Source organism: Fringilla coelebs, assembly GCF_963513975.1.
Source record: "Fringilla coelebs genome assembly, chromosome: 7".
NCBI lineage: Eukaryota > Metazoa > Chordata > Aves > Passeriformes > Fringillidae > Fringilla > Fringilla coelebs.
This window is the reverse complement of record NC_140035.1, coordinates 6,272,449-6,386,487: the sequence shown is the minus strand read 5'-3', so window position 1 is coordinate 6,386,487 and position 114,039 is coordinate 6,272,449. Positions and strand designations below refer to the sequence as shown.

Sequence of the window (114,039 nt, the reverse complement as noted above, 5' to 3'; positions counted from 1 at the left end):
TTCGAGTGCTTCTGCCAACAGCAGATTGAGGAGTGTTCTCACAGTCCTTTCTCCTGTCAGAGCTTTGGGCATCAAAACCTCCTGCTGGTGCTGAGAAGCTGGGAGCTGTTGCATCATTGACCAGTGCTGGATCCACAGGCAGATTTCCATCTGTTTTCATGTTCTCAGTGAACTGGGAAGGATTTGGTATGTTCTTGTGGAGATACAGCAGGAGTTTTGAGAAGTATTGGAAAATGGCTGGCTTAGATCAAATGTTGAGTTTTTGCACCCTAATGAGGCAGTAGCAAAATGAGTAAATCAGTTTGTGGAGAATTCTTGTCTATGTTATCACAGCATGATTTGAAGCATTTCAACAGAAAGTACAGAAAAAAGCCTTTTTCCTTTAAAGCATTGTTAATCCCTCAATCCTTTGGATGAAGAGCTCCATTTTAGGTTCAGTGTGCTCTGTAGGTGTTTAAAAAGAATACAACTTGCTGCTAGGATTAGAATCCTTTTCTCCCTTTCTTTTGTAATCCACTAAATCTGTTCCATAACTTAAAGCAAGAACTGAGCCCTCACCGGTTTATGTCTCCGCTCAGATGTAGCTGGATTGGTTAGCAAAGTTACACACATTGGCAATACTTAGACTCAAAATAAAACCTGGTTTGCCTTTTTCAGTTGGTGTGTCCTTATCCTTCTTCCACTTGGGAAGCCAGACTATTTCTAAACAAGAACTTTTGCCTAATGGCTTTCTAAGGGAAAACCAAGGGAAACTGAATAATTTTCTTGTGTTAGTGGTTGTTGCATATACTTTAGTGGAAGAAACTGGTAAAATTACAATTAGATACTCAAAGTATCTGCTGATAGTATTTTTACTGTTAGAGTTGACTGTAGTGAGTCCTTAATTTTTACCTGTAGTGAAGATGACATGTTATTAGTCTCAGTTTAGGTGCTGTGGTTTCTTCTTTGTTTCAAGCACATCAAAGTGATCTTTTATGCATTTTCATTGCACTTAATCTCTAAAGAGGCTTCTAGTTGCTAGTTTGGTTGCAGGTTGCATTATTGTCATGGAAAAATAAACTGCTCTTTTAAGGGTTTAAAGCTGTACCACAGAGCAGTGCCAGTACTGCTCTGAGATGTCATCCCTGTGGTGTGGATTGGAGGAGGAAAAGGACTCCCAGTACTTGGAAAGCTGTTAAGTGACTTTATGGAAGCTGCTGTAGGAATGATACCGCAGTCTGATTATACTTATGGTCTAACAAAAGGATATGAATCTTTCACACAAACGTATTAACTTATAAAAATGTTATGATTTTGATCCTAATACTTCATGTGAGGATGCTTTGTTTTGCTCTAGTTTCAAATACTGGCTTCTGGAGAGGAACACTTGTTTTTATGTGAACGTTCCTGTTACTGGGAGAAGGAACTGAGTCCAGACTGAGCTTATCTAGTAATGAATTAAATACAGAACAGTAAACAATACCATGTTTTGAGGAAGATTTCTGAGCTTCAAATGGTGTCATTAGACTAAATTCTTAAAGCAGTAATATGAAAAGAATAAATGGTGTTACTGGGCTAACTCAGATAATGCGATGTATGATATTCCAAGAGTTGGCTGCTCATCATTGACCATGATGACGTGCCATTAGTTGCTACATAATCTTGTATTTCCTGACACTGCAAAGTTTGATTTGAAAAGCACAAAGAGCAGTAGTCCTTATTAAGGCCTGCATATCAAAATTGTAGTGGAAGCTGTCCCAACTCAGAACACAATCAGCTTTTTATGTGGCCTTTTCTGTTGGAATATTAGACAATGTTAAAAACTCGGTTTGTGTCTGTCTTCCTTGGTCCATAGCAGTGTGAAAGCTTAAAATAATAATATTCCATAAAGATCAAGAATTATAGTTGTGTAAATATTCTTTCAGTAACTCTTTTTTTGTCCTGTTTTACAATATGCAATGAAATAAAGATTACTTTTAAGCAAGAGACAGTTTAGCCCATTTTTAAGATGTGGAATAATTGGGGATGGAAGACCCTGAGAAGATTTTTCAGCTCTGGTCAGACAATGTGTGAATTCAGGCATGGTTTAGATCAGTGGTGATGATTCTAAAGTGTGTGACTTGACTGACAGGCTTGACATCACAGGGGTCTGATGGGGTTCTCTGTTGTCCATCTAAATATTTAGTGTCTGCATGCTGCAGAAAGGCAGCAGAGTGTCTGGCAGCTCTCTGTCACACCTGCCCAGCCTGGGGGTGTGTATATGATGAACTGACTTCTCTTGATATGAACAGTAAGAAAGTCCTGGTGCATGACGTGAGCAGGCTCAGCTCTAATCCTGCTCATAACTTATTAACCTTGGGACTCTGCTGTTTGCAGTATCAGGAGTTGGTTTCTTATTTTATTCATGTCTGCAGTTACCTGCTTATAGTGGCAGTGACTCTAAAACTTCTGAAATATGTTTGACATATATAGGTTAGATGCAGGCACGGCATCTGTAAGGAAGATGGATTCTCACATATGTTTGATGTTATGAGACAGACTCCCATATAAAACATAGGAGGACATAAAATTGATTGTAAATTATTCTTTGAAATCTTTGGAAATAAAGTACTAGTAAGTGGTCTTTTTCCAGTTCCTTTCAATTTTAAGGAAAAATTCTTGATACTAAGAAGGCTTCTTAACAGGCTTTTGAAAGCAAAGTCTGATGAAAAAAAAAATTCCAGTTGTTTCCCACTGAATCTAGGCCACTCGGGTACCTTGGTAATAAATAGCAGTAATTATCAGTAAAATAATGGAATGTTTGTGGAAAGGATGCAACTCATTGCATTGTGCACTGCTTGAATGTGCCTGAAGACTGAAAGGACGGACTCTGGGTCATTTAGTCCAGTCCCTTCTTCTTACAGGAAATAATGCTTTCATAACTGTGTCAAACTTTATTTAATGTTAATTAAATTGCTAGTTATCTTCTTGCATGCTGAACAGCAGTTGTAAAATCTGGTTGTGATATCTACTGGCCTCCAGCCTTGCTGACTGTGGAAAACTTACAGACACATGGGTTTGTGGTGAAGTTTTCCTCTAGATCAAGTAGCTCTTCTATCTATCTGTTATCTACTGCAGCCACATGAAATTAAGTTTTCCATACAAGTTTTTATCAGTGCAAATACCATTTTCCATATAAGGCCTTGTCAGGGCTTTATTAGAATGGCATTTCTGCAGCTTTTCTGAGAATAAATTGAATGGTAGTTACATCTTTAAAATTTGAATTTTCCTAATCTTCATTGTCTCTGCTTTATCAGTTTCTTCTATAATACTAGATGTAATTTAAATAGATTAGGCCTCCTCCATTTATTTTTCCTAGGAGCTATTACTTTCCTAAATAGAGCTGTTTGGCACAATATCTGCTACAATGTTTTTCTGTCAACTCATTTTCCATTGACTTTGGTGCTTTTAATTTGTTCTTTCCTTTAAAACTTGTTTAGAAGCCAGGGATAGTTATTTTTTCCTTGTATTTAGTTCTGTGCTTTTTTTCCAATGCCAAATGATACCATCATGTATTTTGTACTGTTGAAAAAAATCTCTTCTTTGGGACTTATCATCTGATGAGAGGCTTCTAATTTTCTGTAGTTAGTGGGTATGGTGTCTTCAGCACTTACTTTCTGAATCTTCTTTTTCCTTTGAATGCACTCTTTCCAATTCAGTTTCAGATGTGTAGTGAGTTTTTGATGTACTTGTTCTTTTTCTGTTTGTATGGATAATGAATCTTTTGTTAGAAAGTTCTAACTCAGGGTGGAAGTTTCTGACTTCCAAAGCTTACCTTTTAGTTGGCCAGTATATTTTGGAGTGGATTTTATTTTTGGTTTTGTCTGTTTCTGAGTCTTGTTTGGTTGTTTTGGGTTTTTTTTTCCTTCCTCTGCATTTATTCTTCCAGCTAAATTTGTGGTTATTCATATTAAAGGTCTTTCTTCCCTTCCCAGCTTCTTTTCCCTGTGCCTTAGGGAGAGCGAGTTCCATAGGTATTTTACAGATGATTCTTTACACACATAATGTTGTTAAATGCTACACAATATACATTAAAGCATGTCAATGAATTCTAACGTAACTGTGTGTTGTATATCTTTATAAGGAAATGATATGTCAAGGACAGCCTGATTATCCTCAATCCCTGGATTGTTGTAGCCTAAGACTATGTCAAAGTCCCTGTCCTGAATTGCCTGTAAAGCAAAGCCTTTTGGTCAGAGAAATGCAGGATTCTAATAATTATTAATAGATACTCTATTAATAATTAATAATCCTTTGCTTAAATATTCTGACAACATGAATAAGATTCTTTGGTATTGACTTGTTCAGTAGTTGAGCAGTGTTAAAATTGCTATCTCTTTAAACCTTCTCCTTTCCTTACCCCATCTTTGGTCCCACAGAGAATGGCTGTAGCCCTGACCTTCTGTTCTGCTCACACTTCCAGAGTGTTAGGCAAGGCATAATACAAATGTGAAAAATCTGATCTCCAGAAAGATTTTTCTTTCCTGTTTTTTTAAGCTTTCAAAACCTCTCTGCTCCCAGAATTGGGTGTTAGTGCCTGTGTTCAGCTTGGGAACAGTGTATTTGGAATTTGTGTTTTAAGGGTGAGTATTTTTCTCCTGTCTCCTTCTTGGACATGTAACCTTTGAAGTATTCTTGAAGAAAACAATGGTGCTTATTTTTTAATTTCCTCATGCCTTTATACTTGTCCAAAAAATAGCTTTCAAGAAAATTTCTCAAAGAAATTAACTGAGTTCTAATGCACTGTATTAATTTCTCATATAAATTCTGAGTTACAAAAATCTTTCAGAATATAAACTTAGTGGTGGCAGTATTAGTCCTATGTTTATACTTTTTTTTAATTAAAAAAATTCCCTCATACTGTAAACCAAATCTTCATTAAGTTAGGTTTTCCTTCCCCTGTCCCCTCTAAGGAGAGAGATACAGTGTTTGGTTCAGATAAGTTTCTTGTTTCAGTGATCAGGCCATGGGAAAGGAGCCCGTGTCCTCACAAAAACGGGTATTCAGTGTAAATGCTAGCATTGCTTGCTTGACTGACCACCCTGGTGGCTGCTTAAGAAGATGAAATATCTTTGCAAGGCATGAGTTCCGTGGTGGCAGAATATGATGCTGACTGGTTTTTTCACTTGGGGAAAGGAGGAATCAGTTCTCTGTCTCCCTTTTGCCTGGGTTCAGGCAATTAAGCTGCTGATCTGATGATGATGATGTATTTTCAGAAGTGTACATAAGGAAGTAACAAGATGCTCATTTTATTCTACTTTGCCTTGTTGCCAGGATCCTCAGTTTTGAGGTCTAAGATGATGCTTAAGCAGCTGTTCCATGAGGCATCATATTAGTGAGCAATTGTGTTCTTACCTCCCTCTGACCAGAAGGTGGAACAAAGGAATTTACAGGATTCAACTGCAATGCAGGGAGCTGCTCAGCACTGGTTGTTAAACCTGTTTGGAATGAAGCTGCTGGAGAGGACAGAGGCTCATTTATAAACAATGCAGGAAGACCAGCTGTAAGAATCCAATACTTTAATCTTCTGTGAGTTCAGCTGTCTCCACTGGACGTTCTGCTGGAATTGCTTTATCTGTAGCTTCATTCAAGAAGCTTTGCTGGCATGGAAGCCTTTGCTGGTAAAGTTTGACCAGGTGTCAAATGGTGAGATTTCACTGGATGAACTTAGTTTAAAACCTCGTTCTAGGTGTCTGTGGGGTGTTCAGGTCTGTACAGCTGGCACACATAATGACAGCACAATTTAGCATGTAACTTGTTCCAGGCCTTGTCCTCAGTTTCATGTACATCAGTTGAAAATCACATAAACGGAAACAATCTCATACAGTACATAACAGAATCATGGAATCATTTAGGTTGGAAAAGACCTCTAAGATCATAGAGTCCAACTCTTCCCTCAGCACTGGCAAGCACACCACTAAACCATGACCTCAAGTGCCACATCTTCCTGCATGTCTTTTAAATCCTTCTAGAGATGGTGAGTCTACCACTTCCTCAGTCAGCCTGTTCCTGTGCTTGACACTTTCCATGAAGAAATTTTTCCTAATGTCCATCCTAAACCTGCCCAGCAGCTTGAGGCTGTTTCCTCTTGTCCTGTTGCTTGTTACTTGGGAGAGAAGACCAACCCCCAGTGTACCACAGCTTTGTGTTAGGGAGTTAGAGGATGATAAGGTCTCCTGAGCCTCCTTTTCTCCAGTCTAAACACCCCCAGCTCCCTCAGCCACTGCTCTCAGGAGTTGTGCTCCAGACCCTTCCCAGCTCTGCTCCTTCTCTGGACACACAACTATACCTCAATGTCTTTCTCATGAGGGGCTTCATGGAGAATTAAGAGTATTTATCAAAATTATATCAAATTATTAGATTATCCATATTTTACTGTGTTTTGAAAGTTTTTCTGGTAATGTCAGCTACCTGTAAAAGAGCTCTGTAGTTTATGAACATATGTATATATGAACATTCCTATACAGTTGTCTTGTGGCCTGTGAATTTATATCTCAATACGTAGACTCTGTTAATCTCTGAAAACTGTGAACTTAACATAACTACAAATCTTACTGTTTTATTGATGTTTAAAACAGATCTGTGATAAAAAGCCCCAGAGGTAGATCAGGTTTGTGATTTTTGCATATATTGCAGTGTCTCAGGGAACTCACAGGGAGAAGCAGTTCAGTCTCAGAGTAAGTTAAAAATTACAGTAAGTTAAAACTGTCATATTCAGCAAAAGAATAATGTTATAGCTGGCCTTGTGCAGATACCCAAAGCTTTGCTGACCAGCTAATCAGAAACTTGGAAAGCCAGGTGATGGAATTTGTTAGTAGTGGTTAGTAATATAATGACTTAGCTGAGTTTTAAGTTTTAAATTAAAGTTTTAAATTAACAAAAATTTTGCCAAATCTTGCTGCCATTTCTTTTCAAGTGATAGGCTCTAGACTGCCCATTAGGCTTCCTTTCATAACATTTTATATCTGGCAAATCTCTGGTTGTGGATGGGCATGATGAATAAAGCATGTCCACTTCTCTTCTGTTAGTCTGGTCCTTACTTCACAATTGCCAGGATTTGTTCCTGTCCCTCTGGAGTTATTGAATCTGTACAAGGAGAATCTTGGGTAGAAAGGTAAATTTAGTTTTGAATTAGAAAAAAACACTTTTTTACATTGTGTATTCTTTGCAAAATAACTGCTTTTGCTTCTTTATGCCAGAGGTGTGAGACTAGTGATCTTGCCTTACATAGCATGTTAAAACAAAAAAGAGATGCGTGTCTAGAACTTTCATAAATATTCTAGACAAGGTATGTAGTATTTCCATTTGTTGTGCTGGAATAAGGCTACTGCTTTTCAAAATCTCACTATTCTGGATTACATATAAATAATTCAGTCAGAAATCGAAGATTTCTTTGTATATTGCCACCTGCTCATTATTCAGAAATTCTTGTTACAGTCTGCTGTTGCCCTAGCAACATTCTGAAAATTAGTGTTGCATCTATGAAAAAGCTTTTGTTTATCTAGCAAAGCCCACTAGCCAATCTGTATTATTGCATGCTGCATCTCAAGTGATGACTCCAGGCCTCAGCCCTAACTGTTTAAAAAATAATTATTTCCTTTTATGTAACATTAATTTAAAGTTATTATCTTAATTTTTTTTCCTACCTAGTCATAGATAATTAAACATGATGCTGATTTTGTTTAAAGTCCCTTTAGGGTGTGATGATGCCATTATATCATCTGAGTGGAGATGCTTGACTGTACAGATATGCAAGAAAGTAAAAAATCACATGTTGACTCCTAGTGTTCTTAGGAGCTCCTCTCTCTCTCTGCTTGCCCTCCTTTCTCCTACCCCCTGTTGAATTCTACATTAAAAGTCAGTTCTTGTTTAACCTTAAGCACTTTTGGATTTAAAAAGATTTTGCTTATGAAGTTGACATTAGCCAAGTTTGGGGCAGGAGTAAGGGTGGTGTTAACAAAGTCCTTGAAAGTGTCAATGCCACAGCTAACACAAGTTTCAACTGCAGCACTCACTGCTTTAGGTTGAACATGTTTATCTCAGAAGATGTACTTTTAGAACAAAATTGAGGAGGAAGACTGATAAGCCAGATCTTATTTTTCCCAGAGGCAAAAATTAGTTGAAAAACAACATTAAAAATACTGTTCCTTCCAAATACTCTCTCATCATGAAGCAAGGGAAAAGCTCCCCTCTCTCTGTGTGTTCAGATCCTGCTTGGCAGTCAAGCCTGCAGTTACTGTCATTCCCTCCTGTGGGTGGAAGGTAAGACATACCTGCTCTGAGAAAATCTGCCTTACCTCTTGTCTTACTTGACCTGTTGATTTTCAGATTCAGAATTCCAGAGAGGAATAAAGACTTCTGGTAAATTGACAAGCTGTAGTCCAACTTCATTTGAAAAATACAGATTTGTTGAGACTCTCACATCTCCCTTGGTTTAAACCAGTATTGTTTAGTCTTTTGCCTCTGAGGTACTTAAGGATTGGAATTGAAATGTGGGATTACAACTGAATTGCTCATTGTGATTTCAGCTGAAGTCTCCTCTCCTCTTGTCTTACTTTTAGGCACCTGGCACTGAAGTCCTGTTCCCATGCTCTAATTGTTTAGAATTTTTGGGATGATAACATGAGTTGTGCTACCCAAACATGGAATTTTGTAAACATGAGTCTTATTGTTTGGGTTTTTGTTATTCTGGGGGTAGACTTTATTATTATTTGGGAACTTGTATTTCTGCTGTCCCTTTGCAGAAAATATCCCTGGTTTAGTATAAACAGGTTCTTACAGTTCTCTATTCTCATTTTTGTGTTCACAAAACTACTGGTCATTTTTTGCTAGGATAGACAAACCCTTTGTTTTTTCGGTTGCTTGATAGTGTCTGTACCGAAAAAGGAATTGATTTCACACCCCCTCAACATTCCCATCCCCTGCTATGTGTGACAGATTTTCTTATGGGGGGAAAAAATATTGGGAGAAAACCAGAAAAAATAGATCCAGTGAAACAACACAAGTTTGTTCTGACTGTTGGTTCTAAGGCAGATGTGTGGTTTTAAAGAATTCCTGTTCAGCATGTGGGACCTACGTATGCCTGGCCCATGGTGTCAGTTCACTTATGGGGTTGCTTATGGAGAAGCTTAGAGGAAGGTTTTCATGGATATTATTTTGTGTTCAAACAGTTGCTTTTTCATTAAAAACCCAAAGCATAATGAACCTCTTGGGTGAGAGCATATTACAGCTTTTGCTTTCAGACAGTGAGGATGACCTTAAACTCCAACCTCTGAGTAGCTTAATTTTCTGCTTACCTAATGCCTGGCATTTAGATGAGACTGTATAAAGGTCTAGAACAGTCTGAATTTAAACTGCAGTTCAGGAAAAAGTTAATATCAAGATATTAATGCAAAACTAGACATGGTGTGTTCATTGGGTGTGCATGATTTTTTCATCTTGAGACTAAACTTACAATCACTTAATTTTCTTTTATTTTTGTTCACAACAAAGTAAGATTGTGGTGAAAATGGGAAGGTTCTTGAAAGGGTTATACACTCAGTTTTTAGATGTATGAGTGAATGAAAATAGTAGTAGGGACAACTGGAGGTGGAAGGACAGAAATTACATTGATAAAAAATGTGACAAAACCAAGTAAGTGATCTTTAGTTTTGCTTTGTAATACATTCACTCCTTGGTTTAGAATGAGCCATTACTCAGTTGTTTGCTATAACTGTAGAAGCAGTACTTTGGTTTTCATTTATTAAGCATCAATGTTTTCTGTAGATGTTGAAAATCAGTCTGTGGTTGACTATCATTTCAGTGGTTCTTATTTCAAATTATGGAGATAGGCCAGAGCTTCTACTGGTAACATTTTTTTCCCCTTTCTTGTGTAGCACAATTATCTAGCACACAGAAAATTAGAAATACAGGTTTTTGAAATGTGTTCTAATGTGCTTTCTAGAGGGAAATAAGATATTTGGTGGCTTGGGGGCTGTTTTTTGCTTCACTAAGCATTACTTTAAGGGCCATAGTTAATGGAATCAATGGCTGCCTCAATACTCTAGGATCATCGACTAGAATTTCCTTTTCCTAAGTTGTTCTCACTCCTTGAGTAAGCAGGCGATAAGAGTTGCCTTGTTCAAGAGGTGAAGAATTGGACAGAATATATCTTTTGGCTTCTGTAACTGGTCCCAAAAACATCCCTCCCACATTTTTTGTGAACTTTGAGAGATGCCAGGTTTAGTTGTGTTTTTTCCCTTTCAAAGTCTGGTCATGTGAATGTTACTCCTATTTAATTACTTAGAACTTTTTACTCCAGCTAACACCAAAAGTTTACTTACACTCCAAGATACATTGATTTTTTTCAATAGGTTGCTATAATGAGTACTTGTAGAGAGATCTTTAATATTGAATTCTGCAAAGCCTTGAAATATTTTTTTCAGCTTGCTTTTGTACTGTTCCTCTAGAATTTTTAATTAACAGTAAGTTAATCTTTGACCAGCAATCAGCCCTACAAACAGATCCACTGGACAGACACCTGCTTATTTGGCATCCATTGTCCAGACATACTTGAAAAGTAATTTCATTTGGTCTTGAAGACTAGCTGTGCACAGTCAGTGTTCGGGGATTGTTTATATTTCAGGCTTTAGCTTAAAATCTCCTGCATGTAGACTTGGACAAGACCTTGTCATCAAGTAGTAACCATAGCGAAATGGTAACTGGTATCTAAACAGATGTTCATTTATACTTGTAAGAGTGAGGGTCTATTTTATGTCTTAGAAGAAAAATAAAACCACCAAAGATGTTTATTTCTGCTTCATCATTATGCTGTCTAAACTGGGTTTATGGTACAAAGGAATGAAATTGCAGTGCTTGTTTCTGCTTTCTTGGAAGTGAGAGGCTTTTATAGGGAGATGATATGAACTAAATACAGAATAGACCTCCATGACCAACCTGGACTTAGACAATTTCTCTTAGGGTAGACATGAATATATTTCTGTTCAACCAGATGTTAAAGAGTTACTAGCAGTTCAGAAGAGACAAATCAGTCAAGTGGATGGAACTTAGAGTAATCAGAATATGGCTTCACATGATGCTTCTGTTTAGCTCATGTGAATGGGACAAACTCTGTAAATGTTTCCCTTTCTTACATAATGAGAAAAGCTGCTCTAATTCCTTTAGATTTATAGATAAATTTCATTTTGGAATTGGGATAAGTGGTTGAAATATCCCATTCTAGTATTTTTCTAGCTTTTTGTGTCTCAGACTTTTTCTTAAATATCTTCTGGTTGGTCCACAGGCTTGCTTTTTTTATTTTGTTCTTTAAAAATCTTCAAAGAACTAATTTTCTTTCTCATCTTTTTCTTTCTTCTAAATGGAAAGGCTGTTGTTGGTTAGAACATTTCAGTGTGTGTCCTTCTCCAGGAGTTTGTGTCCTGCCTTTTTAGTCCTGTAAGTCCTGCTGGGATTTGTTTTGGAGTAAAGGGGCCCTTGTGCCTCAAGTGCACATCTTCCTGAGTGTATCCTATGTAGCAGAGCCTTTTTATCAATTGGGATTTCTGTCTCTCTGTCAGTATTCCTTTTTAAGTTTTAAAGAAAATTTCATTCAGGACAGTCCAGTCTTTTCTACTCTGAGTCAGACACTGGTTTGCAGACACTTGATGGTGCACTTTTGCCTCTTATTGAGTTGTATAAGTTTGTTTTAAGATGAAAAAAATAAAGATTTATTTTCATCGCTTACATACTGCAGTTTTGAGGACAACTATGACAGAGGGTATTGTTTTGTAAGGAAAATGGCTTTGAAGAGGTGGTGTTGCATATCTTCACTTTTTTCTTAGGTCTAGAATTCTTCCTCCTTTGGCAAGCATCTGATTGCTTTCTAGACTGTTTTTCTTTTATCTCTTGAATACCTGGCTTGTATATTTGATCTGTGCTATGGCTTTGAAATTTAAATTGAATTAAAACTTTTTATGTGCTCATGTGTTTTTGAGCTTATGATGCCTATTCTGTTAGATGGTATTTCAGCAAATGTAATTGTGTGTGTTTGATAATGGAGATACAATTTACATGCTTTGAGTTAACTTAGTCAGCCAAGTCAGGTTTGCAATTGTAAATTAGTCCCGAGTGCTCCAACTCCTCTTTCCTATAAAGAAATATAAAGAAGGCTATACATTTTTATTGCTCTTAGGCATATTAATTACATATCTTGACTAATTTAAGGGGGAAATTACAGCATTCTTTTTATGATATTTCATTCCAATTATTTTTCTGTTTCACACACGTTAGCATGTTATGCCTGTGTTCATTTGCACGTGGCACAGTTTTTGTATAAAGGCAGCCATAGAGCTGAACACACAACATCAGATAGGCATTTATACAGTCCATTTCTGATACGGGAACATTTCAGGTAATGAGTGCTATTCCAATTTTTAATCCATCACTTAGTGCAGACCAATACACGTGTGTAGAGGATAAGAAGGTTTTGTGTATGAGAAAGTAAACCCAGACCAGTCTATCCTCTCCTTTAGGATGAGTCTCCAGGATAGGAGTTACAGAAGCCCCAACTCTTCATAATGCGTGTGGGTGTGAGTTTTATAAAAATTAACAACAATATTCCTAGAGGCAGTGCAGAGTACAACAATAGGACATTGCTCGGTTCTTTCTCCATTGGGTACTACTTTATTTCCTGTTTGAGGCTAGCTGCATTTTGATGCTGATCTTCTGATTATAAAAGCTCTCCTAGGTGTTCTGCCGTGGTGTATGTGAATACCAAATCTGATTATAACACTAGCCAGACATGCACAGCAGACACATTTTCCTAGTGTTGTGTGAGGAGACTGCTTAAAAGATTATTCTGACATTAATGTAATCTGTATAATGTGTTCAGAAACTGAAAACTATTCTCTTTGGCAGCATTCTGAGTATGGACCGTGCAGTAAATGGCTTGTGCACATAGGTGATCACCTATTTGGAATTCATTTTACAATTAGGAAAATGAAAGTAATTTTCTTGTCTAGCATCCTGCTGAGGAAGCCTTTTTTGTAAGAAGTAATGCTCCCATTACAGACCAGCTGGAACCTATGTAAAAATAGCAAGGGCCTCCCAGAATAATGCCTCGTGTCTGTATTTTCCTCGAGTTTAGGATGGGATCTCAGGGATGGTCCCATGATGAGGTGGGGAGGGAAGTGGTGTGTAAAGGAGGGGCATAGCCAGCAGTTACACTGAACTCAGTGCACAAGAGAAAAGCAGGGATTCCAACAACTGCTGTCCTCAGCTAAATCAAAAAGATTGACTTCCCCCCCCCCCCCCCATATGATGTTGCTGCTTGCTCAAGGACGACAGCCAGGATGTGGGGAATGTGTGACACTGCCATGTGTGGGCAGAAAGAGTGAAGGCTTTAAAGATGGAGCACAGAGGTGGTACAAGAGGGGAATAGCAAGCGTAGAAAGATTAAGATCTTTTGCAAACTGCAGCAGTCTCTATATCGAATGAAGTTTTTATATATTATATATATTTTATATTTACTTATTTATAAAAATCTATTTTAGTACCGAGACTGCTGCAGTCTGTGACAGGTCTAAATCTTAACACGGTTGATTTAAATTTTTTATTTCTTCTGTTTGTTACATTATAGAAATGAATCTGTCTATATATGTGTGTGTGTGTATGGTTTTTTAATCTTGACACTTTAATATACAGGATACTGATCTCCTGTTTGGCAGGGATTGTAGCCTCCCAGGCTTGTAGTTCCCCTCTCTGGAGCCTGTAGATTAAAAATACTGCCCCATTCTCCTTCCAGCCTAACTTGGTGTGCACTATCCCTCGGAGAGGTCTCTGGAGAGTCCAGGAAGGGGATTATGATTATCAGTGTGCAGCAGTGCTGCTGAGCACAGGGTGATGCTGCAGCTGGTAGGGATAGAGGTTTCTCAAAAGCAACAAAACTGCACACTGCTGGTCTGGGCACTGCTTTTGGAAGTATGATAATTATCATATAACTGGCTTTTTTTTTTTTTTTTTACTTCTCTGTTTTAGACGACGTTTTTCTTCCATATTTGGGTTCTGATAGTGGGTATGTGCCAGTCCAGAAAATTATCATAGCATTCATTCTGCCAGTGACAAGTGTGTTTATCTGCTGGCGCTGAGGACTAACTTACTGGTGACTTTTTGTGTTGTGTTCACAATGCCAAAGTGAAGAAATAAAGCTGTCTAGAGAGGAAATTAATATCTTTACAGTATGAATGTTTTTGCCCTGCTTCTTTGTCACATCAAAATTCTCGCAGCATGGTGTAAACTTTAATTTTAGAGTAGTGTGACTGTTCATGGAGAAAGTGATTAAAATGTGTCCAGCCATTTTCTAGCAGCCGGAGAGCTTCGGGAGGTTGTGAATTGCCGAGGAGGAGCTCCCTGGGTGGCGGTGCTGGGTGACAGTGACAGTGCCAGCGCGGCTCCCAGCTGTGGCTTCCCATTGTCTCCGCGGCTTCGGGCAGCGCCGCCGCAGCGCCGGGCGGCCGCTCCACCTCCAAGGGCACACGCTGAGCCCCGGCCCGGGGGGATGGAGAGCACGCCCCGGGGGGCTGAATAATGGAGCAAAATGCCGAGAGCATGCAGGTATGTGAGCCCTGGAACAGGGCATCGAAACGCTGCCTGACAGGGGAAGAATAAAATGTCTCGAGACAAATTGCAGTTTGCCTTTGGTTTCCCTTTTCCCACAAAAGCCATTCTAGGCCTAATCAGTTAGCAGAGATCGTTAGCATCCCCAGATCTCTTTCCTTCTTTTAAACATTGACTTGAAAAAGATTTTTTTCTTACATCTTATTTAATAATGGCATTTTTGGTAATTTTTATTTACTGGGTGTTATATTTGTGCTGTGGTTGGAAAACCATTAAAAATATCTCTGCTAAAAGAATTTCCCAAGGTGGCAGAAATGGGGGAGATGCCTACATTTTTTTTGCTTTTTTTTTTAAAGTGTTACTGTTATGAGGAAGTACAAGCAAGCTTTTTTTTTTTTTAAGATAAGTTTTGAACTGAAAACAGTATTTATAGTAGGCTATGTGAAAATGTTTTGTTTTTTCCTATGCAGTTGATAGCTGTCTTTTGTTGTGGACCAAATGTTTTTTTGTTGAGATAACAACTAATTTTGGATGGCTGTTAAACTGATGACATTTGATTCCATGAAGATCAGTCATTTAATTTTTATCAAATTTCTGCACTATCAGAACTGCTGACATCAGACCTGCTGTGGTTTTGTTACAAATTAAGCAAAAATACACTGCTAGAGGATTAAACTTTGTAGGGTAGACGGTTTTGAAATTATGGTTTGTTTTTGCCTGATGTTTGGAATCACCAGATTTTGAAGCAGCCAGATTATGTCTGTGTGTATTGTGGTGATGTGGTGTGGTATTTCTGAAGCTGTGGCAACAGGACATAGGTGAGAGCATTGATAGTGCCCCAGGGAAAGTTCTGTCATGTTTCTCTTGTTTGCCTTGATGATTTTTGTCTTCATTTTCTGCAGAGATGGTACAGTAATTTACCAAGTTAGTGAATTTTGGTATAAAATGGAAAGAAAGCGCCTATTAGAGTTGGTGCTTTTGCTTCTTAACTTTTTTGAAAACTAAGTCCTTTGCATGATATTGAATATCTTAGGGTCCTAAACAGAATCTTTAACCTTGCCTGGTAACTCCAGGAATCTCTTCCTACTACCCACTGTTGAAATTCCTGTCGGTTTTAGAGACACTTTTTCATGTTACTGATGGAAATATGATGGTTAGCTTAGCTATTCTAAGAATGAAACCTGATCTATGTACAGATAATTGTTAGCTGCTGTATGCAGTTATGGATGGCTGTTTTCTAAATGAAATGGAGATTTGTGTCTTAAGAAAGCTGCTATTTGGAGGATCTCTACTAGAAATAGTCAAAGGCAATGCTTCAGTTCATTTACTTAAAATAGCTGGGGGAAAAAAAAATCAATCTTTGACTATTTTAACGTTTTAGTTTGCTACTGCATCGTCTGGGGACTTGTAGATGGCATGACTTTGTTTGATCTTATGTGTTTTCTATGGAGTGTTTTGAGTAGCAAGATGATTTTTCTACATCATCTGAACTTAAAATATTTATGTTCTCTTACTTCTGGACTGTTTCTAATATACCAAAATTAACCAATGCTGAGCTCAAAAGATTCTTGAAGATACCTTTGGTTAGTTTACTCTTGAGTAATATAGAACAAGTTTCCAATTTTTTTTATTTAAAAGCGACTGTAAACAGCTCAGGCTATACTTGTACTTTATTGTGCTATAAAACCTCTGACCTTTGGCAAGCATCAACATCCTCATAAAGAAAAAACCAAGTATTTTTTCCCAAACTATTGATTTCCAATTGACACAAAAAAAACTGTATTGTTACTCTTCTTATTCCATTTTAGGCCTTGACACTAGAAATGAGGTTTCAGAGAATGATGTAATAACAGATGATTCTTCAGTTTTTAAGGATTGTTTTTAATATGACAACTGTTGCTATTTGATAGTTGAAAACAGGTCGATAGTTTGGGTTTGGCCCCGTGATCTGACTGACTTTATGACTTAAAGGTATTTTAAATAGATACGTACAGATTAATATTAGATTATATGCTGATACAGACTTTTGTGCTATGGGCTGTTTTGCATTATGTGTGTATTTCCTAGAATTGTTGGAAGCTTTCTAAAGGTATAGTTAAAAGTGAGTGAAAAATTTGTACAAAAAAATATGTGCAAGTTGTCAAAAGGAGCTGATAAAGGATGATGGGTGTCCATGCAATATGAACAAGGTGAGGAGAGCAAGGGCAGGTTTGGGGGTCTCTCAAAGGAAAAAATGGCTGGAAGTTGTGGGAGGGTGCTGGTGTGGGCACATGGACACAGAATTTTCTGAATATCAGCCCTAGAGCTCAAGAGCCGGGAGGAGTTTTTCTGCTGTCAGTTGGGTTTCTCTGAATGATGAAAGCTAAGCCAACAAAATCTTCATCAGCATAGTTTTTTCTACAGAGCTTTTGCTGGTACAGCAATGTCATGTGAGAAGGACATTCATTTTTCCCCTCCCAAGCCAACAGAACTATGCTACCAAAAACTAAAGATATGTCATGCTGTATTTCATAAGCATTTCTAAATAGTTCTTTCCTCATGCCTTTGGACAGGCGTGTTCTTTGGGGGACGAGAGGCTTAGCCATTCAACAGATGGATTTTCCACTAACCTAATGCTCAGCTCTCTCTGAGGTATGGCATTTTGGAAAGGTTAATGCTCTAATAGTGTTCAAGCTGAAATGGCTTTTGTCTGCCAAGGTATGTTACCCTGTGCAGATGCTTGCCAGGAGACAATTATATAAAAAATAGTGTTCAGTGAACTGTTTTGAAGTCTGTCTGGGAAATTATTTTTTTTCTTCTCTCTCTAAAGCTTCCAAAAAAAAAAAGTGAGAATAGATCCTAATACAGCTACAACTTTAAATAGTATATAAACCATTTAAGATTATTTTTGTTACCCTAATGAGGGTGGCCTAGCCACAGAGCTGTGTTTTATAATAACAGTATGTGAATGTTAGCCAGGCTGGTTTTCATCCTCCACAGAGTGTTCAATGCTAGAACTGTTATTTCATCAGAAACCTGCAACTTGACCTTCCATTGTTATTCATGTTGGGTAGCTCCTCTAGTCAAAACAAGGACTGTAGTGGGATTTTTTTTTTTCCTTAGGTAGTATACCCTAGTATGTCCAACCTCTTCCTTTTCTAAATGGTGAAAAGAACAGTGCTGTAGTCTGCCAGATTTAATAGTGAGCTGGAAGCACCTTATAAGAATCCCTTTGTCATGTTCTACTGTAGCAGGAGCTACACCCAGAGAACTGTTTCATTTTCCAGAAGGAAACCAAAGGTGTTTACTTCCTTTGATGTACCTGGCTCTGATTGTTTGTATCAAAGGTGAAGTGCAAGAAGGGAACTAAGAGGAATGACAGTGCTTTGTGCAGAATGGAACAGCTGAGCCTCCTGGGGACCAGAGCACTCTGAAGAAGCACTGGGTAGTGGCAGTGTTTTTTCAGGGTACATTTCAAGTTTTATTTTTTAAGTTTATGGATTCCAAATGTCAACAAACTCCTGACTTCCACAGGTATTTGGATACTGCATTTTCCTGTCAATATGTGGAATAAAAGACTGCTCTAGTCTTGCTTGTCATTAAATACCTTATTCTCATTTATGCAACTACATTCCTGAAGGAATTATCTTGTTATTCTTTGTCACTGTCAGCTCAGTGTTTCTATTGCATTCAGGAGTGAACTCGCAGGAGAAGGTGAGGCAGGATTAAAGAGCCTTAGAGTATTGCTCAGAATTTAAAATATAAAAGGAGGGGGAGGGATAGTTGCTAATAATACACCTTGTCTTCTCACATGCCTATTCCTGTGAAAGGTGTCCTCTTTAACAGCCTGTCAACTGTCTTATGAGCAGTGGTAGCATCCTCTCTGAGGCCCTGAGTGTGAAAAAGAAGGACACTATATTGCTCTGTAGGAGAGGTTGTAGCATGCAAAATGTCCCAGTAAAGAAAAGAAGGTATTTAAGATGACTGGGGTCAAATTTCAGGGTTTTTTCCTAATGTTCAACATTATTGTTGTCCAAATGACACCCCGTGTGCTGAGGTGTGCATCTGGAGTGGATGTTTGACAGGTGTGTTCTGGTGCTTTAAGGTTGTCGCCGCCTTTCCTTTCACTATCCAGGCTGTGCCAGTGAGGGGAGGTGGGGTGGTGGTGCCTTGGTCCCAGGGGTGCCCAGCCATGCCCTGGGGCAGGCAATGCCAATCCCTGTGAGCTCAGGGAGGGAGGGAGTGTAAACCTGTGCTCTGCTGCTGCTGGAGCAGCGCCTCTGACAGAGGGGCAGGACAGTAAACAGGAGAGCAGATCACTTCTGTAAAATTGCAGCAAGATGAACTAGAGCAAAACCTGGGATAGCCTTTTATTGGGTTCACTTTTGGGGGATTTTCCTTCCAAATTGGAGGAAACTTTGTTGAGAAAGTCTGCAAATGGTTTCTGGTGCATTTGGTTCTATTTCTGTCCAGTTAATTTTTTCATGATGTCTACACTTGGTAGTAGGACATAACATGCACAGATAGTGAGATGCATTCAGTCCCTAATTAATTTTGGAGGAGGTAGAATAGCTGCACATCATACTTTTGTATTCTGATTTATCATACTCTTCCTTTGAAAATCTGATTACTAAGTACCTTGGTAAGTTGAATCAAATAAGAAGTATCTTCTAATACTAATGGAATAAATAGCATTTAGTTGTTAACTGATTAATGTAGAACGTCAAATTCTGTGTTAATAGCATCACCAAGAAAAGCATAAATCTTTGATTTAAGTGTATTTAAATCATTGCAGCATGGATTCACTTGTATAGCATTTTCCAGTAAACAAGACTAGGGAATCTTTTAGATTCATGCTTCAAAAGTGGACCAGTTTCTCATTTGTTTGTTTCTAATAATTGTTTTAATAAAGATCGGACCTGCACAGTATCAGAGTTCAGTAGGCAGGCCAGGAATCTTTGCTCCCTAGTTGGTCATTTAATGGGTCTCAAACTTCAGCCATGACATGCAGAAAGCAGGAGTGTGTTGATTTTTCTGGAAACAGGGAACAGCTGTCTCTGCATCATTCTAGTTTATATTTCTGATAATTGTACAAAGCTGCTTTGAATTTTCTGTTAAATGAATGGCAGTCTTAGTATCAGCTGCTACGTGTTTACAGGTGCTGGGTAGTATATTTTAACAGCTTGGACCACTGAGGCACTAGTTACTAGGGAGAGCAAAATTGTAGACCCTAGCATATGGCTCTTGGATCATCCTTGAGCACAGCCTGGTCTGTTTGTGGGCAGGAGAATTGTTGCTCCCTCTGGAATCCTCCCTTGCTCTCCAAGTCAGGATTTTCAAGGTTATGTGGGGCTGCTTTTGTTTATTTTTTCTCCTTTCCTCTCCTTCATCACCTTGGGCACTTTTCTCCAGTCCTTTTCCCACCTCTGCCTTAACAGAATTTTCCCAGGGGGAACTAATTTGTTCCAAATATAATGTTTGCCAGGTTTTCCACCTTTTGTCTCAGGATTCATCTCCAGGCTCTCAGCTACTAGATAATAACATTTATCTGCACTTTCTTGTTGCTTTATTTGAGTTGGGCTGGTGCTGTTGAAATGCCCTTACTGGAACTACTGGGGCAGAGCTGAAAGTCACCCCTGCAGAAAGAGCTGTACAGCTGCTGCTGTTCTTCCTGGGGCTTTGTTCCTGCTGCCCAGGGCTCCCATAAATGGAGGTCCTGTGAACTCTTCAGCCCAACAGAACCTGCCCTAGCCAAAGAGCTTCATGGTTCTGGGTCACTTCTCACAGGGAATCGTGCCATGGAAAAGTTCAGCAAACACCAGAGCTGGTGGAAAGGTAGAGGTGGGACTACACCTGGAGACCGTGGGGCACAGGCTGTAGGGAGCAGGAGGAAGAAGCAGGAGCTCCCCTTTATGAGTTCTCCCTTGATTTGGGTGTCTCAGACATCTTGCCAGAATTAATTGCTACCAAGGGCTGTGTGTAGGCGGCTGTCTGTAGGGATTAAGCAGTAGCTGGATGCAGTAATTTTTTTACTTATACCCATAGTTTTTATTAAGATAATTTTGATTGATACCTTTCTGTCTAAGGTATAAACATTTTCCTCTTTCATCCTAACAAAGCAACATATATTACTTTGAGTGTTTTCAGTTGGTGGGGAGAGTTCTAGTCACAGGAACCCTGAGGTTATGATGCTAATATAGATTTATTTATATAATTTATGTGAAAAGCAGCTGGAAAAAGCTCTTGTTGTGCAGGTCTCATATGAATCTTCAAAAATCCGTTTTCCTAGGGAGGGTCCCGACTTTTCTCAAAAAAAAAATTAAGCACTTCCACATCCAAGAAAGGTTTATACTACTGTCATGTCAGGGGTTAGGCAAAACTTTTCCCACAGAGTTTGGAGGATTCATCCATCAGTTCTTCCACTTGAAGGAGGGAGTTGTGTACAAACTTGCTGGGGAAGCTGTGGGAAGAGGCCAGTGTTTGTTGGTTGCAGGAATTCTGTTGATTTATCAGTTGTTTAAGAAATAAATTTTCACTTTACCTTTCCACATTCCTTTTTCACATTACCTTTCCAACGTGTGTCCACTTTGCATGTTGAACATAGTTTTTTTTTTTTCACCCCCACCCTTCTAATCCTATTTTCTGCCCCGAATTTGATAGATACAAGTTATTTTAATTAACAGTCATTCTTGGGGTCTTTTGACAACAATGATATCAATAACTGAAGAAAAAATATCACCCTCTTTTACCATCTATTTTAGAAGAAAAAGAATGGATTTCTTCTGTCATGGGCAGTGCAAAGCTTCCTATCTCCATCTACACTGCCAACAAGGAGTTGGAACTCTTGATGCCTCTTAGAGAAATTGGATTAAGTGGAGTAGATCCTCTTCCCAGAAATATCTCTGCTCATTACAAGTCAGTTTAGTGGGTTTACATATGGTAATTTTCAAGTCAGAACCCAAAATGAGGGACCCAGTGGTTTTTCACATATCAAGATTCACAATGCTGCCACCATAAAAGCTCAGGAATGGCTTTGCTTCATCTATTGGGGTTTTTTATTACTTATCCTCTAGGTTATGCAAAAGAAAGCAGTAAGAGCACAGCACTGACTGATTTTCTGATCTGCTGACTGCAAAGCTTATGTCTGTGCAGTACTGGACATCATCTCAGAGCTGATGATAACACTTTTTCCTCTGAAAGGGGAGAGTAGCTGCATAGACAAAGTGGTGACCACTTCTTGGAAAGAGGATTACCAGATTTTAGGATGAATATTGGGGTATAATGTTGCTAATGAGATGAAGAAGAATGTACATTTCACTTCTGAGTATTTAGATGGGGACAGCAGCCCTGAGGGTGAAGAACATAGGTATGACATTTATCCTTCACTCTTACATGCAAGTCCTTTTACTTCCTGTCTACTAAAGTAGGTGTCTATTTTTGTCACCTATAAAAGATACTAGAATTGGTAGATTTTCTTTCATGAGACGTGTTGTGAGCTGTTTGAGCTTTTAGTTGTAGCAAACCCAGGTAATGCTTTGCCCCTAATATTCAGTCCTTTCAATGGTTTAGATAATTTTAGGGCAGAACCTCATTTGTGACCTCGTTTGTGTCCCTCCTATTAAAATCTGCAAATACTATGTTGATCTGTATTGCAATCCAGTGTAAAGCCAGTGCTGGGATTTTGTTTCAGTTAATCAGTTTGCTTACGAGACCGTATCTTCTCCCCCAAAAACAGAGCAGCTCCTAGGGACTGCCTTCCTGCTTTTTTTTTTTTGCCTTTTACCTATCCTACCTGGGACACAAGAAATTAACATCCAACCTTATGGGGAGGTGAAAGAGGTGGGATTAATAAGGATGGGCTGTGGTTTGCTCCCCCACTCAGTCTGCAGCACGTAAAATTCCTTAAATCTTTTTGTTATCCAGTCTGTGGAAGTTTAGAAACTAGAACCAGATTATCTCAGCTATGAAAATTGGCTGAATTAGAGGAAATTTCAGGGGTGGAATGTTATCCAAGTACTTAAACTCAGAGGTATGCATCACAAACATACGGTTGCATTACCAATCTCAATGAATCTATGAATGGTATTATTAAAAAATAATCAGATAAGCAAAGATTCATCTTTCTATTCTGTGTGCTTTGCTGCTAGTGTGAAGCACAGGCTTTGGCATTTACTCATAGATGCACATATGGTGATTCCAGTTGACTCAAAATAGCTCCATTCTATGAACCCTGAGTTGAGATATTTTTTTGTGTGAATTGGAGCTCCACAGCTTTTCCTCAGTTCTGTCTCTTTGACAGTAGGATATCTAGCACCAAATCTGCAGACTTTAAATCTATCTGCAGGGAAAAATCTGTTCAGAACAAGTTATGAACTAATTTGCACTTAGTTTGTCATAGGAAATACAAGGACTTTTCTTGTGCATCAGTTTCCTGGATTGACCGAGGGAAGCAAGGATATTTGCAGACTGTGTTTTGGTTTCTGAGTATGCTGTTATGTGTTTTTAAAATGGTGTTGCAAATGGACAGGAGGTCTTAGTGTATTTGATAGAACCAAAGAAAAACTTGATTATCATTACTATTTTGTGATTTGTATAGGGAGTAGTAATTAAATTGCACTTACTTTGCAGTATTATATTTGCAACTAGACATAAATGTTTTGGGTTTTGTTTAGCTGTCTTCAGCCTGTAATTTTTTTAACATTTATCTAAATACTGTAAAAATCACATGTCAGTCAACAAAGTGAAACAGCATCACTAATCAAGTTTTGTTTACTGCAAAGGTTCTGAGCTTCTTAATAAATTTTATATTAGCATCTGGATTGTCTGGAAAAAACACCTCAACCAACAATCCAGGATATTCTTTGTTGCATTTTTGCATCTTTTTATTTCCAGTTTTTTCTTTCATCTTTAATCCTTTCCCCTCCATTAGATTCAGTAAATAGGATCTCTTCCAGGCCTGAATCATAGCCCACCTTTTATCTTTCTTTTCTGTGCTTTGCAGCAAATTTCAGTACTCCAGATGTCTGTAGTACCTCATCTCTCACCAAACTGTGTTTTTTCAGCTCTGGAGCAGTGGTTGTAGCCAGGCTTTAATCTCTTCTGCAAGGGAGCAGGAGGAGCTGGGCATCACCAGGTGTTCCCAGGGCTCTACTGGCTCTGCTCTTAGAGCTCTGGCCTGGCCTTCAAATGCTTCCTTGGGGTTGGTGGTGTTGCTTATTTCTCAGCTCTGAAAAAGAGGGAAGATGGAAAATCATCAGTTTTGCAAAAATGTGTAAATCTTCATTCCAGGGCAATTATTTTCTTGAATAAAGTAAAGCCATCTTCTGTGATTGCAGTTGCCCAAAATAGGGCTTATGGGTTGTGCTCATAGATGATTAACTTCAACAAAGAGAAAAACTGTTCTGCTGACAGCCATTTGTGAGTTTCATGGCCTGTTACTCCTCCACACCTGCTGGGCTGCATATTTCAGACTCTTTGGGAAGATACCTGCTTGTTTATAGAAACAGAGTTTCAGGAATGTCAACAAAATGTTTATTATGACTACTTGTTAACTCTGTAATGCAGAAATGTCTTGGACATCCAATGAAACTGTTACTGCTGCTAGATAGAGCAAGCAGGATGGATATGACAAATATTCTTCTTTCTTTTTTCTTGTTTTTTCTTAAAATGACTATTTAAGCTTTTAGGTGTCATCATGTTCCATCTTCCCTTCCACAGCAAATAAAAGTATAATGTATTTTCTTTGTTGATTTTTTTCAGGCATTCAAAAGGGATGTTCTTGCTGATTCAAGACCAAACAGTTCTGTCCAGGACTCTGCACTGGGGATAAGGACATGGGACTCCTACTGCCAGATTCCAGCTGGTTCATCACAACTGACATCTTGGCTGACAACTGTGAAAAGGATCTTCGGATTATTCTATTTTATTTTTGTGGGAGACCACAATCCCCAAACTCTAGGACATATCAGGTGCTAAATCAAACACTAAGCTTTTCCATAACTCTATTGGATTGTTATTTGTTTCTTATGAAGGAGTTTAGGCATTCAGATCTTACTCTTTTTTTCTCGTAGGAAATGGAAAATCCTTGGTTTTACATCTTGCAGTAGCTGAGTAATGACAAGGAGTTGTGTTTCTTATTTCCTATGGAAAATTTTGGGTTTAATTATTAGTTATCTTTATATAGCTTTTAAAATTATTATTATAAATTGTAATTGCTGACCATGGTTGTTATCCTAATTACTTAATTGTTTGTTTCTTTCTTTGTTATTTTTGAGAGAATGCCTAATTTTATTAAGACTAGTTCTGCTACAGTTTGTAGTAAGATAATTCCTGCATTCAGAACTTGTCCAGTTATTACCTGTCAACAAGGAAACTTTAAAAGTTCATGAAATTTATGAGTGTTTGCACAGTTGGGGTGTTATGATTCATCTATTTACTTCCAGCCCTTTTAAGATAAATCTATACGTAGTTTTCTTTTCCTTTGAGAAAATCTTGCCTTGTTTCTGTTGGAGCCTAGTTTGATTTGGAGTGTCTGAATGTTCAGGTGTTTATTTTTAAAATGTGGAAGAGAAAATCTGTGAGTATTATCCAAGAGTGTAGCTCTCAATTCTTGTTTGTGTGGATGTCTGCTGTTACAGACCACTGATAAAAGTGTTTAAAAAGAATCATTCCTTCTAATACAAGACAGAAAAAAGTGTCATAGAGGGGGGATCCTTTTTGCAAAATCATGTTTATTTTGGATAGCTGTTTAGGTATGGGTGGCTTTTTAATTAATCTTAAATTACTCAATAATTAACTTTTTCTTTGTCCTAAAGGTTCCATATTTCTTGTAGAATTTTAAAATAACCTTTTCTAATGAGGATGTCTGATATTCTTACTATAAAAGATGAAACTGATGCAATGAAGGGTTCAGAAGCTGAATTTAAAGATACAGACCCAGTTGAAAACCTAAAAAAATCAGGAAGTCAGGAAGAGATTCAAGTGGAAAAGGATGAAAATTGTCCTGATAACAAAAACAATATGCCGGTAAGAAGCTTTTCACTTTATTCTTCACTAGTATATCATGTTTAATAAGTCTGTGTCTTGTTGTTGTCCATTCTCTTGATCCTCTTGTATGTTTCTTTGGTGCAGTGGGGAAGACTTTGTTGGTTTCAGGGAAGCAAATATGATGATTATTGCTTCCTCTCTCCTCCTTTGCCCCACTTCTCTGTTTATACTCATGTAAATGTGACTCAGTCATTTTTAATTCTGTGAAGTAGAGGAGTGGTTTTGCTGGGAACCAGACAATTTGCCCATGTTTGTGTTTCCCTGAGTGCATATGTGAAGTCTTTCATTGTAGCAGAGCAAGGAATGAACTCAGGCTGGCTTTTGCAGCTGCTGAATCCAGACAGAGTTTGGAGCTGGGCTGTTTGTGCTGTGTTGCTGCTTTGAACATGGTGCTGCAGCTCAGCCAGGATTGTCTGTCCTGGGCAGGGGTGGCCAGCCCAGGGTTTTTGAGCTGTTGCACTTTACAGGTGGCTCAGATGTAGATTTTCCAGCAGAGCTGTTCAGCATAAGGCTGAAGTAATCAGCTGTAGGTAATCCAAATCCCTAAGAGCCAGAGGGATCCAGAGCTCCTGAGGCCAGCAGGTCTAGGTCCTGCCCCAGCCACCTGCAGAATGAGCTGGGGAGCATCATCCTGCCTTGGTGGGCAGCAGATACTCCCTGCACCTTCTCCTCTCTGATCCTCACTGCTTGACAGCTTTGGTAGGTGACTTTTAGGTAGGAAAGCTGAGGCAGTTTCTTGTGCACACACTGAAAAGCTGAGGCATATAAATGGATGACTTTTGGAGGTGGGAGAAATGAAGTACCTGTAAGGAAGTTATGGCATCACATTTCAAGTGAGAAGGAGGCAAAGCAAATAGTGTGAAAATACCTTGTGTCAATGGAGAACACACTGATAAGGAAGGTTAGGAATTTGTGGCAGCACATTTAATCTAATCTGAGATTTAGGTGTGGGACAAGAGAGCTCACTCCTGGCTGAGGCTGCCCACCTGGTCACTGAGGACTGTAAGCAGCTGACATGAGGGGAGGAGTTCAGGAAAGCAGCTGAAAATTTCTGACACAACCTACAAAACAGGCCAGATTTGTAAAAGGAAACACAGAAGCTTGTGTTTGGCAAAAACTCTTGTTGTCTATAGGAATTTTGTGTCTGTGGGTTAATACTAAACAATTTTTTAATAAAAATCCTGATTGGGATCTGAGGGATCTCTTGTGGGTTGCAAAAACAGGACAGTAGCTTATTAGATTCTTGCTATTGAGATTTGACTAAAAGGTTCTTTGGGGAGTAGTTTTGTTCAAGACTAACAATTCAATATTCCACTGAGTAAAGTAAGCTTTATCTTCTGTGTTAAATTGCTTCCAGATAAATCTTGTAGACCTCTGCAATAACAATAGTTTTACACTTTAATATCTGCTGGCTTTATTAAGGCTGGCATCAGTGTAAATAGATAATTTTATGGAAAAAATAAATCCTTGAAATATTTCTCCTGTAACATGAGAAATAACTGCTACTGAAAAGCTGGGAGATAGAGCTGAGCTGGTATTTTCTTTAATTAATGGAATATTCTAGTACTGAGCCTTAAAAATTAATCTGTGGTTTAGTTATTTTCATACAGTTCAGTAATTTGGAAAAATCTCATTCACATTTTCTCATTTAACAAATTTTAGTGTGGAAATTTCTATGAGACTCAAGTGGCAAGTAAGAAATAAGGCTTCCTGCAAACAACTGCTGCTGCCTCATCAGAGTGCGGAGGAATGAACCTGCCAGTGCTGCCAGGGGCTGTGGGCTGGCAGGGGGCTCATGGCTTGGCTGGGTGCTTGTTCAGGAGCAAGAGCTGGTGGCTGAAGTGATTATCTCACATCCACAAAATGGACTGGACTCTGTGTGGTGAAGGCTGTTGGATAGAAACAGCTCTGCTGTCAGTGCATTTAGTGTGGTGTCCTGGAGTCTCCATCAGACTCAGTTTTGAATTAAACTGCTCATGTAACATCAGTGTTCTGAGTCTGAGGATGCAGATTTTCAGAGTGGCAGGAAGACAGTTACCAAATGGAACCTGGCTACTGTGAGCAAGCCCCTTGCAACACCTGCAGAAGTTAATGTCACTTGTACTGTGGAGGCTGCCAGTGCAAATATATAAGCCTCATATTTGAGGATTTCCCATTTAAAGCATGTTTAATGCTAAAATACAAAACAAAAATTTGGGGTTGTCCGTAGTAAAAAAACCCTTGTGGAACAGTAGTATTCTGAAAATTTTTATCTAACGGATGGTTAAACAGTTAGATGAAATTTCAGTGGACATAGTACTTGTCATTAAGTGCAGGTTAAATGTTACTGTGTGGTGGGAAAAAGAGCAGAGAATTTGCTGACAAATGTTAGAAAAGATTATCAGAAACTTACTGGAATTTATTGTGTACTTCAGTTTACTAACTGAGTGCTTCAGAGGATGGGTTGGTCATTGGGGTTGTGTGGGGGTTGGGTTTGGCTCTCCTCCCTGCAGGCAGAATAGATTTGGTACCTACTGACAAACTACAGTCACATTCCTCAGTAGTTATCACTTCATTTTTGGGTTCTTTACAGCCAAGGAAGAAACATGTCTGAACTTGACATTCCATCAATGGAATGCTCAATGATTAATTTAATGCTCAATTTATCGAGTAGGTCATCTAACCATGTCCCATCATCAACTTTGATCTTAGTTACACCTTCTTTCCATTACTGTATGCTCTTATGAATGGATTCTGAATGATCAGATAGGTTCATGCAAAACGTTCCATCATGGGCCATTGAATTCAGGCATGTTTCTGGAACAACACAGTTCAGAAACTGATGGTTGTATTTTGAAATGCAACTGTGGTTGTAAATTCCAGATTATTTGGAAGTTGTGCATTTATAACTGATTGGCTGCTGTGTCTGATGTTGGAGGTACAATGTGAATGAGGAAAATACCTACTTAGAGTACATGGCCAGCACTCCCCATTTTTTTAAGTGCAAAAGTAGTGTTACTGATACAAAGAACATTTCTAAACTGGCATATTTGCAGTGAGGTTCAAGTGTCATTTAAATGGCACTGGAGACAAGAGGCACTTTTGTGAAAAGTATTTTCACAGAAGTCATGTGCACATCAGCACTATGGTGGATTTTGTGATCAAAAGAGTTTTGGTTCACCAGTCACTTGTCTCCTACCTGTTCATCTTACCCAGGCCAGGTGCCAACCAATGAATTCAGAAGTAACTGGGATACAGGGTCTGTGTTGCCTCTGTCTCTGTGTGGTGAGACAGTGTCATCCACTGTAAGGACAAAGCTGCAGGAAATATTGACAAGAAATTAAAGATCCTGGATTTATCTGCAAGACAGTCCCTTATGTTTATTATTAGAAAGACTTCTGTTTTAAAACCCAAAAACCCCTCATGGCATGAGTGCAGGGTTGTACCCATCTACTGTATGATAAAGGCAAGGTAAATGTTGTGTTAAATGAGTGTAATTCTGATTTTCTTTTATGCTAATTAAGCAGATATCCTTGTCCTTTGGGGCAATTAGATTTTTTTTTTTTTTTACGTAGCAATTTGACATCTCTCTTCCTGCAAGTATCTTCCTTCCATATTAACATACACCTTGAGCTTCCCTCTCTGTTTCACAGCTGAAGTTCACTCTGAAGTCTTTTTATACCTCTTGCCCAGCTGTATTGGTCTTGCCAGGATTTACCTGTCTTTGTCTCCAAAATATGGGATGTAATGCTTTTGAATAAGTAAATGATTGGGCAGATTCTCTTATTCTTGAGCTGACTCCATGTCCAAGGGTGAAACAATTTTTCCATCAGTCATCCTCTACTGTGTCATGGAAAATTGCTGTCACTGCTCACTAATGCAGGACAGAAAGTAACCGTGGACCATACTGTTCTTTCCCTCAGCATTCCAAAGCTATCCATGGTTCTTGGGACTGCAGCACTTGACTGGATTTAAAATTGAGACTAATTTTGCAGGAAGGTAAAAAACTGAATGTCCTTAGAACACTCTTTGTTGAGGTTTGTCATGTTGTGCCTATCCTCAGAAATGCCCAAATGGTACTTCAGAAATAAAACCCCTTCTCACAAAACCTTTCACACGTCTGAGTTTGCCATCTTGTGCCTGACCTGTTTTTATCCAGCTTGTTTAGACAGCACAGTGATGATAGAGGAAGGCATGTAACAGCTCCAGATCTTTACTTTGCATTTAGAATATGTGATCTGGTGAGGTACTTAGGAAGAAATAAAGTAGGCAAATACTCCTACTGAAAACCTGGTTATTTATATGTTTTTGATAAAGGCTGTTTTACTTCCCTTTTTATTTTGCAGTTGGAAATGTAGCATAGTCGCTGGTCTTAAGAGTTGTGTTGGTGGGGTTTTATCAAAGGCAAGAACCTAATCATTATTTTCATTATGCAATTATTGGGAATACTTGCTTTTAAACACTGTCTTGAAATCCTGCCCATAATGACTATAAATAGGGCTTTCATTAACACAGTGTTTTCTTAAGGCAGTGAAAGTCTTTGAGAGCTGCAAATATAAAGAAATTGCCTAATTTGCACTCACCAAGGATTGCATATTCTAAATGAGCTAGAAATTATTTTTCACAAATGGGGAACATAAAGATGTTCTGTAGGAGCAAAACTTCATAAATGCAGAGAAATTAGGACAGAGATAAAACTCATGGGCCTGAAAAGAGAGAAAATGTGCATTAACAGCTACAGTGTGCGTTGGCTTCCTGCTCTTCTAGAATTACAGTGGAAGTGGTGTCATCCTCTGTCAGTGTGGTTTTGTCCAAGAAAGGAATCATTGGATTGTACCCTCCCATCTCCAAGCTCTGAGAATGCAGTTGCTGGTGGTGTCAGAGGAATTTGAGGTTTGTACTTCCAGGGCAGACCTTGCACCATTGGGCTGTGCTCACCTGAGCCGTCCCTGCAGCCTGGCCCCACCAGCTTTGTTACAGTGCTTCTCACCTGACATGTGTGTGGTGCTTACTGCTCACAGTCACAGCTGGGTCTTGGGGACTGGGATTTCGTGCTGACATCCTTAAAGTCACACAGGGAAGCCAGGAGTCCACATCTATCACAGGAGTGTTGGACAGGGCAGTTGTTTCTAGATGAGAAGTTTGAATATGATGGGTGGTGTTTTACTTGTCTCATGTGTGAAGAAAAACCTCCCTCTTACAGTGGCCCTCCATCTCTCCCCAATATTATTGGTGTTTAGTCCCAGCAGCCATTTCTTCCTCTTTTTTTTTAAATCACTTTTAAAAATAACTGAAATATGTGTGACTTATCTAATTAGCGAGCAGTAGCTCAATGTCCTGTATAACTGGGTTGAATTCCCTCTTCTTCCCCCTCAAATCTGGATCTGGGGTGTTTGCTTCCCTACATTCTTCTGGCTGATGTACTGGCTCCAAAGCTTGCAAAATTTTGCAAAAGATAAACAATTGCCCGAGTATAGATTCTTTTGCCTTTTGACAGTGAACTGAGGACTCCGCTGACAGTCCTGATGTGACTTTAAATTTGCACTACTTGATTTGAACACACCTAAGCTGATTGAGGCTGGAGTAATTGATAGGAGCTTGAGAAATCATCCAGGTTTTGAAATTTAGTAGCTTGGTGTAACAGAAACTTTGCCAGGGATATGCAGTGCCAGCTTTCAGAATGCAAGGAATGCTTTCAGAGGAGATGATGGAAAGGAAAACATATTTTGCATGTAACAGAAAAACTCAAAGTCTCTGTGTGGTTCCAGGTATGGAAACAGTAAAACTCAGAGTCTGAATGGTTCCAGGTATGAAAGCATTTGAACTCTCTCTGCTGTTCAAAATCTCAGCAAGCTTCCTTTAAAAAGCTGGTGGTGAGTTCAGTTAGTTTTCAGTGCAGCTATTTAAAATTCTGTTACATAGTGAAGTGAGCTCCCCTTCTGCTGCTCTTCAGCTAAGCTGGTGCAACATCCAAAATAGACATGTGGGATTTGAGGAAAATGAGAGAAAAAGCAGTGCTGCCTTTACATGGTTGAGCTCTTTGCTGTAGGTGAGGTTTCTTTTTAGTGATGTTATATGCCCTGCTAAGTTCAGGCACTTGATAGACATCTCCTGTGAGCTAAGGCAAGGAAAGCTGCCTTCATGGAGTTTTCCATTGGAGTTTCTGTTCAGTTTCCTTTTTAGAGGAGGAAATATTGTCTATTAAACAACATTTGAAATTGCATTACTGATGTTAATTTCTCCTTACAAATATTAGGCCTGTGCTCACTAAAACCTGTTCTGTTAAAAGCTTGTCTATTCATCAGTTTTAGTTCTCCAGGGAAACCAGTACTTAAATTATGTGATGCCACTCTAAATGTTTCTATTTTTGTGCTACCTGCGCTGAGGGTTGAGTTAGTTTTAACTATGCAGTTAACAAATCGTTAAATGCTTTTGTTGATTCAAATGTACCTTTCAGCTATGCATACTTGTAGTAAAAGCCTGGTAATTGTTTTTTAAGGAAGAATTGTAATAGAAGAAGGGCTTTGGGAGGAAAAAGCAAATTATTGCATAAGTTACTAAAATGGCTCTGGGAGGAGAAAAAGTATATTAAGTCATAGTAAATTACTAAATGAAAGAGAAAAATAAAGATCAGTAGCCCATTTTAAAATATATTTGTATAGGTCCCAAGATGAAAGAAAAAAACCCCACATGTTTTCAGCTGCTTATGATAGGTTATCATCTGCTATCTGCTCCCTTGGTAGAGGCAATGCCTTCCTTTTTTTAATATAATTTTTCTAGGTAGGTTTCAGGAATAGGAAGAAAATTTATGAAAACCATGTCATGTTGCCAAGGAAATTAGGAAACAAGAATTGAAAGTGTAGCTGAGAGCTGGCTGAGGGAGTGAAGTGCTCAGATGCCACTGAACAAGGATAATGCTTGGTTCCTGTAAAAGTGCTCTGATATCTCTTGTTGATAAATGAAGAAAGGAAATCAAGGACAAGCCTGATGAAAGTGGGAGAGCTCCGAATCTGTCAGCCCAAAGCACCTGCTGTTCCTTTCCCAGATCTGCCCGTATCAGTGCTAACTGTCAAAGCTTTCTCTTGTACAGCCTTGTGCATTAACAAACTTGTGCCCCTGAGCTAATGTACCCCTTCTCTGTTGTGCCTGTCGCCAGCGGCCAGCGCAGTCCTTTGGACAGACGGCCAAAAGGTCCAAGGTACGGTAGCCCGGCGTGCTGGCATGCGAAGGGAGCCCTTCATGCTTGGTGCAGCTTCGTTACTTTGTGGAAAGTGCCTTTAGTTTTATTTTTTGGCATTGTAGCTTTGTTTTATTCTGTTGGATTTTTGTCTTGCCTAGTTGTTTGCTTTTGTGATTTGCCTTTATATTTTTGGTGGCTTTTTATTGTTACGGAGAGAAACACTTTCCCAATATTTTATTTACTTTTCTTTAGATGTGCTCTATTGTGCTGGTAGTGCCTTCAAAAGCTGCAATTGCTTGGGTATTTTCATTCTAAAGGGAATTATTTATTCTATTGAAAACATGAAAAATGCTGTTTTCAGCCATTTTGTTTTTCATATAATGAATGAAAAAAATAACGGCTTATGGTATATTTATATTATCTTTTATAAGCCATAGATGTTAATTTTACATACTTTCCTTTAGTCAAACACAAAGTTAAAGTTAGTTCGGAGCCTTGCTGTATGTGAAGAATATCCACCACCTCCCACAGCTGAAATATCCCAGGACCTCCAGGTAAAAATCACCTTACTGAAGTTTCTGGAACTATTTCAAGTAACTTCTTGTTCAAAAGAAAGTGTGTTGGGTATTCTTTAAATATGTGGATACCATCTGGTTTTAATTTTTTTTTTTTTTTTTTTTACTACTGATCTAATAGAGGTGATGAGATGCAGAATTTGCTGCTTTGTTTTTTCTGAGCTATACTAGTTGATATCTGTGGGTATAAAGAGGGGGGTTGTCAGTTCTTTTAACTTGTTAGTCCAACAGTGCACTTGAGTGACTCTTAAACTGCTTAAGTGCCATCTGCAATTAGTAAGACAGAAACATTGTGATTAGTATGGAGCCTAATTTATTGTCTTTGTACATTTTGAAAATGGAAACAGTTGTGATTTCTGGTGTTGTAACTGAATTTCTGCATATTAGTTCCAGTTGCTGGTAGCTCTGTAATACCTGCGTGAGGTATATCTGAATTAATCTATTAAAATTATTGAACACACTTCCAGAAATTCCTACATGCTGAACAAAATACGTAAAATTACTTTGGAGAATTTAAACAAAATCCATGTTTCCTGACTTTACCTCTATGCCAGTCTGTATTTTCAGAACAAAACCCTGCTGCTGACTTTAGTTCTGTGCATGAGTGAGGCCCATCAAAATGCTGGGTTTGTTCATGCCTATCAAAACAGAAATGGGCCTTTGCTGTTATTGAAAAGCTTCTAAACTGTGCTTTTGTGAAAAGTCTGCCTTTGGTTAAGAAGGAAGCAGTAGAAAGCAGGATGTGAGGGGGTTTTGCTGGGGAGGTGGTAATTCACTTCTGAGAAAAGATGGACATTGAGAGCTCATGTAGGTTTTTGTCAAGCTAATTAAAATTTTTTGATACTGAAACAGTAGGTTTCGACTGAAACCCTCCAGGTTTGCGGGGCTTTTGTTCCTTTGGAAAAATAAGAAAATAGTATTTAGTAGGCTTTTATTAATATACCAGAATTTGAAGTGTTGACTAAAGGAATTCACAAACTGGGCCTGCTACCATGATGAAAATCTAAGCCAGTCTGGAATAGGTTGCAGAGTAAAGGATTAAAAGCCAACAGAAGAGTTATTGATGTTTACAGTGATTTACAGCTTTTGTGATGTTTCCCATAAGATAACAAAATAGACTGAGAGATCTGGTCAGGCTGAGTTGTTCAGTCTGAAGCAGTGGGGTTTAACTTTGTCAGTCACTGTAGCAAATTAGAAGAAGACAGAAACTTGATTTGGTGGACTGATCATGAGTGGTATATTTCCAGCATAAGAGGCATTAGGATTTTCCAACCTCCAGCACTACATGAGACCCTGTGTTGAATGGTTTAAAGTCAGACATTTATCAGGTGGTGTTTGTGGCTGAGTCCTCTGGGAATCTGTCCCTAGCTCTGTGCTGCCAGGTGGCCCTTGAAAGGAGTCCTTGGAGCAGCAGGAGGGATGTCAAGGCTGGTTCTGCAGAATGAATTGGATTGTGTGATAATGTAAGTTTGTACAAAAGGAATACCAGAAAGCAGATTGCCTTAAGAACAAAATTAGAGCTAGCTCTGAGTTTTCTTTGGAAGTAGTAATGTAGAAGAAATGGCTTATGAATCCCAATAGCTGTGCAAAGAATGATTGCTAGAACAAATTTAGTTCTTCCCTGGAGGGCAGAGAAATGTGTTGGAGAGTTGGAAGTGGGAATCTGTTACAAGTTGTGATGCTGGAGTGCAATCCTGTGGGGCACAGGTCTCCCATGGCCCTCTGTAACAACTCACACAGGCAATTTCTTCACCCATTTTCCCTCCTTTCCCAAGCTATCTTTGGGAAAGCATGGGAGAGCTCTTCATATGTGCCAATCAGCTGCTGCAATAGGGACCAATATGCCTCCAGCCCCATACTCTGAAGCATAAATTGTGCTTGGGATGTGTGGGAGGTCCAGTGGCTTGGAGAAGGAAGAGCCTGCCTTCAGAGGTGTCTCTGCAGCAGGAGAATCACCTCTGATGCTCCTCCTTCCTGGAAGAGTCGCTGTTTCACTGTATCTCTGATTGCAACTAAAAAGTGGCTTCCAGTTTAGTTTTAAGACACAAGACAGATTAAATTCAGGATGATGTTGATGGTGATAGTGTGAATTTGGGGATAACTCCGTGGTGTTGTCTGTGATTGTTCATGAGTCACCCCTCCACACCAGCAGCTCTAGCAGGGTGAAATTCCTGATACAGGTGGATGCAGGAGGCACTCAGCAAGGCACCACTGGTTGCTTCTCCTCAGAAGGCTGTGATGGAAGAGGGTGACAGACCAAATAAATTGTCTCAAGCAGATGAATTTGTTTTCTGATCTATGTTTCTATTTTCAATTGCAACATGAAGGAAGATACTGCTTCTTCCTGGGAAACCTAGATAAGAGCCTTGCTTGTTTTTGATACTTGTTAAAAAGCACTGGCAGCCCTTTACTAAAAGGTACTGTGAAAGTATGAGCTTACAATTTTATTGTGAGAGGAAGAGCATAACTGTGATATGTTTGATCTTTTATCATTGTAACACTAACTCTATATTCTCTTGCCATCATTTATGTAAACATCAGGTTGTTCTGACTCTACTTTCCAATACAAAGTACAAGCACTAGCAAAGGGTGATCTAGTTCAGCCCTTTCTAAGGAAGAGCTGTTTTCATATGAATGAAAACAGTTGTTATTATGAATAACAGGTAAATAAATCTTCAAAAGGTTGAACTTTCTAAGCAGAGTAAAATAGCCCAATGGAGAGGGAGTGGGAGGAGAAGGCAAGGGGATGTAATGTTAGTTTCTATTGACTTATGTTGGTTTTTCTGGTAGAAAGCCCAGCCTCAGCATGTAGGCCTTTGAGATATATTCTTACCTTTTTCCCAAATGTGTTAAGCTGGCAGGATTTATCAGGTTTTGATGGTTTGGGACATTTTCCTGTTTGTTCGGCTTTTTCTTGTTTAATCAAAATTTGGTGACAATTTCCTCTTCTACAATGAGGTCTTGGAATGGGTGATCAGAGTTAGGGCAAGTCAGTCCAAATGCCAGCAGAGGCCTGCTGCATATGAGGTAGGATTAAGAGAGTTTTATAGGGGAAGAGAAGTTAAAAGATTTTTCAGCAGCTTTCCAGTCAAGTAGGTCATATTTAATTAGATGCTACAGTTTTTATAGCACGAAATCACAAGAAAGTGCCCTTTGGTACCCAGTTCTGGTGTATCACACTTTGAAGTAGAGCTGGTGGTAGTAGCAGAACTGGCTGTTCAGATGGTGATTCCTTTTTTTAGCTCTTGTTGGGGAAGGAAGTATGAAAATGATTACTTGCTGAGATCCTTTGACTAAACTATTGCTGTGTGCATTACTTGAAATGAGTTTAGAAGTTGCAGTCACTTTTCCAGTGAAGAAACATCAGACAATGAAAATTTCCTTAATTTACTGATAGTTTTGTAGAGTGCTGTTGTAACATGGAGGATAACACAGTGGTGGATCCAAGTCAGGAACAATTTCTTTCTCACATAAAGGTTACGCAGCTACTTGGTGAATGGTGAGTATAGAGCATTTTGTAGTGACAGATCAATTGCTCATTTGAATTACCTACAGGTTTATGAGGCAAGGAATGCAAAGACTTGTTCTGGACTCCTTAAGGTTTGTAGCCAAGTGAATTCTCAAGATAGGAAAGAATCAGATGAGAGAGTTCCTTGCTGGTGACTGGGAATGGTATTTTTCAGATGTGCTTATAGATCCTGTCCAAACCTGAGAAGGCTTCATTGACACTGAGTTGTTTTTTTTAGTCGGTGTTCATGAATTAGGAAGTTTAATTGGAACATTTATTTGGGAAACAGTCATAATGAAAGGGAGAGCTGATAAAACTCCCAGTGACTGTCTTTCCCTCATTTGAAAAAGTTGTGGCCCCAGATCTGCAGATGGGAACTCCTGTTGGGCAAAGCCTGGGTGGTGCAGGGCTCCCCCTGTGCCTGCACAGGCAGGAGTGGCTGCAAACTGGGCACGTGAACAGCCTGGTGGATCCTGGCTAAATTTAACTCTGGCTGCATTCCATGGGTGAGATCAAGGCTGTGCAGTGACACAAGAGCAGAGCTTAGAGCAAGAGTCTGGATGTGGTTAAGAAGGGGGTCAAGGGAAGAGTGAGGACTTGTGTGGGAAAGGATTAAGGTGCAGGACAGAAGAGGGATAGGCAGGAGTGAGTGCATGAGGGGCAGTTCTCTGGATTGGGAAGGATTAGATGTTGTCAGGAATGTGGAGGTGACAGCATGGACTCAGCTGGCATCTGGGGGAGCAGAACTGTCATTTGAAGGAGTTAAAAGGTGACAGGGGAGTCTGGTTCTGACAGGACTTGACCACTGCTCCCGTGGGAGTCCCTCAGGCATGGTGACTCCATTGCTCCCAAACTCCTTGGCTCTGGTTGTCTGAAATGTGTTGGTCCTCCACTGACAACCTCCTGAAACAGTAAAGGGGCATGAAAAACAAACTGAAGTCTTGCACTGTTCTGGGTATTTAGGGGACCATTATGTCACTAATTTCAGAGGGAAACTTTTTGCTGTATTTGAGAAACAGGTTTTGTAATACTTCACCTACTGGTATAAAACCACAGATTTTGAGGTGATTGCACACAAAGCTACTCTATCAAAATACACAGGAAGATATGAAACTAAGCCTTGATGACAGGTCTGCAGACTTTGCCTTGTATTATTGTACTGTAAATATTTCCCCTTTTTGTGGATCTGGAAATGCGGGCCTTAGATAGAAATTTTTGTTTTGTTTTGTTTTGTTTTTTCTTGGTATGAAGCAAATCGAAACTTGAAACAAGCTTTTACAGTGAAGAACTGTGAAGAATGGGGAGGAAAAAACATTGTGGATGAGACATGACTTAAAAATATAGAGGCCATATAAAATCTATACATCTGAAAAACCAGAATATTTTCTTACATGGATGGAGTAAGATACTTTGATCTCATTTGCAATAGCATTCAGGGCCTGGAAGTGTGTGTAAATTCTAAAATGTCTGTGATCCTTTCTATGCCTTCTTTGTACACTCTGATTTACTGATAAATAATTTCATTGTGTGGTAACATGGAGCACATGCGGAATCAGAAAGAATATGTAAACAATTTTTTTGTTGTTGCTTTATTATTTTGCAGGTAATATAGTACAGAACAATTCTCCTGCAGGTACTGTTTGAAATAATTTGTGTGGTGACTGATTTTTACTTTTTGACAGGAGAAAATTCAGATCCAGTTGTCACAGTCTTTTGAAAAAGAAGAAAAACCTGCAAAAGATGAATCAGAAAAGGAAAAATCCAGTGATAAACTGTCCAGAAAAATGTTATCAAGAGGTTTGCTCTCTCTCCTTGTGTTACTCAATATACTGTACAGATAAAGAACATATGAAAATACAGTTCTGCTTCCAGGTCTTCATTGTGTAAACATTGCATTATTTTTTAAAATTTTATTTGCAAATGAAGCAAGTAGATCAGACACCTTTGAGCTAGAGGAAGCATTGGTCCCCAAGGAAAGAGAGCTTTAGAGACTTCATCAGACACTCCAGCAAATGCTTTTCCTTTTCGTCCTGTCTGACTTTGCAGAGCAGCATAAAAAACCAGCTGTGTTGTCTCAGTTGTGTCCAAGTGTTCTTTAAGCTGACTTTACGAGTCAGTGGAAGCTCCTGTCTTGTTCCAGGGCTTTGTTGTTACAGGACTTGTGAAATTGAAGTGAGAGTGGCACAGCTCCCTTTGTACTTTTTCTGATCCTCATTCAACAGGCGTCTATGTTCTCCTTTGTTTATTTTACTTCTGATAGTATCTGGAATTTTTTCAGTAAAGTTTTGGAGTAAGGGTAGAACTGCATAAATAAAAAGGACAAGTATTAATTTTTTCACTTAAATATTCCTGCCTTCTGGATTAAGGTTACAGTCTGTGTGCTGAAAACCTTTAGGTTTTAATCTGAAAGAGAGCTGTAAAATCAATGACATAAACTATCAGTTTATGTCCATGCCACCTAATGCTTCCTACAGGTAGAAGACTTTATGCATTTAAGTTGGCAAATCATTTTACAGCTCTTCCTTTAAATATCCAGAATGTTTACCTAAATATCTTAGATCAGGCAGAGTATAGGAAATACCTTTAGAGCTGGAATTCTTTTTGAGACAAGTGGCACTTGTCCAACTCATGTCCTGCAATTCCATAAGGCATTCCTCGTGTGGAATTTCAGTGCAGCCTGTCCCAGCTGGCAGCCAGGTATTTGTGAAATAAAAAGCACTGGGATGGAGAACTTTAATCTGCATTTATAAATCTCAGTCTTTGAAATGATGCCTTAAACACTACCCCCAAATATCCAACATGTAATGATGGGGGGTTGAGAGCAAAGTGACAAAATGCCTGTGGTAGAGGTGGCTGTTCTGAATTCAACCATTCTCTCCTCTGAAGGTTAATTACTTCCCAATATAGGATATGCCAAAATAGAAAATTATGGAATTTTAGCATCAGTTCTAGTAATTTTAACTAAATCATTGCTCACTTGCAAATTAGAAAAATTGAAGTAAATGATTATTGAATCTTAACGTTTTTACCAGGATAGCTTTTCTGCCTTCTCCTCTTCAGAATCAAAAGTAATTCCAAACCATAAATGCTCAGACTTGGTTAGTTTCACTTGAACTCTCTGGGCAGCTGGAAGAGCTGGGACCTAGGCATAAGTTTAAGTTGAGACTAAGTTAAGACATAAGTAGTTCTTGGAAGACACCTAGTTCCAAAAATCCTGTTCCAACACCTGTTGCTTTGAATCCTAGTACCTGGAACTCGAAGGTGCTCATGTAAGGGAAGATTTGGGGTTAAATCATTCCTTTCAGGGACTGATTTTAGGGGATAGCATATAAGTGAACACTTTCTTTCGCTGAAACTGGAAGGGAGGGGAAGGTTGAGACTACTTTTGGAAACATCTAAACATAATATTGTGCAAACAAAGCCCAACAGAACAAGGATTTTTGGTAATGCAAAACACCACCTTAAAAAGGTTAAACTGTTACATTCTGAATTACAAAATTTCTTTGGACAACATCCAGTGGTTGAGTAGATGGGCTTCTGCTGCTCCACATATGTGTACACACACTGCAGTGTGGGATAGTGAGAAAATGTGGCAGGCTGGTTGAAATTGGATCTCTCAAGGTGATTACCTGCTTCCCAACATACAGCCAGTTGTTATTAGTAGTGGTGTTATTGAAACTTCTGCTTCTGCATTACCCTTGAATTAGGGGATAGTGGGTGGTGGTGGATTTTGTTTTGTTTTTGACTTGTGGGCCTTTCTCCTGGAAACTGGAAGCATTTAATTTTGGCAATAATTACTTAATGGTTATATAGTATTGATCCATATGTACTACGTTCAGCAATAATTGGAAAATAGTTTCTTCAGAATGTAATTTTGCTCTCTTCCCCCTTACCCTTAGATTCCAGCCAGGAGTATACAGATTCCACTGGTATAGATCTTCATGAATTTTTAGTAAATACATTAAAAAACAATCCCAGGTAAGAATCAATAATGTCAATCTTCTTTATGTTTTTCTTTCTTCTTGTTGCCTGAGGCATCACACTACCTGTTTTTTTGTTTGTGGTTTTATTTTTTCCCACTCTTAAATGTCTAACTCTCCATGCCAGTTATTCAGGGTGAGATTCTGTTGCACAGACTATCTAAAACACCACTGTAATTGGTTTGCTTTTTGAGCAGAGGTTCAGGATATTGAAGTGGTTTAAATGTTTTTAATACTTAATATGCAAATGATGTGTTCAGTCTGTGTGCAATTCTCTCCCTGAATGGGCTTCAGTACATTGTCTCTAAACCTTGTACTGTCTTGACACCTGCTTGTTAGAGACCAAACTGCCTTCTCTGACCCTAATCTGTCTTGCACTGAATTTATAGATAAAGACATTTTTTAAAGCTGTACCATATAACTGTAGCTAGAGATTTTCATTCTGCACATGAGAAACCAAATCTGACCTAATCCGAGTCCATCATTTGCTGGCAACAGTGCTGACCTGGTTCTGTTGCTCTGAGGTTTGCAGTCTGTCCCTGTCTTGTTTGTTCTTTCCCTCACTGGGGTTTTGTGCTGGCTTTGTGGCTGTAGTACCAGGCAAGAAATTAACTTGGTACAATTGTGCTCTGCCACAAAAGCTGTTTCACTGCTATTTGTTATTCATTCATATTAGAGGTAGGACTTCCAATGTGATAATTTATTTGGATTTCATTTTATTCAGAATAAATGTGACATGAGCTATCATATGGCCAAAGCCATAGTCTGTAGAGTAAAATCAGAAAGCACAGACCTTTGTGAGACTTAGTAGGTGGTTCGTGTTTGAAGCCATCAAGCATCCCAGTGGAAATAAGGAATTGTAAGTGAAGATCTCCATGTGTTTCCATGCACGGTGACTGGGAAGCTTGGTTACTTATGTGCACAAATTATGAACTGTGCATCATTGGTATCATTGCATATTAATAGTTTATTTGAACCAGTGCAAGCAGTTTCAGGAAGAGTGTTCCTTCCTACCACCTTGAGTTTTAGCTTTTTTGTGTTTCTAATATGTCAGCACATTGCCACATGTGCCAGCTTTAAGCCTTTGGTTGTTGGTGATGTGCCCCATCACTTTCTCAGTGATCCCCTGATGTGTTTCACAATCCAAGGGCCGGCTGAGGCTCTGCACACTCCCTGCCCACACCAATCAACAAGGAACAACCTCAGCCCTGCTTTTCCTCCTGGAGCCTGTCCTTTCCATGACTGCACTTTCTGCTGAGCCTCCTGGGCAGGGACTTCTTGGAGAATTTGTGTACTCTGATAATTGAGTGCAAAACAGCATGGTTCAATACAAAATAGCAAAAAAAAAAAAACCTTGCCCTAAAAATTCTGCATTTGACACCTGCTGGTACTATTTCTAGTCTGCCATCATCCCTTGGTCATAGCTCTGATCCGTGTATTCTTAAGATGAATACAACTGCAGTTATTGGAGTGTCTCATATGTGAGTTGCTGTGTTTTTATTTTCAGGGACAGAATGATGCTGCTGAAATTAGAACAGGAAATTTTAGATTTCATTGGTAATAATGAGTAAGTACTGTACTCTCATAGGAAAAAAGAATTCAAGAGTGTTCCTGTTTATTTAATAAAGCTACTATTCCTTTCTTCCAGAGTACCAAGAAAAAAGTTTCCCCCAATGACATCTTACCATAGAATGCTGTTGCACAGGGTAGCTGCTTACTTTGGATTAGAGCACAACGTGGACCAGAGTGGGAAGTCAGTCATAGTAAATAAAACTAGCAATACAAGAATGTAAGTGTCAAAGCCTTGAAAACCCCTTTTGCTGTGTAGCTCTAACACCTGGGATGTGTGAGGCAGTGATGCTGTAGCAAGCGAGGTCTGTCTCCTCACTGGGAGCAGGCATCAAGGAGAGGTAGTTGAGAGCTCTTTACTGTTCATGTTCTTGCTGTGTAATAATGTGTTCTGTTTGAATTCTTTTGGGGAAAGCAGGATGTTATCTCTGAGTTGAGAAATTTTGTTGCTTTTCTGGCAGAGACGCATTGCTAATTTTGTTTCTGTGAAATACGAATTTATAGCAACTGTTTATTTGTTTAAAGATTTACACCAGTAAAGTGTACAAAGTGCATTCTTTGTTTCTCTTGGATGGCAGAGCCAGCTCTTATCTTAGAACGGGGTCATTTCTGATTTGGTGAAGGGAGGGGACTTGCACAACTGTGGCTTTTGTATTGTAAAATTCTACTGGGAAAATTCAGCTGTTGAAGTTCTTCTGTTGGACTAATGTTGCTTACAGATCTCTCTTGGCCTTACAAATAAATGTAGCAGGGAAGACAGACATCAGTGGAAATGTCAACTTAACAAGGTTAACAAGCCATGGTGTGCTGCTTTACTGTGAGGGCTGGGGAGTTCTTGGAGAAACCCCCAGGAAAATCCATATTGCAGAGAAGATAGCACTGGGGCCACAGCAACTCTGAAACCTGTGCGGAACTGAGGTTTTCATTCAAGGGATCCAGCTGTTCTCTCCATTCTCTGCACTTGCTCTGTCTCCTCATTCTCTCTCAAAAAGACAAAGGTCTAATATGTTGACATATTTATGCCACCTAGTTTCTAGTTTTAACTTAGAGCATTTGCCTGATGCCGTTTTTTGATGGTCTTGAACATGAAAACAGGAGTTTACAGTGCCTGCATATCTTAATCTCAGTCTCTAGGTACACTCTTTATAGCTTTTGGAGAAAAAAATCTAATTATCCACCCTATTTTAGAGTCAGTAGGACTGAAAATGATATGCTACACTGAAATTTCACTTAAGTAAACAGCTTGTCCTCAGAAGTTTTAGAAATATATAGGGAGCCTAAATATATGTTGAATACTTTTATTATTTATGTATGTGTTTTTGCTTTGGCTGTACAATCGATATCTAAATTGACCTAGAAAGCCAAACATTTCAAATCTGTTGCCTTTGCATCTACCAGCATCTCTAGACTGAAGCTTCAGTCTACCACTTTCAACTGTGGAATAAGAAGTAATAAAATATTATTTCATTTTAATGCTTTTAAAAAAAAATTAGACCATATTTAAATAGCTTGTGGCCTCTGGAAGCCCCTGTAGGTGTAGTTACTAATTAGCAGGCATTTCATCTAACCTGCAGACATAAAGATTCTTGATGTTTTCAATATTCTTATTTTAAATCACTTTGGATACAAAATAAGAATTTAGAAAGAAAACCTTGGAGATCTGCTCCATGTGGAATAAAGCCAAACTTACCTTTTCCTCATAGGCAGGTTCGCGGCTCCCTCGCCGAGCAGGGATGTTACTGACATCAACCACCCAGTGCACACTGGCACGTCTCAGTGGAGTGGGAGTTGGTGATTGCAGGGCAGTAAATTCAGAGACCTTTAAAAGAAAGAGGTAAGACAGTCTAAAGGTTCTCTGAAATGCCTGCTAATTATGTTTGGGCAGCCAGTACCCAATAGGCAGGGCTGGCTGTTTTCGTAGAAAAAGCTCCCCTCACTCCATCCAGAAGTCCTAGGTAATGATAAATAACAGAAGTAGAGAAGAGCGTACATTTATTCTATCTTCTGTTAGACAAATATTTTCTGATTGTCTGAGCTCTTCTCTTACAATAGCAGTGTTTTATTTTTCAGGTACTTGGTATCTCTCTTTAATAACAAGGATTTGCAAAATACCACTTTTTCCTTCACAAAGTAGACAAAATACCAAAGCATTATTTATAATCTGTTGCTTCACTCTCTCCCTATGACTGTGTGAAGCTCTTGCTTGCCTGCATTATACTGTTCTTCTCTTACTCATTTCTGCTTAATCTTGTTTTAGAAGTTTCTAAGTTTCAGTGCTTTCTCCTCTACCTTCTTTCTTCTGTTTTCCCTTGAAATGAACTCTGAGGTATTGCGGCTCTAGCGGCAAACACCTGTCTTCACTTCCATGCATGCCCAATATCCATTGCATGGCACCAGTTGGGATTCAAAAGCACTTCTGATTCCCCAAGGGCATGTGGTTTGCTTCCCACCTTAACTGGGAGTTGCAGCAAAAGCTTTGAAAGGAGGAAGAGGTTTTTAAAAGCAGGTTTTTTATGCCTCAGGACAGGACCTGTCAGAGGTGCACCATATCTTTTCCATTGCCCAGACAGCCAAAATCTATTATTTCAATTAGAATATGAAGTGTATTTTAAATTACACCTGAATATATTTCAGTTTGTTCCACTGTGTGTGCAGTATGTTTACAAAACCATAAATGTTTTCTTTGTAACAACTTTTCTCAGACCTGACCAAAAGTTTTGTGAGCATATAAAGGATGAGAAGAGCGATGACTTCCAGAAGCGGTACATCCTTAAGAGAGATAACTCTAGTTTAGACAAAGATGACAACCAGGTAAAGCACATGTGGCTTATTCCTTCCACTTGCTGTGTTTGACTGTGCATTCTTACTGTTTTCCCTTCTAAAATTAACACTCTGCCACTCAATTTAGATGAGAATACGATTAAAAGATGACAGAAGAAGTAAATCTATAGAAGAACGTGAAGAAGAATATCAGAGAGCTAGAGAAAGGATATTTGCACAAGATGTACGTATGAAAACCAGTCTGGCACTGTTTTCTATGAACCCTTCACACACATACATGCACAGGTGGCTTTCCAGTAAACTGTTTCTGAATGACACTGAGCAGATAAGAGTGTGGCCTGAGTGAATTTTAAACGATATTGCAGTTACTGAGAAATCTCCTGTTTTCTCTAATTACTGCTGTATGAAACTCAATCCAAGAATGATTGAGGGGTGTTTTCTAGCATTACCTAGTGCAGTGCATTTTCCCCCCTTTGCATTGTTTTGTCCCTCACTGCAATTTAAGTTACAGAGATTTGGTACTGCAATCATTTCAGCTCAGAGCAATAATTAAAAGAAGAAAAAACCCCAAGCTAATTAAAAAACAAAAAAAACCCCTCTTTTCTCACTTGTATCTATAGCAACCACATTATGAGTGGTCACAGTAAAATGATTTGAGGTCCCAAATGTGAAATTCCTGTCAGGAATCTCACATTCTGATCTCCTGACTGGCGATACCCTGCAGGACAACATTGCAGGCTACAATTCAATTGCCAGTAATGGTTATATTGAGTAAAACAGAACAAATATGTCTTTTTAAATGTGTTACTTTTAATAATCCACTTCTGACATTTATCTATAACTCTTGCACATCTAAAACCAGATTCCAAAGAGAGTAATGAGCTCTTGAGAGGCTAATTTATATTTTTTGTTCACCTTAGTTACAAACAAGAATGGACTTATGGATATAAAATTACATTTTCTTTTTGCATCTTAATTTACTATCTATTACACCCTTAGAAGCTTTGTGCCAGATGTTGGGAGTCACAGTCAAGGACAACATAATTTGAGTCAGGAGCAGCCTTTTTGGTTCTGTTCCATGTGCTCTGTAGCTTACCCAGACTGGTACCCAGGGCACTGAGCAGTTGCTGCAGCAGCAGTGGCCTCTCCCCCTCCACCCTTCCCAGCAGAAGACAAGGCAGCTCAGGTGCTTTGACAGCCCTGGGAATCACACACCAGCTGCAAGTGACAGAAGGCACCAAAGGCCCAAGGGAAGAACTGTAACTTCAGAAAAAGTCTGATAGAAACCAACATTGTAACTACCTTCATGCTGACTTTGATCTCCTGCACATGGGCCTTTTTATATTGTCTTGTTTCCTCATGGAAATTGTTCACCAACAGGTAAAGTTTTTCAGGCAGCTTAATATAAAGAGGGTGCTGTAGAAGTCTGTGTACAATGCAGAAAACTCCAGATTGCTGTGTGTTCTGTAGTAGGGGTTCTAAATGCCATTCATATTAATTTCTGCACTTCTTTGCCCCTCAGTCCCTGTGTTCCCAAGAGAATTATTTCACTGACAAAAGGTAAGAAAATTTGCTGTTTAATTCTGTTTTGTCTTCCTATTTTCTTAATAAATATTAAGCTATCTTATTAAAATGTCAACAGAATCCAGGAGGAAGAAACTAATAGTACACAACAAAGACGACAGATACTTAGGTATTTGATGCTTTCTTCTAAAAAAACAAAACCCAAAGTATTCTGCATGCATTTACCTTTTCTTTTTTTTTTTTTTTTTTTTTGTTTTCTTTTTTATTCCCTTTTCCCTTCTTTTGCAAGCGCTGCTCGTGCTAACAGCTGAGTTTGTAATTTGCAGAATCAATAAGGAGGCATCGGGGAGATCGGCCAACAGCCACCAGAGCAGCACGGAGACGGAGCCGCGGCCCTGGAGCAGCACCGACTCCGACAGCTCCCTGCGCAACCTGAAGCCCGCGGTCACCAAGGCCAGCAGCTTCAGCGGCATCTCGGTGCTGAGCCGCGGGGACAGCTCTGGCAGCAGCAAGAGCACGGGCAGGCTGTCCAAGACAGGTACAGCAGGCTGGGACACGCTCTGTGGGCTGAGCCGGGTGGGCATGGCTGCTGTTCGTGGTGGGGAGGCTCCCTGCATCCCATTCCCTCGGGATACAGGGGGGCTGCACACACGGGGCATCTACAGACCCCTCCCTAGAGCCATAATGTGACAAATGCCGTGAACACTTGCGGCTTTGGAAGGAGAATTTCCAAGTGCGCCAATGCCTTTCATCTCTTGCAAAGGGTTTGAAAACATTTTTTTACCAGAAATATTTTAGTATAAAATATTTGGAGTTCAGGTCTCCATTTCCAGTGGGGCAAAACTGCATTGCAACATCTTAGGAAATTCTGCACTGCTATCCTTCTAGCTCAGATAAAACAGCATCAAAGCCTATGAATTGGTGGTTATTTTTATTGTGTTCTTTTTCTTTTGGTAAATGAAAATGAATATGGCTCAAATGCTCACTTAATTTTTAGACTGCTGAGAAACGAGGTCAGTGGAACAAAGTTTACTGCTTAATTTTCAAATTCAAAAATGTTGGGGAAAAATTCTTATAAGAGTCAGGGTTTCAAAGGGGATTAACTTGTAATTAATGTGAAAACAAAATCTCAGAAAATATGGGAATGAATCTTCTGTGGGTCAAAAATGAAATTTAGTAAATATTTGTATTTCAAATGCCAACATAATTTGTTCCAGTTGCTAATCTCTGGAGAATTTTCAGGCTTGTAATACATGGGTGCATTATTGGTGGCTGCTTCAGAATTTGAAACAGAACTATAAAAAAGCAGAATATAATTTCTTACCTTATTAGTATTGGCTTTGATCTTATTTATAAAACTGGTTTCTAAAGAGGATCTATTTAAATTTTTTGCTTTTCCTTAAACCACTACTGCCTTTTAGGTATATGGCCACACTGCTATATATGAATGCAGTAAAACAGTAACAAATTCTGCTTGTCCATTTTATAAAAAAAGACCCAAACCAATTCAAGGTATTTCTGCTGTTAAATTGTGCCATCATATGGAGTTACTCCATTTAGCAGTGTAGTGATGCTATTTGGCACAGCTTGAAAAGAAACTGCAGCTTGGCAATAAAATAGATTCTTAGAAATCTTTGTTGGCTAAATTTCAAGAACATAAATGGATTCTTAAAATTTTTGCTGGAGTCTTTATTTTGGCATTCTGAGAATTTGGACATTCCAGGCTGGGAATGCCCACCTTGATGCTTGTTGCTTCATGCAGTTCCAGGTTGTGGTGATTAGCACATGTTGGGCTTGGGTTTGTTCACATTGTTCAGGGATGTAATTGGCTCCGGTTATAATGGCTTCAGCCTTACTTCTCTTCATAATCTAGAAGTGAATACACTTGGAAATGAATCCAAGTAACTCTGCTCAGGCAATGATGGTTTTACAGAGCTGGGATGTGCTGTCTCACCCAGTTTACAATTAATAGCTTTGATTTCACTTAATTTGGCAATAAAAAAGGCCAACGCTTCAAGCTATGCTCTCTTTGTAAACACAAGCTGAAGGGTTACAATTAGCAGCTTTTATAAGGGATTGCAGAGTAACTTCAAGCAGTACATAAATTCCATCTGAGTGCTTTTTGAGTCTTCTTCTAGATTGTATAGAGGCTGCTAATGGGGAGTTTGTAAATTTAAACAACTGTATTCTGTTTCCAAGTGCTGCAAGTATCATGCACTTCTTACAAAGTCTTTGCTAAATGGTATACCTAAAGCTCCAGGTGTCAGGTGGTCTGGGAACAGCAGTTCCACAGACCTCTCCATACTGGACTTGTGAAATATTTCTTTTAGCTGCATGCCTTGGCTTTCAGGAAGCTCAGGGTCTGGTTCTCCACTGCCTTGCAATGTTTATGGTAATTCATATCTGTAAAATGAGTACTGATTTCAATTGGCTGTTTCATCCTCCTTTGAAATTTGAATTGTTGCATAAAACCAGGCTAAAGCTACCATCATACCCTCATTTCATTTTTTCTAGCTGTATTCTTGATTTCAGCCTGCAAATTGTCAGAGGAGGAAACAAACAGTGTTGAGGGTTTTAGTGTAGTGCAAATTGTCCAGCAGGTGAGTCAGAGAAGATTCCCAGCAGTGGAAATAAACTGGTCCTTGCTTGCATGCAGGCAGTGTGTGCAGGGCATGAGGCTTTAGCTGGCAAATCCATAGGGTCAGAGGGGCCCTGCAGCTGCATTCCCTGCACAGCTGCAGGAGCTGGGGCTGGGAGTTGGCTGCCTCACTGCATCCACTCCACCATCTTGCAGTAATGACCAATCACTTCCATGAATTCTGGAGCTACAAATATGCATTTTCTGACCAGAAAACCAAGCTAGATATGAAAGCCTTACTTTGCAGTGCAAGCAGTGCTGAATTGACCCTTGGTTCACAGAAGGGACCTTGTAATGGTATTCCAGGGGAGATGGAGGGGGAGTCCATTGACAAGGCTGCTGTGAATAATGTGCTTAATGCTGAGCTTTCAGGGTGAGCACTTACAAGTGTGTATTTTAAAGTGAGCCTGATGTTACTGTCTCCAGGTAAAACCAATTTCTCATTACTCCTCTCCTAGGTTCAGAGTCTTCTAGTAGTGTAGGGTCCTCCACGGGTTCTCTCTCTCACAGCCAGCAGCCTCTTCCAGTGCCAGCTCTAAGCCAGCCCTCCCCTGGCACGCCTGCCGTGTATCCAACTGTCAGCTCTAGTAACTCTCTTTCCTTTGATGGTGGCATGAGTGGGCCAGTGGCACCTGCTGCTAGCAGTAGCTTCTTTCTGCTTCCCTTGGAAGCAGCGGGCATCCCGCCTGGCAGTGTGCTGGTCAACCCTCAAACAGGTTGGTACATGCTTGGGGGTGTCTGTTACACTGGGGAACTTGGAAAAAAATGCACGAGTGTTTGCATAAGACTTCATGTCAGTATTGTCCTTTGTCCTTTATTTTTCTCTTTATTTTTTTAATGTGGTTGTGTTCATTCAATGCACTTAATTTAACATGGAAGCATGACTGGAGGATCAAAGGAAGGAGTAAACTCACATGATTTTCTCTAGAAGAGTTTTAACTTACGTGTAAAATTTTAATCAGTGACTTGCACAAAACATGAAAATCATATGATTTACTATCCAGAACACAGAATAACTTAATTGTTTCAGCTTTTTTTCAGGAGAGGAAAACATACTTTCCAATGCTTCTATAACACAGTTTTAGTGAGGGGAGAGAGCCTGAGAAAGGATTTACATTGACTTGAAAGAACTTATCATCCTTCATTTTTTTTTGATGCAACATACTCATGTCTCTATGCTCAAGACTGAGTTAATACAAGTGAAAGAACAAAGCACAGATGAAATACTATTTCTAAACTTATCCTTGTCACTTTAAAACGGGATTAAATCAGTGTTGGTGTAATTGGCGAATGCTGGTATTTTTTAGGAAGGAGTAGAAAATTGTTACTGCATAATGCAGATGCAAGGAGATCTGTAATAACTTGTCTGGATTAAATAATTAGTTAGCATTCTCAGGGCAGACTTTTACTTAAAAATTAAGAAATACTGAAAAATTTAATTTACATTTTGCGTAAAAGATCGTAATTTTAGGAAATTTTATTTTTTAATATTGTATAATGATTTGTTTTCATTGTAGAAAAGAAAATACTTCAGGATATACTTACCATCATTCTATAGATGAACTTGATTATGTTTGAATATAATTGCACATGATGTTTGAAGCAAACTGTTTCTCATTGGGGTTGTTAAACGTAGTAAATAAATTCTTTCACTAGAAGGTATAACATTGAAATAGATAAATCCCTCTTTTTCCTTAATATGAGTCAAGTGCTAAAAATTTGGTTACAAATTAGTTGCTGTAGGACTTAATTTTCATAGATAGCCATTGGATTTGGAGGAGAATGTATTTGTCGTATTAGAGCTAATTTCATTAGTAGTCTTTGGTAATTATGTTAATGTCTAATGAGCTTCTAGTAGAAGACAAAGAACACTTGGAGAACAAGGAACATTTAGGTGCAGATAAACTTTGATTTCCAGTGTACTCGAATTATCATATTCTGTAATTGTTCCTCTGGCTTTACTATTCCAATGCCAGCCAAAGCAGAGATTGGTTCCTCAGGGTTTCTGACAGAGGAATCTGTGCCCTGGTAATTAGGAAAAGACAGTTCTTACCCAGCCACTACAAGAAACAGGTGAAGCTCTGGTGATTAGCAGGAAGTAGTAGAAGGAAATAAGAAAATTGGAGTCCCTATTGATGTGAACATTCCTAATTCTTGACTGTTGAAGAGAAATCTACTAATCTCAGTTGAGTATCACCTGATGAGCTGCAGTCCAGCTGCTGTAGCGTATTTTAGCAAGTCTGTTCATGCTTCCTCTGCCATGAATTCCTCAGTCCTTTCTTCAGTAACTGTTCCACTCTTTATGTTGGGCAGTGGCATTTAAGTATGATGGCACCAAGAAGTCTGGAGGAGCATTAATCTGCCTTGACAGGGTGCAAAGGCTTTAGGCTCAGTTTAAACCTTTCTAGAAAGAATAAGAACATCTTTAAATCATAGGAGAGAAAAATTTACATCAGTGTTGGGCCCTTTAAGCATCAGAATAAGCCAATGCAGGACATGTGTCACTAAGCAGGTAGGCACAGGTCCTTGCCAGCCAGCATGTTGTTCCTTAGATGTGTTTTGGTTTTTTCCAACCCAGGCACAAAAAGAAATCACTGGGTTTTTTTATAATTTACTTTTATGCAGTTTATTTTTCAATTATTTTTCATTGGCGCATTGCTGTAATATTAAGGTTGCAAATTATTAAATAGGAGAATAATTCTGTTATTTATTTTGAAAGCTAAAAGCCAATTAATCTAAGAATAGGGGAAGAGAGTCCTTTATCAGTAATCTCATTAGCAGTCATGGGAATACCAGGACAGCCATTGATTTATATAGTTTTCAAAAAATATTTGCCTTTAAGCTCTCCTGTGTTCTGACTGGTTTTTAAATTGATTAAAGGAGGTAAATTCTTAAGATATCCTTAAAACAGTATTTTAGTAGAGTTTTCCTTTATTACTCCTGTCATATTCAATCTACTTGGTTAAAAATCAAGTTTCAAGATAAGTAGCATATAAGAAATTTTTATGTGGTTTCACTATGTAAATATTGGGGTATCTTTGTTTAGCTTCAATGTTTTGGGTTTTAGCCGCATGTAGTCATTGTTGTTATAGTTGTGGGCATGTATTTGGCATGAATCTGTCATATAAACCAGTATGGCTTCCCTTATTTTTCAATGTTAATATTGTATTCATTTTGCCTGCTGTATGTGTGTCTGTTTTGTCCCAGCTGAGATGGTGCAGCTGCCTGTGTTTGTTGTCTTTCCCCGGGCAGGTCAGCCGTTCCTCAATCCCGATGGCACTCCGGTCGTGTACAACCCTCCCCTGCCTCAGCAGCCTGTTAGGAGCCAAGTGCCTGGAGCTGCACCTCAGCCAGCCCTGCCCAGCCCCACCCAGCACCAGCCCGGAGCAAACCCCGTCCTCTCACAGGTGCACTTGTCAAACACATGCTCAGGGACACCGGGGCTCTCACTCGCCTCTGGGAACGGGGGCGGGGGTTATTTGTCCTTCTGCAGTGGATGTGAAGAACAGTCACACACATAAGGGTAACTGGGCTTTTTCCCTCCCAGTCCTCACAACTATCAGCTCTGACCGTGGTAGGCAGCCTCTTCTTAAAAATACGGAGGAATTTTAGTATGAAAATGTTCTGTAGCCAAGAACAAGAGGTTCTGCCTTCATCCCTAATTGCACTGTGGAGCTACCCAGGCATTAAAAGCAATATAGTTGGCAGCTGGGAAGAGTTAATCCAACTGGAACCTTGGGCTTCTTGTCTTAGGGTTGTTTCTCAGCCAGATAAATTCCTGGGCTGTACAGCACAAGCAGGAGTCATGGCACAGTAGGAGTAGCTCAGGACTGGTACAGCATGAATATCTCCTGAGTAACACTTCAGCTTATTCTGCTCAAAAAACACACACATGAGTACAGAATGTATTTTATGCTCGTCTTTTACAAGAGTTTAATAAAATAGGCCAGATTAAAGACTGCCCCTGCCCTAGAAGGAGAAAAGCAAAATGCTTGGGCAGGAGAAGGGAGAGTTTTCCCTCTCCGCAGCAGCTATTTCAGGCACCAAGGTACTGGCTGTAGTCTCCTGTGGTATTTACAGGTTCTTAAGTTTTATCAAAAAGTTATTTATAGAACTTCATCTAAACCTTTTACCTTTGTTTGTTTGTTTTCCCTGTTTAAACCTGTTCAGATAGCTTGGTATGCCACAGTCGAGCGGGTCTGTTTTGAAAAAGGTCTCTTTTGTACTCTTTCTAGTTCACAGAAGTGTATATGTAATATTTGCTATTTTCTTCACAAATTCTTTACTAATTCTCTGATTACCTTCTCAGTGGATGCTGGAATTAAACCTCCTGAAATATTAGGAGCAATGATAACTATCTAGGGAAAATATTTTAGTACTGTTGAATAAATGAAAGTAGTATGTTTGAATCCATGGTTAGTAGTAAATTCATTCAGCCTTTAGCTCATGTTTAAAATGCCTGCGGAGTTTTTAGTCTCTCTGAAGGAAATAGTAAATGTTAAATAGAAGCAATTTGCTGAAATAGCTAATATACTGTATAACAGATAAAGAAATGGATGTCTTATGGGAGACTGAGATTCAGAGTTACTTCTGTTTTCATTCTATGCAGTCTTGGGCTTAAGAAAAAAGAAGTATCCATTCTGTTTATGAGAGTGGAGCGAGTTGCTCTTCTGGAGCACAGTTGCTTTTCTCTGTCACAAAAGACTTGTTTTCACTTCTCTTACTCTGGTGTTAACCTTGTTCATAACCCTGTTATTTCTGCAGCCTCTGCGGGCTCTGCAGCCTTCCTCCCAGCCTGTCCAGTACTCTGCAGTGTCGTACCCACCCCCGCTCCTGCCAGCCTCCTCTGCACAGCAATACTCTGTGGTATTACACCTTCTCTTCCCTGCTCCTTGCACAGGCTCCTCTCTGGTGGCTGCTGGCCTTTGCTTGGCTGCTTGAGTGCTGTGTGATACCAGGGTAGTGACTGGCTCTCAATGACACAGCACCTGAGCGCCCGAGATGGGAACATTTCACGTTCAGCAGGAATACAATTAAGGCTATATCTATATATCTCTATATTTTGAGATACATTATTTCCTTTTCTCTTTGAAAAGAAAAGTTTTCAATGCTGTTTCATTAGCCAGTCAGTACCTTTTTATGTCTCTGGATTAACCTCTTTCCATTGCTTCCTATTGTTTCCTTGTCTGCTCACTCTTCTGCTAAACCTTAATACATACTAAGGGATCAGCTGCTCTGATTTTTTTCTAGTTACCTTTTTGTAGCTTCTCTGGTAGAACTTTCAACAATCCCACTTCTCTAGTATCCATTGTTTAATAAGTAGAAGCTGGAAATAAAATATCTTAGTCTATCAAAAACCAGGAAAAAAGAAGAAAAGTCACACAAAATGAAACTGAAACTTAGTAAAGGAGAGTTGTTATCCAAGGGAGAATCTGAACTAGATTAGATTGAATTAGGGAGTTCTGAACAGGTCAAAGTCTGCTCTGATACTCTACTGAGTGCATGTTTGTGTTGAGTTTATGTGGAGAGCTTTTGGTGCAGGGAGCTGCAGGGACAGCTTCTGGGACAAGAGCCTGGGAGCTGCCCCACAGTAGACAGAGCCCATTTCAGGCAGCTCCAGGGCTGACCCTGCACAGCCCAAGCTGAGTCAGTCATTCACCCTGGTGGCACCTCTGAGTGTGCTTGGAAAAGGGTGTGAGGGACAGGAGGGAGAAACAACTCCACAGATATTGAGGCCAGAGGGAGGAAAGCGAGGAGCTGCTCCAGGTGCTGGAGCAGAGCCTGCAGCCTGGGCAGGAGACTCTTGTGAAGCAAATTCTCCCCTTGAAGCCCATGGAGGACCATGGTGAAGTAGATATCCACCCTGCAGCCCTTGGAGCATCCCACGGATGCTCTGAAGGAAGCTGGAGCCTTCAGCATCAGGTTTTCTGGCAGGACCCACACTTGGGCACTCCACTCCTTCAGGACTTCTGCCTTTGGGAAGAACCCACAGTGAAGAGGTTTGTGAAGGATGGTATCCCATGGTGGGACCCCATGCTGGAGCAGAAGAGTGAGGAGTAAGAAGCAGTAGATACATGACTGGGAACGAATCACAAGCCCCATTCTCCATCCCTTGGGATATTTGGAGGAGGAGGTAGAAGATTTGGGAGTGAAGTTGAGTCTGGGAAGAAGCAGTGAGGTTGAGGGAAGATGGTTTTAGTTTTGTTTTTACTTCTCACTATCCTACTCTACTATTAATTGGCATAAATAAATTAATCCTTCTGCAGTGGTCATTGATGCATGATTTTCCTGTCCTTTTTTTGACCCATAAGCCTTTCATCATATTTTCTCCCCCCATATTGCTAAGGATGAGAGGAAGGATGGAGTGACTTGGGGGATAGTTAGGAGCCAGCCAAGGTTAACGCGTCACAGTGTTGTACAGCAGCTAATTTTCAACATTAATCAGAAATGTCTTATAATAAATACAGTATAAGCTGAATTCAAAAGGGATGTTGTTTCTGAAGTTAATTGAGAGTTTGAATGGGTGCTAAAGCAGAGAAGGAAACTCCTTCCTGTTTGTAGTAATTTCAAAGCATTTCACACTTAGGAAATGGGTTCCAATACTAAGTGCCCTGGCAGAAATTTGCCCTGGCAAATTTCAAAAATCCTGCTGATGGTAATTTATGTAACATAATGAAAAGGATTGATGGTTTTGGATTGTATTCCAAGTGTAACACCTCTGTAGTTGGCACCAGGAGAGTGCTTTCTCCATTTATTGGGAATGCCATGTTCCAGGGCTGAATCCTGCTTGTACCATACCTGTCACTGCAGAACAAAGTGACCAGGTCAGACTTTACTTACACTGGTATTGTAACAGAAATCAGTGTGGTGTGGCTTAGATTTATCCTTCAGACACATTTAGAGCTAAGATAAACTCACGTGCAGCATCTCCTCTTCAGACTCAGGATTTGGAAAAGCAGAATGTAAAATCCAATGTAGAAAAAAACATAGTTGCATTTAAGAGGCACCATTAAGGAATGAAATACCAAAGTCAGATTACTACCTAATGAAAATAAGGCTTTTTAAGATGTACTAAATACATACGAAAGGTATACTAAAGTAAGTTTTAGTTGCAAATTCATATTTCCGACAGTAATTAATAATATCTTTAGCCTGGAAACGAAAAAAAACATAACATCATAAAATGTGAATGTAGCTAATCAGTAAAAGATGGAGCTTGCACTTACTTTCTCTTGATTAATCCCTATCTTGTTAAGATGATCTAAGACCAGATGGTCTTGAAATAATTTTAATGTACCTGCATGTTTGGAGAGTCCACTTTCAAAGTATGAACCAAATCTTCCTGTTTAGCAAAAAACAAGCAATACTAGTTAGTGATCACTTCTAATTTTCAGGATATTGCTAATTTGATGCTGAATTGCTTGCTAAGAAAAGGAGCTTGGGGTTACAGTAACAGAAGTTTCAGATTCCACAGGACCCCTGTAGTGCAGAGTGCAGTCAGTGGTATCCTTTCAGATGTTAATAAAACACAGATAGAGGGTAGCCACTGGAACACATTTCTCGCTGTTGTTACTTGATTTCAGATGAAAAGATAATTAATCTCTGCATGTAGGATAATAACTAACTTAGAGGAATTTACCTTTTAACTCAGGATTAGAACCTCATTATGTTAAACTCTTAAAGCAAAAATTTACTTCAGCAATGCTAATGCATCCTCCTATTTTAACTGGGGTTAGATGTTTTCACTCAAATTTTGGAGTTCAGTCAGAAAATGTTAGTGACTCAAATTCTGAACTTTCTTTTTGACAAATGAATTCTCACAATAAGTAGATAAAGGCCGATGTAATCCAAAAGACAAAATATTTGCAGTGAAAAGAGTGAAGTCTGAACATGGATGTTCTCTCCTGCTGTCAGCCCTGAAGATAATTGCTACTGTTCCATCTTCTTTGCTGTTGTTCTTTGGCTGCTGTTGCTACTGCCCAGTAATGTGAGACGTGCTGTCCAAAACGTACTGAAGCGCTTGGCTATTTTATTTCTTTTGCCTTGAACGCGCATTTGCAAATGTAGTTTTTCCTGTTTTCCCCACGCCTGCAGCAAGACAACCTGGGATCGCAGTTCAGCCACCTGAGCCTGGCGCGGCAGCCGCCGACCGAAGGCGCCGAGCCCGGCCCGGCGCTGTTCCAGCCCGGCGTGGTGCTGCAGCCCCCGCAGCAGCCGGGCTACATCCTCGCCGCCGCGCCCGCCGCAGCGCCGCCCGCAGCGCCGCCCGCGCCCGCCCCGGCCTTCTCGGGCCCCGGGCACCCCGTGGGCCAGCCCGTGCTCCCGCAGCAGGGATACGTGCAGCAGCCCGTGCCACAGGTACCACACGGCCTCCCGAAGGCTGGGGAACAACTGGCCCTGCTCTTCTGCTCATGACCTGTTTGTACTGTCTGGGGCTCCCTGCGGAACTCCAGCTCTGCTTTTGTTCTGGGGTTGGGCTCTTTTCTGGGTATGTAGTGGTTTGTAATGAATGACTTCAGTTTGCTTGAGGAAAGTAAACTTTTGACAAGGAAAGTAGAGAAATTGGCTGTTAAAGAGGGATTTTATGTAGTATAAGGGATTTTTGAATCGCTGAATTATTTAACATCAGTTGCACCTTATAATAAATTTTGCTCTTTTTTTAAATGGATTTTGCATTTAGATGTCTGCCTTCTCAAAGCTGCATGCAGGCAGTGACCCTCTGACTGTTCCTTTGCAGATGCCACCCTGTTACTGTACCCCCAGCCAGTACCCGCACTCCAGCCAGCAGTACCGCCCTGTTTCTGTCCATTACAGCACGCAGCAGAGCCAGGCCCTGCCCCAGCCTGGCCAGCAGACAGGTTTGTTCAACTCTTTCAGCATTTCATTAGGGCATTCGGGGTGGTTTCTCTCCCACTTTTTCATTTTAAACTTACTTTGCTGTAAAATTTCAAATAAAGTAGAGGATCAAATGTAAAATATAAATTGTAGCTAACCTAAGGTGGAAAAATTTCAGGCACTTGTGCATGAAACTTGGGATTCCTTTCCTTTGAGTGGCTCATGCTGTCACTTTAATTACAGGGTTTTTAAAATGTAAAAGTTAATAATTTAAAATATTTGTGACTTAATAACTAATAACTTGATTAACTTGCAAAGTAAGATAAATTAGTACCTTTAAATGATGTGACATTAAAGAGATGTACCTTAACTGAAAGTTCTAAGCTAAAGATCCTAATCTTAGATGCTGTGGCATGAAAAGAGTGCTGTGCAGAGGATATTGGTGATACTGTTTTACTCTTTTTGTCCCATGATTAAAGGTATCAGGGTATTGGATGGAATATATAATGTGGTTACCTATTTTAGTAAAGACTTTTCAGCTGACTTACCCTTCTATGAATGTTAGCAAGCTTCATTTCCATCTCCTTCCTTTCTTGTCTTCTTTTTCCCCTTACAGATTTTAACTGTAGGCTACCATTATTCTCGCAATCTGTACTTCTAAATACTGTTATGACTTCCTCAATAAGATTTGTATTCCTGAAACAAATTTACTTCTCAGTAATATCTTGGCTCATGGTCAAAACTTTCAGAAGTAACTAGTGATGTTTGGAGGCAGAGATCCTTAAAGACCAGACTTTTATACCAGCTCTTAGTTGAATTTGTAACATCCTTCTGAGTTTCCTTCAAGAGGGTCTTTTTAATTCCTTCCCCTGCCCCCTCTGTATGTTGCTCTACAGAAACAGGATGGAAGATCAACTTTTTCAAAAATTGACTGGATTTGTGTCCTGTGAAGCAGCATGTAAGAGGGATAGCTCCTCTTCTGCACTTCTTCTAGGAAGTGCTCCAATAGTAGCAACACTTGATGGAGTTATTCAGGGTTCAGTTCACAAAGATTTTTTTCAAAGGAAAACAAATTACTTGGTTTTGCAACTTGTGTTATCCACTGGCGTTAGAGATGTGTTACCCAACTGTATTACACAACCTGCTTTCCTCCCTCAGAATTTTTAATACCTGGACTACTTAATAGCAAAAAGTCTGAGGCTCAAGGGGGATTATTTCCCAGGGTGTGGGGGCACCCTGTGTGAGCAGCACACAAACTCCCCAAATCAGAGAGCTCAGTGTACCTTTGTGTACCCTAACAAACCAGTCTGAATTGGAAAGCACGGGCTGATAAGGTGCAAAGGAATGAACTGGTTGCTATTAGGTAAGTTCCTTTCTTGTATGGTTTTAGCTCTTTAACTGGATTTCACTGCCTGTGGGTGAAAAGTGTCAGCAGATAAACTCCCTGTCTGTCCTGGAAGAGATAAAATAAGCAAGCTGTGCAGACAGCTGCTCTACTGCTTTGATCATGTACCTTGTACCTGCACTCTGACATCAAGGGATCCTGTTTAGGTAGTATGGGGATGGTCCAGCCAATAATTCTGTTCAGTGTTGGGTTACTTGGTGTTTACCAGCACTAATGGGAGAAAGAAGGATCTTACCAGAAACTGCATCATCAGTGTTTAACTGAAAATTTCCAAACTGCTCTCCAGCTATTGCTGGTTCTCATTTAATGCTTTATAGGCAAATTTGAATCAGCATTTTAGAAAGTGATGGTTCCATGTCTTGTTATGTGTTCTGGAAATACCTCATAAGATGGTGTATTTGAAAATTCTCTTCCTTGTAATTTATTTTAAACCATTGATATTTGTATTAATTTAACACAAAGCCACACCTGAAGTGGTTGATGCTTATCAGCAATGTGCGGCTTTGAGCCAAAGGCACCACGTTACTTGGCTCATACAGCAGAGTGGCTGGGCAAAAATGAGAGTTACAAATATTACATAAAAGCCATGGGGGTTGTTCATCTCAGGAGGGGGTTACTAACTATGAAATAACTTTGCAAACACAAATTCAGATAAAAGATGGCAGCTTCTGAGAGCATGGCAACTGCAGCCACTTCTGGTCTAATGTTGAGGAGTGGCCTGACTTTATTGATGAGCTGTTGGATTCGGGGCCGTAACACTGTCTGAGAGGTTTACATTTCTCACAGTGAACCGGTCTCTTTTTCAGCTGCTTCCTGGCTTCCTTTTTAAAGGGGTTTCAGGTGAAATATTTTGGGGGGTTCACTTTTAATAAAAATGCTTTTGTTGCCCAAAAGATGTTGGGAGAAGAAAACTCTCCTTAAGAAAAAAAGCATTTCCAATTGCCATGTTAATGCCTGTAGCTAGGTCTCAGTTACCATGAGACCTAGCTACAGGTTGTTTAAAAATCCAGTGTGAACTACAGTTCCTAGAGGAACATCAGCTGCAGTTCAACTGGCTTCTGCTTCACAAGCCAGGGATAAAACTGCACTGGTTGCAACAGTAGCTGTAGCTGTAATAGTCAAAACCAAGCTCATCAACTCTCAGCTTGTTAAGTGAGTGCTTGTACTTGCTTTTCTGTTCTTCAATAAACACTGTTTCTCCCTTCTAATGCATTATTCAAAAAATGTATTTCTATATTCTGTGAGTTAATTTTTCTTATCTTAACTGTGATTTCTTTTCAATTATGTAAATATTAAGAAACCTGCTCCTATTTTTACCTCCAGTTTCAGAGTATTTCTGTGTAATGGGGCAATCTGCTGTGGCAGGTGTGGGGTTTGTGCTGAGTGCTGCATTTCTGTCAGCCCACTCTATGAAGAGGTGAAACTGCAGCTAAAAATAGAGCATTCTTTGGAACGCTCTGGGGAACCTTCGTGGCAGCCAATTTGTATTGTTCCAGTTCCCTCTGCTTGCAGAATTGATTGTATCTATCTCTGCAAGTGCCAGAAAAGGCTGAAGAGCTACTCATGGATCCATTGCAATTTCTGGGACATGAGGGGTTCAGGCTGCAGGTGCACTGTCACAGCACAACTTCCCATTCTGCTGCTTTTTAGGGGCCATAGACCACTTTATAACAAAGTATGTTAAAGCATTTTGTATATTACAGATATGAAGGGCATTTTGTGCACAGTTCAAACTTAAGTTATTAAAAATTCTAAGTACTAATCCTACTTCAAGCATGTATTGTTCTGAAGTTTTGTCTAGTCCTCTGAAAATATTTATAGTGTTGTGTGTTTCTAATGAATAGCTGTCTTGGTTTTAACAAACTGAATCTTCTTCCCTTTAATTTTCTGAAGCAATATTTGATAATATTAACAGTCTTTGTTTGGTGTTCATTGTTGCAATTTCTATAGAGAGCCTGCTGAGGCTGTTAGTGCACAATGTTCATTGTACTGTGTGGACAAAATCAATGAACATCGGAAGGTGCTGCTCACAAAAAGGTGTTTTATGTTAACTGGATTACTTTCAGAATAGACTGAGCCTTTTTTTAGCACAGCATAAAGAAAACCCAAGGGAATTTTTGCAGCTAAATTTGCTCTATTATAGTTCCTTGCCAAGGTAGGGAGCATGGGGAATGTCAAGATCAGTGGGCTGTGAATGTGTCCAACTCAAACACAGACTCTTCTTGCCGTCAGTGCATCTTGACAAGCCCAGTTTAGTTATTCTGGAGGGATAACTGGCTTTGTCTCAGAAACACTGACTGTGTTGGGGTTTTGCTGATGTGGTAAGTAGTGCACACCTGTATGATGGAACATGAGAGAAAAAGAACTTGTGTTCTGCATGTGTTTGGATCATGGTAGCAGTTACCTGCAAAGTGCTTTTTAAAAAAAGAGGAAAGAGGAGTTTAGGTTGGACTTTATAAATGCACAAATTTCCTGTTTGGCATTCATGCTTGGGGTGTTTTGGTTTGGGTTTTGGGGTGGGGTAGGGTGGGTTTTTTTAGGCAATTTTTGAAAGAAAGGCGAGGATATCGGTTTAAACAATAATAAATTGTTTTAGAGACACTACAGAGGGGTGAATGTGAAAATCTTTCTTTGTGTCCCTAAGATAACTTTGAATATAAAACATCTTCCACTATGTACCAACATGGCTTGAACTTGGAAGATTTTTCTCAGTCCCCAGTTGGTTTTAGCATTACAGATTTCAGAAGAAATTGCCCCTTTGGAAAGGATTTGCACACAGGCCTTATGCAAATTTTTCTGAAGTCTGATTTAGTTTTGACTTGCAGTCAAGATGCTCTGACCCCTGGGGCACCTGAGGTCCAAGCTGAATTTTGCATATGTAGAATTTTCAAACCAAAGTACCTGGAATGGCCTTGTTCACAATACCAGACAATGAATTGGGTTTGATCCTGTCTAGCATGCTTTGTTCAAGTGCTTCCAGCTTTCACCTGTCAAATCAAGGTGTTAATGCATGTAAGCCAGAGTGTAAATGAATAGTGCACGCATGTGGGAGCAGCATTGCAAACAGTATGGATAATATTTCATGCTGAATCCAAATGAGTAAATCTATTAATTTTAATGTTGGCTTCTTTTTATATGCATGATAAGTTCAACTGTTGTGAAGCTGCCAGATTAAATAAGCCATTGGAAAATGCTACACATGTATTTTTGAATAGGTAACTATGCTTAAAATGTGTTCATTATTTCAAAGTAAGATTTAAATGTATAATTTCAGGTTACCAGATTTTGCCCAACCAGCAGCAAAACTACCAGGGTTTAGTTGGAGTTCAGCAGTCTCAGAATCAAAATCTAGTCAGTGGCCAACACAACAACATTGGGAATCAAATTCAAGGTGTGATTGTTCCATATCCCTCAGTGCCATCTTATCAGGTGGGTAATGTATTCATAACTTTCCAATGACTCTTCTGTGGGTTTGAGTGTTGGGGTTTTCTTTAAGCTCTTTGATTTATGGTAGAAATGGTAGAAAGCTGCAAGCAGGTGCCGAAGGTGACTTTGGGGACAGAAGCTAAAGGTACAAACCCACAAGTGAAGTGAGAAGAAACAAGAATTTGTCACAAGTACACAAGTTCTAGTGCTGTTGAAAGTCAAGTGCTCCATCAGTTGCAGTTCAGAGGATGGGGAAGAAAAGCTTGGAAGGTTTCCTTCCCACCACCCCACTTTCTATTGTATAGAAAATAGCTTGTTAATTCATGGAGTCCATTGGAAGCAACATTTCCATTTGGGAGGAAGAAGATGTAAAGATTTCTTTTTTAATATGGTGGTGTTATTTTAGCTGCTGTTACCACTCTTATTCTGGTTTTAGAGAATTCCAGGAGATCTTTCAGTTTCTGGGGTTATTTTTAAATTCTTATATCAACTGGATGATGGTCAAGAGGCAGAAACATTGTCTGCAGGAGAAAATCTTACTGTGTGGCCCATTGCAGGTTTCGGTGCCTCAAGGTTCCCAAGCAGTGCCCCAGCAGACATATCAGCAGCCTGTTATAATTCCCAGTCAGTCCAGCCAAGGACTGCCCACCACAGGAATGCCAGTCTACTACAGTGTCATTCCATCAGGTCAACAGAACAATCTCAGGTAAGTTTAACTGACACTTGATTTCTCAGCAGCTGGGCTTAGTGGCTTTGTAAGAACCGACAGGATCTGGTTTTAGTACTATTAATATTAAAACTATTGCTTTAAAAGCAGACTTACATTCTGTTTATTTTTTGCTTTTATGCAATTAAGTGAAACAAGCAGTACTGCTTTACTGTGACATACTTGTTGGACTGGAAAACATTGTCTCCATAGCACTTTCAGCAATACTTTACTGCAGTTCCACCTCTTAAATTTTCTGCATTCCATTTCTTACCCATGAGACACCAGTGTGCTCAGCAGTTCTGTCTTTCTGCAGTAATATTTAAGATGACTATCCATATTCACTGGTTTTGACAAAGATACTACATTAATAATGTGTAGAGGAAAAATAATTTGAATCCCAGAAAAAGACTGACTTCTTTTTTGGAACTTTGCATGGAAAAGGTTTAACTTACTTTGTATTGTAGATGAGGCCTGCTGGCACCAAGCTGGGTGTGAAACAAGTGTAGAAACTTGGCTTTTGTTTGATAAATAACCTTTTTTCTTTTCTTTTCTTTAACCTACCTTGGTAGCAGCACATTGGTTTGCATGTACAGCCCTCCCTGAATATACATCTGTGTGCCCAAAGTAGTCTATTTGAGAACAGATAGGCAAGTGCCTAGGAGAATTCATTAGGATTCATTCTTCTTACAAATTTTTCTTTCTCAAGTTTTTTTGAACTTACAAATGTGCAGCATTTAAAAATACCTGGGAGCTTTTAAACAAGCAGCAATAGTTTGAAGCTTGTTCATCCTTTTGAGAGTGCAGACCTCAGTAGTATTTGTGTCATCGCCGCATGGTTTCATCTACTTAAATCTGGATTCCTGTTCTTTGTATCTGAAGGTTTTTTAATCCTTTTCTGTTTTATATTTGAGATTTAGTGAAGTCGCAGGTAGGCACAATTCCAGACTTTTCTTGAATTAAGTTTGGTTGCTTGATCTTTTGTGTAATTTAGAATGTCTCTCTCATTTATTAGGAATTTAGATCAAACTAGCAACCAATGACAGCATTTGCTTTCATCAGAATAGTTATGCTGCAGCACTTGAACAAGGAAAGCAGAGTGCTGTTCTGCAGGAGCTGAGTGTCAAACCTTCAGGTCACTGCTGAAAACTAGAATCAGTAGGCAGATCAGAAGCTGTGTGAAAGCATCTGCATTTTCACTTGGTTTTGTCTGCTTTAATGGAAGGGAATCTTAAAATTATATAAGTGACCTATGGGACAAAGGATGGAACAAACTTTTGACAACATAGGTAAAAACAGTAGGATTAATCCAAGAGGATTAAACCTACTTTTTTTTCCCACCATTTGAAGGAATTGTTTTATTCTCAGAATGGTTATCTGTTAGTATAGGATTCTGTAGGCACTGATCTGATTATGGTCCACCAACCTGACGTTCTGAGCACTAGTGGTAAAATAGAATCTAACTATGTCTGTTATCTGGTTTTCCCTGATTACCTTGAAAAACTACCTGGCATAAATAAACTTTTAAAGTTATCCTTTTCCTACATTTTGCAAACAGCTGAATGGTTGTTTATCCCCTGGAGTCCTGTTCCATCACCCACCCCCCTTTGGAAAAGCCATCTCCTCCTCTGGGCTATGTCAGCGGGCCGTGGGGCAGAGCTGTCTCTGCTGTGCTGCCCCAGCTGCCCAGGGCCAGCCCCCAGCTGAGGGACTGCATCCCAAATCCTCATGGCAGGGGCTGTGGGGATCTCGTTACCAAGACCTAATTCTGCTGCAGTGAGCAAGACAACAAATTGTCTTCTTCTTATAATTATTATGATGCTGCATGTCTTTATGCTGATATAGAGCTGTGACTCAAAAATAGAACATCAAAATAGGTGAATTAATACAGTTTCTCAGTGTAGGCAGGGCATGTGTTTTTGCTAAGGAAGAGGTGGGAAGCTTCAGTCTTCTGAAGAATGAATGAATTCGGGGTAGGTGGGAATATTACTGATTTAAAATTAACAAAAGCTCAGTGATTTTTGCAGTACATGTACAGAGCAGATGCAGAAGTCGTGATTAAATACGTGCAGCATAAATGCCTGTTAGTCATGTTCTTTTTTTGTTATTACAGTTCATCTGTAGGATATTTGCAGCCTCCTGGATCAGAGCAGATACAGTTTCCTAGAACATCATCACCATGCAACTCACAGCAGCTTCAAGGACAGCAGTGTGCAGGTTGGGAGAACAAAGTTTTTTTTGATACGCTTAAAAAATGTCTAGCTATTATTATGTTGGGTGATAGGATATTTGCTATTAAGGGTTTGATTTAGAATTAACTGCTGTATTCTCTTTCCTCTTTTGTTCCATTTTGGAATTTATTTTCCATTTTTAACCCTGAGGCAGATTAATTTGAAATCTCTTTTTTTAATCTTTGAAGTACCTCAAGTTACTTTGTTAAAATCCAATACCATACATCATAATACCTTGCATGTCTACGGGTGAGTTAAGACAGACATGGGAACCATACATTGGCAGCAGAATCACTTCCATCCTTTTCTGAATAGCCAGATGGGTCTGAAAACTTTGAGATTTGGGTCTCTGTTTGACAGAAGGAGGGAGGTACATTTTGGAAGCAGCATTTTGGAAGTTCTACTCAAGAACCATTCTAGATTTCAGTTAACAGAATAGGAGCAGTGATTTTTTTTTAGGTGGTCTTGAGAGGAGTCTGAAAACTGAGCATTGTGGGGTAGCTTTTTGACCTGCTGGAAAGCTGAAAGAACTTCAAAGCTGTGTGGGGTGCTTTGTTTCTATGGCAGCCTTATTTACTGCTTTTACTTTCATAGTTTATAGCAACCATTCAAGTCAGAAGCCATCACCTCCTACATTATTGCCACCTTCATCCAAGTCAAAGCCACAGCAGGCTGCTTCCATTGTGCACTACAGCATAGTGTCTCCACCCTCATCGTGTAAAAGTTCACCCCCTGGTCTTTCCATCATGCAGCCAAAAAAAGGTATATTTTACCGGGATTTTCATCTAAGCCATTCTGTCTAGAACATGCTGTAAATTTGCAGATTGGTTTCATGGCTAACTGCTAGAACAACTGCAACGTGAGTGCTATCTCTGATTTTTTTTTTTTTTAATTCTTCATCTGTACTGCTATTATTGTATCTTTTTAAAATTATTAATTGGATTTTAAGTGAAACAGTGGCTCAGGGGGCAGTCTGGAGGCCGCCCTCAGCAGGTAAATGTTACTCAGCAGAAACATTTAAGTCAGGTTCAGAGGGTTTTGATCTACAAAATACTTGGGTCATTTTTAGAAGGTGTGTAAACAGAAGCCTCAATGTGTTTGAAAACACTGCTGACATTGACCTTGTCAATCCATGAAACCTTTATAAATGTCAATATCCAAACACTTTAAACTCTGAAGGTCCAACCATAAAATTGATGATGGACTGGTCAGGAAAATAAGAGCACTAGGGTGAGCCACCAAACAAGAGATTACAGAACAACCCTGTGACCACAGTGGCACGGTCTTTATTTACTATTAGGGAATTTGATACATTAGATGCTTGCTTGGTAAAAAAGGGATAATCTCAAATTCTGCTATCTCAGTATTTTGCAAGCAAGCACTAGATTAAACAACCCTAGATCAATGACCTAGATTCTGCTACAGATGTGTTGTTTCTTATAAACATTTATCTTTAAAGTGTTTTTTGAACCTGTTTATTAGTGAATAGATAACATGCAGTTAAGTGGCAAGATAGCTGGATCAGCAGTTCATGGGCAGGTTTGGTTTGTTTTCTGTTTTGTTTTAAGTTTGTTTGGCTTTAATTCTGAAAGATTGTCATTTCAGAATGTCCCAAGGGAGCCTTGCACTAGTTTGTTTTTCTGCCCTCCTATCCTGGAAGTGCTGGTTTTGTGTAGTTTGGATGGCCTGGTTCAGACCTGTAAACTGGGAGTTCAGGGAGTTTCAGGAAGGAGGAAGCCCTCTATGGGGGAACAAATTCTGGGGAATAAATCAAAACTAGTGCTTTTCAGCAAGTGAAGACATTGAGATGTTGAATGAAGGCCTCTGAGGTAGGGCCAATGAGCAGGTCCACAGACAAGCAGCAGAGCTGTCTTACAGGGGACCAGACTGTAAAGCTGGGGAGGCTTTGAAGGATTTCTGAGTTTCCCTTCACATGGGATTTGACAGGTCGTAAAGTGTCTGCAAACGGACTTATGCACTGTATGACACTTCACTGTGTCAGGATACTTGGTTAGGAAAAATATCCCATTTTTTTTCAATGCCTGAAATGCTGGGGAATTAGAACCAAAAGAAAAAACATGATTTTCTGAATGCATAAAGTTTTCTTTTGCAGTTTAAATTGCATTTTAGAATGACACTCTTTTAGAGATAGTACTATAGATGTTTCTGAAAGAAAAACATGTTTTTGTTGGGTGTTCCATTCTCACAGAACAGATAAGTCAGAAAGAGCATGCTAGAGTGTTGCAGAGTGAAATACTATATATAAACCAGTAAGCTATAAATGATTATAATTTATAAAATATATAAATATATGCATACAATATTAAAATGAAACCCATTTTTGTGTGCTAGATGTAGTGTGTATATAGGTGTTTGGTATATCTCAGGTTTACATACAAGGACTGGATAAGTTTATGGCTTTACCAGTGGAAAACTTTAGTGTTCTTTATTATTCTGATTATGTAGCAGTCATAAACAGAATTGTATTTTATTCTGCTGTGCAACAAAACAGAAATATTCACAATGTGGCTCTTGCAGGGACTCCTTAATTTATATCCTCTGCTAAAGCTGACCTGATGCTTCAGCTGCAATCTGTAACACCTGGGTAAAACTTCTTGCCATTAAAAAGAAAGTACAGGTGCGAAGACATTATTAATTCAGCTAGCCTTGTAATAAATATTTCCAAATACAATTTACAAAAGCTAGTGTAGTTTTAATGTTATGTGTTTCTTATTCCACATTGTTTGGTTTGGTTTTTGAAGAAGTCTTTCTTTTTGTGGAGCCCAGGGGTAGTGAAAACAATAGCCCATTATAAAAAACACCAGATGAATGCATTTTATAATCTGTATCTTGATCCTATGACGTGGCAGTAAATTTAGAAGACTGCAGAATCCTGCTTTCTGGATGATTAAATTATGTTTAAAGTGTGTGTTTTAATCGTGGCTTCTGAGAAATGTAAAAAGTGGGTGCAGCAGAGAAGGAAATTGCAAACAACCATTTACAAATAAAAAGGGCATTATATAAATTACTTGGGGCAGAGGGAGGAGATGGTTTGTGTCTTGGGCAGCCTCTCCTTACAGCTCCTGGTGTAAAACACCTGTGCAAGTGTTCTCCCCTGGCTCTGGAGTTTTTGTGGCTACCACAGGACCCAGGTGGGGCAGGGTGTGGCAGTTTGCAGTATCTGCCCAGAAAAGCATTCCAGGACTTAGACTTGTGAGGGTAAGCCTGCCTAGACTAAAGGTTGATCCCAGGTATTCCTGATATATGCCATTGTATCAGAGAAAACATTTTGAGTCTGTACTGCTGTACATCATGTAAAACTATGAAACTTCTATCTTTCAATGAAGCATATTTTCACTTAATATCACATTCTGCAACACAGTGCTCTGATAGAAACTGCAGTGAATGTTGAATACTGTCAACTACTAATAAATAGAGTGATTTCTTTCCAAAATATTCTCGGCAATGAGTTGCAGTGGCTCCACTATCTCTCTTTCTGGGAAGCCCTCTCTAAATTAGCTATTGCAAGTGTAGGTGAAAATGGAAATGTCATTGTACAGAAGATACTGCTCCAGTTTTCTAGAATCAGCAGCTCCTTTAGCCAAACACGGTCCCCATGTCATTCCCCCTTTTCCCGGCGCTTCCCGGTGGCGCTGAGCGGGCTGTGCTGACGGTGCCTTGGCTCCCTCCCTGTGTTGCAGCCGTCGCGCCGCCGCCCGCCGGGGGGGTGGTGATGATGCAGCTCAACGTGCCCGGCAGCGCCGCGCCGCGGAACCCGTCACCGCCGCAGAGGAAAGCCGGCAAGTACTACTGTGAGCACCCCCGCGGGCACAAGGCCACGGAACTCAGCACTTTAGACGGTGCTGCTCAGGTAGGAGGTGCTGCTTTGCTTCTCCGGCATGATTCGAAATATGCATAAATTCCGTCTTTTTTCAAAAGTTCTTTTTGGGGAATAAAAATCTTGCTCTGATTATACTTGATCCAGCTATTTTAACTTTTTAAAATCTTTGAAGGCTGTGGGTGCTGTTCCGCTTGTTCAAGTTGTACTTTTTGAAACACTAAAGTGTTGTTTATTCCAGCTGCAGCATAGTCCTCAACTGGGCAGCCCTGCCACCTCACCAGCCCAATCACCAGCACCAGCCCAGCTGTCAAACATGAAGAACATCCGTCCCACACTGACACCTCTTTCTATCGTGTCCCAGTTTTCTAGACCTTTTGTCCCTGGACAAGGTATATTTTTAGTTAACTAAAATGTGTGTGTGTGATTCCTATTTGAATGTTTTAAAACACAAGTTATATGAGGATTTTCTGATGAGTTGTGGCTCACTTTAGTAGTATTTGCTGTTGAAGCAGAATCACCAAAATTATTCACTTAAACATCATTTAAAAATTCACCTTATCACTCTGCACTGATACTGTCCCCCATATCTTCAAAGGCTTCTCATCTTCTCATTAATGTGTTTCTCTAGCACACTGGCTTTCTCATATTGTGACATTTCCCATTTCAGCATTGAAAATATTTATAAATTGTTTGCTAGAATTTAGGTTCAAGACTTAACCATAAATCATGAGTTGATAATGCACTGAATCGCACCACTGCCTAAGCATGTATTTTTCATTCCTCTGTAGAACAAGCATGATGGGATGGAGCCTTTAGCCAGGACTGTACCTCAGTTAGTATTTCAGATAGGACCCACCCAAGGAAACAAAAAATTCCTTGTTGAGGAATTTCAGTCTTCTGCTGCCATGTCAACAGAAATTGGGAGTTTTCACTGAGTTAGGATAGTTGATAATACAATGATATAAACCCCTTTTGTGAGTGAGCAAAAGTATCCTGGTAAAATTCCCAAACTCAAAATTAACAGGTCTGTTTTACAGAAAGATTTTCTTTAAAGCAAAACGTACAGAAAATTCTGTGTGTCTCTCTTATTGATAAAGAGAACCTTATTTTCTTGTCTTTGTCTTATTTGTTGCATAATCTTTGTCATTGCTTTGTATTCTGATGATGTAAAAATTCCAGGTGGGCTGTTTGAAGCACCCCTCTTAACTCCCTTAATCTGCTATGATTACTGAAAACTTGTAGTGCATTGTCTTTGTGCATCCTTGCAACAAATAGGAATCTGAAGATGGACCTGGCTCTAATCAGGTCTATAACCATGAAATGACTAAATTAGCATGCTGAGAGGTGCTTTAGACTTATTAAACTCATTTTGAAATGAAAGGACTTATCTAAGACTGCAGTGAAGAAAAAACTTTGAGTGTAATCCCTAAATACCAGCAAGTTTGTACCTTTTCACCTTGGGATCAGGACGTGGTTGATACTGATTGAGTCAGGGCAGCTCTGAGTTTGTTAGCCCTGCCAGACACTCAGTTTTGTGCACAGCAGTTCTGCTTTCTCTTCTGTGTAACATTTTCAGTGTGAGAGAGACCTTGGAGGAAGTTTTGCTGTAACAGAAAAACCCTTCTAATTACCTTTCTCTTTAAGGCGATGCCAGATACCCATTGCTTGGCCAACCCCTGCAATACAATCCATCTTTGTTACGTGGACAAGTAACAAGCCAACAGGTATTAAAAGAGAACAATCTCATGAAACAATGAAAAAAAACCAATTCAGGACTACCATCACAACCACCTAGAATAGGGGAATGTGTTATTGCACTTGGAGAGTAATTGAATGGAAGATGCTTGCTTTGCAATAAGTTTTATTCCATGTCAGTACTCTTCTTTGCTGTATTAAAAAGTGAGAAACATTGTTCTTCTTTGCTGTATTAAAAAGTGAGAAACATTTATCTGAACTATGTCTTTTGGTTTTAAGCAATTCACTAGCTAATTCAAAAATCTAAAGGGGACCCTTTGCTAAAACTATTTTCTTTTATTCAAGTAACCATTTCTAAAAAAAAAAAAAAAATTTTAACGAAGAGTAGGTTTGTTCCTTTCTAGAAAAACAAACCCAAAATATTGGTGTTAGCAAAGTTGAAAAGTATTTGCCTCTATTTAATTTCTGGGACACACAAACCCCCTGCCTCTACCTTGCTCAGTTCCACTCAATGCCAGCTAAAGGATGTGCTGGCTGGGGCAAGGGGATGTTCTTCCAGAATGATTTAAGGTGATTTTTTTTTTCCCCCCCACATCATTGCCTCCCTTTCTTCTGTAGTGAAGGATTGAATGTGCCTGACTGTAGGATTATCAAACTCAGTAACTAAAATTGGATGTGAAGATCTTCTCTGTCCCATGGTAGTGCAGGTTATTTTGCAGACATTGCTCTGCACTGCTTGTCACTGAGCTGACAAGAAAGTTCAAGGTACTGGTGGATTGTCATTGAAGTCCCCTCTTTATGTCAATCTTTCCAGTGTCAGCCTGGAAACAGACATGGAAACAGGGGAAAGAAACCAGCAAAGAAGGCTGCTTCAGCAGATCTTGGTGCAGGAGAACCAGGTATGGATGGAATTGCTGACTGACACAGTCCTCCAGAAAAACGAATTATGGTGATGGGCTGGGAATGTACAAGAAAAGCACAGGTGAGAACGGCCAGAGCAAAGAGAAATCGGACAGAAATGGACATAGCAAACACTGGAAACATAAGGATGGAGAGGAAAACATGGAGAGAGGGGAAGAGGGAAGTTAAATGGGAAAAGTGTAGTTTTGAAGGCTGGAGAAAAGACCAGAGAAGTTCAGGATTGGAGAGTACTAAAAGAAAGAGCAAGTAAGTCAGTTTACTGGGCCTAAGTTCTATGATATTGTTACATGAAATATTAACTATACACATATCTGCTTCCTTTTACTGGCCTAACAACTGAAATCAGACAAAAACCACAAATTAGATTGTGCTCTTTGGTTTGTTTTGGTTTTAGTTTTTCCCATTCTAGTATATTTAAGCACATGGATGTGGGAGACATACTAGGAGATTGATTTATAGATTGGCTCGTTGGAATTGGTAAAGATGTCATCTTTTATGATGAAAATTAAATAAAATCTGATGACATCTATCTTAATACCTTTACTGAGAATTTTTGCTATCTGCTGTCAGCTCTTCACAGAAGGTTACAGAAAAATCAGTTTTTCTAACAATTAAATAGAAAGGATTTTTTTGAGGTAAGATAGACTAGTTTTTTTGGCATGGTGATGTGTGAAGCGTTACCAGACAACGCCAATGAGATGCCAGTGAGTTCTGAAACCTGCTGCAAAACGAGTTGTTGATGATTTTATTATTTTCCCCTCTTTGTTCTGAGGACCCTCTTTGTATTCCCAGCTTCTATTTGCACGCTTGTACAAGTAAGCAAATTGTATTTGTAAGCAGCATTAAATGTGAGACCAAAGGCCCTCTAGAATATCAGGAAGGCAAATACCGTGGATTTGGTATCAGCCAACTGGAGATACAAGTATGAAATAAGTAATTTTTCATTTGGGATGTTGTATCATTAAGTGCAAGAACCGATTTAGATTCATTGTTTTCCTTCTTTCAGTTGTAGGGAAAGTTCTAGAAATTACTGAGCTGCCAGAAGGCATAACTCGTATGGAAGCAGAGAAACTCTTTGGAGAACTGTTGAAAGTGGGTGCCAAGATCCGGTGGCTGAGGGATTCCCAGTGCCTGCAGCAGCAGCAGCAGCGGCGGTTCTGCGGGGACGGCGGCGGGGGCCCGGAGCCCGCGCGCGCCGGGGACTTGGCCTCCACCTACACGGTCCTGGCCACCTTCCCCAGCATGGCGGCCGCGCAGAGCGCGCTCAAGAGACAGAGCAGCGGCGCCGTCAGCAAGTTCCGCCTGAGAACCAGCAAGAAGCACTACGACTTCCACGTCCTGGAGAGGGCCAGCTCGCAGTAGCAGTCACACTGCTGGACACTCGGCCTTTACTACTTCCACATCCTCCCTCCTCGATTGGTTTGATGTCATGGGGTTTCTGTTCTCTTCATAGAGACTCCTGGGATGTTTTGTCACATGACATTTGCCATTGAAGAATAAATAACCCAGTGAATCCAGCAAGATGAAGAAAAAAATTTACAGAGTTACTCCCAGACAATAGCAAGGAATCATCTTTGCGACAGGCGGCTTTCTGTAAGGAATGCTGCTGAAATGCCCCCTACTTTTATAGTAGTTTTGTTTTATATTTTTGAAATCTTGTATCAGATCCAAAGTTCTATTGTACAGCAGATGTTCATAAAAATCCATATGCAGATTTGTATTTTATAATCCCTTTTCACAGCCAGCACACAGCAGTCCATTCCAAGGCAGGAACCTGAGGATTGGTGGAGGGGAAAAGAGAACCATTCTCAAGGAATTATATTCATTTTCTAGCAAACTACCCAAGATCTTCAAGTTAACCTGTTCTTTGCCCCTTGTGTGTTTTTTCTTTTCTTTTTTTCCTCTTTTTTTTCTTTATCTTTGTTTTCTGTTTTTCTTTAAGAAAAACATTTTAGTAAATAACTCCTTAGGTAGTCCTTGTCTTTTGCAATATATTCAAACAATGTCAAAAGAAATTACAAGTTTGTACCCTTGAAGAATTTGCTTCTGATCCAGCAAGTTTAATAATTACTAGAAGGGGATTATGAATAGGTTACAAAGAATGTTCACTGAATCACATTTTAATATTTCTTTTTAACAAAAGCGTGAAGAAACTTTATGTATCTTCATACAAGTGACAAAATGTTTGCACTTTAATTGTGTTCCCACCAGTATGGGTCTCTTTCTCTTCCTTTTCACGCTAAGATAATTGTGTTTGGTAAGTGCTGGAAACCTTTTTATTAGTTTAAGTTTTCATCATTTGCAGATGCTCACTGGACATTAAAGATTCATTGCACATAAATGAAACAAAACTTTTTTCAACTTGTGTAATTTGCAAGTCTGTACAATGTGTGCTGATGCAAGCCTTTTTCAGTTCAAAAGAATAAATGTTTACAAACACAAACCTTTTCAGTGCACTTTTTAAGCTTCTAGGAGTCTTCTGAAACCTGGATGAGCTCATATTAATGGCTGGAATCCTTTCAAATGTGAGAAAAGAACTTAAACCCACAAATATTAGAACCTCTTAAAAAACCACCTGCTGTTCCTCTTCTGACATTTATGTTATCCAGCCCTTCATAATATTTAAATGTTTCTCTATATAAGTAAAAAAGAGAAAATAGTCAGATGCTGTAAGGGACTGCTCCTGATTTATTTTTAGCTCAGGAACTGATTTGCTGTGTAGACAAGCAACTACTTGGTCACTTCATAAGGCTATTGTTTTGTGCATTTGTAACTTCTGAAAGAGGAAACTCAAGGTAAACTTTCTGTTTAAAAATGTTTTTACAGAGGGTAAAGGTGAAGAATTAAGGTGCCTAAACCAGCATTAATTTCCATTGTTTATACAAATTATTCTATCCCTGAACACCCAAACGGTGATGAAGTACTTGGAGGAAACCTTAGAAAACTGACCTGTCTGGGAATAATGTAGCCTAATGAATTAGTTTTATGGGTCTTGATTCTGTGAAATGCTGTAGCAACAGGTATTTACTAAAGGTCAACTTAGATGCTCCCCTAAAACAAAGTGGAGGATGTTCACCTTCAAGTCCCCAGATAAAAGACAAATCTACTCATTCCAGTCTGCTTTTCTAAAAGGATGGTACTTGGCATTCAAGTTGTGCTTGACTGAGGATCTATTTATTGCTGCTTCTTGGGCTGGACTGCTGCAGTTTACTGCACCCAAAGCCCCTCCTCTGAACAGCACGGATAGCATGACTACTGCCTGCATTCTGTCACTGCCTCTTGCTGATTGCCATGCTAGTTTAGGATTAGGGTTTAATCCTGTAAAAGTAGCTGAGATTAAAGGGCTGTAGGGACAGGTGTCTCAGCCCAGCAAGGCAGCTGCCTCCCATCATTAGCTCATTCCACAACAAGATTCTTCGAAGACGTAGAAGGCTAGATAGTAGCTGAGAGCTTCCATCTGTTCTGAAAGACCCCAGCACTAAATTTGTATCAAACCCTTTCCAAAGGATATTGCATGGCTTGCTGCATTTCATAAACTGTTCTCCTAATAAACAGAGAAGAAAAGGTAATGTGGTAAACGTGGAGAATGCGGCCCAAACAACAGGGAGGGAGGGATATACTGGTTAGGAATAAGGCACAGAAAATATTTAATTTTTATCAAAGAAGTTACAAACTTGAATGCAAGTTGCCCTAGAATAAAAAGTTGAAACATAAGAAGCCGGTTGTAGTCTACTCCAGAAACTGGCCCTTTCTGAGTAGGTTTTACTCTGTGTTAAACAGGGATGGTGATGTTATTTTATCTGGATGTGTTGATATGAGCCCCACAGTTATAATTCACAGGACTTTGGCACTGCCAAAGGTTTCTGATGTCTACAGTGGGCAAAGTATTAAAATATTTCCACTTCACAGTTGTGTTTACTCCTGGGTTTGTGCTATTTCATACTTTCTCTAGTAAGCAAACAGGATGCAAACTCATCTAACCAAGACATTTTATACCTTTCTGGCCTTTATACCCTTCTGCCCCTTTTGGTTCCTTAAACCACATAAGCCCAGGCACTATGTGCAAAACCCCTGGAGAATTGCATTTGTTCCACGGATTTGGATCACAGTCTAGAAAGCAAATAAAAGCAGATTCATGTAAAATGCATTCTCATGTTCCAAAAAAATCTTTTAGTACTCCAGTGTATTTGAGCTTCCCCTCATTTACCATTAAAAAGCTATTTTTAAAGCAAATAGTGACAAAAGGAATTAAGTGGAGACTTCCATTGCAACAATATAATATGTTTTGTTTTACTGAGAGCATGTCTTAACTTTTAAAACTAAGGAAAAGCGCTGGAAGAATAAGCAGAAAAGCTGAACAAATGCAGCTCTTACCTACTCCATTAAAAGCTACTATTTCTTGATTTTAATTTTTAATTAACACACTTATAGTGTAAAATTCCTCCCTGAACTGTGAACACTTCATATAATGTCTGATATGACAGTCAAGAAAGATAATTAAAACTTCAGAATATAAATTTAAGCCCCATACTTTGAGGACTCCCCAAACCACATGGGCCTGATGCTGGAATTGGGTGGCTCATTCCAGCACACCCTAAAACATCCTCACAGCCTGCATGTGCCTGCCAGGCTGTGGCTGCTCTATTTTGGTAAAGCAGGGTTGATTGGGAACAAGCATCTTCCATCTTCCCTGACATTCCTCCCTGGGCAAATGTCACCTGTTCTAATATGACGTTTTCCTTTCACTCACATACACTTAGAAAAATGACATGAAAAGGAGCAGAGTGTCTATGAAGACAGAAAGGTGTGCTGTGGTGTACACAGACTGTAGAGCTTTGGTGTCTCCACCTGCAATCACCCCCAGCCCTTTTGTAGGACATGTGATGTTTGAAGATCCAGGTGCTACAGGGCAGCTGTTTGCAGATGGGGTTTTATCAAAGCACCAGAAGAACTGTGTAGCTCAATGAATCCAATAAGGTACCTGGCTACACAACCTGCCTTTCACAGGGAGAAGTTTTTACCTATTTCCTATCTTCTTGCAAGCCAGTTCCTTCTGAAGGTGGAATGAATAGTTGTATTCTCATCCTATGACACTCATTTGTGTCTTAAAACTTCACACTTGACTTGTTTGTTGTTTTGAGTTCACATTGTACTAGCTTGGATGCCTGGAAGGAAGTCAAAAATACAACTTTCTATAAATACTATTTAGCTCCATGATATATTTTTTCCCCATAAAATTGACCTCAAGTTCCTGTATTCAGCCCTGAAGCAAAGAATGTTTAGATGAAGCTTTGGAGAAAACTGACCAAAACACTTTGAAGTTACAGGTCATGAAAAATTATTGTAGCTGGAATTTTTATATATTTCTAACTATTAAAGGAATTATTTCAATCCCTTCAATGTTTCTACAGCTTGGTTTTCATGAAGGTCTTTTCATGAAGGTCTTCTCTATGTCCTATTTGCATTTAAAACATTTTGGATATTTTGGCTATTAATGTAAGTACAAAATTTAAGTGCACAATGTTAATGTGACTTCATTTTGGAAGCTTCATTTCTTGGGTGTAGAACCCATAAAAGGGCCTGATTTCCAGAACAATCTGAAAATTAAGTCCCTGTAAGTTATCTTATTCTGGAACCTAAGACCAAAGTCTCCATCCACAATCAAAACCTTCAATGTAAATAAGTTGCCTCTTGGATTACTTGAAAATGTGTGCAATTATGTTCTTACCACGATGTGTATGAGCCTCCTCTTACTTCAGTGTCTGCCTTGTGTCCTCAGACTCGCAGGGCCGGCGTTTGGCCCTGACTCAGTTCAGCAGCCATCACTGCAAGGTTTATTTTTTATCCTCCTTGCAACTACGTGATGTTCCGCTATATCTGTCAAAATCTGTCGGCTTGAAAGTGGAACTTGCTGAAGGCCTGATTAAGCATTAAAATTTGGTCCAGGACACATACACTTCAGTGTTTGCTGCTATTTTTTCATTTTCCAGTCTCACTGGTAAAGCTTGTGCACCGAGTCATTATATGGGATGCCTGCAGCTGGAATGGACTGTGCCTGCACTCGGGAAGAGATGAGCCTGGTGCTGTAAACCAAAGAGTTGTAGAGGACAACCTGTGTGTCGCTGGCAGCTGTATGCTTTTAAAACTGGAATAAGTTATAAAAATAAACTCTGTTGCTGTGGATAATGCTTAACAGTGAGGTTTATTCTTAATTCAGCTCCTGTGTCCCAGTTAACTGGGAATCTGAATTAGCTGGGGACTGATGATGATCCCCAGTGCTGACAGCAGTGGAATGTTTCAAACCCAGGTGAGCGGAGGTGGGAGGCACGCTCGACACTGGCTGGGCATGGACTGACTCCAGCACCAAGGGATCTGTTACACTCCATCTCCCAAAATTACTTGGCAATTTAAAAAGAATATTTACAAGCAATATTGCACATTATACTTCAATTGCAGTGGCCTCAGTTTGAATTTGAGTGAGAAACGCTGGCAATCTGCTTTTTTCTCATACCCTAACTTTTGCCCTAGTTGTTGGGTTAATTAGCTCTGCCCTTCTTTGGTTTTCCAATGTAGTTAATAAGGACCATCATTATTAAGTGTGCCCTGACAGTCTACCACACTGATTTATACAATCTGGGAAATACACCAGACCTTGACTCCACAGTTGCTCGAATTTGCTGACTTTTTACTTGGCTTAAGCAGATAATTTTGATTTGTTAATTAATTGCTGATTTAGGGTGAAACAACAGTGCAATTTAAAATAGGATTTCCCTAATAAAGATACTTTTCATTTTGATCCAGATGGATGTGTTCTGGTTCTGGGGAGAAAAAATTATTCTCTTAGAATGCAAATTACTGCCCTGCATTGTTTCCCATGCCAATAACTGAAAACACACAAGACATCCCCCTTCAAAGAACTGAATCCCAGGTAATGCTCCAGCTGTCAAACCATTTTTTCTCAATAAAATTTTCTACTTACTAGTTAGTTATCCTGTCTTTTTCTAGGCTTACAAACTGCAGACCTCTGTTGTTTCCAGACACACCTGTGCTAAAGGCTCTCAGATGAACATCAAAGGCATATCCAAAAAGTCAGTGACCCTACAGTTGGAGACTTCCACTTCTAAAACTGTAGTTATTTGAGAATGTAATACAAATAGTTCCTGAGGATGTAAGAGATTGTACACCTTCACAAAAATTACATATATAGTCAATAGTAAGCCCTTTTTTTTCCTCCTTGTTTCAAGTGGTATCAAAGAGTTTGAAAATCATATTTGCAAAACAATTTTCAAAACACACAGTGTTCAACATTTTACTCACCCCTCTTGTGAAACTTGGCTTCCAACTTAGGGTTCCAAATCAGATGCAGTAAATGCAAACTACAGTTGCTGGAAATGCCAAGAGAATTAGTGCAATGCATCCAAATTTATTAGAGAATTCAAGATACACCTCTTCCTCCCATGCCACACATGCAGTTGTGTAACAGAGATATCTCTTTATTCACCTCCAAAAACAAATTCGGTTTGATACTATCCAACCTTCGGCATTGTCTTTAAATCTGTTTTGTATCATAAAGAAAAAACATACACAAATATACAAAATTTTTTTAAGTCTATCTCAGAAACATGTTCTGATAGTATTTCTTTAAGAAACTTGCAGAGGCATGACACACATGCAAAGCCTACCTAGTGAGGATTACTGTGACACAATTTCCACATGCTGCATCTTGGGAGAGGTAAAAGAGATTCCGTACACTGTTGTCAACACTGATTTGCTTCCTTTTCACTGTAAGTCTGAAGGATTTTTTAGTTGTTATTTTCCAGTTACACAAGGTACAGCAGTGAAAGATTTCCAGACTGAGAGACTGTGTGGTTTTTGGCCTTTCAATATTTGAGTACCTGCCTCAGCAAGTTACCCAGTACACACAGTCACAGTCCTCATGGTGTTTTAGAAAAGCTCAAGAGCAGTGCTCTGTCCCAAATGTTATCATCAGAGCACTTGCCATCAACTGTCCTGTCCCAGTTGCTGTGAAATGTCTACCAAGGAGTCCTCCTGCCTTGCTGGCTGTGCTGTGCCAGCCCCTCACAAAGCCTGGGAGCACGGAGGATGTCCTGGCTTCCCTCCTGCCTCTCGTGGAGGATCTCTGCACACCATACTCTATTTTTGTTCTATTTAACATGGATTTCTGTCATTTCCTCCATCACTTTTCCCCCCCGTCACACCCTTGCCTCCTCCAGAGTGGGTGCTGGGGCAGGGGTGGCTGTGACCATCGGTCCTCCAGCCCCAGGTGCAGGAGGTGCCCCTTTTTCTGGCAGCTACCTCACAGAATGATGGAATTGTCAGGGCTGGAAGGAGCTCTGGACATGACCCTGTCCAACCCTCTGCTAAGGCAGGGTCACCTGGAGCAGTGACACAGGAATATGTCCAGGTGCATCTGGAACGTCTTCAGAGAGGGCGACCCCACACCCTCCCTGTGCCACCCCCAATGTAAAGCTCTTCTTCATGTTGAGGTGAAATTCCTTCTATTTTAGTCTATGCCCATTGCTCCTCATCCTGTCAGGGGACACAGCTGAAAAGAGTCTGGCACGGTCCTCTTGGTACCTGACTTTGATATACTCATATTCTATTTGAGGTATTTACTCTGCATTACAGAATCACACAGTCAACGGGTTTAGAAAAGACCTCTGAGATCATCGAGTTCAAACTGACCAAACACCACATCAACCAGACCATGGCACCGAGTGCCACATCCAGCTTTTCTTCAAAGACCGAGAGGAACCGTGACTCCACCACCTCCCTGAGTAGCCTGTTCCAATGTCCAGACATCTCTTCTGAGAAGAGATTTTCCCTGATGTCCAACCTAAAGCTGCCCTGGAGCAGCTTAAGGCTATAGCCCATCGTTCTGTCGCTGGTTCCGTGGGAGAAGAGCCCGGCTCACACCTGGCTCCACCCTCCTGTCAGGGAGTTGCAGACAGCACTAAGGTCCCCCCGAGCCCCCTTTTCGCCAGGTGAGACGCCCTTCCAGCCGCTTCTCACAGGACGTCTATGAACGAGATGCCCTCTCAGCCTTCCCTTCCCTAAGCTAAACACGGGCAGCTCCCGCCACTTCTCCTGACGGCCCGACCCCTTTCACAGCGGGACAGCGCAAGGAGCGATGCCCGCCTGCGGAAACGCTCCGGCCCCTTCCTAAACCGCCAAGATGGCGCCGGGCTGAGGGGGGCGGGACCCGCCACCGCCCCCCGCGCGCGATCGGGGAGGGGGCGGGCGGGCGGGGCGCGTGCCGCGAGCGGCAGCCAATCAGGGGGCGGCGGCGTCGGGCGGCGCGCGCAGGCGTGCGGGCGGCGGTTGGCGCGGCGGCGGCGCAGGCGCGGTGCCGGTGTCGCTGAGGGCGGCGGGTCCCGGCGGTCCCACGATGTGGTTCGGCGGCTCCGTCCCCGCCGCCATCGCCGCCGCCAAGGAGCGCAGCTCCGTCTTCGTCGTGTTCGTGGCAGGTACGGTACGTCCCGGGGCCGCCCGCTGCCCCCGCCGGCAGGGCCCGGCAGCGCCTTGCCAGCTGTGTCCCGCCCGCCGCCCCTCCCGCCGAGCGGGATTTGTGCTGTGTCAGCCCCAGCCCGCAGTGTCGGTGTCCGGCCCCCGCCCGTCCGCCTTGTGGAGCGGAATCGCCCGTCCGTTGTGTCGCCTTCCCTCCGTTCTGCTCCTCTGCACCGGATTCTCGCCGGTGCAGCTCTCCGGGCTGCTCGTCGTGTTTTGTTTCCTTTCCTCGTACCCACAGTGCGTGTTTCATAACACTGTAATTGGAACCTGTAGGAATTCACATCGTCTTGTGTACGCTGCCTTTCTCTATGAAAAAAAAAGATGGGAAAGGGGAACACAGTCTTGAGCTGCGCCGGGGGAGTTTAGGTTGGGTATTGGGAGGAATTTCCTCCCAGAACGGGTGATTAGACATTGGAACGGGCTGTCCAGGAGGTGGTGAGGTCCCCGGGAGTGTTTAAGGAAAGACTGGACGTGGCACTCGGTGCCATGGTCTGGTTGACAAGGTGGTGTTTGGCCGTAGGTTGGACTCGATGGTCTCAGAGGTCTTTTCAGCACGATGGAAACGGTGATATTCTGTGATTAGACAAGCTCTTTACTTATTTTTGAGCTTTTGCGTATCTCTGTGTTCGTTGTTTCTTAAGATTTTACTGTTGCCTTACATGCTCGTGGTTTGAAGATTTTCAGGTGCTTCAAGAAACAGTTACAATGTTGAATGTGTGACTTATTGTTGTTCCCTTAAGAACTATTGAACTGTGGGACTCACGTGGCTTCAAGAAGTTCACTCCCAAAGGGGATGTGAACAGAAAAGTGCAGTTAAATTCCATTGCTGACACAGCTCTCCATGTGCTTGGAGAACAGCGTTTTCTCCTGGATAGTAAAGGTACTGATAGAAATCAAGGTCTTGTCAGACCACAGATTGGGCTGTGTTGGAGTAAAGAACGGGGTGGAGCAGTTCATGAAGAACCTCAGCCCTTGAGAGTCACATTGCACAATTTGGGAGGGACCCCATGCTGGAAGTGTATGAGGAGTCCAACCCCTGAGGAGGAAGGAGCAGTGGAGACAAGGTGTGAGGAACTGACTGTAGGAAGGGAGATTTGTTTTCATTTCTCATGATTCTGCTCTGATTTTTGATTAGTAATAGGTTAAATAAATTTTTCCCCAAGTTAAATATGTTTTGCCTGCAAAGATTACAGGTGAATGATCTCCCCCTGCCCTTATCTCTTCCCATGAGCCTTCCATTCCATTCTCTCCCCTGCCCAGCTGAGGAGGGCAGTGACAGAGGACTTTGGTGGGCCTCTGAGTAGTTTCAACCTGATAAATATCTCAGGGAGTGGTGCATGTTGTAACTTATGCCCCGTATTTTTTATGAAACAGAAGTTCTGCACAAAATGGGGCTCATTAGATTCTGATATTGACTAGGTGGGTGTAGGAATATGTAGATGTACAGGGGAGATACATTTATGGTTGCAGAGATGTAACCTAGTTTTGTCATTGTGTCTGCTGTGAGGATGTGTTATGTTTGTTCCTCTGAGCCCTGGAAAAGGCAGAGCGTGACTTCAGCCAGGCACATCTCTGAAATGGAAGAGTTGGAGAGTTCTGCCGACATCTGGTCCACCCTGGGCACCGTGGGATCAGGGCAGCTGACCCGTGGCAGAGCTGATAAAGAAACTGTTCTATTACATGTGCTGGGAAAGGGAGTGGGAAGCCCAAGAACTTTCTCACTGTGTGTGGAAGCAGCTGTGTTTGAAGGATGTGGAGTGCTGGAAGAATAGTCTGGTTTTGTGTTAGCACAGATGGGGTTTGTTGTTTGGGTAGAAACACATTTCAAACTGCACAGTGATGGTAACTTTGAGCCTTTACACTGCACACTACCTACTGGAGACAGGCATTTGAAAGCACCTGGAGAACAGCTTTCAGCAGTGTTTGGCTCTGTACACTTAATCCAATAATAATGAGAGAAATTGAAGTAGTATTGGGGCGGCCATTGTGTAGGATAACTATTAGGTACAGTTGGCAAAAAATAGGAAATTCTAATTGGACAGGTATCTCCTGTGTCTGTGTTTGGTTTCTGCCACCATCTGCCTGTCCCTCTCTCCCTCTCTCTGCACTCCACTTACATTTTCTCTAGAAAATGAAAAAATTAATTATTCTTCCTGCTTCCAGAATATTTTTTAGTCAAGCAAGGAATAGTGTGGTTATTTATCTTAAAAATGAAGTGGCATTTGTGATTGTAAGTGTACATTGTTCAAGCAGGTTTCTCCTTAAGCGTTTTTGCTTGCAGCCATAATCCCAGCATTTCTGAGCTCAGTGTTTAAAACCTTCATGGCACATTCTGGTTACAGCATGGTGTAAAGGTATTAAAGATGCCATTGAACTCATGGGAAGTTGCAATAAAAGGCATTGCTCTGTTCTCCCCAGAGAGCAAGAGGTGAAGTAGGTCTGCCTGGTTTGAAATATTAAGGTGAGATGTTAGGGGCCTCTGGAGACACCAGGTGAGGGGGTTGTGTTTGGGGAACACAGGAGTTACTCTGTGGCCTCGAGTAATTGCCGGCAGCAGCTTCCCTGTGTTGCTGCACAGGGAGAGGACTCCTGACAGTGAAACAGGTCTGGCAATGCAGGTGCCCCAGGGCATGGTGTGAAGTTGTGTCAGGGGAGGTGCAGGCTGGATATCAGGAAAAGCTTCTGACCCCAGAGGGTGTTGGGCAGTGGAACAGGCTCCTCAGGGAAGAGTTCAGGGAGAATTTGGAAAATGCTTTCTCAAAATGTACATGGGAGGATTTTTAGGGTGTCCTGTGCAGGGCCAGGAGTTGGACTCGATCCTTGTGGGTTCCTCCCAACCCAGAATATGTTATGATTTTATGAACATTCCTGGTATCTTGTTGGTAGTGTTCTGCAGGTGATTTTGTAGCCTACAGTTAAAAAGCCTTTGATCCTTTGAGTCACTAATCTAAAGTTGATAGTTCATTTGATACAAAACCTCCTCTGTTCTGACTGAGGTGTTGCAGATTATTTTATATCTTTCCAAAGGTTAGACATGTTCTGATCATGAAAATACCAGACCACTCATAAAAAGTGCTTTTCAGAGTGAAAAAATGAAAGAGTATGTGTGTGACAGTAAAAAACTTTAAATTGTTTGTTTCTTTTTAGTAATGTTTGTAGAAACCCTCCTCCCTTTGTTATTAACTTTATTATTTTAATAATTTTTTTACAAAAAGGTGATTTGCACACATAAGCTGTTGTTAGTTATTTGTGGCCAAGATGTATCACGGCACTTTGCAAGTTAAATAAGTGAAATGCTGCAGAGGAGGAAGAGATGAATGGTTTAATGTCCTGGCTTCCTGGCATTTCTAGAATGGCAATCCTCCCTTACTGAGTAGTTATGAAATGTTGGACATGGAAAAGTAAATTGGGCTTATCTCTCTCCTTCTGAAAGGAAAATACTTCCCTGATGACTGTGTGTTGAGGGGAATTAAAATCTTCTGACAGCCTGTGATGGTTTTGAGTGAGTTCCTCATACAGGAAGTAAATTATTGCAGAAAAAGAGTCTTGTCCAGTATGTGAATCGCTTGAGAAATGATCGATGTTTTCGCTATGTAGATTTACCTGATCAGATTTAAGAGATGAGGAAGTGTGACTGAGTTGTTTACAGATCATTCCACCAAGTGAAATAGAGTGATGTTTTTGTTTGAGAAACAAGAAATCTGAGAGTTTTGGGATTTATAATTCTAAGGCTGTTGTGCTGGCTCAGTGTTTAGCAGAATTATGAATTACATCAAGTTCTGTTGCACTTGACCTCTTGACTATTCTGATGTTTTTCCTGTGACCTGGCAGTTTTGATTTCAGGATGTAATTACTGCTACAAACTGTAATAAATGAACCCTAACCCCTAAATGAGAAAGGATTATCAAAAACAAAAAGATGTATGAGAATAAGCAACTGTTCAGTGGGTAGTCACAGTATTAATGAGTGCATCATGGCACAGAGCTTTATAAAATGTGAGCTATCAGCATTTTCATTCAGTCATCTCTCAGACTGTACTGTGGGCAGCCTCTGCCCAGTTTGTGTCTTTCAGCATTCTTTTTTCTCCAGCAGTTGGCTGTGTGGAAAAGTTAGTGTTAGGCAAGTATTTAGATATTTTTAGTAGCCTAATCAGATGAGCACATGTCCTTTTGAAACAGTGTGTGGTGAAGCAGCTGCCTGCCTGTGAGCATTTGGAAACAGGAGAGGAGGCTGAGCTGCTCTGGGCATAACAGCTGCATTGACCACACTTGGAAGCACTGCACTTAAAGCAAGAGGAAAGGTTCTCATATGAAATAGCCTAAATATTTGCTTACTTATGCAAAAGAATAATAATAGAGGTAGATACTTTTTTACTTGCTCCAGTAATTCCAGGGAAAAAATGAGACGTGGTTGAAAACCACTTTTCCAAAATTGTATTTTTGATACATGCCCCTGTGAAAGGCCTTGTGACCAGATAGCAGCACTTCAGTGGGAGATTCCACTTGTAACTCCTGATCTTTAACAAGTCAAAAATATTGCATGGAATGGCAACTGGGATGAAGCAAACAAGTGGTTTGTTGTTGTCACTGAATAATAGACTACTATACTTCTATACTTGTGACTGGGATTCTTCATCAGGACTGCAGTCCACTCCAAGCTGCTAGGAAGGAATACAGATTGAAGATAAAGAAATGGTTGCAGGCCAGTGTACTTGTTGAAAGATGGTTAATATTCATCAGAATCTATTTATTAACCCACACCCTCACTAAACTGGTGTTTTAGGGCATAAATGTATGATTGATCTGTTTCATCTGATTAAAATAACACCTCTGAATCTTTGGCCCCTAAACACCTTTTCAGTTTCTCTTATCTGAGTGGCTCCTCTGCATTTGTTATTCTTGTTCTGTGCTCCTCACACCTTTTCCTCCCTTTGTACTGTTACTGTTCACATCAGGAAATGGAATACAAAACTAAGTTATAAATAATCTGCAAATAAATGTTTCTTGGTTTGGGGACTTTTTTTTTACACTGTCAAACTGTGAAACCTTACCTGCTGAATTATGTATTTACAGGGAGTGAAGAACATAGTTTTACCTGCTAGCAGCTGATGTACTAATATATAATTAAATTTATGAGGGGCAAGCAAAACATGGTTTTGACATATCAAAGTGAACCAGCTGGATTGAATTGTCGCCAGATTATTAAAAAATAATCATTATAAAGTGACTTGAAAATAAACCCTAGAGTGTTTTACAAAGGTGAATCCAAGGGATTGAAGCAAAGCTAAAATCAGGGCAGAAACAGCACTTTGTGGTGGTTTTAACTCGTGTGTGTGCTGTGTCTTGTAGGTGAAGATGAACAATCTACTGAGATGGCTGCAAGGTGGGAAGACGAGAAGGTGACTGAAGCTGCATCAGATGGTTTTGTTGCTATTAAAATTGACACCAAAAGGTTTGAGCCTATTCTAATTCTGTCTCTTATACAATCTTTCATTGATGATGATGAGAGTAAGAGGCTTTTGAAGTCCTCACCCTGATAAGGAGATAGTGTAAATACAGGATTCCAGAGCAGAAGTAAATTCAGTACTCCTAGAGTCCCTAAAGCCTGAGAAAATGTCAAAATTTATTCTTGTGTTCTGCACATACTCATTGAGTATTTCAGACTGTATTCCAGTACTAGTAATAGAATGCTTGAGGTTGCCCTTTCTCAACTGGAAGAGACACAAAAATGCTATTAAAAATGCAAGTGCTAGAGGCAGTTCTTTATTTGCCAAGTTACATAATGAATTAAAAACCTTTCATGAATTCAGAAAGATAAAAATCTGTAAAGCCCCAGAGAAAATGTGTTTGCCTCCATTGTAACACATAGAATGGAGAAGCATTTAAGCTCCTGGGTAAATTACTCAGCTGTTCTTGTTATGTTTGTGTTCCAGTCCATGTGCACAAAGTGCAGTGACATTTCCCCAGATGGTATTATTTTGAAGCGCTCTATAGACATTTTATTAGATTTACTACATTATTTATGCTAAATAGACTAGATTTCTTTTTCCTGACTTGCCTTTTAGCACTGCTTTCCTAATTTTTATGTAGTCAAATGTGATAACCAAGGATTGTCACCATGTCAACACTTTTGAAGAATGTTAATGATAAGATGCAATGCAAATTTGCTTTTAGTGTTCTCTCAAGTATTTAAATAGTTTTGTAGGACAGTTATTTTTATGATGAAAGAACTAATCTGAAGTTGTTGCAAAATGATTGCTACTCCTAAATGAATCTTTTCTTTTAAACAGTGAAGCATGCCTGCAGTTTTCTCAAATTTGTATCCTTTGAGATCCGTTTAGATGCTACATTATGATTACAGATAATTGCTCTTTACAAGTTAATACCCTTCTTAAGACAAATACTTACAAGCAATGCTATTGAAAATACTTATTTTGGACCAAAACTATGCAATAAACTGTGTTAATAGATACCATCTGTGTAATCAACTAGCTGTCAGTTATTAGAGAAAGTGAGCAAATTGGGTTTTTTTGTTAATCCTATGTAATTCTCTAAATAGAAAATTATCTAAAGCTTTATGTAATCTAAATAACCTGTTGGTCCTACTAATCAGCATTAGAAAACAAACAAAAAATGCTTTAAGTTATGAGCTGGGGCTCAGAGGTGCAGAGGAGGGGGAACAAGCAGTGGCCTGTGTTCTGTCACATACCCAGATGTGAAGACAGGTAAATCCCTGCCTGCCTCAAGGAGGTCACTGCTTACAGTTCATTAATTCCATGTGATGCTGGGAATTCTTAACTTGGATATCCTTCATTACTGTCTACTTAAGATGTTGTCTTACACATAACAAAATATTCTCAAGTCAATGCATAATCAGTTGCCTGAAAAGTTGGAGAAAAGTACTTTGGCCTAAACCAGTAAAAAGGAAAGAAGAAATGCTTACCAGTTGCATGTAATGTTTGCCAGCATCTTTTTCTTTCTTCCTCCCTTGGCCCTGGCTGCTGGTGAGCAGTTGGAGATGAGAGCATTGGGCTAGAAGCTCCTGTAGGAAGTTCTGCTTTGCCCTGTAAAGTTACTCTGTGTCAACTCCTGCCATTCACCGCCCTTAACTGTCCTGTGCAGATCCCGTAGTGTGCGTCCCATCCAGTTTTTTTATAGGAGACAATGGAATTCCTTTGGAAGTTATTGCTGGCAGCGTTTCTGTGGAAGAGCTTGTTACCAGAATCCATAAAGTCAAACAGGTAATGCTGGCAGGCTGGATCTTCCAGATGGAGCTGGTAATGCTCAGGACAGTGGTGGCCCTGGCCCTTAGTTTGTGCCTTCGGGAAGTTACTGGTGGAAGTAGAACCAGTGAATTACTGTTTCTGTCCTTCCAACAATAAAATATGCAACGTTGAGTTCAGTACACGGGTTGGAAGCACTGTGAATATGTGCTGTATTAATTTTTGTTTGGTTTAGATCACCTGTGTAAACAAACCCAGAGTAGTGGAGAAATGTGCCAGGAGCTCTTAACTGAAATGACAAAATGTGACAACTCACCTTTAAGGAGATTTCTCTTCAGCTTATAACACAGTTATGTAATATTGTTCTGTAATGTGGATTTATAAAGTTATATACAAGTGTAGATTGCTTTATCACTTTGATTTCAAGTGCAAGACTAATATGAGAAAAAAATAGGAAATGCATGATTTTACCATACTCAACAATATGTGGTAATTCTAGTTTTGTATTTTCAATTGGGCTGATTTTTCACTAATAATTCAGTCTTGAGCTTTTTTAACCTGTGAAAAATATTGAATTTGAATTTTCATAGGCTACATTCTCTCTTCCCAATTTCTTAGATGCACACAGGGAAAGGGCGGCCTGTGGAAAACGGCAGTGAGGCATCTGCTCCCTGTCCCTCCTCTCAGTCTGATGGTGCTCCAGAAAGGGCAGAATCCAGAGCAGGGGTTTGTGACTCTGCTGAGGCTCTTATGCCTGAGACAATAGCATCTTCTGCTGGTAATGGTTAGTGTTCTCGCCACCTCCAATGCCACCTCGTTTGCTTTGGAAATGGTTTTTATTTGTTACATGATGGTACATTAAAAAAGGATATATATTGAGCAGACTCACTGAAGAAAAACTTGGGATATTCCAGAATGCTTTGTGCAAGTCCAGAGGGAAGGATAACTTGTCATTCTGCTTAGTTTTAAGGAGGAATCTTTGGTTTATAACTCAATAAAACTGTGTATGCTTTCCTGAAAAAGGATTAAATTAAAGAGTTTTTTTGGCTCAGTAACCTAAAACCAAATTGTTGAGGGGGGGGAGTCTAAGTAGCAGAACTGTATGAGATATCCCAGTTGCAAATTGTGGCTAGCAGTGAGCCTAATAATTGTTATGATAAGAAATGCACCTTTTCTTTTTTTCTGCTTTCTTGTAAATCCCTTGAAGATGAAGCAAATTCAGGTCAAGCAAGCCAGGAAGCAACTAATGCTGCAGATGAGCAAGCAAATGATGCTCAGCCTGTTAATGATCTTACACTCAAAGTAGAAAGGCAAGTCTTTTTTTTGCAGACTACTTAATGTGTTGTATTTGTTTCTCAGGAGGCAATTTTGTTGGGTTTTGGGTTGGTTTGGGATTTTTTAACAAACACGTTTCAGTACAGGATTTTGGTCCTTCACCTGTTGTCATCTGGCAAATATTTGTGGTCTTACTTTCTATTACATGTCTCTGACAATACTAGGGCTGGTACCAAACCAAGTTTTTAATTACTATAATTTCTCATGTACTTTGAAAGAAAGAGGTAATCTGGAAAACTCTGAGTGTTCGCCTTTGACATAACTTCAATAGAGAGGATACGTTTGCTGCAGGTTCTTGAGTTAATTGAAACATTGAACTCAAAGCACTGGAAACTGATGCAATAAAATGCCAACCTAGGTTTTGCATAGAGATGTCATCCTATTTCTTCTTGTTGATTTGATGACTGTTTGTAGTTTAGGGATATTGAAAAAGTCAATGGAATCCTATTCTGAGACTCGTGTTTTGATCAGTGAACAGTAATGACTTGAGTTCAGTTTTTTGAAGTATGGTGATCAGAAACACCTGGCTCAAAACATGATTGATTCATTATAAATTGTTTATAAATATGGGATATTGTTTATAAACTTGTTTTTAGTAAGTAATTGATACTTGAAATATCCTGTCTAAAACATAACACATGTTTAGCAAATAGGAATATTTATAATACTAAAATATATTTTAAATATTTTTCATGCTTATTTTAGTGTTCTTCCAAATATAACCAAAGTTATTACACAAAAGGTATATTTTTTACTTCCCACTGATAAGACAATGCAGTCAATATTTTAATAAAATGATCAGTGTTCCTTTTTAAATAATGCGTAATTTATCTGCAGCATTTTTTGCAAGGGGGAGAAAGAGGCCAAGCTCTGTGGTAATTGCCACTTTCCTTTGAACAGCTACCATACATTTTTCTGGTTATATGACTTTTGACATGCCTGCCCTTTCCTCAGACTTCAAATATGTTGGGATTTTATTGGCAATCTGTATTGAGAAATTTACTTTGTTCTTTTAAGTTAATCTTTATTCTGAGGCATTTTTCTGGATAGCTGAGACAGATGCATATGCATCTATGTCAGGGCTATATATTACTTGTGTTCCATTTTAGGAGGTGATGTGCAGAAGAAACCAGATGGCTTAAATAGCTAAAAAGAGATTGAGATTTAGTGTTTCTGTTACCACAGAATCATAAATAGTATTTGCTTATTGTATATCTTCATAAGTTGGTTCAGCAGTAAGAAAATGTAGGATTCTTCATTTAACAAGGGAAAAAGGACAAAAGGAATATGTTAAAACAACTCTGAAGTGGGAAAGGAGGTGGTGAAATCACCACTGCCCTTTGCACGGATGGTGCACCCGCATGGGAATGAATCACTGCTGGTACACGAGGGATTAGCACTGTGTACAGCTCATTTTCATGTGTTCTTCTGGGTTTGCAAATGCTTCATTAACATTTGAAAATACTGCAATGATAAGACTTTTCACTCTGTTCTTAAATTTAGGTTAACAAAAAAGCTTGAAGAAAGACGAGAAGAGAAAAGGAAAGAAGAAGAACAGGTAACACAAAAATGTAAAACCCCTTGCAATTGCAGGTTTGGTTTTTTTTAACCCTTATTTGAATAAATAATAAATAATTATTTCCTTCTTACACAAACATACTTCAGTCTTTTCACTTGCCCGAGGCAATTTTATGGTCCAGTTTTTATATCTCTCTATTCAGAAAGAAATTAAGAAAGAAATTGAAAGAAGGAAAACTGGGAAGGAAATGTTGGAGTACAAAAGACGACAGGAAGAAGAATTGACCAAACGTATGTTGGAGGAAAGGAACAGAGAAAAGGCAGAAGAGAGAGCTGCTAGAGAGCGCATAAGGCAACAGATTGCAATGGTAAATTTTGCATTTTGGAAGAGAGTTTGCTGCTTCTCTCTCTCTCACAGTGTACTAAAATGATAAATTTTCTCATTTGCTGAGGCTTTGAAAGATTGTTCGTTTTTCCACTTGGATCTTGTAGCCGTGTATAGTAATGATTTTTGTGTTTGGGGTTTATGTAGCATTTCCTGTGTATAAAATGAAATTTATGCTTTCATCTTCACAGTTCTTTTCTATATGAACAAACATTTCTGTCATATTGCTTGAGCCTAGTGGAGAATTATCATATAAACGTAAAAATAATTGCAATTTAGGCATGGTGCTAAAAGAGAAGCACAGGGAGTATTTAATTGTGGAACATACACAAGAACACTGCTCTCAAAATGGTGAGGAGGATTATTTTCCAAGTTAGTATATATGGATGTAAACAGTTGATAACTGAAATTCTTCCTCATTATTAGGTTTTGGTATAGAACACTCAGATGTGTTGCCTTTATCTTCCCTGGAGTGTTGAGCTTGCATGGGAAGATCATCTATTAACAACTGGTTGTGGGAAGTGACTCAGTGAGAAGTGTCATCTTGGCTAATGACACGAGATTGTGCAGTTTGGCACTGAATAATTCTTTGCAGTTCCACTGTCTTTTCTCCATATGGTCTGTTTGTATCTGTGCAGTTACTTCATGAGTATAGATCATAGCTGTCTGTTTTAATGAATGTTTAGCAACAAGTTATATTAACAATTAAGGTTTCCCTTTGATCCTTCCACAGGATCGTGCTGAGAGGGCAGCTCGCTTTGCAAAATCGAAGGAAGAAGCAGAAGCTGCAAAAGCTGCAGCTCTTCAGGCTAAACAGGCTGAAATAGAGGCCAGAAAAGAGGCAGCTCAAAGGGAGCGAAGGTGAGTTGCAGTAGAGACACAAATGTGTATTTTGGGGGAGAGAGATAAAGAAACTTTTTTAAAAGAGTTAATAGATCTCCTCATCTCTTCATGCTGTGTTGAACTGTTTAAATAGTGACAATAAAGGTAGCTGTTTACATGAACGTGATGCTCTTTGAGAGCTTTCATCTTTTTGACATTCATGATCATGAAACACTAACCACCTTTACTGGTGTGTTATTTTAGTTAGATAAGAGCTTTCTTGTGTCTGAGCTTTGATTTAAATACCAGTACAATGCAGCTTGGTGGGGTACTAGATAAGGTGAGAATGCCAGAGATTATGCCTGGACAGAGTGACTCGATAATGTCAGCAGTGCTGGGGAGCTTGGTGCAGATCCAGGGGGCTGTGTGTGGATGGCTTGGATTCAGCAAGGCTGGGCTGGGGCCATCAGCTGCCCACTTCAGAGCTGTCTCCTGCTTTGCCCAGCAATGCTGGTTTAAGAATTATCCACACCTATGGGAACCTTATATGGAGCTGTGGAAGAGATGCGTTGTGAGAGATCAGCAGGTGATTTTCCACTGTGAATTCAGTCTTACAACCCTTCTTTGCTGCCCTGGGCAGCATGACTGTCCCTCTCTGCCACATTTCAGTACTACCAAGCTCAGGGCCCAGGAGCCTTTGTCTGTGAGTGTTCATGTCCTGAATGACCCCAATCCCTGTCCCGCAGTGCAATAGCCAGGATTCAGTTCCGCCTCCCCGATGGATCTTCCTTCACCAACCAGTTCCCATCTGAAGCACGGCTAGAGGAAGCCAGGCAGTTTGCTGCACAGGTAATATGGGCATTTTGTTTATCAGCTATGTGCTGATTATGATTTGGTGAGCATCAAGTAGTTGATGGTGGTGGAGTTGTCATAAACTCCTTTCCTTATTGGGTATATGAAGGGAGTTTTAGCAGCCTTCTGCAGTGCCACCAACCGCCTTTGGATTGCTGCAGTGTGTCATTAGTAAGACATAGAGAAAAATAAACAATATTTCCTCTCCTACTCTGAGGATGATTGATAGTTTTATACAAAACTTTTGTTAAGGTATACTCAGCTGGCAAATATGCGGTTGTTTGAAAATGAGCAGTTATAAATAAAATGGTTTCTTTATGTGCTTCACAGACGGTTGGTAACACTTACGGCAATTTTTCACTGGCGACAATGTTTCCCAGGAGGGAGTTTACCAAAGAAGATTATGGAAAGAAGTTACTGGAACTCGAGTTAGCACCCAGTGCTTCAGTAGTGCTGCTGCCGGTAAGTGTTGGGTTTTGGTGTGTTTGATTTTTCAAACAGCAGTACAGTAGCTGGATACTTGCTGTTAGTTGGCTATGATGGTATTTTGCTTGAATTTGGTGATTTTCTTTGTCTAAACAGACTGCAAAATTACTCTAGTTTTTGTCAGGACTGATTTGGAGAAGTTTTTCTGAAGCAGATAAATGGTGGCATAGACACTCGTCTAAGGTGTAACCAAGGTTGTTCCTTTGTGTCTGCTGAGCTGCTTCAAAAGGATGTGTGAAGTACTCTGTCTACAAGAGCAGGACTTTAATACCTGACAGGTTTGCTTCGTGTGTTCATGACAGGCGGGAAGACCTGCGACTTCTGTTGTTCAGGCTTCAGGCAGTGATCTGTGGAAGTTCTTGGGCACAATCCTTTACCCCCTCTTAGCGGTTTGGAGATTCATTAGCAACTTCCTGTTTACGAGCCCACCCCCCTCACAGCCCTCTGTGAGATCAGCTCATCAGCAAGACCACGCAGCTCCCTCAACGTCGGGCAACATGGAGCAAAGCAGGTAAGGTAAAGTGTTAAAGGCAGCTGTTTCTCAAGCCTCTTGCTGCAATTGCTTTAATCTTGTAGTGGGGAACTGTACTTCCAATTACACGGTAGGAAAAACATTGTCTCGCAGTCATTTATGAATAGGGAATTCAGCTGTAACTACAGAGGTGAGCTTCACTTCAGCTGATACTGTTTGAAAGATAAAAATGTTAAAAATGAGAGATCAAACTGTTAGGGGATGGTTGTGCAAGAAACAATAGATGCAGTCTGGTTTTGACAGGTTTTGGATTGCCTAGAGGATGACATCTCCCATGTACCAGGAGAGCTGCTCAGCTGTTTCTGGTGAAGAAGCCACATATTGCTTCAATGACAGGGAAAATGAGAGTCTGCCACTCTGTCTGACTGCTTTTAATTGACAAATTTTCACCTGGGTATTGCTTCCCAAGGAAACAAAGGGTTGAAGAAAATTATTCTTCAGGATAAGAGAAGGATGGATGATTTGTGTTTATTGCATTTGCTGCTTCTCTTGTGTAATTATTACTGAGGAAACTGTCAAACCTCACTGTTCTTTGTGCCCTAGGCAAGCAGTCAGGAAACGAGTAGTGGAAAAGCGGGGGGAAGACTTCAAAAAAGAAGGCAAAATATATAGACTGAGGACTCAAGATGATGGAGAAGATGAAAACAATACTTGGAATGGAAATTCTACACAACAAATGTAGTTTTGAGTAACTGCAGTTACTATCTGGCTGCTTTTTTTTTTTTCCTTCTCATATTTGATCTAAGTCAACTAAAGCTTCTGGACAAGTGGGGCTTATTTTACACTGACTGAATTACTTAATTCTTATTCCTGGTGGATTATGGAATAAAGTCACCTATGTCAGAAAAATCAAGTGGGTGTAGGTGAAATCTAATAAAAAGACTGAAACTCTCCATCAGCTTTCATAAATATTGCCCTATGCCATGGAAAGGCACTTTTTAATCTATAAATATTCTGCTACATAAATTTAAGGGCCAGATATATTCATATAAAGGTCATGGTAGACAATGACTGATTAAAATGAGGATTTCAGAAGCACTATAAGTAGCAAATCAGGTAACTAATTTATGTTTAACTTTTTTCTTGCTTCTGCAACTGCAAGCAAAACCTTGTAGTTTTTAATTCCCTAAGCACTCAATAAACTATTTTCCAGAAAACATGACTATCTTGTGAAGTTCCTCTGATGTGCTGGTATCACAAGGGAAGCAAGCAGGATCATGCGCTGAAATTTAAAATACAGCAGACAAACATTTTGTTCCAGTTTAAATGACCTTATTTCATGTACAGTAAAGGAAAAGGGGTGAAAATCCAATCTGAACAGTAGCTGCAGTATAACAGTTTGCACCAGAGAGACACTAATTTGTCTTAAAATTCTCAGAAGCAGGAGAACTTCCAGGGGTCCTTTCAGAACTGTTGATGATGAAGCAAGGACAGATGCCAGCTGATGTTCAGAATCTTTATATTCAGATAGGAACAACCAATTTTACTTCGGTCTTTAAGAAATCATATCATTAATGCCCATGGACAAAATAGACAGTTAACATAGAAAAATAAATTTCCTCCCCCTTTTAAAATTGGAATGCAAACAACAAAATGCGGAGGAGCCATGTCTGAGGCAAAATAGAAAGCAGCAATACTGCAAGCAGTAGTTCATTTTCCTGTTGGTATAGACTTTTTTTTTAAGAACAAACAAACCAAACAAACATTCTATGAAGTGGAAATATTACAGTTTACTACTAAGTTCCATGTGTGACTGTTCATGGGATCTTTTGGATGATTTTCCATATTTGTACACAAAAAGAGCCAAGCCCAGTGCTCCAACTACAGAAAGAGCAAAAAGCACATAGAGTGCTATTTCTGCACTTTGGGATGTCAAATCCAATCCCAAAAAGCTCACGCTGTCAGCAGCTCCTGGAGTGGGATCTGTTGGTGTCACTGAATGGGAAAACAATGAGAAAAGTGTTAGTGCAGAGCCTGTTCCATGCAGGTGTGGGAGCTGCTGCTCCCTGCCTCCACCACGCTTTTAACTCTGCTCTTCAGTACTCTGGGCATCAGGGATTGATACAATTCTAGCTCAGAGCAAAGGCACAGCTGAGGCTGATAGTGCAATTCCTGATGGGATAGGTGAGTGTTCTCCTTCCCAAACCCCAACACTAACACTGGTTGCTTTTCATGTACTGCTTCAGTGGAGAAGACACAAATGGCAAAAGAATTGGTATTTCCAAAGCCTTACCCAAAACAAGGATTTGGATAAAGTATTCAAATTTTTTTCTAAACAATCTTCTGGGAATATTGCATGTGTGTGGTTTGGAAAACATCTTGGGCAGTTCTGTTGGAGTGAAGTCTAATGGAGTAACTTTTGCTACATTCTTAAGCATGTGTTGAGGTGCCCTTGCACAAGGTTTGGTTGTTAGTCTGGTTTTGTGTAAGAAAGTGACATTGACTGGAGTCTTTAAAAAAATATTGCAGAAAATGGTGGTGTCTCTAAAAACCTTAGGATTATGGAACTCTTTTGGAATTAGGATTAGATGCAAACACACAAGCACCATTTCTGCTGTGTCACTTACCTTCTGGCTCCTGTTCCAGACAGGGATGTGGGCCTGTGGCTGGGTCTGGAAAGCCATTGCAGTTTATGATCTGTGAGTAATACTTGGCTGAGGCCTTGGGGCGCCGTGGTAACGCTGGGTCTGAGAAATTCACATGGTAGAGCCCAAACTTTTCCTCAAAACCTACTGCCCACTCGAGGTTGTCCATCAGTGTCCACGCAGTGTAGCCCCGTAGGTCGACACCGTCGAGCACAACAGCTGCAGGCAGGAGCAGAGAGAAGAGAAAACAGGTCAGTGGCCACCCCTTGGGCAGCCAGGGCAGGAAGGTGCTCCAGAACATCCACACATGGCACACAGGGAGGTTATTGCCAACAAGCAGGTTCACTCAGTGCCCAGGACTGGACACTGCTTTTCTCTGCTCCAAAAATCAAAGTTTTTATGCAAGAAACAAAGGTTTAGGAATAGAGCATAAAACCCACTAAAATGCAACCATTGCCTAAACAAGTATTTGTGGGGCCCTTACACGGTAGTAAATGCCTGAACACCTGGCTGCTCCCAGTACCTCAGAAAAGCAAACTGAAAAAGCCCTTTCCTGCAGTTGTTTGACCACTGCTGTAACTGAAACCAGTTTGGGAGTTGGGTTTTTACTGTTGTTTTTTAAAAACATGCAGTTTTTAGACACAGCAGTAGTCAGACTAGAAGGAGTTTATCAGGTAGTAGTACCTTTCTCACCAGGTGCAACAAACCAAGGACTCTGCAGGATACCCCACTAAACCCAGTTTGTTCTCTTCCTTTAGATGATCTTTCCTGGCACATCTGTGACTATCCATGAGCAGTTTTTGGTAAAACCAAAGGCTCTTGGAAGTGGATTCAGTAAGCCCATGTAACTGTGTAACTTGCCAAGTGTGATAGCAGTGGTCTTTCAGCTCTTTACAAATTGCTTTATACACATCAGTCTTGTGGCAAAGCCAGTGCTGCTCTCCTGAGCTTTGGATGACCAGATGTCAATATTCACTCTTACCTTTCAGTGCCTCATTAATGTAGGTCCGATAGTAATGCATTCTCCAAGTGTCATTGAATTGAAAGGCTCCCCTCTCTGAGACTCCATTTTCAGTCACATAAATGGGAGGGTTGTTGTACTCTTCCTTTATCCACCTGAGGATCTTCCTGAACCCAAAGGGTGTCACCTTCAGCCAGAGGGAACCAGAGCCCAGCCAGCTGCGGTCGGTCACTGTGGCCACGCCCCTGTGGAGGAGGACACTGCTCAGAGCCAGTCCCATGTGCCAGGCAGCTCTGTGCCCAGGGCTGAGGTGCTGCTGGTGCTCACAAGCCTAAAAAACACTTCTCATGTTTTGATTTACCATTACACTCTGTGTAAATCAGCTGCTGTGGCTGATGATGTGATGTTGGTTCCAAATCTTTGCATACTACAATGCCATTTCTACTTTTCAAGGCATAATGCAGTGCTTGAGCACACAAAATTGCCCTTTACATTACATGCAGGAATGTAATGAGCCCACTGTCCTAGAGGATTAAACTATAAGTGGCTGGGATGTACCAGCAAAGCAAAGTTTTTTCCAATTTCATCTATTCCCTGTAGAAACATTTTGGAAAGGAGACAATTTCACCCCCACATGTGGTCCCACAATTACCTGAATTCTCAAAACTAGTAAGCTCCAACTATTTACTTTTTGAGGTTGAGAAATGAAATTAGTATCTAAATAAAAAATCTTGACTTAATCTATACTTAACCATGAAGTGATTTAGCTATTTAGGCTTTGAACTTCCATTTATCCAATACAGTGAGGGACCTAAACCTGTTTAACAGCAAATGGATCAGTATGCATAAACCAGGATAACACCTCACAGTTTAAACTGCAGATTGGAGGCAGGAAATATGATAAATACTGTTTATCCCCTCATGTCTGTAAGAAAAAGGCTGTTGCTGGGCTTTTGTGACAGCAGCACCTCAGGTACTGCTTGGTTATATTATCCCTAGTATTGGTTTATAACAGCTTAAAACACCTATCTCAACTTTATTTGCTATAAATTTACACTTGTCAGTTAACCCAGGCTCCAAGTGTGCAGATTTTACTTGATCAATAATTTACATTCATCTCTTACCTATCAGAGTCATATGACATAACACCCTTAGCATAGTTTAGGTTGTATGTTAAAACCGTGGTATAATGATTTAGACCAAAGTAGTCATATGTGCCTTTAATTCTTTGTTTTTCACTTTCAGTAAATTCTGGAAGTCTGCAAGAGAAAACAGAGAATACACTTTGCACACACTCCATGGGTAATGCTGAGATCCCTGGGACTAGCACCACAAGCACAAGGAGAGGAACTGGGAACTGGGAAGGGAAAATAAGAAATGTAACTGAGAGGGACCAATGAGTTCAGTACATAGTTTTAGGAAAAGTTAAACAAATTGACTACAGGCATCAGGTAACCTACTGTGGCTAATGCAGGGCAGTTACTGTTCACTGAGCTGACAATTTATTACCCCAAAGATATATTAGTCAATTTAGTTTGCCAGAGAGGTAAAGTCAGGGAATAGATAAAGCCCCCCTGCCTAGATTGGAACCAAATGAGCTTCCAACACAAACCATACTGTGATTCTCTGAAAATTTACCCTAGAATTTTTCTGTGAGGATACAGTAAGCTTTTTTACAGTAACATTGGAATAGAATCATTGAAATGTATCATTTCTATAAGAAAAGCATGATTCAGCACAGCCAGTGAAACAAAAGCAGGTGTGTGCCTGGCCTCTTACCGGGACTTGCTCAGGCCCTGGGCCAGACTTCGTTCCTGAATCCTTCTTTTCATCACTTCACTATAATCACCATTTTTGAAGATGGGGTGAGCAAACCAACCTAGAAAAAACTAATCCAGAAGATAAGGGAGGATAAATCATATATCAAAACTTGGGATTTAACCATCCCTCTGTCATGTGCTGCTTTGTCGGTGATACTTGAATTTACAACAGGCACACAGAGATACAAAGGGATGCCCATGTAACAGCAGTAAATTTAATAAGCTTTTGTCACTGCAACCATATTTTGTCTCATTTCTGTTGCACTCTTGATCAGCCCCCATAAGAGGGGGATACATTTCCTTGCAGTGATGCCTCTGCCTCACCATTTTATTTCAGTGAGATGCTGACCTGGGTTCTGGGCACATCCAGCACCCAAAGAGGGAGTGTCACCCTGGAGCAGCAGGAGAGCTGTGACCTTCTGTACCTGCATGAAACGTCTGGCAGCTTCAATGTCCTCCTGGCTGTGTGGGTTGCGTGGTTCTGCCCAGTCAGAGTTGATGGTGATGGAGATGAGCCCTCCCTGCTTGGCCCTGAAGGTCTCGTTGTAGAGGTGCCAGACCTCCGCGTGTGCCTTGATCAGGTTGTGCCCCACCACGTAGGGAGCACGCCCTGGCCGAACCGAGACGCCTGCAGGGACAGGGACAGCACGGGCAGTGGAGCAGCACTTCCCAGCCCTCCCACAGCTGCTTCCCAGGTTAACACAACCCCGGGGCACCCAGAACTGTCTCTGCTAAAGGAATGAATGTGCAACACCTGGTGCCCCAAGCCCAGCCCTGGGCTGGAATCAGTGCTAGGCAGAGGCAGCTGAAGGAGCAGCTGCCATGGGAAGGCTGCGCTAGGAGAACTCTGCATTGCTCCCTCCTCCCTCTGGAGTGGGACATTGACTGCCAGCCCTGGCAACACGCTGCTGCTGCCAGTTTGGAAAGCAGAAAGCTGTGTGTTCAGGTTGGCTCACATCCCCTCCTCTCTTGGTTCTACCCTGCTGCTGTGCTGGGTCTTCTTTCAGCCCTAAATCTTCTCCACAGTCCCTGGAGCTGGTCTGGAAATAAGGTCTGCTCCAGGCAGCAAGTGTAATCCAGACTTGGAGGTGACAGGCAGAGTAAAAGAAGGACCTGTTCAGCACACCACAGCAATCTAAACCCCATCTATAAACAGCACACCAGCTTCCTTGTTCTACCTTTGCAAGCCCCAAGGAAGTGCTCTGCTACAGCAGAAAACAGCTGTGCTGACAGTGCCACGAGGGCTCTGAGGCTATGCCCAGCAGTCTTACCTGGAGCAGCTGTGCCAACGCCATAGCCAAGATAGGCAGTGTTGTAGGGTTCATTGAGGGTTATCCAAAATTTCACTTTATCCCCTAGCCTCTGGAAAAGGACCTCAGCGTATTCCTTAAACCTCTGAACTATAGTATCATTCTCCCACCCACCAACGTCCTGCAGTGCCTGTGGGAGGTCCCAGTGATAGAGAGTTACCTGTGGGGAAAGACAGGAGGACAAAGGACTCAACCAGCCACTCTCATAGTAACTCAGATTCATTTATCACCACAAATAAACTGTGCTTTGATCTGCAGTTACCTGTTCCTAACGCAGTGATCACTCATGCATGCAATAAAATACATTTTTGCCAGTTTCTTTAGGGACTGCCTAATGGTGAAGATGAAGCTTTTACCAAAACCCACCTTTTGACAGCCAGAACTCATCAGTGAAGAACTGCTGCACCTGCACTGACTCTCAGCTGAAATACAATCCACTAGAACACCTGTCTGGGCTGGTACAGGGATGTGAGGACAGCTCAAAGTCACTCAACAGTGTTGAAAGAGCTGACTGATGCAGGGGTGAGGTCACCAGCTATTGTATGTGACAAATAACACTGACCAGTGGAGCTTCCTGACTCCAGGGAAAAAAATAAAGTTACAACCGTCTCTAAGAAAGGCAAGAAGATCCTGGGAAGATCCTAGTCAGTCTCACCTCAGTGTCTGAAAGATTCCTGCACAGGTCCCTGTGGAATCTATTTCCAAGGTAAAGGGAAAAGAAGGTAATTGGAAACAGCCAACAGTAAGTTTACTGTGGTCTTTCCAGGTAGTAATTTCAACACATCCCTACATTCCAAGTTCATTTGCTTATGCAATACCCCATGTTTCTTCACAATGAAATGAAAAACCATGAAAAACAATTTCTTTGTGAAGGAGGGTATGGATGGAAACACACACATTGCTCTGAGCACCAGATTTGGGGTTTGGTATTTTTTAGTAACCTGAAAGTTACTGGGTGTAGTTACCTGAGGCATAATGTTGGCTGCCAGAAGGGCATCAATCAGCCTTTCATAGTAGTTCAGTCCCTTTTCATTGATGTACCTGGTGGTCCCATCTGGGAGAACACGGGACCAGGAGATTGAAAAGCGGTAGTGAGACACCTTGAGGCTTTTCAGCATTTCCACATCCTCCTCAATCCTGTGGTAGCTGTCACAAGCTACATCTCCAGTCGCATCCTTGCCGATTCTCAAGGGAGTGTGGGAATATTTGTCCCAAATGCTAAGTCCCTTCCCATCTGCTCTCCATCCTCCCTCAATCTGCAATTGAAAATGTGGGAAGAATGATTAGCAACCCCAAATTTAGGTCTCAGCCTAGCAAAGAATTCAGCCTGTTATTCTTTGTGGTGCCACACAATCAATTAACTGTCCACAGATACTTCAGGAGTCCATCTCAGTTTCCTGACCTGGTATGCTGCAGTTGCTACACTCCACAAGAAGTTCTCTGGAAACTCTCCATATAAAAATTCATCTTCCTTGGGCAGTGGGATGCCATTATTGCGGATGATTTCAGCATAGTACACAGCAGAGCGCTTTGGCGTCCTCGGCCTGTTGGGGTTGTCAAAATCAATCTGGTGCAATCCAAATCTTGGATCATAACCATCCACCCATTCAAAGTTATCCATCAGAGACCAAGCGTTGTATCCTTTCAGATTAACACCATCTACCTTGTAAGCTGAAAGACCAGGAAAAAACCAGGAGCATCAGTGGCATAATCACACATTAAATGAACCCTAAGGAATTCACATGCAAGCACATACAGGCTCCTAGTTTCATTCAGGTGGCACTAGTCAACTAAGATCACTGAGAGAAGCCTCATAGCTGGAGGAAACAAAGTAGCACCATGCAAAGGAGATCATAAAATCAAACACTATGTTTATATTGTGTTCAGACTATTCAAAGATTGATATCAACCACTCATAAAGTACTTTGCAGAGGAACTGAGTAACCAGAAATCTAGAGAGGAGACACACAACACCAACAAAACAAAAGCAAATTCTGGTACCTTTTAAAGCTTCATCAATGTATGTTTTGTAGTAAAATATCCTGGCATTGTCATCAATATCCGATTTGGCCTTTTTCCCCACGCCATTCTCAATGATATATATTGGGGGGTTTCCATATTCCTCTTTGATCCAGTTCAATACCCTCCTCAGTCCCCAGGCCACAGGCCGATGGTCAGTGAGAGCTGAGGAAGGCCAGGAGCTGTCAACAGTTATTGAAACTTCCTGGTCATACTCATAAGAGAAGGGCCTCAGACGCGTTGTTGAATGGCTTACAATTTTGGAGGAGTATGTGTTGAAGCAGAAGACATCTGCCGTGCCCCGGATGTACTCGCGCTCCTCCGCTGTGAAAACTGGCAGGCGTGACGACGGCAGGTTCTGGAGCTCGCTCCTGTTCCCAACTTTCCACTTCATGACCTCAGGGTAGTCCCCGTTTTTGAAAATCGGGTGTGTGAACCAACCCACCAAAAACTGCATGTACCTGTCAGCAGCTTCAATGTCCCTGGGGTCGCTTGGTGTCTTTGGCTCAGCCCAGCTAATGAAGGGGCACAGGGCAATGACCCCTCCCTGACTCGCTCTGTATTTGTCATCGTAGGTGTGGTAGACCCTGGCATGAGCTTTCAGTAAGATGTGGGCAACCCTGTAGGGAGTGCTGCCAGGCTCCTTGACATTGGGTGGGAACAACCCTTCACCGTAGCCCAGCCGGGAAATGATGTTGGGTTCATTGATGGTAATCCAGAACTTCACCCTGTCCCCAAAGGTCTGGAAACAGAAGTCTGCAAAGCTGTCAAACAGGTCAATCAGCTCATTGCTCTCCCAGCCACCGATGTCCTGGAGAGCTTGTGGCAGGTCCCAGTGGTAGAGAGTGACAATTGGAGTGATGTTGTTTGCAATCAGTCCATCAATGAGACGGTTGTAGTATGCGACTCCATGGCTGTTGATTGAGTTGTTCCTTCCAGTGGGGAAAATTCGAGGCCAGGACAGGGAAAAGCGATAGTTCTTTACCCCTAAGGCTCTCAGCATGTAAATATCTTCCTCCACCTTGTTGTAGCTATCACAAGCTATATCTGCAGTATCATTATTGTTTACATTCCCTGGGACATGGGTGAAGTTATCCCAAATGCTGGGTCCTTTGCCATCAGCATCCCAACCTCCCTCTATCTGGTGGGCAGAGGAAGACACACCCCATGTAAAATCCTCTGGGAATGTCCCATAAAAATACATGTCTCTTTCAAAGGCAGTCTGGGATGAAAACTTCTGCCAGACAACCTTTGCCTTGGAGGGAACTTCTGACGCTGGTAAACTTGGCAGCTTTGATGGCAGAGGTCGGTCAAACACCACTGGTGCAGATTTGCTCAAGGCTTGGGATGGAAAACCATTTTTTCTAATAACACTGGAATAGAAGTAAGCAGATGCCTTGGGAGTCCTTGGTCTGTTGCTATCTTCAAAGTTCACGTGATGCAGCCCAAATTTTAGGCTGTATCCTGCTGGGCCTTCAAAGCCATCAAGCAGGGATCGAGCAATGTAGGACTGGACATTAACGGCATCCAGTTTCACCGCTGCCACAGAAACAAAACACTGTTAATTACCCACCTGAACATTTCCTGAACACAGCTCAGCACTACAGAAGCACCACAGCCAAGGATAGGTATGACAAGCCAAGCACTTGCAAATGGTTTTAAAGGCTAGAACAACTTCCTAAATAATTAGGAGTATCTGGTAGGAAAAGCAGTCAACATGGTAATAGGAGCTGGTAAAATGCTTAGTAATAGAAACGTGTGAGAAAATAAGTATTTGTCAAGAGGTGTCCTGAGTACAGGACACTGGTATCCCTTCCCCTGTGCTCTTGTTTTCAAGCAGATTTCATCAATTTAGGTGTATGGTTAACTTTTAGATTTAACACTGTAATTAAACTGAAACATTACAAGTATTTAGTGCTTGCCTATATTCCCTGAGCACAGGAAAGCTTCTTTTAGCTGAACTGTGTACCCAATACCAGCACAGGCAAATCCAGCATCCCTCCTCACATTGCTTACAAAAAAGCACTAAATCTCTCTTATTCAAAAGAGGTTCACTCCCATGTGCAGCCCATCCTCTTTACTTCTGCTGAGGCCTAACAGCAATGATAAATATGTGTTTTCTGTAGCTCTTTCAGCACTTCTAGCAGTATGTTGAGATCTAGGTCAAGCAGATCAAATGCCATACACACTGATCACCAACATATTTAATAGAGCATATTTAATGTTTTCCTGACAGTATTGTTTAGTCTATCTAGAGAACATCAGTCAAATCTCTATTTGAAATCTCAGCTCTCTATGTTTGCCCAGAACTTGCCACTAACACTATTTTTATGTCAAAAGATACACATCTTGCAAAGATACAAGCATAACTTGAACATTCTACAAGCATAACCTAAACATTCTCAAAATGATTGAGGTAGAAATTTTAGGAAGATATTTCCAGTCTGAAGTGGTTACTGCCATGTAGGTCAGATAACTGGTAAAGGCAGTTCAGCCACAGTTTATGAGAGGTCTACAGGCAAAAGCCTGCAGGCCAGTTATCTCCAGGAGAACTGGAGTGTATGAACAGTGTCCTGACACAGGGACTGACTTTAGGGTCCAGGCCACATTAATCCACACATTAAAAAATGCATTCCAATATCTAGAGAGAATGGAGAGCTCCATATCTGGACACCAGACAGGCTTAAGAATGCAAAGTCACACTCATTACCTACACAACAGGAGGCTGACCTCACATCACTGTGCAAGTGGTGATGTTTTAAAGTTAACCACCATGGAAGGGCTAGAGTAACCACTTGCCATGATTAAAAAAAAAGAAAGTAATTTGATTTCTCCATACCTTTCAGGACCTCATCGATGTACCGGCGGAAATAATCCACTCGCAGAGTGTCATTGAGCAGATCTCCGGTGTCTCCTGTGGGCACACCATTACCTGCTATGTATATTGGGACTGTTGACCCTGTGTATTCCTGGGATACAAACTTCAGCAGCCTTCTTAATCCCCAAGGGACCACATGGATCCAAGAAGAGGCAGCCTGTGGCCAGGAAGGATCTACATGCAAGGAGAAGTTCCCAATGCTCTCGTAGCCTGGTGTGCACATCCCAGTAGTCCCGGCACTGACCAGGCGGGAAGTGTAATGGGAAAGGCCAAAGAAATCTGCAGTCCCTTTCACCAAGGACTTCTCCTCCTCTGTAAACTCAGGCAGCTGTGCAACTGTCGTGAAGCACTGCTGGTTCACTTCCTGGATCTGAGCCTTCAGCATATCTGGGTAATCACCATTAACAAATATGGGGTGAGCAAACCAGCCAAGCATGAACTGCAGGTACCTCTCAGATGCCCTCACGTCCTCGGAGCTGCCTGGAGTTTTGGGTTCAGCCCAGTCCGAGTTCAGCACCAGCCCCACCTTTCCCAGTTGCTGAGAACGGTATTTGTCATTATACAAGTGCCAGACCTTGGCATGAGCCTTGAGAATTGTGTGAGCAACCTGGGAAGCAGAAAACAGAGGAAAATGTGTCACACTGCATTGCACAAAACCTCTTAAGCATTTGGTTTATTTATTGCCATGTGAAAATGTCCTATCCATCCAAAAGAAAACACCTTGACAAAACTAATGATAGACAAGGGAGTGCAGGAGGTTTTGGAATAACCAAAAGAATCTGACTATCCATCCACATCAGCTTTCAGAATAGAAAAATAAAATAACGTCTGGCCTCTGTTAACTAGCTCATTTTTAACAAGTATCATAAATCCAGCAACCAAATAGTCGTCTCAGAGGCCACATTAGGTTTGAACATAGTTAAAGCACAGAACCAGCATGGAAAACAACACAACAAGAGTAGCTTCAGGATCCCAACTATTCCTGTGCCCTACCTTGTAAGATGCTGCTCCTGGGTCAGTGATTCCTGGAGGATGCTCTCCGGTGCCATAGCCAGCGTAGCTGATAACCCAGGGCTCATGGAACGTAACCCAGAACTTGACCCGATCCCCAAATGTGGAAAAGCAGAAGTCTGCATAGCTCACAAAAGCATCTATGATGCTTTCATTCTGCCAGCCACCAAGAGCCTGCAGAGCCTGTGGCAGGTCCCAGTGGAACAGAGTCACCATGGGCTCAATGTTAGAGTCTACCAAGCGGTCAATTAAGTGGTTGTAATAATCAACGCCCTTGGAATTGATGGTCTTGTTCATGCCAGTAGGGAAAATTCTAGACCAGGATACAGAAAATTTGTACAGCTGGGGGTGAAGACCCCTAAGCAGGTAAATGTCATAGCTGGTTTTATAGTAGCTGTCACATGCCACATCTGCTGTTTGGTTCATTTGGACATGGCCCCCATGCCCAAACTGGTCCCAGATGCTCTCTCCTTTACCATCCTCTGCCCAAGCTCCTTCGATGTTAAAGGCACCTGTGGATATGCCCCAGAGGAACCCACTTGGGAAAACATCTTGCAGGAAAGAATCCCTCTCTGATTCAGACTGTTCACCAAACATTTCCCAGACTGTTTGATACGAGGACCGAGGGGCAAGAACAGCATCTGGGTTTTCCTGCAGAGTATTTGTTTCACTGGAAATATAATAAATAGAAGTTAAAATCTCCAAGGTGATGTCAGTGCCATAAAACTTGCAAACACAAGAGTATAAAGGAAGTTTGCTTCCCATTCAGGTCACATAATCCACATATATTTCCTCTGACATCTGATCAATCTAACCCTGCTCTCTCCCAGCTGGGACATGAAGGTGGGGGGCAGTGGGTAACTGCAGAACAGCTCTTTGCATGTAGAGTCTCATAATCCATTAGTTAGGTCAGAGGTGCAAACAAAATCCTTGCAGTGAACAGCAATTTCCCATGCTACAACTGCTTCACGAGTTTCCTGCCATTGTAATCCTTAGCATCTCCTTGCACCATGACATCTCCCACATTTCCATAAGCTCAATTGGCTTCTTCCCTAGGAAAGCCTCTATTGGATTTGTTTATTTATAACTATTTTGCTCTTGAAAAAAGCAGAAGGCTTGAAAAATGTACTTGTTACTATTGGCTTGAAGGTGCAATTTGGGTAACCAAGGATGAGAGAGTGGAAGAGGATTACATTATAGGATTAGTAGCAGGATAGAGGATTGCAAGTGATTGAAAGAGACTGGGCTCAGCAGAAAAACAGCCCTTCGCAGCCCTTTCAGCAACTAACAGCAGACTTTACCACTAAAACATCTTGTCTCTCCCTGCACAGAGGTTTCTAGAGGAAGCTGTTTTATTACTGTATCCTATTATAGTATGTATGGTGTTACAGTATTTTTTATAGTACCTTAAAACATGAGGTAAGTAGTCCAAAAACTTATTAATGTCACACCCAATCATATGTGCTTCTTCTTTATTAACAGCTGCAAACAAACAAATGGTGACAGATATAGTCTTAGATGCCATGGACTACATGACACTACTTGTAACAAACAATTATATCTTGAAAGAAAATTTTTCTAATACCCAGCTTAAACTTCCCCTTCTGCAGTTTGAGGCTGATGAAAAGGAAGAAAAGATCTGGGAAAGATTTCCTGCTTCCCCTCCCTCAACACTCACCATCTATCCCTAATTTTCCAAGAATACTATAAAAATCTGTAAAGTTATTTCATCTAATAGCAGCAGCCTAGATTGGATGATTTTGAATTTTCTCTACAAGTTATCATGCAGATCTTAACTAAAAAACTCTTCCTCTTCAAACATCACTCACCTGTGGCAATGGCAGCTACTGGTATGAAAGGATGCTCTTCCATGGAGGCACAGTCAAGGACCTTTAAACTAAAACCCAAGATGTCTTTGTCCTTCCAGACACTCTGCAAAACAGAAGTCAGGGAGTAGTATGAAAAGAAGCATCAGCCAGCTAGTTAAACCATGTACTTGGCATTTTTTGCATTTTAAATGGGCAGCTCCTTATCCTGCTACCTGGATGCTGGATGACTCTGCTTATGAATTTTAAGAATGCAGTTCACTGCCAGAGATTTAATAATAGGTACCAGCCTAAAGCATCACTGATGTTGGTGCTGCCAGGAGATCTGATCCTTTAATAAACTCACCCCCAGTAACATTTCTAGCACCTGATGATGATTTCTTCTCCTGCTGATGAGGAATGTGAAGTCTGGTAGCACTGCTGCAGAGCTCATGCTAGAGTTTAATATGTTTCAGCACTTAGGTATTGGCCTAACAGCTTAGCTATCAAACACTTAGCATATGAGAAAGAAGGTTTTCCAGTCCCAGACAAAAGAATTTTGCCATTCCAGTTGTTAATCAATAATAAGCATTGACCAAGATGATCCTTTCCAGCATTTTTCCAATAACAGTTTTTAAGTCAGAATAACAACAGAGAAAGGAGCACTTTGCAGCTGCTTCCTAATGTAGCTGCTGCCTGAGCTTACACAGAAAATCAGAACTCTTTAGACATGCATCACAGCACATGAAATTCTGCTCCTATTTATGGTCTGTTATTTGCTGCTATCATTTTAACCCTGTGCATAACTTTACCTGGAATTCACTCAATTTCTTGTAGAAATCTGTTTCACTTCCACAATGGTACTGAAGGTTAAGAGACACAAAGTCTACTGAATCCTGGAAAGAAGAAAAAGAAAATAATCATGCTGGAGAAAAGTGGGATTTTTTTTTTTACGTATTACATTAAAAATACATAAAACTGTGTAAGGTTTGATGAAGACATATTGCTGGAGTAAGAAGCCATACAGCTGTATGGGAGCACTGGACAATATAGAGAGCACAAACTGGATACTGTATGGGCATATGTGCTTTGTATGTCTCCTTCTAAACAAAGTACAACTTCAACAACTACATTAAATTCTATTTTATGAATTTAAAATTAATGATTTACAGGTAATTTCTTTATGTCTGTTTATGAATTTATTAGAGAAACCTTTATAACTATGTGGTTCAGGTACATAACCTTTTATAACCCTTGGGTGAAAGTCCACTTCAGAAATCTTTAATCATTCCATACCACAAGCGTTATCCCACTAGAAGTCATCAACCTCAAAGAACAGATTGCACTCTCTTATTAAACCAGGTGATGAAGTTGGAATAAAACTGGTTAGCTCTCAGTTTGTTTTTCAGTCCAAGGTTCTCTTCTATTTAGTCAGCTCATCTCAAACATCTCTGCTGTCCCTGCAAACCACACCTTGCTTAAATGCTACAACATTGCTTGACCTGGTTCTAAGTTTTGAAGGATTATGAATACAGCATATAAACCCTGCACTGTCAGGTGTACATTACAACCTACATCAACATCGCCTGAGTGAGGACAGCTATGAACAGGGAACTGGATCTTTAAGAAAGAATGTCATTCTCCTTGTGTTGTGCCATCCCTGTGCAACTGCATCACTTTTAGCACAGTTCAGTCTAGGTTTTAACATAATCAGCAGGTATTTTAAATAGCAGCTAATGAGAATAATGTATCCATATCTTTGGTGGTGCACCAAGTACATCTGCAGAGAAAATGGTAACAGGTACACTTTCTGGAGACACCTTGTCATTTAGCAAGTATATTGCTAACATTGCCAATTATGAGAGCAAATTTGTCTCCATGTAGCTTAATCAGTGCCTACCAGCCAAGAAAGAATGCTGAAACAATTTTTAAATCATTAGTTTCACATAATCAGACTAATCGAATAATTAAAGCTTACAAACTGGTCAACCTGCTAAATCTTATTTAACTTGCAACAAGTCATTTGATCCCATACATAAAACCAAAGCTAAATCAAGGCAAATTTCTATAATTTTGGAAATATTTCCTTAATGAGGAAACATTATGAGCTACCTGAAGAGAAACTGAAAGCAATTCTGATGAAGCACTGTCCAAGACATGATCCATTTCCAAAGCAATGGACAGCTTTCCACCTTGAGAAAGAAAGAGGCAGTCTGTTGATAACATATTAAGGACAAATAATTCAAGGGGCCTTTGTAAATAAAATGCCCTTCCACTCCCTGCATAAATAATATCTTTATTAATTTTCATGCCTTTCTGATGGTTCTACAATTGTTATTTTTTTTTAATCCATTCCATGCTGAATGTTTTTGAGAGGTTGGGGTGGCAGGAACTTGGAGGGACAGGAGATGCAGGAGGGGATCTGGGTAACTTCTAAGGGCTATCACCACACAGTGTGAACTGTACAATGAAGTACTCCTGACAAATGCAAGAATTTGAAAATAATTAACTAATTAAAAATTTGGGAAAAGAAATTGTGACTCAGCCAGCTCTACAGGCTGTCTGTCTGGGACAGAAAAGACCAAAGAAGAGTCAAGGAGGTATCTGCTTGGAAAATCCCAGCTACCCATCATGGAAGAAGTGAAATTCTGTTGCTCTGTGTAACACAGGTAGATTTGGGATTTAATTATTGTAATAAAGAAAGTCAAACAAAGGGCATTGCAGACTTCCTCACAGTTATTACCACAAAGGAGACCTCCTATGCCTGGTCTCTTCACGGTTTCAGGTACATTTCAGAAAGGTTTAAGTCTTTCCTCTGTGGGTCAGGAAGAGGCACACAAAAATATCTAGAGACTGCGTGAACAGTTGCCATTTAATGCAATCACAAAATATTTGTGAGTCATACTGAAAAACCCTGCTCTCCTTACCTGTTGATGAGACCTTCTCATGGAGCATGGAGTAAAATCCTTCATGAGCCGCAACCACGGCCTGGACTCGTTCCTGGGGCTCAGCGTAGGGCAGGCTTTGAAGGACCTCTGGCAGGTCGCTGAAGGAGAGCCACACATCCACCAGGTCCCCAAAGGCACGGAAGCTGAAATCTGCATACTCCACAAAAAGCTCAGAAAAAGCCCTGGCTCTCTTCCCGCCGACCTGCGCGGCCACGGCACCGGGGAGGCGGCCGCGGTGCAGCAGCAGCACGGCTCTGAGCCCCGCAGCAGCCAGGGCCTCCAGCAGCCGCCGGTAGCACCGCACCTGCGCTCCATCCGCCGCCACGGCGCTCCCCGCGGGAAGCAGGCGGGCCCACGGCAGGAGGAGGCTGTAGTGCGTCACCCCCAGCTCACGGAGCTGCCCCAAGTACCCGGGCAGCTCGGAAGCCATGAGGTCCGGCCGGCACGGGTAACCCTGGGCTTCGGCCACCGCAGGGCCCTGCTGGTCCTCGGGCAGGACCTGGTCCTGCAGGCCCAACCTCTCTGCCAGCTTACTGGGTAGAGGCCCAGCAATGGTGATAAAATTCTGAGCCAGTTCCCCATCTATGCCAAGGTTGAGAGAAACCAACAGAAAAAGGATGACTGTCTTACAAATCAGGTCCATTTCTGAACCTTGCTTCAGAAACAACTACTGCACACTACTTATACACCAGCAGAAGTAATATTTAACTGAAATTATCTGTTCCATAGATAAATGTTCTCTGAATTAGCTGACATTGAAATAACAGATCAGGATTTTCACTGTAGATAAAAAAGACATAGATAAACAAAACCCACTTTTAATCAGTTGATTAAAAAGACATATATGACAAAAACCACTTTTAATCAGTTGGAGAAAGGTCATGTGAAAACATTTTCTGATATGCCTATGTTTCCCTTTAGGTTTAAATATCAGTTGCCATTTGCTAATATTGCCTCCCATTTAGAGGAAGATGAAATTAGTAGATAAACCTTCCCTCTCCTTTTGGCCTTTTCAGCTTCAGAAGAATCCCAGCTCTGGATGCAAAAACCAGCAAAAGCAGTGTTATCTGTGTGGGTGGGGCTGGGTCCACCACAGCTCAGGGCGCACAGGGCAGCAGGAGGCACGTTTGTGCTCTAATCCTGGGTGGATAAAGGAAATCTGAGATGTGGCACCTCACCCAGCTGGAAAAGTGACTCTGATGTGAATTCAGGCAGCAGCAAGAGTAACATCCAGGAATTTGAGTCTAATTTTTTTGCTTTTCAAACGCTCCCTCCTTCAGCCCTGAAAACACTGCTCTCTCAGCAGGGTGGACACATTCAGATCACCCACCTGAACTGCTGAAGAGCACATCTAACTCAGCTCTTCTGTATTCCAGTACAGCAGAACTGAAGGGCTGAGAATGTTTTTAAACCCACTAAACACAAAATTCTACATACCAATGAAACGTTGGTTCTATCTCACAGTTAATTTCTTTTAATAACCAAAATTTTGTCTAAAGCTTATCTGCAATCATCTGGGCAAGTTATTGCTGTCAAGCAATATTAATTTGAAGCTACAGCTGAAGACATCCCTCAACATTTGCTACTACT

At 40.5% G+C, this 114,039-nt stretch overlaps 3 protein-coding genes across 11 annotated transcripts; 2 read left to right on the top strand and 1 right to left on the bottom strand.

The window, feature by feature from the left end:
- The first annotated feature begins 24,420 nt into the window (after positions 1-24,420).
- Positions 24,421-74,760, top strand: R3HDM1 (R3H domain containing 1). Of its 9 annotated transcripts, none has more exons than XM_084208902.1 (26): positions 24,421-24,557; positions 25,404-25,614; positions 33,259-33,348; positions 38,560-38,674; positions 40,777-40,855; positions 42,365-42,424; positions 42,506-42,646; positions 45,129-45,237; positions 45,335-45,430; positions 46,730-46,767; positions 46,850-46,900; positions 47,058-47,269; positions 49,828-50,085; positions 52,622-52,776; positions 54,134-54,235; positions 57,464-57,727; positions 58,107-58,227; positions 62,884-63,038; positions 63,593-63,741; positions 65,855-65,958; positions 66,567-66,734; positions 69,674-69,843; positions 70,052-70,202; positions 71,458-71,537; positions 72,323-72,407; positions 73,436-74,760. In XM_084208902.1, the coding sequence occupies exons 2-26, from the start codon at positions 25,444-25,446 to the stop codon at positions 73,789-73,791; spliced, it is 3,480 nt and encodes a 1,159-aa protein (XP_084065028.1). In that variant the 5' UTR covers positions 24,421-24,557; positions 25,404-25,443; the 3' UTR covers positions 73,792-74,760. The 9 variants fall into 9 exon arrangements, with proteins under 9 accessions (XP_084065028.1, XP_084065030.1, XP_084065033.1 ...); XM_084208903.1 differs by having other exon boundaries at positions 24,459-24,557; positions 25,475-25,614; XM_084208904.1 differs by lacking the exon at positions 33,259-33,348.
- Positions 74,761-81,762: 7,002 nt separating this feature from the next.
- On the top strand, positions 81,763-96,274 carry UBXN4 (UBX domain protein 4). The gene is made up of 13 exons (XM_084209519.1): positions 81,763-81,917; positions 87,309-87,411; positions 88,250-88,278; positions 89,082-89,200; positions 89,801-89,966; positions 90,390-90,492; positions 92,021-92,075; positions 92,239-92,403; positions 93,154-93,281; positions 93,989-94,091; positions 94,425-94,556; positions 94,883-95,091; positions 95,656-96,274. Exons 1-13 carry the CDS (start codon positions 81,839-81,841, stop codon positions 95,792-95,794), a joined length of 1,530 nt encoding a protein of 509 aa, XP_084065645.1. The 5' UTR covers positions 81,763-81,838; the 3' UTR covers positions 95,795-96,274.
- A 561-nt stretch (positions 96,275-96,835) lies between these two features.
- LCT (lactase) lies at positions 96,836-113,092 on the bottom strand (the record flags this gene model as incomplete). The annotated part of the gene is made up of 17 exons (XM_084209777.1): positions 96,836-97,047; positions 97,680-97,916; positions 98,680-98,903; positions 99,783-99,917; positions 100,438-100,547; positions 100,904-101,106; positions 101,750-101,948; positions 102,754-103,044; positions 103,191-103,459; positions 103,790-105,346; positions 106,647-107,292; positions 107,679-108,366; positions 109,103-109,178; positions 109,526-109,628; positions 110,314-110,397; positions 111,614-111,693; positions 112,429-113,092. 17 exons carry the CDS (start codon positions 113,090-113,092, stop codon positions 96,836-96,838), a joined length of 5,778 nt encoding a protein of 1,925 aa, XP_084065903.1.
- Between the last annotated feature and the right edge of the window lie 947 nt (positions 113,093-114,039).

What these genes read in the sequence shown, in the direction of transcription:
- R3HDM1 (XM_084208902.1), top strand. Translation starts at nt 25,444, where the DNA reads ATGAGGATGTCTGATATTCTTACTATAAAAGATGAAACTGATGCAATG. An exon ending in TCAAGGACAGCAGTGTGCAG is followed by an intron (nt 65,959 to 66,566) that starts GTTGGGAGAACA and finishes TTACTTTCATAG; the next exon opens with TTTATAGCAACCATTCAAGT. An exon ending in CATCATGCAGCCAAAAAAAG is followed by an intron (nt 66,735 to 69,673) that starts GTATATTTTACC and finishes CCTGTGTTGCAG; the next exon opens with CCGTCGCGCCGCCGCCCGCC.
- UBXN4 (XM_084209519.1), top strand. Translation starts at nt 81,839, where the DNA reads ATGTGGTTCGGCGGCTCCGTCCCCGCCGCCATCGCCGCCGCCAAGGAG. An exon ending in AGCATCTTCTGCTGGTAATG is followed by an intron (nt 89,967 to 90,389) that starts GTTAGTGTTCTC and finishes AATCCCTTGAAG; the next exon opens with ATGAAGCAAATTCAGGTCAA. An exon ending in TAAGGCAACAGATTGCAATG is followed by an intron (nt 92,404 to 93,153) that starts GTAAATTTTGCA and finishes ATCCTTCCACAG; the next exon opens with GATCGTGCTGAGAGGGCAGC.